This window comes from Rosa chinensis, chromosome 6 (genome assembly GCF_002994745.2).
Source record: "Rosa chinensis cultivar Old Blush chromosome 6, RchiOBHm-V2, whole genome shotgun sequence".
Lineage (NCBI taxonomy): Eukaryota > Viridiplantae > Streptophyta > Magnoliopsida > Rosales > Rosaceae > Rosa > Rosa chinensis.
Genome location: NC_037093.1, coordinates 16400263 through 16544441, shown reverse-complemented (window position 1 = coordinate 16544441; position 144179 = coordinate 16400263). Strand labels below are relative to the sequence as shown.

Sequence of the window (144179 nt, the reverse complement as noted above, 5' to 3'; positions counted from 1 at the left end):
ACTAGAGGCATGGTGGGGCGTGAGGACAGGGAATTAAGAGAAGAAGTTTGATTTCTGAGAATTTGGAAAGCACCGAAGGTGCAGGCATTAGATCCTAGAGACCCAATGTCACTTAGAAAGGATGCAACACCCAAAAAGAATCCAAACGAGAAGTCTCACATGAAGAAATTTGAGCAACTCCTTATAATATCATTGTGCAAGGGTTTCTTCACCTTTGATTGATCTATGGAGTACTCCGTCTGGCTGAAAGACGTTAAACTTAAGCGCTTCTTGGGAGGCAACCCAAATGATGCTTTCTTTATTTCTTTGTTTTATCTTTAGTTCCTTTTAATGTGTTTTGAGTTTGTGCAGGCCTAAAAGTGCCGAAAGGTATGAAAAAGTGTCACTTTTTGCAAAACAGAGTTCAGCTGTGCAGCTCAGTCCACTTTGACTGGCTGCCGTTTTTAGCTCCCCTGAAGTTAGGAGGTGTGTCATATATGGATCAAAAGCCCTATGAGTCTAGTTTTAACAGATCAAGATTTGAAGCTGTTATGCGCCTGCAGTTCCAGTTTGAATGCAGCAAGGTTAGCCCAGGAAAACAGAAAACTATGCAATTGTGTCATATAAAAGGCAAAACAGGGAATACTTCCCGTGGTCCAAATGAGTAGTTTTTTATATGGCCTTAAAGCTCTATTTGTTTACTACATTCAGGCCAAAAATCTCGTCCATTGGACCAGTGATGCTCCCGGAATAAAGGTTTGAGTGGGTAAAGGTCACTTTGCCAGGTTCTCTGTTCAATTTCCTGTTTTTTCTCTAACTTTGCAGGGCTATGACTTTCAAAGCACTTGGAGTTAGGAGGTGTTCCACATATTCACAGAAATCTGGCAACGTCAACTTTCACCTCCAAGTGGTATCATAGTCATCTGACTCTGCATCAAAAAGTTATGGGGGCTGAAACATGGCCTGACGACACAAATTTGTGGTTTCAAAAGATGCAAAAAGCTGATTTCTTCCCTTTTTGCCCTTACTTACTTCTTCCTTGGAGTCAATTTAGCATAGAGCTTACATTAGGAAGTCAAGGCCTTATGGTCTTGAAGTTGGGGTTTTTGTTGTCATCTCCAAAGGTCGCGAGCATTGGGAGATCTACAAGGGGGAGATTTTCTATCAACCTTCTCACCTTTCTTCTTTTTGATTTCCCTTCTTTACGCTTATATTATGCATTGTTTGATTTAATTTGCCATACATTAAGGGCAATATATGATTCAAGTGTGGGGGAAGGGAACTCGTCAAATTTGAGTCTTATTAAAAATCAAAAATTTCAAAAATTAAAAAAAAAAATTCGTTAGTTAATTATTTTCTATCTTTAAGCGTCTTTAGTTCTTGTTTTCAGTTTTTGCTTTGTTTTTAAAGTCTTAGGTTGCTTTCAACTGTCTAGGATGAACTTAATCTCTGAAATTATAGATAAGAGAGGATCACAATATTGAGATGACGTTAAAATAATTCTTTGGTTAATTACGATATATATAAAGCATATGATTGTGTAGTAGATGTGGCTTTGTGTTGACTTTGGTACAGAATATTGAGCATGTTGATGACGAGTTTTGATTCATAATAACCCTTGTGAGAATTTGAGCCTATTTGCCATTCTTTCTGAGTGTTTATTGAAAATTATACTCTTATTTTTCTTGGCGATGCTTAGTGATCTCATTATATCTTTCTCTTTGATTGTTCTACTTGTCACAGATTAAGTTTAACAGACTCTAGAGATTACTAGAACTTGCTCTTGTACTGGTCAAAACTTTTATCAATATATGTCCCTGATTTTGGAAAGGATAAAGACATCTAGGAACTTCCACCAAAGCCAAAAATAGCTTGTGTCCCCATTTATGTACACAAGATGTACACCCCTTAGTTTAACCCCTTTTGAGCCTCCATCCAAACCTTTTTCTTTCATTACCTTCAAAATCCTAACCTTTAAACCTTAGTATAGTTATATCCCTACCCTTTGTTCTAAGGATTTAGTGGAGCTAATTCACGAGACAGAAAAGATTTTGAAGGCACTACAAAAGAGATGAGGAGAAAGAATAAGTCTGGGGGAAAGATTTGTCCATGAAAAAAAAAATTATATGTATGCCGAAAAGAGAAAAAAAGAAGAAGAAAAACAAAAAAAGTATGTACGGCAATTGAAAAAAAAAATGTATGAAAGTATTTATGGATTTTAGTCCCCCCATTGTGGATAAGGAGTTTGTTTTGAAGTGAAGACCTAAATACGATAAATTTAGTCTTTGTCCTACTCCACAAGTGTTCAAAGGAATGTTAGAATGAACGAAGGGCCCAACATAATGACATCCGGCCCTCAATAAAGACACACAAGAAGTTCAACATTGCAAGATGCCTTGGTGACTAAAAGAAGACGTCCCAATGCTTCAATGAAAGCTCAGCTAGGTTTTTAGAATACTTTGTGATTTTTTCTTACCCTTTTGTTTCCTTAAACCCCTAATCCTTGGCCCCATTATAACCCTAATTAAGACCTTTTTGATCCGTAAGATGGGCAACCTTTGATCTGTGGAGATTGGTTACAAGAGTTAAGCATATGGTTCGGTCCGTTTGCCAAGTAGTTGGTATCTTTCATGAGATTGTAAAAGAAAAATTATTTCATATAGTTCGACATAGCCTTTCTGTCTTTATATGTGAGTTTTTTGTTTGTCGAAAATATTATCATCTCTCACATATATTTGAGTGAAAAAAGCTTTTAAGCATTAGCCTTGATCTGAGAGAAGAAAGAGTGGTGAATCCAGTGAGGTTTGAATCATACTTGTTGGATACATGCTGACCTCCACCCATCACCATTGTCACGTCCGTGTCTTACATGTTTATATGTGGAATATATGTTTTAATTAACTCTTGAATTACTCATGATAGATTATTGGTTGCGTGCTAATCCTGATGCTATGAAAGTAAGAGATTTCTGAGACAACAATATTAAAGGCATAGTTCGTTTGAGTCTTTTGAGTCCTTGTTTTATTTTCTTGGTGTTTGATTTTGCTAAGAGACTAGCAAAAGCTAAGTGTGGGGGAATTTGATAGGAGTATAAAATGTGACAAATATAATGTGCAATCCTTTACACTTTTCTTAGTTATTTCCTTTAAAAAGTCAGTTTTAACTTTGTTTTCTTTTTATGTAATTTGTGAAATCGTTCAAGAGAAATAAGAGCTTAAAGGGAGCAACGAAGCCATGGATCATGAAGTACTGATGCAAACGACCAAGATTCATAACCTTTTGGCCAGAAATTACAAGGGAAGTCCACGGAAAAAGTTGTGAAAAACAGTTGCTGCAAAGCAGAAAACTACAGTTTCAGAATCAGCTTTTTAGGAATGGTATTGAGGAGCAATTCTTGCATTCTTCCAGCTGCATCTTTCCAGAAAGGGCCAGTGATCCTTGAATATATGATATTATAATTCAACAATAGCCAAAGATATGGTCAGAATCATAGACGAGGCAGTATGTAATCAAGCTCAAATCAGGCTTCCCGATAAGGCAGAAACTGTCGGCTTTTCACGAAGCTTTTTGGGAGATCTTTTCCGGCGACTTACTTGAAGTTTTTCCAGAAGATTATTGATCATTCTAGAATATGTGATGTCATAGAACATGTAGGAATAAAGAACCATCCAGATGCTTGGCAAAACGAAGTCGTTCCTTGTCTAACTCAGAGACAGAAATTGAATCCTAGTCGAAACAGGGCAGTTTGGCAGAAATCTTCTATGGACGGATTTTGGGTGCATTTTTGGAAGGTTGTTGATGCTGCAAATTACAAGGAGAGTCCTAGAATGATTCCTCAAGATTTTGGGAAGATTACTAAGGGTTGAAAATCATTTAATTGTGCACCAATTAGAGGAATCCTCAAGCAACTAGGGGAGGCTTTCAAAGTAGAATTCGAAAAGGAAACCTAGGCTGTGTATTCCATACATATAGAGGCTCTGAACACATTGAAAACTACCACCCTACAGCGCCATCTTCTGCCCCCAAAACCTAGTACACAAAGTCTTGAAATTCCCAAGTCCTCCAAGAGCAAAAACCGTGCACATCATCATCCATCTTCCACCAAGCTTAGCCGTGACCCATCTTGAAGGAGTGCTTGCGTCCAAGGCTGCCTAAAAGTGAATTCGTGGCTCTCATATTCTCCCTTTTACGGCTTTTTATCCTCTTGTAATTTAATACTCATGTTTTTATTTGTTGAATTTAAGACGATGTGTGGTTAGTCACTTTTTGTTAGGGGCGAGGTTTGAAGCTCCAATTATTTAGAACATATGTTTGTTTAAATTTAGTTTCTTGATCTTTGGTGTGAATTGGTTATTTAATTCTGATTGATTGAAAACTTTTGCATGTGTTTGTTTTATGGTGGCCAACATAGGATTTATGCATGTAATTGGAGCTAGGTTTAGAAAATAATTAACCTAATCGTCTTGTTTTATAATCCACAAGTATGCAAGGCTTTGGACAAAAGTTAATGTTTTAAACAACTAGAAGAGCATGCTAGGTAGGCGTTCCACACTAGACTGCAACTCTATAATCAATCGTTTCCATGAGATCTTAATGCTTCAAATGTGTTGACACTATATGTGTTGTTGATAGGATAGCGTTCTATACCTTGATTACATGTTTGATAGGCTTAGCTATTGTGCGTTCACGTAGACTAAGTAATTAGGGAAACATTAATAAGGGACATGATCTGCTCCGACTTGTTTCTTGGTTGGTTTCTGTTCACACCTTAGTAATTGAAACTAGGTTAACTTAACATTGCTCGAAAGTGGTTGGTGGTGGATTTCCGAGTCTCTAACGTCTTGTCCATATTGTTTTTCAAACTCTAAAATCGTTTTTGCTTTCTTATTTTCCTTTTATTTCATAGAAACTTAAAAACCCCAAATCTGTTCAACTTAGCATTGCAACACACCCTTCTATCCCCATCTTGTCCTGCCATCTTTTCTTTCTCCTCTTTGACGTTTTTCATTCTCTTAGTTTTGTTATTTGTTTTGTGATTTAGTTAGTATAAATTAGCTTAGTTTTATTTTGTATGATTTATCTGTTACCCTCAATCTCTGGCATCGAACGATCCTTGCTTACTCTATATTGCTAACGACTACATCTTGCAAGGTTAAGTTGAGCATATGTTTTGGGCATATCAGTTATCAACCTCCCTGGAACAAAGGCACTTTGGAAAGGAGAGAGAATTGAAGGCAAAATTACCTTCAACCTATTTGCAATAACTTTGGAGCAGAATTTATAAATCACGTTGCAGAGAGCAATCGGCCTCAAGTCGGATATATTCTCAGGATTAGACACTTTAGGTATCAAATAGATGTGGGTAAAGTTGATCTGCTTAAGTAAATGGCCAGAATGATGGAAACACTTCACCGCCTCTGTAATATCTCCACCAATGGTTTCCCAATAATGTTGAAAAAACAAAGGAGGCATTCCATCAGGTCCTAGTGACTTTGTTAGGTACATCTGGAACAAAGCACATCTGAAATCCTCAGATGAATACTGTGCACAAAACTGATCATTCATCTCCCTCGTAACACATGGCTTGATGGCTTGTAAAGTTGTCTCCAATTCTTCCATATCAAGTTCAAAAGCAGTGATTATTGTTTGGAAATAAGACGCAATAATGTTTTCCATACCTATATCATCATCATGCCAATTCCCGTCAACATCATACAAACCCTGAATAGAATTCTTCCTCTTTCGATTGGACGCTTTACGGTGAAAGAAACCCGTGTTTCTATCCCCCTCCTTCAACCATGTTATTTTCGATCTTTGTTTCCAAAAATTTTCCTCCTGAGATAGAAGAGAATGCAATATGTCCATTAGACTTTTCTTCTCTTCTTGAACTAGTTCCACGTTAGCCATCTCCATTAATTCTTCCAATCTTGCACGTATACCTAACATTTGCTGCTGACGAACCCTAAAAGTTTGCTTCTGCCATTTATCTAAAGCAACCCTATTAAGAGAGATTTTCTCAACAACCTTAAACATCGGGATACCCACCACATTAGTCTGCCACACAGCCTGAACAACAGGATCACATTCACTATGTTGCAACCAAAAGGCTTCAAATTTGAATCTGTGATGCTTGGGGCGCTTTGCAATAGGAATGGTACTAGCTTGTAGCAATATAGGTATATGATCAGAGTCACTCGGTGGAAGATGAGTGACCTTTGCATAACCATATATATCACACCACGTCGGCGTGCAAACTGCTCGGTCTAGACAGAGCTGTGTGTTGGAGTTCCACCAAGTAGATTTCGTACCACGAAACCCAAGGTCCAGAAGATCACCGTACCCTAAAGCTTCACGAAAACCCCTCATTTGACTCTTTGATCGAACTAGTCCACTGATCTTCTCCTCACTGTTGAGAATCTCATTAAAATCACCTATAATAACCCAAGGTAGCGAGTCAAGATCACTCAGGTCCCTCAGAAGTTGGCATGAACGATCCCATTCATTGGTTCTTGCATAACCATAAAATCCTGTGAGCTGCCAACGCGACTCTCTCGAGTTGCCTCTAATCTCAGCGTCGATGTGATGGCTCGACGACGTACGAACATGAAGATCAACTTCATCTGTCCAGAATAAACTGAGGCCCCCTGCCTGTCCCTCACTCAAAACTTCCTTCTAATAGGGAAACCCTAGGGCATGATGCAGATCTTGAAAGTCTTGGATATTACTTATCTTTGTCTCGCAAAGAAAGATGATTTGTGGACGATTCTAAGCGATAAGGTCCTTCAACGCTCTTGTCATCGTATTATTGCAGATTCCTCTACAGTTCCAGCTAAGGATATCCATATCCATGGCAGAAAAGATATTTCTCTCAAGAAAACCTATAGAGTAAACCCTAGCGCGGCTAGGTCAGTTTTTGCACGTTAGGTTTTATATTGCAGATGTAAGTTTGTAGTTCTCTTCAATAGAGATACATTAATCCTCTTTTTTACAGTAGTCCATTTCCCAAACAATCACATAGAGCGTCCTTGAAGAATGCGTGAGAAAAATTTGTGTTCTTTCTACTGAATCTTCAAAATATGAGTAGAAATTTGAGCATACTTCATTTTCTTTGATGTGTAGAAATAGTGGTCAGAAATTATATTTCTTGCTATCTAAATCATCAAAATATTAGTAGAAACTTGAACAGACCATCTTCTTTCATGTGTAGAAAGAACTATAACTTCTGAAGATTCAGATGGTAAGAAATATAGTTTCTGACCATTTTTGAAAATTTTGAGAACATTTTAAAGAATGCATGGCATAATTAAATCTGAGAAAAATCTAGCATAGAATTCAAAACCCCTAAAGACTAGTGTCATCTCTTGATTCTCTCCATTAGCCTGTCATATTATCCATTGAAAATTATCTCCACCGGCATAACTTCATAAGTTGTAAGATACATTATCTATTCTCACTAATAACTCTACTTGCATAACCCCAACTTTTGCTCCTTTCAAATAATACATGTTACAATTTTGCCATGATAAATGCTCTGGAGTAGGAAGGCTTGCTGAACTAACCCAAAAGGAACAAAACAATTGATCTAGAAATACGAACAATGTCAAAATAAAATGTGCCCCCAATACAGGGAAAATGGAAAGACAAGAGTGAGCTCCAGCACACAGAGCTAAAGTGCTCATCTTCCAAGTCACAAATCAGCAGAGTACTCCACCTCCGCACCTAGCTTCCTTCGAAACAGAATCGAATGTGCACTGCTGCTTTCTGCACTGATGTGAATTTCAGCTGTGAAAGGGCACTAACCAAAATTGCCTGTAGCAGTAGCTGAAGCACAAATAACCAAACATTTCAGAGGAAGTTCAAAACAAAATTCACGTTATCACCAAGCTCCATCATCCATGCCTGAACAAATTTGAAACTTTAACTTCCTGGAATACAATGGGGAATTCAGTCTTCAAAGCTTAGGGCAACTCCAACCATAGGGTTCAAAACCAGATTTTGTTGAATTATAGGACTTTTCATCTCCAACAAGGCTTTTTAGGGGGTGTTGATCCTAAAATTATAGGACTTGGGCTCATCCCAAGTCTCATATTTGTGACTTTTCTAAGACCAAGACTCAAGTACTATAGATGGGGGCCAGCAAATGGGCTGTGCCAGCCCAACTCACTAAGAAACGCACTGAGGAAGCTGAAGTGACAAAGACGCGCGCTGAGGCTGAAGAGGAGGAAGCGCGCGCGGGGAAATGCGCTGGAAAGAGAAAAGGAGGTTCAATCGTCTACTGTAATAGGGCCCGTGCGCATTTTGTCCCCTACTGACCATTGGAACCCCCAACGGCCATGAATGAATGGTGGAGATCAGTATTTTCAATATGGACAGTCCGATGTGAGGCCTTTTTTTTTTTTTTACTCAAAAGTATCTATTTTTAATCTGAGGGCTCAGATTTGATGGAAAAAAAGAGATCAATGGCTCTTATTAAATCAAGGGTTATTAATTCCATTTTGTTCCAAAAAAATTTTAAAAATTACCAAAATTTTGAGGGAAAAATATATACCAGTTGGAATAGTAAATTGTAGGAAATTCTATAAATACCAACCCATTCTTTTCTATTTCCTCACACCAAATATCCTCCATCTCCTCCACAATTTTTCATTCATTCACCCATTTTCTTGTTCTTAATTTATTTTTTGTCTTGGAAAAATGGCTCCAAGAAGGGATTCTTGGAGGCACAATGAAGAAGTTATTCTTTGCCGAGCTTGGATCACCGTTGAGGGTGATGGTTCCGTCGGAAAAGATCAAATGTCAGATTTATTATGGAATCCAAGTGGTCCCCATAACTTGTACATTGTTTTGAAGTCTAGCTAGTATGTTCCAAACAAACAAGACAGGTAAAAGGAGGCCGATGACCCAACTTAACGAATGGAATATACCACATCCACACATGACCAGAGCGCCCCATCTCTTTTGCTTCAAAACAGAACGAGATTGTAGGCATTATATGCTCATTGATATAAATATTGGCTGCAATTTCCTTTGTTCCCCAATCTGATATCTAGAGGAACATTAAAAGAAAACTCAGATTTATCAACAAGCTCCGTTAAATTGTTGCGACATTTAAACTACCTTGGAACTTCTCTGCTTGGAAATTCCAAATGGAATTCAGGCTACTTAGAAGAGTGAATCAGAGAGCAGAGAGTAGTACTTGACATTTATACAACGAAATAGATGCCATGATTTGTGATGACTCTCTACGTTTCAAGATGTTTGACAGTATTGCAAATCGTCCAACGACTCGCAACCATCGGCATTTACCCATTCAACTTTCGGAGGAAGATCATAAATTTCCCGAAGCTTCTTGCAACCACGAAGGTTAAGATGCCACAAGTTAGTTTGATGTGATTTTGCATTCCACCTTGGAAATGTAACAAGTTCTGAGCAGTTATGCAGATCAAGTTTCTCTAAATGATGCAACTCATACATGCTAGGTGGCAGATACACAAGTTTCTCACAATCTCTCAACTTCAAATCTTTAAGTCCAATGAGATATCGAATTGATGTAGGCAAATCTGTGATTGCAGTTCTGGATAAATCCAAGCACGTTAGAGATTCCATCTCTTCCAAAATATCCTGGAAAGTTTTGAGCTTACTACAGCCACAAAGATTTATCTCTCTCGCATTTTTCCAGGCAATTGTTCTTGGAAGCACAGTAAGGTTATGGCATCCTGCAAGAGTCAAGACAACTAGATTTATATGATGCCCAGCAGAATCATCTGTTGTGCGGAAGCGTAACAAACACAATATTGATATGGAACTAGATGAGTGGCCAAACAACGAAAAGAAAACAAACACAAGAATTTATAGTGGTTCACTCAATCAATGTGATTGAGCTACGTTGACAGGACCCGCCTCGGATTTCACCCTGAAATCCGAAGTGACCCTGCGGGGCCCACCTTAGAAGAAATTCTACCAAAAATTTGGCGGAATTTCCCCTAAAATGGGCTACCCAAACTTGTACAAAACATTTACACTTCTCAATCAATTCATCCTTATGCTCCTGGAGCCACCCTGCTCCCCAAATCAACATCAATCTCCAGTTCCCAAAACACACATCTCAACTCGAATAGCATAAATCTCATAGGTAATCAGAGCAATTCTAACAGAAAGGTATAACAGGAAAACCTAATTCAAAGGCAGATGCGGAAGCCATGCTGTTGACTATGCCTCAACCCGTGTACGCCCGACCTCAACCAATTCGCCTGCAAACTGGGCATTTGAAACCGAAGGGCCCAGAGGAAAGTACATAAAATACGTTAGCGTGAGTGGACAAAAATAAACAATTTTTAAACTAAATGGATTTTATATTTTCCCACATTTATTTCCTTAAAAAAACTCTCGATGCATGCAACGATTTAGAAAACAAATCACGAGTAGCTCCGCTCAAGAAAAACCGACTAGCCCCGCTAGTCACAAACAACTGAGAGGAAAGATCGAAACTCCGATACTCAACAGGATAAGACCAGCCCCGCTGGTTACACGGAAATCAGACTAGGCCCCGCTAGTCGAGAAATGATAGGATATGGGGAAGAGATATCACCATACGGGAAATGGAGCCTCCCAGGCTCTACCTACCCTCAACTGCCACTCACACATAGATTGTGCGAGGAGGAGAACTAATAACCTCAACTTCCACTCACACATAGATTGTGCGAGGAGGAGACCAAATAACCTCGACTGCCACCCACGTGAGGAGGAGAATAAATCACCTCTACTGCCACTCACCAACACAAAGTAGGTGAGGAGGAGAACAAGCTACCTCAACTGCCACTCACCAACACAAAGTCAGTGAGGAGGAGACCTAATCACACACTAAGCCAAAAAATCGAATAAACAACGGACCAAATTCGTTGTGTGATTTGGATGATCTCCGTTGTGTATCGGAGCGTTGTGTGATGAAAAATGGCACAACGGTGGAAACCCGTTGTGTGAATCACAAACAGTCAACACTTATTTGGTTAAAACTGTTGTGCCTTCTCTCGGCAGATGGCAACCGCAGTTGCCGCACAGTCATGCTGAACATGTCATTGGCATCATTCACACAACGAAAGTTGTTTCCGAGCCGTTGTATGAAAGGTGAATCAGACAACAGCATTTTATTTTCTGTGTTGTATGAGTTATCCTCACACTTCACTTTTGGAAATTTTATTGTTGTGTGTTAGTTTTAGATAACGTATTCTAGTTATTACAGTTGTGTGATTGTAAATCAGACAACGTATGTTTGTTAGAACCGTTGCATGTTATATAAGGATTCATTGTGTGAACATCCAAATTGTTACTTCAGACAACATTATTAACATAAGAAATTATGTTGTGTGATAATCATCTTTTCTGGATTTTGTGCATTGTTAATAATGCTCCATTTTACCTAATGAACAGTGACTAATTGTGTGAAGTTTACTATATTAGTGCTTGAAATCATTATCCAATGAACAATGATTAATATTTACACCAAAAGCAATGTGATACATCAATAAAATTCCAATATATCCACCAAATATTGAATCCAAGTATTATGTCATTGCTATAAAGTTTCATAGCTAGTTGAATTTACATGATGAAAGAAAATATATTTTGCTTCATTGCTTGGTATTCCATGCTTGATCACTTAGTGACTCTTTAGGCAACATTTCACTAGATATTCCCAAAGCTGCAAACAAAATAAGCAAAATTCAAGGTTATGAAGGATTTAATCAGGTAAAATAAATGTCTGGTCATGGGAAGAGGATCTGATAACCTAGTTTTTCACTCATTTCTAAGTAATCAAAATTGCAAAAGCATTAAGATATGTCAACCAAAAAAATTGAAAACCCAGAAAACAAAAAGTTAGGGAAGTGTTCTAACTAACTGCTATCTTATCAAAGTTGGGTTCCTCCCTTGAGGGAATAATACCATATCTAGCTCGAGTAGGAAAATATCTGAAGTAAGGAAAATATATTACAACTAAGCATTAACTAAAAACAGCTACTGTACTTCACCAAAAGAACATAATTCAACCCAGAAAAAGTTCACACTTGACAGCAGCAAAAATGGTATCAGAAGCTCCTAACAAGGCATTATTATAATGCTTCTGGGTGAAAAGACCTCCTAGCAAAATTTACAAGTCTACAACTCATTTATTAATACTCAGAACCTAGGACCTAAACCTTTACCTGCCCTCCCCACCAACTACCCACAACTCACCATCAGACCCATTAAACTATCTACCAAAGCCTTGATCAACCAAAAGTACCTAAGCAACCAAAATTAATAGAATCTAGTTCGATGTTATCAAATTCAATTTCCTCTATTGAATTATAATAAGCTGTTTGAAATTGCTCATCTAGAAATGTAATTATCAGGTGCAAAGTTAAAAGACTCCAACCACAGACAAAATCACAACCAAAGAATGTCAAATATGAGTACACTGCAAACTCACCCTGCAACAGCCTGAAAGTAAAAGAGTTTATCTTTGATACTGTTGGGTCCATGGATTGCATGTCAACTATGTATCTTATATGCAGATGACTCACTGCTGCTCTTGATTTCTCCAATGCTTCTGAGTTAGTACTACATTTCTTTAGCTTGCTCAGCGAGGCGACCTTCTTTTGGTACTCAAATTTCATAAGCTCACCTGCCTACCCAATAATAGTCAATCCCAAATAAGATCGAGTACACAGCTAGCTGATATATAGTAAAATAAATAACACACTAATCTGAAGTGTCAAACTGGTATATCTAGTTCTGCAATCTGAGGTTGCTGTGTATGACATTGATACTAGTATGACAAGAGACCGCAATCAACAAGAGCAAAGAATTATGGAGACAATTTGACAAGTTAGAGTCATTTAATTATATGAAAGTGCAAATGAATTCCTCTAAACATGATCAGTATAGTTCTGTAAGAAGCCGAAACGTACATTTCTTGCCCACATGATCAGTATAGTTCTGTAATAGAACAAAAAAGGTCAGAAGACTTCTTTTTAAGTCATAAACATTACTATTTTAACTCTTAATAAGCAGTCAGCTTGACCTGAATTGGTGCAGACAAACTAGATATATCCATCAGCTATATATTCAAAAAGAAAAGAAAAGTTACTTTAAGTAGATACAAGTTAATTGCAGTAGAAACTTGTAGATATATCCATCAGTTATATATTCAACAAAAACAGAGGTTACTTTAAGTAGATACAAGTTAATTGCAGTAGAAACTAGAAGCAAAATACAATACAATTGGCATAAATATGTGGTGTTTGTTTTCCAAATTAAGACAAAACACAATAAAACAATGACAATAGAAGCTAAATGAATAGAAACCGGTTTACTTGATTAATGCAAGTTAATGTTTACCAACCAATGTTACTTATAAACATCGAATTGATATAGTATAAGAATCGCAGGTATCACAACTACCACAAATAGCCTAATAACAAAGACTAAGGAAAAAGTACCAAAGCATGCTTTTAACAATCATATTCTTAAAACCAAATCCAGAACAGTGTATTAAAATATCAAGCAACTGTGGCAACTCTTGTGTTCTCGCTATTGAAAATCCCTCTCTCTTTGATCAAAAGAGGATCTATCAACGCAATCGCTGCTCAAATTCAAAATAAAACCCTTAAATGAAACTCAAATTCCATTCACAACAAAAACCCAGATCCAATTCCACCGAAAGCTTTCACCTTTATCAAAATCTCAATGTTACAGCAAAAACCCAACAAAACCCAAATGCAATTCCACCTAAAGCTTCCACCTTTATCAAAATCTCACACTTACAGCAAAAACCCAGATCAAAATAGACTCTAAAAGTTTAAATCAACTTACAAGACCAGTCAACGGCGAGTTTCTGACTCTGAAACAGGAAGGTGTTCCAGCCTCTCTCCATGGCGGCTGTCATGACCTGCTTGCTCTCCGTCCAAACCCACACCATCTTCTTCGAGCTCCCAAACGACGTCGTAGAAGAAGCAACTGATGAACTCTGGGTGGCCTTGGTTTCCATTGGGTGTTTATTATGTGAAGAAATCAATCTGCAAATAAAAGGCAACCACATAACCATAACAATAAAATAGAACAATTAACTAATAGACAATTAAATATACATTTATTGGGGTTGCTCGATGAGGAGCGCATGAACGGCTTGTTAGCCTTGTTGGGGTCGCCATTGGCTTCTCGAATCATCTTCTGCTCCCCAATGCTTTGTACTTTTCAGAATCTCAGACAAACTCAGCATGCTTTGTACTTGATATATGCCCACAGTTTACTTTACCTAAATAACTTAAGAAACTGGGTTTAGGGTTTAGACACTAAAAACATATCCTTAAAAGCATATTGAGGTTTACATCAGCAGCAATATCCAACAAACATAGTATATAGGAAATGAGGAAGTATAATTGCAAGTTTCTCCACATATATGTACGAAAAAGCTGTTATCTGTAGCAAATAATGGTACTCGATCCATAAACATATAGTTTCAAAATTTCATAATAAAATTCTCAACCGCACCAACTTACGCTGGTATCATCCTAACTATTAACCCTTCTTAATTCTTACAATTTTACTGCATCATCATGCTACAAGTGAAATCCATATGAATTGAATCAAACAATGCTCTGAGTGTTTTGGCCTGTACTTAAAAACCAAGCCCAAGCATGAATCCACACACACTACCTTAGTGCCCGAAATGACGTCGTCCGAGAACGAAGGGATATGCGAGTACTCTATAGCTGGAACCTCACCATGTCCATCACTTTGACCAAGTTTCAAAAGCCGCCGACTAGAATTTCTTGCAAAATCGTCAACATTAATTGCTACTCATAATGTCTGTAACCCAAGTTATCTTATCAAAACTAACAAAAAATCATAAATTTCTAAGCAAAACATTTATGCTAAAAGGCATAAGTAAAAAAATTCAGATGAAGGTGTATTTGCCTGAAGGGCTTTGGGACCGAGAAGATGAGATGACTTGCGAAGAGTGGCCGGGTTGGGTAACGACTTGGCTCCGACGGATTTGAGATCCATGTTGAGGAGCTCCGATTTCATTGACTTCACCACCGTGCGGGTTTCATCGGCGAATGCCCAGTGGATCAGGATCATCGCTTAGAGTTTCTCGAAGTCGCCTCCGAAGCACCATCCTCGGCTTCTTAGGGTTTCGATTGTGGCGTCGGAGAGAGCCCAGAGCTTTCCTTCCTTCAATAGCTTGTTTGGATTATAAATCTCAAGTCGAGACAACTCTCAACCCCCAATCTAAGCATATGCAGAGAGGATGAGACAACCCCCAACCCCTAATTTCTGAGAAACCCAATGACAAACCTAATAACAAACCCAGAACCCTTTGTACCAGAACACAGAATCTTTCAATTTCCGTAAACAAACCTTTGTCGGCCACTTTAGGGTTTGAGAGAGAGGATGGGGATGGTGAGAAGAGATTTGGGGATTTGAGAGGAAAGAGGAGAAGATATGGGGATTTGGGTCGGTATATCGAGGAAGAAATGCGGAGGAGGAGTGAGAGGGGTCCAGAGGTTTTGGGTCGGTATATCGGGGAAGAAAGGCGGAGAAGGAGTGAGAAAAGGTCGAGAGGTTCGAGAGGTTTTGTTTTCTATTTTTCCCTTTCGCACAAGATATGGCTAGGTCTAGGGTACGCATTAAACTTTATTGAATTCTCAAGTTGATCCCACAACAGAATCATAGAACACTGTCGTAGGAGTGCACGACATAAAATCAAAATGTGGAAACATGGAGGGAAACAAGGCTCCTACAGCATTTTGGCTCAAAATGTTGCCGCCTAGTTCTAAGTTCACATAACAGAAAAGCTTAAATCTGTTGTACAATTTCTACAGCTTGCACTAGGTGTATCTAGTAGAAGACATTCAAGCAAGCTTCCTCAAAATTTGGTGCTCAGTTTTTCAATCATACAACGGAAATAGTGAAACCGTTGTACCTAGTAGCCCAAATATATCTTCCTTGATCAAACAACACAAAAACAGAAACTGTTGTATGACATTTTGCAAGCTACACGCATACAACATATATAACTATTCTGTTGTCCTTTGGAACACCAATTTAGAGCCAAATTTGAGTTAGGCTAAGAGGGAAATATGCCGCTATTTTTTTTTTTCATTCACACAACGAACTATTCTTATAACTGTTGTGCAATGATCTACTAGCTAAAAAGTTCAGAATTTTAACCACCTTATACAACGCAAGTTTTGTAAATGTGTTGTGTGATTCACTTTTCTTCATCACACAACACATTTTTTTTTTCGTTGTGCAAAAAGTGTTGTATGTTGAGGTTATTGGCCTAGTGACATAACCCGCGTATGGTGAGGAAAAATCATCGAAAACCAGTAAATCCATGTAGCTTCCCCACATTTCTCACGAGATAGAAACCATGTGTTCAACGACGTGACCCCGCACGCCAAGATTACTCTCAATCTCAATATGGATAAGTGAGAAATAGGAATAAATCGACGGCGTGTCCCACACGCCCAAATATTCTCAAATCCGTAACCAAAACTGGAAATTAGTATAGGTAAATCTCATTTCCAAAAATCTCCAAGAAGCCAACCAAATCCAAAATCCTTAATTAGGCATTCCCGATGCCAAAATCGAAAGTCAATAAACAATTGAGAATATCCAACTCCATTGAAACTCATCTTAAAAATCTTCCAGGAGCTTAACTCGGTGATTAGGGATATGCTTAATTCCAGAAATTTACCTCGGAAATAAGGAATTCATCAAATAATATTATAAATCAAAACCAACCTTTGAAACTCATTATTGAAAGCAAATCCATGATATAATTCGAAATCAATTTCCAAAAATTAATTCATTTCCTCAAAAAGTAATATGAATAATCACTAGAGCATTATTTAAGAAAATAAATGCATGCATCGCTATTTAAAACAAAAGTCCACTCACAGTACTATTCTGACGATCACGCATTCGTGTTCCGTCATCGAGCAATAGCTCGGTACGTCGTCCTGTACACAATTATATTCCGTGAATAATTCTTCAATAATTTAATACAATTCCTAAAATCAATTCCTCATAATTTCACCTTCCAATTCTCCTCAGATTTAGCCCAAATTATACCACTAATACCAATTCGTTAATTTAAAGGTTCCAAGGCAGAACCGTGAGATATCCGACGGTCGGATTCTCGTAATTCGATAATCGAAACCCTAAACTTCATAAATTCATAATTAATTCCAAGTTTCTCCAAAAATCACCAAACTTCACAAACAAGCTCTACAATATTTATGTGATTTAACTAACTAAATAAAAACAGAATTTTAATCACTGTTCATACACCGCACTATTCACCCGTCGCACTATTCATGCGGCAACACTGTTCATGCGGCGGCCAACTCCTCCTCCGGCCACCAAATTTCATCCACAGCATCATCTTAACATTTCCAATAACTTTCTCAACTGTGACAAAGTCAGAAAATACCTTGAAGTGGCCGAACAATTAAGCACACCGAAGTACAGTGAAATTTTCCAATTATGCTTTCTTCCTCCATGCTTCGATCTGGGTTATGAAACTTGGCAAGCATGAAGAGTGGCTCAAGGCGCTTCTAATGGACCTGGGTTTATGTCCAGAGGTGGCCGGAAATCGGCATTGACCGATTTGCTACAGTAAAAATATTGGCTTCGATCTCCATATTTCCGGCCAAACCGCCGTAAACAACTCCTACATGCGTGTTAAGGAGGAGGAGACGAGTCTATTGACGCTCACAGCTCGCCATTTGGTGGCCTAGAGGTAGAGGAAGAGAGAGTTGCAGGAGAGAGAGAGAGTTGCAGAAGAGAGAGAGAGAGAGAGAGTTGCAGAAGAGAGACAGAGAGAGCACGGGGGAAGGAGAGAGAAAAGAAAGAAAAGTTACCCGGCCACAGTAACTTTTTAAATTTATACCAATCCACCATAAACAGTAACTGTCATATTTCACTTATAACTTTTGCATACGAACTGCGATTTTTACGTACCACATATCCACGCGCTCGGTTTAACGTCCTCTACAACCTGAAGAATATTTTCTCAAATTTTGACTCAAACAAAAAGTCAACTTTTAGGGCCACTAAAAGTACGGAAACGAAAGTAAAAGTTAAAATAGTTGTCGTTTACCATCCAAATGACTAGTAAACTGATAAATTGAGGTACGGGACGTTACATACGTCCACTTTCGGAGCCGGCGAGAAATTCCACTATAATCAATTTGAGAGAATACAATTAGAGTTTGAGAATAAACTCTACCCAAAAACCCAATACACCAATAACTAGGTTAACTCTCTCTCTCTTTTATAATACTGGCGGCAGCAGCATATATATATATCCTAATTAATATAGGTTTCTTGCCAACGTCACCTTCACAATGGGCTTATCAACTTTTTATCCACCTATTCAATTAAAGCCAAATTCAATAATCTCCACCTTGGCTTTACTTGATGTAAATTCTCCAAAATAGAACTTCAAAACCAATCGCCGCTCCAACATCCCCGTAGGGAATTTCAAATTCTTCAAATACCAATCAAGTTCAAGCAATGCTTGAGCTTGCTCAATGGAACTGACTTTGTCAACATATCAGCAGGATTATCTGCAGTTCCAATTTTGAGGAGTTGAACATCACCATCCTCCACCATCTGATGAATCTTGTGAAATTTGACATTGATATGTTTAGTACGAGCATGAGTAACTTGATTCTCTGCTAAATGAATAGCACTTTGACTGTCACAAAAAATATCCACATATTCTTGAATAATTCCCAAGTCCTCAAGCAAACCACAAAGCCAAACTGCTTCTTTTGCACCCTCTGTTACCACCATGTATTCAGCTTCTGTAGTCGACAAAGCAATTGTAGATTCCAAATTCGACTTCCAACTCACCGGTCCACTAGCAAGAGTAAACACATAAGCTGTAGTAGATCGGCACTTATCCAAATCACCTGCAAAATCAGAGTCCACATATCCAACAATACATTGACTCGTCTTATCTTGCTGAAAAACTAATCCAACATCCACAGTACCAAGAATATACCGTAGAATCCACTTCACTGCTTGCCAATGACCTTTACTTGGGTTATGCATATATCTGCTCACCATACTTAAGGCCTGTGAAATATCTGGTCTAGTACACACCATACAATACATCAAGCTACCAACAGCACTAGCATAAGGAACTTTAGCCATATATTTCATATCATCATTTGTGCTAGGAGACATAGTAGATTTAAGCTTAAAGTGAGAGGCAAGAGGTGTACTTACAGGTTTAGATTTATCATTCATGCCAAACCGATGCAGTACCTTCTTCAAATATTGCTTCTATGACAAACAAACTTTGCCTCTTGATTTATCTCTTTCAATTTCCATGCCCAAAATCTTTTTAGCTTCTCCCAAGTCCTTCATCTCAAATTCACCACTCAATTGTGATTTTAATTTATTTATCTCCACCTTGCTCTTAGATGCAATTAACATATCATCAACATATAAGAGCAAATAAATGAAGGTCTCATCCTGTAGCTTGCAAAAATAAACACATGGATCATAAAGACTCCGAGTGTACTTCTGACCGAACATAAATTTATAAAACCGCTTGTACCACTGCCTTGGAGATTGTTTCAAACCATATAATGATTTATGCAGTTTGCAGACCCAATTTTCTTTACCAGCAATTTTAAACCCTTCTGGCTGAGTCATATATATCTCTTCTTTTAATTCACCATGTAAGAAAGCAGTTTTTACATCAAGCTGTGCTGACTCAAGATCAAACTGTGCAACCAAGGCCAATAAAATACGAATAGAAGAATGCTTAACAACTAGAGAAAATACCTCATTGTAGTCAATTCCTTCTTTTTGTGCGTAGCCTTTCGCTACCAATCTAGCCTTATACCGTGATCCTTCCTTTTTAGCAAACACCCACTTGCAACCAATTGCTCTCTTCCCATGCGGTAACTGAACCAACTCCCATGTTTTATTCTTGTGAAGAGACTTCATCTCCTCACCCATAGCTTTTTCCCATTCTACACAATCTGCATGTATGACAGCTTCTTCATAAGTAGTAGGAATTTCTTCTTCAGTAACTGGAAGTGCATAAGTCACCATATCATTAAGCCAAGCTGTCTTTTGAGCATTCCTTTTTCCCTTTGTAGTTGCAATTGGTCCATCTTGCTGTGTAGGCTCTTGGGTTGGAGCCTCTACTTCAATACTCATGTCCTCAATATTTAAATCATCTGAATCAACATTAGGACTCACTGGATCAATTGGAGTTTCAACAATTTTTTTCTTTAACTCCACCTGCTACAAACTCTCTACGGTCATTCTCTGCTCTTCAGAATTTTTCTGCTTGTTCTGATCAACCATAAAGCCTCATCAAAAGTCACATCTCTGCTTACAACAACTTTCTTCACATCTGAACACCAAAGCTTAAATCCCTTAACACCCTCATTAAATCCCAAGAATATAGCTTTCTTGGCCCTTGGATCTAGCTTGCTTTCCCTGACATGAAAATAAGCAGGACAAACAAAAATATGTAAATAATGATCATCAGTAGCAAGTTTACCATACCATACCTCCATGGGAGTTTTTCCCTCAAGTGCAGCAGTAGGTAACCTATTAATGAGATGGCTTGCATACACAACTGCCTCAGCCCAAAATTCTTTGCCTAATCCAGAATTAGACAACATACACCGAATTTCCTCCAATAAAGTCTGATTCATGCGCTCTGCCACCCCATTCTGTTGTAGTGTCTCTCTAACTGTGAAGTGTCTCACAATGCCCTCATCTTGACATAGTTTCAAGAATGGATCAGATTTGTATTCACCACCATTATCTGACCTGAGCCTCTTAATTTTTCCACCGGTCTGAGTCTCAATCATCTTCTTCCACTTCACAAATATATCTAAGACTTCATCTTTATGCTTCATGGTGTACACCCATACTCTTCTAGAGAAGTCATCAACAAAAGAGACATAATAATGCTTACCTCCCAAAGATGCAGTTTTGGTAGGTCCCCATACATCAGTGTGAACATAATCTAGAGTACCTTTAGTCTGATGAACTGCAGTGCCAAATTTAACTCTAGTCTGTTTTCCCAAGACACAATGTTCACAAAATTCTAATTTTCCTGTCTTTGCACCTTTCAATAGACCTTGCTTCACTAATCCCTGCATTGCTTTCTCACTAGCATGTCCAAGACGCATATGCCATAATTTTGTATTGTCTGCATCATCATCATCTATAGTCTCAGATATTGCTGTTTCACCTGTCACTGTGCTCCCTTGTAGAAAATACAAATTTCTAAACCTTTCACCTCTCATCATCACAAGTGAACCAGAGACAACTTTAGCAACTCTACTTTTCAATGTAATTGTGTGCCGTTTTGATTCTAAAGTTCCTAAAGAGATAAGATTTTTCTTCAAATTTGGAACATACCGAACATTTGTTAATTCTCTGACTACTCCATCATGCATCTTGAGGCGAATTGTACCAATTCCTCTTGTTCTACAAGGACTGTTGTCTCCCATCAAAACTATTCCACCATTCAACTCCTTGAAAGTAGAGAACCACTCCCTATTTGGGCACATATGATGTGAACAACCTGAATCCATAATCCACTTGTCAGAATAACCAACTGCAGATGAACTAGCCAAAGCAAACTCAATCTCTTCTTCTTCAAAATCTTCAAAAACTGATGAACAACTCAAAGCAAAATCAAAGTCATCATCTTCATCATCTCTTACAACATTCACTTCAGAATCCTTCTTGTCTCTATTCTTCAACTTAGGACAATCTTTCTTCCAATGACCTTTGTTGCGACAAAAAGCACACTCATCTTTTGCAGGAAATTTACTTCTTGACTTGGAACGAGATTTACCTCGTTTTCCAGTAGGTTTTCTCTCATCAGATCTGCCCCTTACTACAAGTGCTTCACCTGAAACATTCTGAAGTTGCTTCTCTTTCTTTCTGCACTCATTATTTATCAATGAATTACACACATCATCAAATTTCACATCATTCTTTCCATGCAACAAAGTTGTAATCAAATGCTCATACTCGTCAGGAAGAGAATTTAGCAAACACAACGCTTTATCCTTATCACTAATTTTCACATCCAAATTAGCCAAATCTGCAAGTATCTTATTGAAATCACTGATGTGTTCAGACACAGAAACACCCTGTCAATAATTAAATCGAAAAAGCCGCCTCTTCAGGTGAAACCGATTTTCAGCACTCTTGATCATATATTGGTCTTCTAATTTTTTCCACAACACTTTTGCAGAAGTTTCTTTCATGACAAAGAATTTCTGATCTTTAGCAAGGCACATTCTGATAGAACCACAAGCCCACTTGTTAATTCTCACCCACTCTACATCATATATGTCTGCAGGTTTATCTTCCAGAGCTATATCCAATTCTTGTTGACACAAGACATCCATCATCTCACACTGCCACATGCCAAAATTGTTGGTGCCATTAAACTTTTCAACTTCAAATTTGGCATTACCAATTGATGGCCTGGAAGTTGACCAACGCGAAGAACCTGAAGACTCAGTCCCTTTCTTTTTCTCGTCAACCATGATTTCCAATCAATGAATCAACTCCCAATTCAGAACCTGAGCTCTGATGCCAGTTTGTTGTGCGAAAGCCTAACAAACACAATATTGATATGGAACTAGATGAGTGGCCAAACAACAAAAAGAAAACAAACACAAGAATTTATAGTGGTTTACTCAATCAATGTGATTGAGCTACGTCCACTTTCGGAGCCGGCGAGAAATTCCACTATAATCAATTTGAGAGAATACAATTAGAGTTTGAGAATAAACTCTACCCAAAAACCCAATACACCAATAACTAGGTTAACTCTCTCTCTCTTTTATAATAATGGCGGCAGCAGCATATATATATATCCTAATTAATATAGGTTTCTTGCCAACGTCACCTTCACAATGGGCTTATCAACTTTTTATCCACCTATTCAATTAAAGCCAAATTCAATATCATCAACATCCAGTTAAACTTGTACAGTCGTTAAGATTCAACTCCTGTAACTGGGGGAATTCAGACAAGCTAGGAATCACTTATAGGCATAAGCAGCTTTCTAAGTTCATATATCTCAGATATCTGTAACTCTGGCTCTATCAGGTAAAAATAAAAAAATAAACGACTGGACTTATTAGAATTATATAATCTCATTCCGAAAGTTTAACTTCAAGAAATAATCTAGAATGCCTTGAATGTGCCCCCCAGTTGTAACATGTAGCTGCTGCCAGGCATATTGAGTTTAACAACCTTCTTTGGATCAAAATCCAATGGTAAAGCTTTAAACGGAAAGTGAGTCCAATCAATAAGCCTTAAATTATTGGGGAGCGATTCCATCTCTCCAGAACAGGGTGCATCTCTGTTTTTAAAAAATTTAAGATTTTTCATCCCTGAGAAGCTTCTAGCATTCAATTCTATCTCTGGTAAATCTTGTTCAAGAACAGTAGGAGATTTATCATATATCTGTCCGGGAGACATTACCATGACGATGCCTTCGATTTCATTTGTTCCCTGAAATGAAAAAGGGTCCAGTGTTAACAAAGAAAACTCCTTATCAAAATAAAATTGCAAGTAGTTAATTTTTCTTTATTCCAGATTTCTTCCTTGTTGAAAGTAAAATTTAAAGAGTAAATGTTACTAACAGTCTTCAAAGTTTAGGTCATTCGACATTTTGATTCCCGACATTCTAACACTATTACTTTGGTACCTTAAAATTAATCTCTAACATACTTTTAATACCCTCATTTAGTAACATCATCAGCTCCTTTTTGCCAAGAACATTTTCATCTTACCCTCTCTCTCCCCATCACAGATCTATCGCTGTCTTGATCGAGATAATGGAAAATTAGGGGGGGGGGGGGAGGGCAAGATAAATAGTACGGGGGCGGATCCATGGCCATCTAAATTATAGGTAAAATTATACTCTGATTCTAGACCATTAGATCATATAACAACTAATGGTTCAGATTAAATAATTTTTTTTATCGGTGTTTTTTTTAATAAATGCATATTCTAAAATACAAAAGTAGATGATTATACTTTTTCCTTTTTTCTCACTCCTTCATTTACCGCAGGAAAACCCCAATTTGGAATACCAAATCAAATGAGATTATCTATTTAGTCACTTTCTTCTCTCATTAATTTTAAAGTATAAATTGGAAAACTATTTAGAATTTTTCATCTAACATAGAGTAAATTTTTTTTAGAGGTTGAGAAAAAAAAATTCTTCATTTGTTGATTCTACTCCTTAGGTGAGTTGCATATATATCAATCAAAATGCAGAAAAAAAAATCAATTTTATTTTCTCAATTAATTATTTTTCCTGCAACAGATGAATTTAGAGAAACAAGAAAATAATTTGAGGAAATGGATCCTGTAATTATTGAGCATTTTTTAAGTTGTCTGTAATAATGAATTTGAAGGAGAATAGGAAAGAAATTAATGGCTGGTTATTTGATTAGATATATAATAGAATATATTATTTAAAAAATAAATAACACATTTTGTTTAATCTGAACCATTAGTTGTTATATGATCTAATGATCTAGAATCAGAGTATAATCTTAACTATAATTTAGGTGGCTACGGATCCGCCCCCAAATAGTACTAGTATATACGAAAAGTAATTAGGATAACAACTAATCAGAGGGAAAGTTGAAAAAGCTCTTGGCAAAAAGAGGAGTTAGTAGTGCTATTAATGGAGGGCCCGGTTAATAAATTTACGTGGAAGATTAATTTGAGATACCAATGTGATAGTTTTAGGATGTTAAAAACCAAAGTGTCAATGACTCGAACTTCAATGACTATTTGTGATAAAAACTCAAAATTATGTGTAAATACATGGTATTGTGTATTTTACTCACTCTGCCTTATGTTAAAACATCGAAAACATCATCATACAAGCACAATCTCTTGTGGTTTCCGGGCTTAATTTGTGCCTCAAGAGTTATTGCTTTACCGATTACTTCCCAGTTGATGACACTCTTGGTGTTGAGCAAAAGTTGAAAATAAATATACCCAACACTATTTCGTTCTATTTTATTGACGAAAATAGAGTTTATTTATGTTAGGCTCGACTCATTCAAGATAGGAAAATCTCTTAATTACAATCCCTTGCTTCACGAGAAACCCTTCGATTCCAAAATACTGTGAGGATCCTTTTTGAATTAAACATTGACTAGGCCAAAATCAACCCAATAATCCAATTATTGGGAGGACTTTGTGCATGATTCAGATAATGAATAGGGCTTGACAGTATGAAGCATAGTGCGGGAGCTAGAAACACATTGCGGTGAGAGAATTTGGGAGTTTTTGAATTTGGGGTTTCTGGGAAAGTTTGAAGGACGGTTTAGAAGGGTAGCTAGGACTAGGTTTATGCTTGAAGGCTTGAAGGCATGACTGCTATAGGTGTTCTAAGCTTTCTGGTTTCTGCTCAATGCCTGTTCTAGCTTTAAGTCTCTCATTTTATAGGCTCAATTGGGGTGTTATGGTGGCCCAAAGCACTTGGGTAAAAAATGCTTTTCCTTCCACTCATACAGTATTCTTGCCTTAAAATCTTGGGAAAAGAAGCTCACTTGAGGGATGAAACTTTGGGAGAGTGAGGAGGTTATTGTAGTCGTCAACAAAAGTTGCAGCAGAAATAGCTGCGGTGGCACAAAACCTGGAAGTGGACAAGGAATCTTGAAGATGTAAGCTCATTGTTTAAGGAAGAGGAGGATATGTCTTAACTAGTCATATTGCTTATTCCTCACCAACTAATAGAAGGAATCATTGTTTCCCAAAGATTTTGGTTTAACTCTATGTGTACTAGTTGCTGCGGGGAAAAAGGTGAGATATGGATTGCTGCAGGGAAGGGAGGTAAGACGGAATGATGAAGAAGAAAAGGGAAGTCGGGCTTTTCTGGCATGGGCTTTGGGTTTTAAAGGAGAGGCTGGCCCAATTCTCTTATTTCACCATTTCGTTTTTTATTTAAGTCTTTGGGCTTGGATTTCAGGCCCAAGACCGAAATTACCATCGACACTAAATCAATAGATGAGCATTATGTGTTTCCGTAACCTTCCACACAATACCCACTTCTGCAAGCCCCAAATGCGTAGTTTTGGCTTGGGTCCACATGCGTGGCGTGACAGTTTGAGAAGATATGTAACTTTTTGTATTTTCAAATGCAGTTTGCACATGTATTTTCTTATTAGGCTTAAATGAGTGTAGGGAGTGTCACGTGCTTTTTTGGGTATCAACAAATATGTATCTAACAAATAGAGATTTGTGTGTTTGTCAAAATTTGCGGTTGCATCGGGGTTGTTTTACAGGTTACCTAGGCCTCATCAAAAAGCCCGTGGATCAAGTGGGCCGATGAAGACCCGCCTGCCCACAGGGCCAAAAGCCATTCCCGGCCCTTTAAAAAGCCCGCCTTGGTGGGTAGAGGGCCGACCCGTCAAAAAGCCCACAAAAACCCGGCCCGGCCCTCCAAAAACCTGCTAGGCTCGGCCCGCAATATAAGTATATATATTTATAAACACACACACACACATATATATAAACACATATTCTGTATAAAAGTATGAGAACTTCCACACATATATAAACACAAACGCACACACATATTCTTTTATATATATATATATATATATATATATAAAAGAATATGTGTGTGTGTGTTTATATATATATATATATATATATATATATGTATATATGTGTGTGTGTGTTTATATATGTTTGTGGAAGTTCTCATACTTCTATATAGAATATGACAATATGTGCATATATATTCTACATATCATGACGACGGTTGACCAATTCGATTGGATTTGAAAATATGGTGAAATTGGCTAAATTTTTTACCACACGCATAATTTATTGTAATAATCTCATCCAACGGTCGGTTTTTCCATTTTTATTGAATTGATAGGGGTTGATCTTTGGAGTGTATGATATATAAATATAGGTTTATAAGAGTAACTAAGTTTGACCTCGTTGATTGAATTCGAAACGAGAACCAAATTAGCTTAATTTTTTACAATCACCATAAAACATTACATTCTCTCAATCGAGTGGTTGGTTTCTCTAAATTCATTTTCTACTTCATGGTTGCTTTACAATGAACCTCAACAATTTAAATGCAATGTACAAGTCATACAACTTTAGGAGGCAAATTGATATAGGCCAACGTCTTTGTAATTAAAATTGAATTTTTTATCTTATGTACTCACACATTCATCGATAGGATATTTACAGACGTGATGTGAAAAAATAAACACGTTTCGCGGTCGTCAAGCCATCGGTCAACCAAGAAAACATAGAAGTGACGACGGTTGACCAATTCAATCGGATTCAAAAATATAGTGAAATTGGCTAAATTTTTTACCACACTCATAATTTATTGTAATAATCCCATCTAACGATCGGTTTTTCCATTTTGTTTGAATTGATAGGGGTTGCTCTTTGGAGTGCATGATATATAAATATAGCCATATAGGTTTATAAGAGTAACTAAGTTTGACCTAGTTGATTGAATTCGAAACGAGAACCAAATAGGCTGGATTTTTTACAACCACCATAAAACATTACAATCTCTCCATCGAGCGGTTGGTTTCTCTAAATTCATTTTCCACTTAATGGTTGCTTTAGAGTGAACCTCAACAATTTAAATGCAACATATAAGTCATACAACCTTAGGAGGCAAATTGGTATACGTCAACGTCTTTATAATTAAAATTGAAATTTTATCTTATGTCCACACACATCCATCGATAGGATATTTACAGACGTGATGTGAAAAAATAAACACGTTTCGCGGTCGTCAAGCCATCGGTCAACCAAGAAAACATACAAGTGATGACGGTTGACCAATTCTATCGGATTCAAAAATATGGTGAAATTGGCTAAATTTTTAACCACACTCATAATTTATTGTAATAATCCCATCCAACGGTCGGTTTTTCCATTTTCTTTGAATTGATATGGGTTGCTCTTTGAAGTGCATGATATATAAATACAGGTTTATAAGAGTAACTAAGTTTGACCTAGTTGATTGAATTCGAAACGAGAACCAAATAGGCTGGATTTTTTACAACCACCATAAAGCATTACAATCTCTCTATCAAGCGGTTGGTTTCTCAAAATTCATTTTCCACTTCATGGTTGCTTTAGAGTGAACCACAACAATTTAAATGCAACTTATAAGTCGTACAACTTTAGGAGGCAAATTGGTATACTTCAACGTCTTTATAATTAAAATTGAAATTTTTATCTTATGTCAACGCATATCCATCGATGAAATATTTATAGACTGATGTAGAAAAATAAGCATGTTTCGCGGTTGTTATGCCATCGATCAACCAAGAAGACATAGAAGTGACGAAGGTTGACCAATTCGATCGGATTCTAAAATATGGTGAAATTGGTTAAATTTTTTACCACACTCATAATTTATTGTAATGATCATATCCAACATTTAGTTTTTTTATTTTCTTTGAATTGATAGATGTTGCTATTTGGAGTGTATGATATATAACAATGTTCTAAAAATCGGCCCCGTGAAGGTGCCGTTCGGATTTTTCCCTGATTGTTTGCCTTAGGCGTCGGGCTGCTAGGCGTCCGCCTAGGCTGGCTGGGTGGAGCCTAGGTGGGTTAGGCGGATCCAGATTGGGGCTGGGCGCTAAGATCTGAACTATATTCAACCTCGCATCTTTCTTCCACCTCCGCTTTTCCTCTCTACGAAGGCTATATGGCCGCACATAAGTCCATCCCTCACCTCAATTTCTCTGGGATTTGAGACCGGATTGGGTTGAGAGGTGGCAATCGTGGTGATGGATGGCTGGTGGTCACGGGGAGTGAGGAGTCTTCGACGATAACATCTGGGTCTTTGAGATCAGAGTGAGCGAGAATGAGAGAGAAGAAAAGAAAGAGAGTAAGGTAATGCGGGATATGAGTGCCATGATTGTGATGATGATGATGATACGACGCTGCTGTTGCAACAAATGACTTCGAATTTGAAAGTGTCTCTTCTTCTCTCCTGTACAACTAACAGATGAGATAAGATAGAGCATTTTTTATTATTTTTTTGGTCAAAGAGATAAGATAGAGCTTAATCTTTGGGCTTTATCAATATTGGGTCCTGGAATTAATATTGGGTCTGGGAGGTGGTTGACTAACAGATTGTTAGATTCATACCTACCCGATTTATTTTTAATTAATAAGTATGATTGTTTCTTTTGGCTAATGAGTATGATTGCTAAATTTTAAAACATTTTTTCTCTATTTATTCTCAATTAATTGTGAGCTTTAAATATTTTTATTTATATAATTATGTCATAAAAATAATATTAAAATTAAAAATTAAAAACCACCTGGTCCCCACCTAGGCCCCTAGGCGCTAGTCCTTGGATCACCGCCCGACTAGCGCTTATGTTTTTTAGAACCTTGATATATAAATATAAATTTATAAAAAAATTAGTATATTTAAAGATTTATTTGTAAATAAAGCCTACAAGGCCGGCAAGGCTCGGCCCACAAAAGCCCGAAAAAGGCCGCAAGGTCCGCTTTATATGGACGGGCTTGGATAATTCGATTCACAATAAAGCCTGGCCTTGCCCGACCCGCTACTATTTAAAAATATAGTAAGGCCCGGCCCAAGCCTGCTATAAATGCCTGGCCCGACCCGTTGATGAGGCCTAAGGTTACCTACGTACCCTGGGAGAGATCAAGCCACTCATAGTTCCAGAGTTTGTTGCTTTGGGGTTTTGATAGATAGATGACCTGTCGAAATATTTTGGTTTGGTATTTGGCTGAATTTGATTTTGAAAGAACTAGTGATTCGGTTTAAGTTGTGGATGCATCTATATATAAACTCAGATTGCCTACATACCCTGTGAATGGATCAAACCTTTGTAGTTCAAAGTTATTTTTAGGTATTTGGAATTTCTTGGTTTTGCACCAAAAGGATTTTCAATTTAAGTTTCGAATTTTTTTGTTTTTTTGTTTTTAGGAAACCAAAGCTCTGGTATTTTGATTTGGACAGCCATTTCGCTGAACTCTTCAAATAGGCCCAAATTTTGAAGTGGGCTTCTTTTCTGTTTCCTTGCGAGTCATGTTCCTCAATCCATAGAGTTTTCTCAGCCTCAAATTTGATATGGAAACCCTCAATGTACCTAGTGAAACTCCAAGTCTCAATTTTCTTATCTAAAACCCGGAGACATGCACCACACTTTTTTTGTTCTCGGGCACCAGATTTTAAAATGGACAGCCGCAGCAAAAGCCCAAATTTGGCAAGGACACCCGAGAAAAGTTTGTCGGAGGCCCAAAACTGAAAAGATCCCCCGTGGCTTAGTTGCGTCCTTCTTCACTCTGGGTGTCCGAATTTGCTGCCGGATTTCATCGAACAAGTGGTGCGCGTTACTGTTCTTCAATAGTAAAAAAAGGCGATCACACTCAAAGCTTGGTTCTTGGTTTTTCTTTGCAGGTGCCATTGAAGGGAAAGCACTTCGCATTTCATCAAAGCCTCTGGACTCCAATATTGCTTTTGTTTTGGTGCTTTTGGTCTGAATGTAAAAGCTTCCCTCTTTTATTTGCAAAGAAACAAAACTAGCTTTTATTAATTTTGCTTCCTTTTGTCTTCTCTTCTTTGTGGTATCATCACACTCCAGCACACTTCGCACAAAGGGAAGGCATGATTAATTAAGCATTCATCGTTGGAAGACCACAAATCAACATCCTTCTTCTTTTGCTTTCCTACGTCGGCACCTCCTCAAAATTTCTTGCTGCAACCTCTTGGAATAAATTTAATTTGGCTTCAATATATGCCTTGGATGATGCTGCACTTGAACACATCTTTGACAAATAGTGTGTTGATTTATCTTATGCTTGGTAGTTGTCAATCGAACTCAGTGGCTGGCTACTCAATGCTTGGTAGTTGCCTATCGAATTCTCGGCTACAACTTTAAGTTTGAAAGCTAGCCACAAAGAAAGTTCAGTCGCGACCAAACTTGCCAAACAGTGTTTCAATTCTATAGGAGTTAACTTGTGGTGGGTTCAGGGAGAATATTGGACTGTGCATTTTCAGTTTATCTTGAAATTTATTTGACCGATTTTTCTTGCTTATGTTGCAGGTGCTAATGCAGTTGAGTTCATCATCAACCACGCTGAAGTTTCAATAGCTTTTGTTCAAGATAACAAAATCCCTGCTGTGAGTTATTTTCCAAACTATTATGTCATTATCATAACTAGATATATTTTTGAAGCCAGTGATGTATTATATCCGAGAACCTTCACAATCCAATTTTGTTGTAGTAAACATGATATAATTAAATACAAAGACCAACTTGCCTTGTATATTTTGACCCTTTGATTGTTATATTGGTTTCTTCCTATTGTGGTACTCCATTTATATAAAATTTATTCCCCTCTCCTTTCATGTTTTCTAAGATCCTTGGGTAGTAATTCTTTCTGCAGATTTGATCATGCTTTCCAAACTGTTCTGCGCATATAAAAGGTAGGTCATATACTATTTCCTTAGATACTTGAAATTCGAGGTCCAAGTTGTTAGGATTGTATCTAAGGTATACATCTGTGTTGTTCAGCAATTGTCAGCTTCACAAATGTTTCTAGCACCCAAAGACAGAAGATCTAGGGGTATCTTGCTTTTCGTGGGAGGAATTCTTTCAGTTGGTAATTTCTTAACACTGTTTATCTCATATAAGATCTTGTTTTACCAAAGTAATTTGAGCAATATAAAAATTAAATCATGAGTAAAGAAAAGCAATATAAAAATTATATCATCTTTCATCTTCAGAGAATATGTCAGAGGCAATCTTCCATTACAATCTTCCTGTTATGCTATCTCAGCAGAAAAACCCATCTAGGGATTTGCAACCTCCGCCTCCACAGCCACAACTAGCTTCAAATTTATCAAGCTGATAAGCATCCATTCTCTACAAGGTGATTATTTGATTTCCAATTTGTGTTTTCCAATTCTATTTCATAATTTTTTCTACGTTGAGTTGGATGTTGTCATGTGTAATTGGATAATTGTAGAGTTAATGATCACAGCCCCATTTCATTCTGGAATGGAGGTACTTCTAATTACAATATTAAGCACATCCATATGATTTTGATTGATTTACATGGAGATTATCTGAAATTTACAGTTGGCCTTGAAATGTTATGGTAGCTAGGCATAATTTCTTTTCTGTTGAGATGTTATATCAGAGGGTCTCATAAAATCAAAGTATGGCAGAAATTGCTCGTACAGTAACTGCCTATATTATGAGGACTTGAATTACAAGCCTTCTTCTGTAAAGTTTGCACCAAGCAATAAGCAATACACTTTAATCATAACCATCATTCTCCCACTCATACCCCACTGACTTCATTTCCATATCCTTCTATTTTCCTTCCCTGCCAAGCAGAACTCCCTACCTCTCTATTCCTCTTACTTGCCAAGAAAGAGTTATACTATTGTGTTCTCAATGACATGGTCTTTCCACCTTAAAATGACTCCCTTTCACCCAACTATGCACTAATATATACCCTCCCCCCTTCTTCACCTTATGTTCAACTTCTCCACCTTAGTACCGTACTCTCTCTCACTAAACCAATCCACAAACACATCAACAGTAAAACAATGACACCCCAATACCTCCTCATTATTCTTTTTCGTGATCTTCTTCTTCCATTTGCACATAATTTCTGCTCAATCTCCAGCAGTCGCATATTTGCTTCAGATTGCTTATAGCTGCATATTTGCTATTCCTTTTGGACCATTTTTCTTTTAAGTTCACAATTAAGGTGTAGAAATAAGACAAATTGGCGTCATCACTGAACATATATAGAACATTTGAAAATATATTGAGAACTTGCAATGCATGTAAGAGGCAATATTTAGTCCCAAAGAGTTTATCACTTCCAACAACGACACATCAAAAATGAAATTGTATAGAAATAGAGTTGTGCATCTTTTGTTAATCGATCAGCATATTTCACTGTATCATTTGAGCAGAAGAATGATTAATCTGCAAGAGCTTTATGTGTTCTGCAGCTTTGCATTAGAATTATGCATGCAATGGATAAAGTAAACCAATTCTTTTCTCTAATTTAAGCTCTGATGTGCCCTTTGACCTCGTAGTATCTCCACTCTTCTAACCATATTGAGTCCAACGATGTGTCTTCTAGCTCATGGCTCTCATCTTTTTCCCACCAAATCCCAGGCCTGTAATCATTTAAAGTTTTGATGCAAAGCTGTGGGTCTCTCTGTTCTAATTGAAATTGAATCCTGATCTGATATACCTTTCATAACTTACGTGCTAAATAAGGCTGAGATATGTAGATGAAGCAAAGACACTGTTCTTTTTGCTACTCACAATGTCCGGCAGTAAAACTCCGATGCTGTAAACATGTGGTTCCTATGCTTAATCATTATGTATTTTCATGTTCGAGGGCAATTTATTGCTTTTGGTTTACAAATAATTATGAATCAATATGTTTTTGACTCTACATGACATCATGATATTATCATCTATGGAAAGAATATTTAATTACTTGCTAAATTATCAAGAGGGAAAGAAACAGAATGATAATGTACCAATGTGACAATGTTCTATATGGGTTATTTGATGAAGTAGGGAGATAGTTTCTGGCTTTTTACACCTGTTTATTTGTGTTTGCAGTTGTATTAGACATTTACAAGATTAGATGTATCACCTAGAAGTTTCTCTTCTTAGAAAAATGTAGAACAAGAAAAAGGCTGGGAAAGTGTTCTTTTACTGGATCAGGTTTGTGACAGCTACCTTGGCGTAAGGGCGGTTGAATCCTCTTTCTGCCACAACAGCTCTCTTATCTCCTGTCTGTGTAATTGGCTAAGACCTTCAGAAGCTATGTTCTTTCAGATTTGGGAGCTTGTCATGTTTCGAAAGAAGATGGAGAGAGAGAGAGAGAGACATCATAGTTAGAAGAAGAGGAAGAGGAAGAGGAAGAAGTTTTTCCATCATCCGTCATAGCTTCAATTTGGTTGAATAAATTATAAAATGCAACAAAATGCATGAGTTCCTCTGATTTTCCTGAGTCCGTGATGCTTTATTTTTTGTTGAAACTTGGAAATTGAGTACCTTTTTTTTTTTTTTTGAGGGAAATGAAATAGATTTCATTGACTTACAAGTCATTACAATCAATGGATATAAACTCCACCACATTTGGAGGAGGTACAGTAAAGAGCTGCATAAAAAACTGAGCATTTTTAGCATCTTGTGCTAAAGTATGAGCCACTATGTTTGCTGCACGGCGCACATGGTGAACCTGCGCAAAGGATGCTAGCTGCAGGGCCTTGCGAAGGTCACTTAAGAGGTAGCCCAGCTCCGAATGATCAAGGGAATCATGCGCCACAGCTTGTACCAAGTCTAGACAATCAGTTTCCACTATCAGAGGGACAAATTGATGAGAGATAGCTAGCTGGACGCCCACCAGCAGCGCTACCAGTTCCGCATGCCGAGCGGAAGAAGCTGCAGGAAGTGTGTGGCGAAAACCTCCCAAACAAGAGCCTTCAAAGTCTCGAAACACACCCCCAACACCAACACTCCCACCCACATTGCTAAAAGCCGAATCCACATTTAGTTTGATCATACCTATAGGGGGCTTCTTCCATCTAACATTTTGTATTGGAGATGCAAGGCGAGAAGAAGAATGAGCAACCTTAAATTCCTCCCACCATCCTAAAGTAAGTGGCACAACTTCCGAAGCTAACTTAGCTTCATCTCCCCATACATTCGCATTTCGATTACGCCAAGTTGCCCAAATCACCATCAACAAAGTAGCAAAGGTAGTAGGGGACTGAGAATAAGAAGCTACTAACCAATCAATCACACTTGCAGAAGAGGGGACATTGGGAATATTTCCCAATTGAAGAAATGAGCTTGCATGGGAGCAATCTCTTAATGCATGCAGAGGGGACTCAATTTCTTCGTCGCAGAATGGGCAGTGGGTATCAATGTCTATACCCCTTTCACTTAGCCGACTCCGAGATGGAAGAATATTGGACGCTGCCTTCCACACACAGATTTTAACCTTCCCTGGGACCGAGGCTTGCCAAATCCGGTTCCAAAACTCGGCACTAGGGTTAGGCGTGCCAGAATTCTCACCCAAGACTCTATCCCATGCTATATGGTAGGCGGATTTGACGGTGAAGCCTCCCTTCTTATCACCAGACCAAATCCACCGATCATCATGAATACGGTTACTAAGCGGAAGAGCCAAGATCTTGTGTGTAATATGTAATGGGAATAGCTCCTGTAGTAAAGCCTGGTTCCAAACACCTGGAGATAAAATAAAGTCTAAAACCATATTAATTCTAGGAGTATAGAAAGAAGTCAAATCCTCACCTATCAACCAAGGATCAGTCCACACATTGGTGGACTTACCATCCCCAATATGACGCCGAATACCGGCCTGCAGAACATGTCTACCATTCAGAATGCTCCGCCAAGCATAGGATGGAGCTGAACCAACCTCTGCGTCCCAAAAATTACAATGGGGAAAATAGATTGCCTTCAACAGCCTACCAACCAAAGACTCAAGATTTTGAATTAGACGCCATCCTTGTTTAGCTAACATAGCCAGGTTAAAAGCAAACAGATGACGAAATCCCATTCCACCCATCACTTTAGGTTTACATAACTCATCCCAAGCTCTCCAATGCATAGCTTTTTTATCTTCTGTACTCCCCCACCAAAATTGGGCACAAAGTTGGTGGAGTTCATGAATCAAATTCTGCGGTAGAAGGTAGCAATTCATAGTGTATAAGGGCATAGCCTGTGCCATGACTTTTATCAGAATCTCCTTACCATATGCACTTAATAATTTGGTACGCCAACCGGTAAGCTTCTTTGACAAATTATCTTTGATATAAGCAAAAGTATCAGCTTTCGATCTACCTACCAGAGTAGGAATGCCAAGATACTTCTCATGCTGGTCCACTACCTGAACGTCTAGAATGTCAGCCAATGATTGCCGCATATGGGATGGTACACTCCCACTAAATACCACACTACTCTTTTGTAGGTTAATCTTTTGCCCCGAAGCTTTCTCATAGACATTTAATATATTCCGAATCAAAATGCAATCCTGAGAAGAGGCGTTAGAGTACAACATACTATCATCTGCAAAAAGCAAATGACTAATAACAGGGGCCCCATCACAAATGCGCAGCCCTTGCCACTGACCAGTAGCCACAGAGTGAGAAATAAGAGCTGACAATCCTTCAGCACATAATAGAAATAAATAAGGAGAGATGGGATCACCTTGCCTCAATCCTCGATGAGGAGTAACAAACCCTCTTGAAATCCCATTAATGAGGAAAGAATACCGGACAGTGGAAAGACAGAACATGATCAAATCCACCCATTGAACCGCAAATCCCATTTTGAGCATTATTTTCCTGAGGAAATCCCACTCCAACCGGTCGTAGGCTTTAGTGATATCCAATTTGAGAGCCAAAAATCCTTCCTGGCCTCTTCGCAACTTATTCATGTAATGAGCAAGTTCAGATGCCACCAAAGTGTTGTTAGAGATTAACCGGTCTGGGACAAACGCACTCTGCTGTGGGGAGATAATGGCTGGTAATAGCACTTTTAATCTATTAGCCAACACCTTCGAAGCTATTTTGTAGAGGACATTGCATAAAGAAATAGGTCGTAATTGTGACATATTCTGTACTTCTTTCACCTTCGGAATCAAAACCACATGAGTAAAGTTCAAATCCGAAGGCATATCCTTAGTTGTCAACAAAGAAATCACTGCTCTACTAACCTCTGACCCCACAAGATCCTAGTACTTCTGGAAAAAGAAAGGAGACAAGCCATCCGGTCCAGGTGCTTTGGAGGGATGCATTTGGAAGAGAGCAATTCGAACTTCCTCCATACTATAAGGAGCCAATAATGACTCGTTCATTTCGGTAGTAACTCTTGAATCAATTGTCTGCAACACCACTTCTTGAGCTCTAACATCTGGTACTTAACTAGCATAAACCTGCTGGAAGTATTGCATAACCACGTCCTCAATGCCATTAGAGGAAGTCTGCCATACCCCATTATCATCAAACAAACCTTTAATCTTATTCTTCTGCTTACGATTCGAGGCTTTTCGATGAAAGAATTTGGAATTCCTATCTCCATTTTTAAGCCAAATTGCACGTGAACGTTGACGCCAATAAGTTTCATCAATGGACATCAACTCACTCAATCGCCGAGATAACTGGAGCTTTTCAGCTTGGTCACCCAAGTCAAAAGGCTTCTGCAGTAGCAAATCCAATCGGCATCAGACCAAATCCAACTCTTCCCTCCTTTTGAAAATAGTTCTATCCCAATCCAACAACGTCTTTCCCGTATCCTTTATCTTTCGACACACTTGCACTATCGGGCTCCCATTCTAGGGTACTATCCAGGCCTCCTCCATAACCTAGGTAAAAGATTCATGGGAACACCACATTTCTTCTAATCTAAACCGCCTCCTGCCTTTATGATGCACAATCTATTCCGTACGGACCTCCAGAAGCATATATAGGAACGTGGTCAGATCTGCTAGGGGGCAGGTTAACTACCCTTGAAAAGCCAAAAGCCCCTTGCCACTCCGGGGAACCAACAACCTGATCCAACCTGTCCTTTGTATGGGCATCACTCCCTGTGAAGGGTCCTCCAGCCGCCCCCAGGTCTGCAAGATTGCAGTCCAGCAAAGCTTGGCGAAATGCATTCATCTGTTGCTGATTTCGGAGCCTTCCGCTAGATTTCTCATTCAACTCCAATATCTCATTAAAATCCCCGGCTACGATCCATTTTTCTGTCGAACTACGCACGAGGGAACGGAGCAGATCCCATGAGAGATGCCGCTGCCCTATCTCCGGGTGCCCATAAAAGACAGTAAACCGCCATTGGATATCATCAGGCCCTTTCACATCCACATCAATGAAGAAATATTCAACGTCTCGTACAGACACCGTACTCGAATCATCATAAAGGAGGGCAAGCCCTCCAGCACGATCAACTCTATCGAAATGGATTATGTTTGGCGGCCCCACCACCTGGGGAAGAGAGTGATGCTGCTACTTGGTGCAATGGGTTTCACTAAGGAAGACAAGACGAGGCTGGTGCTTCTGGGTGAGAAGCTTGAGCGCACGCCGGGTCTTCCGATTCACGATTCCTTGGCAATTCCAGACCAAGATATTCATCTTCAACCAAAGAAGACGAGTTGTCTTCTTCCTCCTGGCCGTAAACGGCTATGCAGAAACCCTAGAACCCGGGCGGCGAAACCCTAGGTTTCAAGAAGTTTCACTTTTTTTCGAATTAGTGCCTAATTCCTGGTTGAACTTTTTGTCTTTGTCAAGCAAAAAAAAAAAAAAAAATTGTCGAAATTGAGTACCTTATTATGAGAGTTGCTAGGTCTGAAGACAACTAAATGCTGAAGAATGGAGTGGATTTATGTTATTTTGCATATGTATGGTCAAATAATGTTCAAATGTAGTGTTATGAACCTTGATTCCAGGTTGTCAAATAGCACTGGTAGTAGTATATATATCAAGCTCACTGATTTAGTTTAATTTTGAGACATTGAACTGTAAGAGTCGGTATGACATACTAGAATATGCTTCTTCTTGGCCCCGTGGCTGGTATGCTTAAATAGATTCAGCTGTGTATGCTTGAGCTGTTGGTTAATTTTATGCATCTGATGATGTTTTTCTGTTTAAAAAGGCATATGTCAGATTTTGGTAAATTCAGAAGTGATAGGTGTATTGTTTTGTTGTGTTACTAAATTGTCCTTGCAATTCGATAGAAGTGGTCATTATATGTGTACATTAAAGTTTTGTTATGCCTGCAGATTTAAGTTTGTCTTTTTGGAATAAACAATACTGTTGAATGCAGAAGAACATGTATAGCGTTTATGTAGAGCTGGATGAAATTAAAGCATTTAAGCTCAGGACTGAATACAATAGCAAAGAAGAACTATCTGATAAACTTGATGAAAGCAAACCGAGCAGCTCGGCAAGTTCCAGGAGGCAAGTTTGAACAACCTTGTAACGGCTACTTATTTATGTATAAACAACCTCCTATTTGTTTATCTATTATTCTTTTTTTACAAGATAAGGTTAATATCTTTCTCTACAAGATAAGGTTAATATTCCTAAAATCTAAACAACCTTCTTTCTTTATTCTTTACCACTAAAGCAAGAGTTGGTTGGTCAGTCACTTCCACTCATTCGTTGGTCAATGTGAAATGCTCTTTTCGGTGGTCACGTGACTCATCAGTCCTCTTTACTAGAGGCAAAAATTAAAAAATCAAAAAGAAGTTGAAAACTGTGATCAGTGCGTGCCTATTGAGGGCCCCTTCTTCATTTCACCAGCAATTAAACAACTCCTCAGATCTAATGGCCAACCAATTGAGAGCTTCTTCCTCATTCTCTTCTGTCCCTTTTTCCACCCGTTCATAGTTCATACACACACGATGTGTTTCTGAGTTTCAGGGGCGAGGATACTCGCTACGCTTTCACAGGTCATTTGCACAGGTATTTGGTTCTCAACAGGATCAACACCTTCATAGACGATGAGCTTACAAGAGGAGAGGAAATATCAGAAGCACTTCTCCCAGCCATTGAAGGATCAAAGCTCTCCCTCATCGTCTTCTCCGAAAACTATGCATCCTCAAAGTGGTGTTTGGATGAACTAGTTCATATCCTTGGATGTAGAAGATCAAATAACCAAATGGTTCGGCCAATCTTTTACAAAGTGGATCCATCGGACGTAAGACACCAAGGAGGCAAATTTGGTGAGGCAGTTTGAAAATACCAAATGGAACGATATTGCGTTACAACTCAAGGAACAATTTAACTGCAAAAGTATTTTAACAATAGGGACACAGAATTTGCTAACGCAGTGTAAACCTCTCCACTGAGAAAACTTCACTGCGTGGCTTTTAACGTAGCCAACACGAAAGATCAATCCAATATGAATCAAAAGAGTTTACAGTACACAAGTTGTGTTGTTCATAACATACACAATCACTTAGCAACAAATGCTAACTTGATTTACAACTGATCTAACATTTACTTGATTTTCAATCTATCAACTCTAATCAAATCACTTATCTTTCTTGTTTTCAATGACTCACTGATCTTTGAGAATGATTTATGAAAGTGCTAGACAACACAAGATAAAGCATGAAACAATTAAAGAGAGTTCTCAGAAAAATGGTTTTTACGAAAAAACATAGTTCAAGAATGAACAAAAGTTTTTATACTGCAGATGAAAAACCTCTCCAAATGTATTAGTTTCGAAGCCTTTTATACAAGAGGCAAAACTCCCCCTCAAACAAATCTTTTCTTTAAACACCAAATAAGATAGATATAGAAGGATATCAAAACTTATTTGTTTTGCATGCAAGAAGTCTTTAATGCAAAAATACACCAAATCAATTTAATAGACATGTAAATCAATTAAAATTGTGCAGCATGATTTGGAGAATTAAACTCAAGATCAGTGAGTCAATTCTGCTTGAACACATCTTCCTCTTTGTTTCCTTGAAGCTCCGGTTTCCTTGTGACAATGGGAAATCATGTATTGAATGGTAATTGCCCAAAATACTTACAATCTCCCCCTTTGGGCATTCCCATTCAACACATGATTTTTCATCTTTTTGTCCTGCATGTTAGTTTTTCACAGAGAAACATTAATCACTAACAAGGATGGCTACTTGGATTAAGGAATCAGTTTCCATCCTTTTCCAAATCCAAGTAACTAAAACAATTATCACATAATAATAATATTCATCCAAAAATAAGCATCTCAAGTAGTTTGTGCTTATGCACTTACAAATTCAAACCAAAAAATAAATATTGTTCATGAAAAATTTAAAACCAGAAACATAAAAGAAGAAGATGAAAAGATGGAAATTAATTCTCCCCCTTTGAATGGGAAGGCACGTCAAACTCCTCAAGCATTTTGGTCATGGTGTCCTGAAAGTCCTCGGTGTCCATGGAACCTTTGCTGTCTGCTTGATCATCGTCCTCTGGCACAGGCATGGACAGACCAGGAGCGTCAAACCCGGGAGGGTGGCTCTGCATGTTTCGGATTTCCTGAAGAACTTCCCTGAGAGTATGGTTGGTGCGAACGAGGAGAGAGTGCATGTCATCCATGTCGGTGGTGAGATTTGCAACCCGCCAGTCAGTGACCAGAATGAGGTCGCGAAGACTCTCAAGAGAAACAACAGAAGGTGCACTAGAAGGAGATGGACGAAGAGGAGGACTTCTGCTTTGTTCACGGGGCATGCCTGGATGAAGAATACCGGCTCTGGCTGCGGCTTGGCGCCCCTCCTCTGGAGGAGGAAGGCGCCGATGGCCTCCGCGGTGAGGAGTGATCTTAGTGCGAACCATGGGGAGCGAAAAAAAGTGAGAGAATCTGCACACTAAGGCAAGGCAGAGTGAAATCCGAAAGAGATATAGATATATAGCGAACCAGTAGGTTTAGGAAAATCAAGAGACGCATCGGTCAGTGATAGCGTCCAAGGGAAGGAAAATTTATTGCAAGGTATAATTCCGAGAAACACGCATGCAAGTAAAAACTCCCCCTCACGTTATGCTGAACCAGTAAGGAAAGGGAATACAAACAGATGGCAATCCAGAATAGATATCGAGAGAACCATGGATTCCCATAATCTTCAATTATAGCACACAATGTATCCGTCGGTATAGTATCCAAGCAATTAATTTGTCATAATGAGAAGAGAAAATATCGCATAGTTGAAGCACAGAGAGCACAAATCATGTAGTGAAGAGAACATAGGTCAGAACAGCAGGCATGATGTATTCTATCAACAAAATGAATGGGTACTCATAGTCAGACCTTAGGAAAAAAACTTGTGATTAAAGTGAGTGTAACCAGTATATGGGGCTTCGAAACAAGTTTAGTGAAGAAGAGAAGTAGTGAAGTAAGAGAACTAAACATATGAACTACGCTAAAAAAAAATTCCTTAAAAGGAGTGGAAAACATTGTTCCCAAGCACGTATCGGATTGGAGTCATAGACCCTTTTTATTTTGTGACACTTAGAACTCATGTAACATGACTTTTCTCAGCAACTCCCAGAACAGATGTTCTTAGGGTACTAAACATAACAAGGATGCTCCATGGAGAAAGTCTCGAGTAGTCGTCTGCTTTATTGATTTTTCGTGCACAGATCACTCACCAACTCGTTTCTTGCAAACCTTAGAAAGTTCACCACAACTAAGGCCTGATTACTAGGAGAGATGGGATAGAATCATCCATTCTCGTTTCTTACAAATCCTAGAAAGTTCACCACAACTAGGACCTGATTACTTTGAGAAGATGAAATGAGTTATTTGAGCAGTTTTAATTAGTTCGCCTAGTTCACTGAAACTCTTAGACAATAAACAAGGAGCATGCCACCACATAGGCTATAAGTGAAAGTGCATAACTGACTAAGATACGAACCATGAGTACACCATATTTGTCCAGAATAAGGCATGACAATAGTGTCCAGAGAAAATGTACAAGTCACTAACAACAGTGGTCAAAGCACACTAAGATCATAAAGTTCTCTCTCAACAGTGGACACACATTAGATTGTCTTAATACTTGGAACATATTCCTAAAGCATTTCTTAACATTTCAAACCTAGCAGTGTCAAGAGGCTTAGTGAACAAATCAGCAAGTTGACTCTCAGTGGACACAAAGCTTAACTCAAGTATATTTTGCTCAACCAAATCTCGAATAAAATGATAGCGCAGATCAATGTGTTTTGTTCGAGAGTGTTGAACAGGATTTTTGGTAATATTGATAGCACTGGTATTATCACAAAAAATAGACAACTTACCTTGAGTGATGCCGTAATCATGAAGCATTTGTTTCATCCAAAGCATTTGTGTGCAGCAACTTCCAGCTGCGACATATTCAGCTTCAGCAGTAGACAGAGAAATGCAGTTTTGTTTCTTGCTGTGCCAAGCAACAAGATTATTCCCAATGAAGAAACAACCTCCAGAAGTGCTTTTTCTATCTTTTAGGTTTCCACCCCAATCAGCATCAGAATAGCCTGCAATTTCTACGTTAGTGTCAAAAGTATAGAAAATGCCGCAGTTAATTGTACCTAAGATATATCGGATGATCCTCTTGACAGCTTCCAAATGTGATTCTTTGGGATTTGCTTGAAATCGAGCACACACTCCCACACTGAATGAAATATCAGGTCGACTAGCAGTTAGATATAGTAAGCTGCCAATCATGCTTCTATAGAGAGTGGAGTCGATTGATTTTCCATTCAGATCCTCGCTCAGTTTTGTAGTGGTGCTCATGGGATTTGTAACCACTTTCTTGGATTCAAGTCCAAATTTCTTGACTAGATTCTCAGCATATTTGGTTTGAGTGAGAAAGATACCTGCATCAAGTTGCTTCACTTGCAGTCCAAGGAAAAAGGTTAGCTCACCACACATGCTCATTTCAAATTCACTTTCCATGACCGATTGAAATTCACTGACAAGGTATTTAGATGTAGAACCAAAGATAATGTCATCAACATACACCTGAGCTATGGTAAGATCATTTTTCACATGTTTTATAAAGAATGTTTTATCAATTGATCCTCTCGTGTACCCTTTTTCCACCAGATGGGTGGAGAGTCTTTCATACCAAGCTCGTGGAGCCTGCTTTAAACCATAAAGAGCTTTCTTGAGTCTATAAACATGATTTAGATTATGTGGATCTTTGAAACCTTGAGGTTGTTCCACATAGACTTCTTCCTGCAACACACCATTCAGAAAGGCAGTTTTGACATCCATTTGGAACAGTTTGATTCTTAGGTGACACGCAACAGACAAAAGCAATCTCACTGATTCTAATCTTGCAACAGGGGCAACAGTTTCATCAAAGTCGAGACCTTCAATCTGTGAATAACCTTGTGCTACTAGTCTAGCTTTGTTTCTGATTACATTGCCTTTCTCATCACTTTTATTTTTGAAAATCCACTTAGTGCCTATTACATTACAGTCTCTAGGTCTTGGTACCAAGTACCACACATCATTCCTAGTGAATTGATTTAATTCTTCCTGCATGGCACTAATCCAATCATCATCTAGTAGGGCTTCCTTGATATTCTTTGGTTCAATTAGGGAAACAAAACCACACAGAGATATGACATTCATAGCTATTTGATTTTCTATAATGAAACAAAGTAAAGCATTACCTTGACTTACCTCATCTACACTTACCTGTGGGGCAGTTTGGCTTCTGGTTTTGAGACCATCTGAGATTTGTCCAAGAATGTCTTGACGTGAATGATCCTTTTGGACTTGCTTGAACCCTCTTTTTGCTTGAGGACTGGCTTGAATATGTTGTCAGCATTCTCTCTCTGTTCATTAGTAGTTGATGTGTCTTCTGGTTCTGGTTTGCATGTGGGTGATGTTTCTGCAAAGGTTTCCTCCTGTCTAATGTAGGAATCATCAATAGACACATCGATAGATTCCATGACAATCCTGGTTCTTTTGTTATAGACTCTATAAGCCCGACTATTAGTAGAATATCCGAGGAATATACCATCATTGCTTCGAGCATCAAATTTTCCGAGTTGTTCTCGATCTCTTAATATGTAGCAGGGGCTTCCAAACACACGAAGGTGGTGTATGTTTGGTTTCTTACCTTTCCACAACTCATAAGCTGTTTGGTCAGTTCCAGGTCTGAAGAAGATTCTATTGATGGTGTAGCATGCAGTACTAATAGCCTCAGCCCAAAAGTTCGAGCTTAGATCAGCAGAATGCAGCATTACCCTTGCCATGTCTAACAGCACTCTATTTTTTCGCTCGACTATTCCATTTTGTTGTGGAGTGATCGGGGCTGAAAACTCATGGGAAACACCTAACTCATGAAAGTAGTTAGCAAAAGCAGTATTTTTAAACTCAGTTCCATTATCTGACCTTACTCCTACTAAGCACATGTTCGTGGATTGTTTTTCAATTTTTATTCTTTGGTTTAATCCCTTGAATGATTCAAAGGTTTCAGCCTTGTCTCTTAGGAAATTAACCCAAGTGTACCTGGAGAAGTCATCAACGATCACAAGTATGTACTTCTTACCTCCAATGCTTTCTGTTTGAGCTGGTCCCATGAGATCCATATGCAACAGTTCCAAAACTTTTGTGGTAGTGGCAGCGTTTATTGTTTTATGAGAGGACCTGGTTTGCTTACCGATTTTGCATTCTCCACATATTTTGTCGGTCCTACCACTTAGTGCTGGTAGACCTCTGACACACTGCTTAGTGGATAATTTGAGTAGATCCTGATAGTTTACATGCCCCAGTCTTCTGTGCCATATTTCAAATGTTTCTTCGGTAGATCTCACAGTCAAGCAATCCTGTAAATTTAGAGATTCATTAGATTGAATGTGATAACAGTTATCTGAAGATCTCTTACCTCTCATAATATTTTCTCCCTTGTTATCAAGAATTACACATCTTTGCTTATTGAACCACACATCCTCATAATCATCAGCCAAGTGACTGACACTTATTAGATTGGCAGTTAAACCCTCTACATACAAGACATTTTTTAGATTAGGAATTCCAGGAGTATTGACTGTTCCTCGAGCAAGTATTTTTGCTTTTCTCCCATCACCAAAAGTAACTGAACCCATAGTGCTTTCATCTTCGAATGAGATAAACCAAGCTTTATCTCCAGTCATGTGTCTGGAGCAACCACTGTCCACATACCAAAAATCTTTTCGCTTGTCTTCCAAGGCCGTGAGTGCTACCAGGCAAGTTGCTTCAATGTATGCTGAAGAATTATCTGTACTTACACTTGTCATGAGGCAGACATCATTAATAGAGTCAGTAGAATCAAAGTGATTAGAATGATGTTTATTTAAGTTCTTTCTAATCCAGACAGGTTTACTTCTATTTTGCATGTTTGCTTTAGTAATCAGACTAGCCAATTTGTTGATAAGCTCTTTCTGCTCTTTAAGCTCACAATGTAAAGATTTTACAGATAGCTTTTCCTCACCAGATGGAATTGACTTAAGTCTCTCATTGCATCTTGGTCTAATGTGTCCTAACTTGCCACAGTAATGACATGTAGGAATAAAAGACTTAAAAGTCGCATACCTGTTATGACTAGTAGAAGGCATCTGATTCAACCTTACCTGAGTGACATTCTGAGAAGATTTTGGTTCTTTGTCAGCCCTTGTAACAGAGTCTTTGATGACCTGAGTGATGGGATCATCTTTCTCCAATTTCGAATTTGACTCTCTCACAAAGTGTGTGCCTTTGGAGCTTTCTCCAGAATATCCAAGTCCGAATGTATCATGGTGAGTTTTTCCGGAGTTGAACAACTTAGATGCTGTTGCAGAGCTTATCTCAAACTTTGTGAACTTCTCTTGAGTGGACTTCAACTCTTTCTGCAATGATTCATTTTCAGTTAGTAAGTTTGAGTTTAGAGCATGTTGTCCTTTTACCTCAATTTCAAGCATCTTGATTGTGTTTTTCAATTCAGTGCATTGTATCTTCCAGGTCTGAGAACTCTCGTCGCTTTGTGAGTTCTGTAGCTCTTCTATGAGTTTGTTTCTTTCTTGTTCCCACGTGTTCTGAGAGGTCCTCCATGCAAGTTCCAACTTCTCATATTTAGCTTTTAGCCGCACAATTTCATCCTCCAAACCTGCATTTTTGATTAATGTGGCTTTTGACGCTTTATAGAGTTGTTTGCAGCGGACATTAGTCTCATCATCTGAGAATTCTTCATCACTTTCAGATTCAAGTGAAAGAGATGACACGAAAGCAACATTTTCGATCTCCTGAGGTTCATCATCACTCCATGTCGAGAGGAGGGATTTATTGTTGCTATTTCCATGCTTCCTGTTACCACAATCAGTAGAAATATGGCCATAGCCACCACATTCATAGCATTTTACTTTTCCAGATTTGTTTGCTCTAAAATTCCCTCTAACGTTGTTATCATTGTTAACAAAATTTTTCTTGGGAACATTTAAGCTTTGAGAGGAGGATTTATTTCTAAGAAACTTTTTGAACTCTTTGGTCAGAAGAGCAAGATCAAGTGATTCATCTTCCTCTTCTTTCCCTTTCACAGCCTTGAAAGCTACACCTTTGGATTTCTTTTCAGGTTTTAGTCTTAGTTCATAAGTCTTTAGATTTCCAATGAGTTCATCCAAAGGGTATTCATCAATGTCAAATGAGTCCTCAATACTAGTGACTTTAGAGTGAAACTTTTCTGGAAAGGCTCTAAGTATTTTCTTGACTACCTTGTCTTCATCAAAAGGGGCACCTAGACTACGACATTGACCAGTAATCTTTAGAATTCTACCATGAAAGTCATCCACGGTTTCCTCCTCTCCCATGGTCATAGTTTCAAATTCATATATCAGACCTTGCAGTTTTTGAGCACGTACCTTTTTGTTTCCTTCATATGTAGTCTGCAGCAGATCCCAAGCTTGTTTTGCAGTGTCGCAGTGACTAATTCTCAGTTTTTCACGTTCAGAGAGAGCGGTGAAAATGCTATTTTTTGCTTTGAAATCGGCTTGAAGATCACGTACTTCTACGTCAGTCCAGTCCTTCCATGGCTTGGGAATAGAGATTGATGAGCCCTCGCCTTTAGCTGGAATTATTGGTGTCTTCCAACCATTTTCCACAATGTTCCATACATGTTCATCTTGCGCATACAAGTATGACTTCATGTATATCTTCCATTGAGTGTACTTTTCACATCCTCCATCAAACCATGGAGGACTATTAACAGATCCACCAGCAGCCCTATCTCGATGTTGTTCCATCGTCCCTGCAATCTACTAGAATAATCTAGAACCTGCTCTGATGCCAAATGAAAATACGAAATGGAACGATATTGCGTTACAACTCAAGGAACAATTTAACTGCAAAAGTATTTTAACAATAGGGACACAGAATTTGCTAACGCAGTGTAAACCTCTCCACTGAGGAAACTTCACTGCGTGGCTTTTAACGTAGCCAACACGAAAGATCAATCCAATATGAATCAAAAGAGTTTACAGTACACAAGTTGTGTTGTTCATAACATACACAATCACTTAGCAACAAATGCTAACTTGATTTACAACTGATCTAACATTTACTTGATTTTCAATCTATCAACTCTAATCAAATCACTTATCTTTCTTGTTTTCAATGACTCACTGATCTTTGAGCATGATTTATGAAAGTGCTAGACAACACAAGATAAAGCATGAAACAATTAAAGAGAGTTCTCAGAAAAATGGTTTTTACGAAAAAACATAGTTCAAGAATGAACAAAAGTTTTTATACTGCAGATGAAAAACCTCTCCAAATGTATTAGTTTCGAAGCCTTTTATACAAGAGGCAAAACTCCCCCTCAAACAAATCTTTTCTTTAAACACCAAATAAGATAGATATAGAAGGATATCAAAACTTATTTGTTTTGCATGCAAGAAGTCTTTAATGCAAAAATACACCAAATCAATTTAATAGACATGTAAATCAATTAAAATTGTGCAGCATGATTTGGAGAATTAAACTCAAGATCAGTGAGTCAATTCTGCTTGAACACATCTTCCTCTTTGTTTCCTTGAAGCTCCGGTTTCCTTGTGACAATGGGAAATCATGTATTGAATGGTAATTGCCCAAAATACTTACATAGTTGCAGAGCATGAGCGCAGATTCAAGGATGACATGGACAAGGTGTTAAGATGGAGAGCAGCTCTTTCAGAAGCAGCAAATTTATCTGGGTGGCATTTCTCGGGCGGGTATATCATGCATGCTCTTAATCTAGTAAAAGTTTTATGTTGTTTTATTGGTGTGTGATTATTATACAATACTGTTCTTTTCCGAAGTAGCAAGGTTTATTTTATCAAATGTTTCATTTGATTTTAACACGGCAGGTATGAATATGAATTTATTGATAAAATTGTTGAAGAGATTACCGCACAAGTAAAAGAACCTATCTATTTGGATATGCCAAAGTGCCAAGTTGGGCTAGACTCTCGGGTAGAACATATACTTGAAATGTTAGATGTTGGCGGAAGTGATGTACGCATGGTAGGAATATGGGGAATTGGCGGAATAGGGAAAACAACAATTGCTAAAGCTGTTCACAATACAATTGCCCATAAGTTTGATGGTAGCTGCTTTTTGGCAAATGTTAGACAAGGTTCAGAGCAACAGGGAGGTTTAGTTAACCTACAAAATATTCTTTTGTCAAAGATTGTGGGGCAGAAAGAATTGAAAATATACAACATTCATGAAGGAATCACTTTGTTGCGTGAAAGGTTGAGAAATAAAAGGATTCTCTTAATTGTTCACGATGTGGATAATTTGGACCATTTAGAGAAATTAGCTGGGAGAACTGATTGGTTTGGTCACGGCAGTAGAGTTATCATAACAACAAGAGATAAGCATTTGTTGATTGCTCATCAAGTGAAACCAATATACGAGGTTCATGAACTAGGTCATTATGAAGCTCTTGAGCTTTTCAGTTCAAATGCCTTCAAGGATAATAAGAATTTGGTTGATAATGAGAAACTGTCAGTTACTACTGTTGTTAAATATGCTCAAGGGATTCCACTTGCACTGGAAGTTTTAGGTTCATATCTATGTGATACCTCTATACATAAATGGCAAGCTATGTTAGGTGGTTTTAAAAAAAGTCCTCCTAGGCGCATTCAAGATATTCTCATGATCAGTTATGATGGACTGCAAGATACAGTGCAAAACGTTTTCCTTGACATTGCATGTTTCTTCAAAAGTCAAAAGATAAATGACGTGATACAAATACTTGAAGGTTGTGACCGCATCAACCCCGAGCATAGTATTAAAGTTCTCGAAGAAAAGGCTCTCATATATATTATATTGGTGGATATGGTCAGATTTGCATGCATGATTTGCTAGAAGAGATGGGAAAAGATAAAGTTTTGAAAGAGTCTATAGAGCCTGGTGAGCGAAGCAGATTGTGGCATCACAAGGATGTGCAGGACGTTCTAATAGAAAACACTGTAAGTAGTTCCTACATACTCAGATTTATATATATACATGGGAGTCAGGTCAGGGTGATTCTCTATGTCTGTTGTTAAAGAAGGAATAAAAATCAAAACAGTTGTTATTTATGATTAAAGTACTTGTTTCGCTAATACAATTGCCCTTTTCATACTAGGGAACAAGTAAAATTGAGGGCATAATGGTAAAGATGCCCATAGAAGATGTGATACACTTGAGTCCTAAATGCTTCAAAAAGATGAAAAATCTTACAATCTTTATAAATGTCAATGGACGGTTTTGTGGAGAGGTTGTTGATCTCCCGTGTCAATTGCGGTTATTTGATTGGCCTAAATATCCACTAGAATATTTGCCCTCCAATTTTAATACAAAGAAAATGGTTCATTTTGGCATGCCTTGCAGCCGCATCTCACGCCTTGGAGAAAGATTCAAGGTATTTATAAATTTTCAATTATTAAATTCTTCAGACCTTACCAATATCCATTTGATTCTTTTTCTGATTTGTTATGACAGAGTATGCAAAATTTGAAATCCTTAAATATGAAGGGATGTGAATTCTTAGCACAAAGCCCAGACCTGTCTGGAAGCCCAAACTTACAGTTCCTGGATCTAAGTTGGTGCCCAAGATTAGTGGAGATTCACCCTTCAGTTGGATACCTGGAAAAACTTGTTAACCTGAATCTTGAAGGATGCTCTAAACTAGTGATGCTTCCTGGAAAAGTCAACTGGAGATCCCTAGAAGCCAATGATCTCGACCTCTGCACAAGGCTGGAGAATTTCCCTGAAATTGTGGGAGAGATGAAATACATGACATCCTTGATTCTATTCGGCACTGGCATCAAAGAATTGCCTTCATCCATTGGATATCTAATTAACCTTGAAGAGTTGCTGTTGCGTGATTGTCGAAACCTCACATATCTACCTTGCAGCACTTATGAATTGCAAAATCTGAAGAGCGTTTGTTTGTACGAGTGCCCAAAACTCGTAGGATTCCCAAATAAGGTGGACTTTGAAGTGCTTCCAACTTACTCAAAGGTTTCACATCAATACCGTAACTCTTTATCAAAAAGAAAGAGACGAAATGCAGGCAGTTCATTGGAGCCAGAGCCAGACACTAAATACAATTTGGCGCTTCCTTGGCTAAATCAATTCCATGTGACTCAATGCAATTTGTCTAATATTGATTTCCTCGCGTCCCTTGATTGTGCATCCACTTTAAATGAACTTGATTTATCAAGAAGCCCTATTGTTATTCTTCCTGAATGCATGATCAACAAATTTGTCAACTTGTGGGAACTCAATTTGAGAGGCTGCACGAGGCTCGAAGAAATTCCAGAGCTCCCACCAAGGATTGGCCGGTTGTATGTGAGGGATTGTGTATCATTGGAAAGAATTTCAAAGTTGTCAAACATTTTGGAGCGTAGAGAATCACAAATGATTGAGGAGATGGACTTGACTAATTGCTGGAGACTCTGTCAAAATTTGGTTCAGATGGCAAACAAGGAAGATGATGAGGTGCACGCTGATCTCTTCTCTCGACTCCTATCTTCTCAGCAATTCAAATTCACAATTACATTTCCAGTTCCAAGAAGCGGGGTTCCAATGTGGTTCAGCTGTCAAATGGATTTCAAGGGGCATCGACGGTTTGAATTTTGTATTGAAACACTTGCACATTTCAAATGGGACAACACAGGATTGGCTCTCTGTGTTGCTATTGATCAAAAGCTGCAAGATACTTCTGCTGTTTTCTCTTTTGAGGTTTGTATTCACATCAATGAAGTACTTGTTTCAAATCTCTTCCCACAACATGTTGATCATGTGTGGCTGCACTATGTTCCATTCCTTGAAATGTGGCGATTTGGTTATATGCGTCCATTGCCACCTTTTATGTGTCGAGTCATTATTTATCAACATAGTCACTCTGAGGCGTCCTTAAATAGCGTTGGGGTCCACCTTGTAATGCCACCCAATGAAGACGTTTGTATGAAGCTAATCTGTTCAGAGAACCTTACCAGCAAATTTCTTGGTGGTGAAGTTTATAAGGTATCGTTTCCTTCCGTGAAAATTTCCTGATTTCAGAGATAATAACTGACATTTGTAGCAAAATGGAGGACTAACGTCTGAACAATAATGCTATTGCAAAACTTCTGGGAGAATTATCATCCCAAACAAAGGACTGACTGCAAAGAATTATATACTGATGCACAACTGGAGTACAAAAAGCTGTAATTATTACTAATATGCAGAATAGCAAATGTCTATGGGCCAATGTGACGAATACAGGTTTACATTTCAAATTCTCCCTTTCTTTGATATCTTGGGAATTTCAAATTGGTTTTAATATAACCTCTTTGTTGGCATTCTCCAGTAGTGTGGATAGAGTTTAACTAATTTACCAAGCTAGCCCGGTTCCATGTAACTAATAAATGCAAAATTGCATCAGTGAAATGTTAAATTTTTAATGTAGAAGCTTGATCTAGTGCACTAAATCTACTTCACTAAACTCATCGATGAACTTGTAGATGTTTTCTCTTCCGATAGCCACTGTCAAGGTCTTCTATTTTCTGAGTTTGTAGCATTGTTTTCTGAATTTATTTCCTCATTCAAGAAGTAAAGAGTCTAGATCATGATTGTTTCAATCGATCACAATGCCAAACATATATTTACGGTGTCTGGTTAGAATGATATTTAGTTGAAGTCATGTTTCAAGATATGGAAATCAAGTTTATTCACATGCAGTGTTCAATATATACGATTTAAATAGAGTTTCCTCTGGTGGAACCATACACAGTTCCAATATGCATACAACTTATCCAGCTCATCAGTTGAAATTTTGCATTTGCATGTGCATTGGCAGTCTTGTTTTAAGCTACTGAAAGGTTTAAATAACAAGAAGTTGGGATATCAGAAGAAAGGTCTTCCAGAAGACGAAGCACCAGCTTGCCTGCACAAGCTTGACTTTAAAAAGGTCAATAATTCTATCCTTCATCATTCCATTATTTGAAATAGCTGGTTTTAAATTCACACAATGTGCTGCTTTCTTCTTTTAAGAACACACACTACAAGAAATATAGAAAACTGAGAATGTGGTGTCCCAATTGTTGTTTTTGTTTACTAATTTGCTTGCCTGCATCTCAAAATATCAATCACAATCTACACAAAATGGATTTGTTGCTTTGCATATTATGTGTCCTTCTGGTCAAGTGTATTTTCAAAGCAACCAGCCTCTTCCGACTTTAGCTCAGAAACCAAAAATTTTCCCTTGAGAAAAGCAGGTATTGGAAACAATGAGTAGAGGGAATTGCTTTTATGCTTGTGGTGTTTGGGGCATGCAACTTGCCTGTACAAATCATGTTCGTCAGTAAGCTTGAGAACTGAAAGAAGAACAGAAGCACTTGTGCTGGAGAAGTCATCAATTTCATCTCGATTACCCATAATTAATGTCTGCACGGTAGAGAGAAAAAGGAAAAGGTCAAGTAATGGAATCAACAACAAGCCAATTAAACTAGTCAGATAAATCACAGATATATTATACATGAAGAAGTTACCACAAGAATTGTAACATACAAGATTACCTGCATTGGGCAAGAATCATAGGCTTTCGGGGATTGGTAAAGAAGTGCAGAGAGGACTATTTCTGCAATTGAATTGAAATCTGAGGCAAGAGTGGATTATTTCCCCAAAACAATCAAAACTCACTGCAAAGAGAAAACCCACCTAATTTCTAGAGAATTTGAAGAAATAGACGTGTGTTAGATGCGAATTGAGTGAATTCTCTGAGCGTTCCATACTCGCCAGAGAGGTAGAAAGAATTGGGGAGCTCGCGAATTGGGGTTAGAAAGGGTTTGAGAATTGAGATCGCGAATTGGGGTCAGAACGGGATCAGAATCTTGATTTAATCTTAGCCGTCGAACCTCATTAGAACAGATCCAAGGGCTGCGAGCCTATCCCTCAAGTTGGCAAAAAATAGGGATCGCTCATTGGAAGGGGACTGCATATATATATATATATATATATATAGAGAGAGAAAGAGAGAGAGAGAGAGAGAGAGAGAGAGAGAAGGCTTCCACTAAGGGATCCCTTTTTTTGGTCTTTTATAGGGATAGGCATTAGACCAACTTTTCGATCATATTTTCACATCTTAACCGTTCAGTTTTTAGGTCTTAATGTAGAGATCACTTATGCAAATTTTCAGCCAAATTGGTGATCGTTAAGGCATCCAAAACTGTAATTTACATGAACGGACCGAATCTGTCTAACCGGAACCGTTTGTGTTTATAATGGTAAATTGCAGTTTGGATGCCTTAACGATCATCAAATTGGCTGAAAAATTTGCAGAAATGATCTATACATTAGGACCTAAAAACTAAACGGTTAAGATGTGAAAATATGATCAAAAAGTTGGTCTAATGCCCTATCCCTATAAAAGACCAAAAAAAAGGATCTCTCACTAGAAGGGCCCTATATATATATATATATATATATATATATATATATATATATATATATATATATATATAGCAAGGTTCCAAAGAGGACGTCCTTGCTATAGTTAATTTGCGGATGGGTCAAGCACAGTCGTCCATTTCTTTAAATGAAATGCAACGGCTCAGATCAATCTCCTTGAAAACCAAAACGTGGGTCGAACTAATATGTTCCACAACGATCAACTGTAGACTCTCCACTTTGGTTGCATCGAAGTCTCTGGTTCTGGTTCAATCAATTCTCCACAATCACTTCTCATCTCGTCTCCAAATACTAGAAAGAGAACTCAGGTTGCACGATTGTTGCAACCGAAGCTTTATTTTTTCCTTTCTTTCATGAAAATTGCATCTCTCTTATGGTCCCGACATCCCTTGGAGTTTTCGCGCCAAAAGTTGCAGACTTGGAAGCAGAGAAACACATCTACAGTATGGATTCTCTCTCTTTTCTGATTTGTTTGATTTCCCATTACAAAATCTAGGGTTTTTTTTTCCCATATTTTGGGACTTTTCTTCTTTCTGTTTCTGGGTTTGGTTTTTGTTTCGATTGTTGATCTTATGTGTGCTTTTTAGTTTCAAATAAATGGAGTCAGAGGATGATCAAGTTTATATTCCTCAAGTAAAGGCAGAGTTGATGCCTAAATTATACCAAGAGTTTGAAACAATAGATGATATATGTTGCTGCTTTCTACAATAGATATGCAAAAGAAGCAGGGTTTAGTATTAGAAGTCATTCTACTGCGACCAGCAAAGATAAGAAACAACTTATGAGGAAGGAGTATGTCTGTTATAAGCAAGGAGATTCCAAAGTTGAAGGACAAAAAGCGTAAGAGAGGATTACCAAAAGTGGGTTGTAAAGCAAGAATTGCAGTTGTGAGAAAGAAGGAGTCTGGAAGATATGCAATCTCTGTATTTGTTGAGGCTCACAACCATCCATTAACAAGCCCACCTAGAGTACATTTGTTGAGATCTCACTGTCGTGTTTCAAAAGTTAACACAGTTCTATCACAGCAACTAAGCTTGGTGAATGTGGAGAAACATAAACAGTTTGAATTCTTTGGTGTTCAGGCAGGTGGCATTCAAAATATTGGTTTTATACAGCGTGATCTATATAATTATGGAAGAATTTGTCGTGAAGAGAAGAAGAGGCGTGATGGAGATCTACTGTACATGCATTTTGAGAATGAGAAAGAAAAAGATTCTTCTTTTGTCTATACAATGGATGGAGACGAGGAAAACAGAGTAACACAGTGCTTTTGAGCTGACTCAATTTCAAGACGAGCTTATAGATTTTATGGAGGTGTAGTTATCTTTGATACTACATACAACACAAATCGGTATGGAATGATTTTTGCACCATTCACTGGTGTTAACAATCATGGGCAGGCAATCATCTTTGCTTGTGCATTCTTGAATGATGAGACAGCCGATACTTTTGTTTAGTTATTCAAGGAATTTCTAAATGCTATGCCAGGAGATGCACCAGAAGATGCCCCCAAGATGATCATTACCGACCAAGATCCTACTATGACTAAAGCCATTTCAGAAGCACTCCCATAAACATTTCATAGATATTGCAGTTGGCACATTCTTAATAAATTTTCTGAGAAGCTAGATGCGATTAAATATCGAGATTCCTACCAAGACTTTCATAGTTGCATATGGAATTCAAGTAGTAGAGAGGAGTTTGACTCAAGATGGATTGAAATTATTGAGAAGAGTGGGTTGAGTGATAACAAGTGGCTGGAGTCGATATACAAAATTCGTTCATCATGGATACTAGCATATGTCAATCATGTTTTCTCAGCTGGAATGTCAAGTAGTCAAAGAGCAGAGAGTCAACATTCTTTCTTCAAGAATTATGTTTCTAAGTGGAATTCATTGGTGGAATTTATGGTTCAGTTTAAGAGGGGACTTCTTCACCAACGACATTATGAGTTAGAGGAGGATCATATTAATATTGATAAGAAGGCAAAAACTATCATGTCCCTTGACATAGAAGATCATATGGCCAAGGTTTATACACATAAACTATTGGATTAAATACTGCTTACTCCCTATACTTATAGGGTTTCATCGTTTCAGTAGTCCCTGACCTTCGAATTTCACCTAAAAAGTCCCTGAACTCCCAATTTCCTCCCAATTGGTCCCTACCGTCAAAGACTCTGTTATCTTGCTGACGTGGCGGTGGTTCCCCCCCCCCCCCCCCAAAAAAGTCTATTATACCCTCACTTACTATTTTTTTTTTAAATTAATTTTTTCTTCTGTTTTTTCCTTTTACCTCTTCTTCTTCCAAGTTTTCTCTCCTCTGTTCATCTCCATCATCTTCTTGAAAAACAAACCTAGCTCTCTCTCTATCTTCTTCTCCCAGCGGTCTTGGATGGCGAGACGAGGGGGAATTGGCATGGGCGGTGAGAGTGGTGGCGACATCATCCCAGTCGTTTCAATCCAGATACATAATCTGCTTCAGCATTAAATTGAGGAAGAATTAAGAATCTCTAGCCATGAATAACAAGATTATCACATCAAAACAGTATCAGCAAAAAAAAAAAGATGTTCAAACTCATGTTCCTATAATATTCATCAACACGTAGCCCATGAAATTTGACGCACAATATACAGTGCAACATTCACATAACTAACCATCAATTCAAACTCCACACTAGTACTGCCCCAAACCGAAAATTCATCATGTAAAGGCCGGAATCCAATTCATGCAACAAATATAGCAATGAGAGAAAGCAACAATACCTTTCATATTGAAAGCTGCTACTAGCTCCAAACCCAGTTAACAAATCATCGAAAGCTGCCGGCACACCCTTGCTAGAGCTTTTCGACGATGCCGGCTCAGCCTTGCCAAACCCACTGAGAAGGTCATCAAACCCACTACTATCACTTGCTTGAGACGGCGGCGACGTCACTGTCGAGGAGAAAATATCGTTTCCAGCGGAGCTCTTCAGCCCCGCAACGCCGAGTCAAAATCAGGGACCTTGGAGGAGGAATTAGTGGGCCCACCACCACCGTACATGGAATCCAAGTTCAAAGCCTCAAAATTGATGGAGAACCTAGCCGAGTTGCCGAAGATCTTCTCAAAGTTTGGGCTTTTAGGGCTTCGAAGATCGGGTCGCGATCGTCGGAGAAGGACCCGTCAAAGGAATTGGAGGTGCGAGTTGATCTGGAGAAGGGTCCAGTCGAGCAGGAAGAAGACGACTGAGTCGCCGGCGAGTTCGCGGCCGAGTTGGCAGGCAAGTTGGAGGAGAGGGACGGTTGGGTAAGTGGGGTGGTGGGAGCGGAGGGGATTCCACTCGGCGTCGAGGGCTATGATGGCGGAGCAAGTCAAGGAGGTGGTTAGGTGAGTGAACTCTGAAGAATTGGTGGAGGAGATGAAGTGGGTTTTCAGGGGGATTGGATCTTGCAGATCCACGGAAGAAGAGGAGGTCAAAAGGAAAACGAAAAAAAAGAAAAAGAGAGAAAGATAAAAAAAAAAATTAAAAGAAAAAAAGTAATTGAGGGTAAAATGGATATTTCAGCTTAAAATGGATGCCACGTTAGCAATTTAACAGTCAATTTGGACGGAGCTTGACAGCAGGGACCAATTGGGAGGAAATTGGGAGTTCATGGACTTTTTAGGTGAAATTCGAAGGTCAGGGACTGAAACGATTAAACCCTATAAGTATAGGGAGTAAACAGTAATTAACTCTAAACTATTTTATGAAGTTCAAGAACAGTTGAGAGAGGGCTTCAAATATAAACTTGAACTTGTGTTTGAAAATGTCACTCAAGAACAGTTTAAGGTTATACGAACATTGATACTTGTAAGTCTCGTGAACTTACTTATGAAAAGAAATCTGATTTTGCATCATGCATCTGTAGAATGTTTGACAGTCAAGGTTTCCCATGTCGGCATGTTTTGGCATATTTGATTAAGATCCAAGATGTTGATAAATTGCCTATTCAGTACATCTTGAAGAGATGGACTAAAGCTGCAAGACATAGAGTTGTGTTAGATTGTAATGGAATGGAGAGAAAAGATAACAAAGCTTTACTTGCAAGGAGGACTAAACTATTCCAGCATGCTACATATGCAATTAATTGATAAGGTTATGGTGAGTGATGAGGCTACCAAACTGTTTATGGAAGCATTGGATGCTTTTTTGGAGAATATTAAACCATTAATTAGTAATGAAGGTGGACAAACTGCAGTAGATTTGGAGACCGAGACCAACAATGCTACTATTTGGCATGGTTTTAATGAACCACATCAAGTGAGAGCAAAAGGGTGTGGAAGAAGGTTGAAGAAAGGAAAAGAGAAGAGGAAAGTTAAGGTAAATGTCAGTCAAGGTAGGCAATGCCATGGATGTGGAGTATTTGGTCAGTCACATGACAAAAGAAATTGTCCAACACCTCATGGAAGGTAAGATACCTATGTTTGATATTATTGTTCATGGCAACATTTTTATCGATTGATATTGATGACTTTATTTTTGTTTATTTATGTAGACCTGCTATTGATGAAAATGGAGATTCAAGTTCCACTAGTATGGATGAGGATAGTTGTTCATCATCTCATTTGGTAGAATAATGTCTCAAACAGATCAGTTCACTAACAGAAAACATGCTCTTTAAGGTAAGTTTTGAGTTTTCTATATTTGGTATTTTTTTGGATTTTGCATCTGATTTGGTCAGTTTGAGGGATATTGCTACTGTGCTTGTGTTTGATTTGTTCAGAAATAGCATTTGTTGATTGGTTTTGAATTTGTTGAGAAATAGCTACTATGCTTGTGTTTGATTTGTTCAGAAATAGCTATTGGTTTTGGTTTTGAGTTTCTTGAGAAATAGCTACAGTGCTTGTGTTTGATTTGTTCAGAAATAGCTGCAGTAGATTGGTTTTGAATTTGTTAAGAAATAGCTACTGTGCTTGTGTTTGATTTGTTTAGAAATAGCCTTTGTTGATTGGTTTTGAATTTGTTGAGAAATAGCTACTATGCTTGTGTTTGATTTGTTCAAAAATAGCTATTGGTTTTGGTTTTGAGTTTCTTGGGAAATAGCTACAATGCCTGTGTTTGATTTGTTCAGAAATAGCATTTGTTGATTGGTTTTGAGTTTGTTGAGAAATAGCTACTGTGCTTGTGTTTGATTTGTTGAGAAATACCTATTGTGATTGGTTTTCAGTTTGTTGAGAAACAGCTATTGTGATCTTCATTTACAAGTTTGGTTTTGAGTTTATTGAGTCTGCTTGATTCTGCAGGTTTTGGATGCATTTATAAGCTATTGTGCGGGTTTGATTCTGCAAATTTTGGATGCACTGATCAGTTTATGGGAAGACGAATTTGTGGTCTCTTTGATTCTGCAGGTTTTGGAAGACATTTTGGATCATTTCAAGATTATATGGTAGAGTGAGGATCATAGTGAATTCATTATGTAATGGTTTCAATTGTGGATACTCAATTGTTGCTGATTTGTAATGATTCCAGAAAATGAGGTGTGGAATGACTTAATATGCAATGTTAGACTCAAAATGTTCCAATCTGGAGCAAAACTTTAACATTGCATATTGACTCAAAATGTGGAGCAAAATGACTTAATATACAATGTTAGACTCAAAACCATGGCATCAGAAGTTCAAATTTGGAGCAAAATGACTTAGTATGCAACATTTGTCAATCAGATACAATATTCAAAGACTAAAGCCATTTCATTCCTTCTATAATTCTGTAGAGTACAACAAATGAGAAATAGCTTAGCAAGAGCAAAGCTCTGTGATTCCAGAAAATGCACATTACATTCACATGTTCTATACACTGTGATTCCAGAAAATGCACATTACATTCACATTACATTTAGTGTTTACTACTACAAACATTCCACCAATGACCACAGTTTTCCTATCCCACAGCCAATACATTATGCAGCAACCAACCAATCCACCTCCCTCAAATACAATCGTCATTCACTGCCGGTGCATCCCAAGCTTGAAGAATCAAACACATCACAAAATTCATAACAATATTCACCAATAACAGCAACAAGCCAATAGCCAAATTGAAATCACCTTGCAAATACAAAACCTGAAAAATCACACACACTAGATTAGTATCCTAAAAGCTCTATTGAAATTTCATGTGCTTCTAACAAATAAATGACTTTTACATAACTATAAGCTCTCTCAAAACTGAACATGTCACTGTTTACAATCAAAACATTACAAACATGTTTAAACAAGCTTGAACTCTTCTTCTAGACTACTGAAAGTGAGGTTGAGGATTGGAAGCAAAAGTTCAAATAAATTTGCACATGTAAATTCCATGTCGAAGTTCATTTGAACTTTTGCTCCAAGCCTCAACCTCAAATTACATTATAAGCATTTTACTTTTCTAAGATATGCATTTTACCTTAATTTCTCCTCTGCCAAACACTTCAATCAAATCTATATACAAAATCAGTAATCCAAAATCAGTAATTCCAAAATCAGTAATCCCAAATTAAATTTCCCAAAATCAGTAATCCCAAATCAGTTCTACCCAATCTTCAGTAATCCCAAATCTTCAAACTCATAAAACTCAAACCTTTACCTTATATGGCGACTTGAGGACCTTCATCGGGGTCTTCATCGGTGATGAGCTCCGTTGACCGCGTCATCGTCAAACCCAAATGGCAGCAGTGAGGATGATTAAGGAGATGATGAGGTTTGGCAGGGTCAGGATTCACTAAATCCCAAACTGCATTTTGGTTCATGGAATCAATTTCAGCTTCCATAGCTTGTTTCCACTCACTAGGTTGATTGCTTTCAATAGCTTGATTGAAAGTAATTGGATCATTGTCATCTGCAAGATCAATTATCAATTTAACTTCATGTTCTTGCAAATAAACAATGTAGTAAGAATCTCCCCCCCCCAAGTTGGTTTCCTTACTCCATGAGACCTTCTTACTTGAGGATTTTGATTTTGTTGTGGTTCTGCAAGCTAAACTTGAGGTTCCACAAGCTGTGGTGGATCAGGTAAGGGTTCAGGGATAGTTTGATCATCTGCAAAATGTATTTCCTGATCAACAAGTTGATCTTGTGCACACTACTACAAAAAGGTCATCAGACGACGGTGAATTTGTGTTGTGTGATGACCAAGCTCACCGTGGTCTAAGTGAGTGTTGTGTGATTGAAAAATCAGACAACGGTGATTTCACCGTTGTGTGATAATAGTTTGCTCAACAGAAATACCTATTTCCGTTGTGTGAGTTCTGCGCAGCATGTGCCTGGCATGGCATGCGCGGCGATGCCTCGGCACATTCAGACCACAGAAGATGAAATTTTGCCGTTGTCTGAGATTCATAACACACAACAGGTATGACTTATTCTTTGTTGTCTGAGATTCATAACACACAACGGATATAACTCATTATTTGTTGTCTGAGACTACTAACAGACAACAGATATAACTTAATATTTGTTGTCTGAGGTAAGTAACACACAACTGAAGTAAAATTATCTCCCTTGTCTGTTGATTACTTAGACAACAGTGATCATTTTATTTCTGTTGTGTGTTATGAATCTCACACAACAGAATTTTGTTTTCTTTTGTTGTTGGTTGTTAGTTCACACAACAACTATATTTGGTTATCCGTTGTGTGAATACTGTAATCAATTGGGTACCAACTAGTGACTGTTGTAGGAGAAGCCTTAATTTTGAACTCTTTTACATTCATACAACACATTGTTTTGTATTGTGTTGTATGACTAAACCTTGAACAACAACAAGAATATCAATATAAATGTTTGTCCAGAATAATGCTCAATATATTACCATATAAACAATACTCTAATCCATATATATCATTCAAGTACCATTATTCAAGCATCAATACATTCAAGTAACAAGATAATGCACCAAACAAGAGCATTCTTAGCTAGCTACACATGAATAAAAAAACATTCCTATTCTCGATGGCTCTTAACCTTCAGCTGCCATTCGCTTCTACAAAACCTCGAATGTCTCACTCACAATTGGCCTGCAAGATGCAAACTTGTTTAGTGATTTGAAAAAATTTGACAATGTCTGCATTAGGCACAGCCAGCTCATCTTTAAACCCTGTAGCAGAATTACATATGTAATGGTTGCGTTTCACATCAACTAACTGAATCTTTCACAAAGAGAAAAAAAAACAATTACATCAAGTGGTTCAAGACTACACAATTGTGTCAAGTACTTTTGAAATGATAAAAAAGTTACATGGTGCATCAGAAGGTGCTTGAGACTACTACATATGCTAAAATGGCACAACACCTTGAGATAACAGCAACCAACTCACCCATTCCATTGATGATCTTTATAATCTTTGTTTTCTTGCTCTCCTCTATGCCCGAGTCAATAAGAAAGTGCTCAACAAGTTTGTCCTCTGAAGGATCTCTACATGCCAAAGTAGTTGGTCCAAATCAGCACAAGGGAAGGAAAGGAAGAATAAATGGAAGAAGCAGATAAGTTTAAATGCCACGGAAGAAAAGATTCAATCAAGGTAGAACATGCAAGGTAAGATCAATGCAAAAACTCACTCAGGTAAAAAATTGAAAATCAATGCCTGTGGCCAAGAGATACTAAAGCAAAATACAAGTATTTAAGCAAAGAAGAGGAGAATGCAAACCTCAAGTACTTATAATCACCTGCAATCAAAAACCAATGACTAAAATGTTCAGTACGTAATATAGGATGAGATTATGAGATAAAAACAATGCTGAAAAGATAGAGGAAGAAGCATAAAAGAAAACCATCTTGGACAGAAGTTTGCATAAATGATTTGTATATACATCAGTTGTGCCCTGAGAATTTATAAGAAAAGTGCTACAAATAACTCACGAGCACATATGTTTGCTGAATGTAGCGAAAAGTTTACATTTGGGTTAATGTTTTAAGTGCAGTAGTTTCTGACAAGGTTATGAAGAGAGGCGGCAATATTTATGATTTATGAACAGGTGCGGAGTTGAAGGTTTTGCTGTTAACACTGACCTATATCATGGAGGAGTGCAGCAAGTTCTACCTGGCGAGATGAAGGGAAATAAATCAGAAAGACAAATAACTTTCGTGTCTAATCGAAATAACAAAACATTATTATAGTCCACCCGATGGAGTTCCAAAACTCAAGTATTTCAATCTGGATAAGAACAAGTCATGTGGAGCAAGTCGAACTTCTGTCCTTGAAATCAAATAGGAACACAAAATGCCTATATACCACCTCACAAGATGCCACAATCCATTACCTAAAGAAATTTCTCTGAGTTGAAAAGATTTACTTATTATTAAGGCCAGACAATGGGATTGAAAAAGGCAACCCAAGAACACAAAAAAGTAAAAATCAGGATTGAAAAAATGCAGGAATGTAATCAGATTGAAACTATAAGGCTCCAACTGCAGTTTAGTTTTCTGCTCTAAATAGAATTATACTCCTGTTAGATAGCCAATGGCAAAAAATGCAGCTACATAACCAAAGCATTCCCATTTATATCACCACAGCTATGTCTACAAATATTATGAAGTGTCTATCAGCATGACAATGTGTTGAGCCAAGGGCATTACAGAAAACCAGACTTCATTTTCAACATTAGGAATTCAAGAAAGCAATGAATTTGGCTTTGTCTAACATAAATAGGCTTTCAATTAAAAAACGAAGAGGGAATAGTTTGTTCACCTGTGTAATGCCCAATTTGTGATGCCTTCTTGAATAAGATTGATTGAGGAGATTTGTGCTCGAAAGTGTAAACAGTTATCTTATTGTTGAACAGATATAAATTTATCAACTCTTTTAAGCATTACCCCTTCATATTCTAAATTAAAGTTCTCATCAAACCATCACCAAAAAATTACTTTAGCTGTTATGTCTGTTTGATATTAATAGGATTGAAAGAAAACTGCTTCTAGAACGGTAACAACCTGGCGGCCTAAACCTCTTCCACTTTGCCTAGTAAACATCAATCTCAAAAGGAGTACACACCACACAAAGACATAGTTGATATTTCAAAATAGAAACAATCACAACTCCGACAGGCAAGATTTTTATAATTCTATTCCATGTTCCTATTCTCAAACAGAAGTTATAGTCCTATATCTCCGAAAAAGCCAGATGAAGTTTATATATTGCGATTCAGTTACCAATATCTGAATTTTGAACTTTGATCATTCTCTGTACACTATGCTAAGGAAGAGCTAAGAACTCACCTCAACTCAGCCATATCGGACAAATCAAATTTATCCCAATAAACCGACCCATATCAGAAAGTACATAATCTCAGTCAAGTTCTAAGCATGACATGTTCTCAATATTGATATCTGCTCCACAGACACCAGTTATTAAATGGATATATTGCAGATCCAAAAATTCCATTACTTTGACATACAATTTTGCATAAAAATAGCCAAGGAGAACAAAAGTCTTACCATTTCTCATCAAACATAGACGATATTTCCTTCCACACCCCATTATCCAAGAACAGATAATTTCCTTCTACTATGACCACTTTATTCCTGCAAAGAAGAAATTAGAGAGTTACCTCCACCTGTGAAAGATGCCAGAATCAAAATGACACAATTTTTGGCCTACCATTACTGCTTAATGTTCTTGGCATCCTAAACTGTTTATATCAGCTCATTTGTTACTGATAGATACTCCTGAAATAGCTAGTTGCATTTACTAATTTCAATCCACTAATGGCAAACAAATCCACCATCAAACTAAAATATTAGCAGATGACAAATGATATTATCTTTCTGACCTACTGAGAGGCCCGTTAACTTTCATTGTTAATACTGTTCTTAGACATTGTTTGAGTTCCCTGCTTTCTTTTGCTTTCCAATCAGTCATGTTTCTCTAGAACATGCCCCATATTTCTAAATGTTTAGCTAGTGTAAAGAAGAATATTCATGTGAAAGGGACAGATTACTCACTGAATGCTCACAAAGATATCATCCTCTACTGGATCTCCAACACCAAAGATATTCATCAACATAAATGTTTGGTGAACAATCTTCCACTTATGTCAGACCATTGAGGCCAGGTGGAGCAGTAGAATCTGGAAAGTGGAGTAAGGAATTTGTCAGAACAAGTAATAACAAATTTGAAGGTAGAAGCAAGCAGGAAATTGTAATGAGTAACAAAGAAAGAAGGTTTACTTACGATGGAATCTGGTTAAGATATCAATCAGTACTTGCCAAATTCCGTTTATCATCAGCAGTCAGCCACTTCTCTGGAGATATTACACAGATTGTCGCAAATCAGCATTTCATATACAAAATTTCCAATATGAGGGAGGACTCTCATTGTATACATAGATAGACATACACATAGCTTGGAAATTACATGATTTTGGGCACCGGAGAGTACATATTGGGAAAAATCTTTAAACATAAATGGTGAATTAAGACTTACCCTAAGCATCGACATCTGTGTCTTCCTCTTCGTTTGTTAGCTGTAGTGTTTGGTCAGGAGCTGGGAAAATCTTCAATTTGAGGCGGTTGCTCATGCTTGAAGTCTCCAAGGACGGGAATTTAGCGATGCAATTTCCGGAGCAAAAGCGTTGTAGTCTTGGAGAAGCCCCAGGCGGCCTGCTGGAGGACGATGGCGACGATGGAGATCTCGTTGACGTGGTCGGCGACGATGGAGATCTCGTTGACGTGGTCGGCGTTGATGAGGTCCTTGATGAGGGTGCGGAAGTGATCGGGCTGGGAGAGGTACTTGAGCTGCCAGCGGTGCTGGGCCTGGAGGACGGAGTCGGGGCAGGACCCGAAGCTGCCGTTGTTGATTCGGGCAACGGTGGGGTCATGGTGGGAGAATTCGGTGGCGATTTCGGAGGGGTGATGAAGGAGAGTTTGGGCTTTTTGGAGGCGTGGGTGTTGGAATCGCCGTTCAGGGTGTGGTTGTGGTCTGGGGAGGAGGCCATTGCTGGGGGAGGAAGATTTTAGGGTTGGGGTTTGAAAGGGGGTGATGAGATTGAAGAAGAAGAGAGCATGAAATTGAGACAAGAGAGATCGAGAGACTGAGAGAGAGGGGTTTGGTGGGGGGGGGGGTTGGGCGATTGGGAGAGTCATGGGGAGGGGTGGTGGAGAGACGGGGGTTTCACAACTAAGAGAGCTCGAGAGAATTTGTTTCATTTTTCTTTCGACACGATGTGGCTTGGGCTGGGTGGGAGGCACAATTAAACTTCCAACAAATTCTAAAGTTGCTCACACAACAGAAACGTAACAAACTGTTGTAAGAGTATCAAAATATCAAAACATGGAGGGAAATCTGCCGCATACAGCAATTTGGCTCAAAATGTTGCCGCCTATATGTTCCCACTTTCACACAACAGAAAAGTATAACTTCTGTTGTCTAATTTCTACAGCTTGCACTAGGTTTACCTTGTGGAAGACATTCAATCAAGCTTCCTCAAAATTTGGCATCCAGTTTTCAATCACACAACGGAAATATAAAGCACCGTTGTATCAAGTAGCACAAATTTCAGATTTCAAGAGGCAACCAAGGCTCCAAAGTGGAGGGAAATCTGCCGCTAATTTTTTTAAGACTCAGACGACAGACATTACTTAAGTCCGTTGTGCAATGTAGTTCTGATAAAAAAGTTATCACTTTGTTGGCATTCACACAACAGAATATAACAAGTACCGTTGTGCAATAAAGCTTACTTAAACACACAACGGATGATTTCTGTTCCGTTGTGTGATTAACTTTTTGTAGTAGTGGCATTTTGAGTTTCTGGAACACTAGTAGCTGTTGATGTATCCTGAACTATAGGCAATATATTTTCAGTATGCTCATTATCCACAATTTCTTCAAATTTTGAAGATAAATATTCAAAACCTGTATTATGAATTTTCTCATCCAAAAATTTTACTTGATGTGTTTCAAAAATTCTTGGTGAGTGTTGAGTTGCATAAAGCCTATAGCCTTTAGATTTTTCAGGATAACCTATAAAATGGCAACTTACAGTTTTAGGATCAAGCTTGTTAATGTTTGGATTGTAAACTCTAGCTTCTGCAGGGCATCCCCACACATGACAATGATGGAGGCTAGGCTTTCTGCCACACCACAGCTCAAAAGCAATCCTTTCTATAGTTTTGCTAGAGTTCTGTTGCAAACATTGTTTGCAATTCTTAATTCCTCACCCCACAAAAATCTAGGTAAACCTATTGTACACATCATACTTTTGACCATATTCAAAAGAGTCCTATTCTTTCTCTCAACCACAACATTCTGCTGAGGATTGAATGGTGTGGTATATTGTGTCTTAATGCCTTATTCCTGTAGGAACAAAGCAAAAGGACTTTTATGTTGTCCACTTTCTGTGTATTTTTCATAAAATTTACCACCTTTATCTAATCTGATAGTTTTGATTTTCTTTTCTAACTGCTTTTCTACCTCATCCTTAAAGATTTGAAAGGCTTTAAGTACTTGAGACTTTTCTGAAAGTAGGTAAACATAACAATATCTAGAAAAGTCATCAATAAAAGTGATGAAATATACATTGCCACAGATAGTTTGAGTTCTAAATGGACCACAAATGTCAGTATGTATGAGTTCTAAAAGTGCTTGGCTTCTATGTGCAGTCTTTTTTTCCTTCCCTTAAAGCATTCAACATAATCTTGCAAATCAGAAAAGTCAAGTTCATTCAAGTTATTGCTTTTAACTAAAACTTACAATCTCTCTTTTGATATGTGGCCGAGTCTTCTATGTCATAAATATGCAGACTTGTCATTACATTTAGTTCTTTTAACACCAGTTAAGGTATTACTCAATGTGTTATTATTTTCAACAAGTAAAATTTCTTGTTGACTTTGTGAACAATTTAATTGTAGGTAATCATTAAAAATAACACCAGAACAAATTTGCATTGAATCTTCAGAAATAATAATTCCATTATTGTCAATAAGAAGTCTACAACTAGATTTAACTAAAAGAGAAACATAAACTAAATTCCTTCTCATGGAAGGTACATAAAAAACATTATCCAAAGGTAACAACTTTCCTAAACCAAGATCTAATTTTAAGGTTCCAATAGCTTTGACTGCCACTCTCATGCCATTGCCTACACATAGGTTCACTTCATCACTTTTTGGGACTCTCTTCTTTATGAATCCCTGCAAGGAAATGGTAATGTGCAAGGCAGTAAGGGACTTCCTGAATCAATCCACCAAGTTTTTGCTTCAACATTAACTAAATTAATTTCTAAGGAAAACACTGAGTTAGAAATATTACCCTTTTTGATCAACCAGTTTTTAAAACCAGCGCAGTCTTTCTTCATATGTCCCACTTTCTTACAGAATTACCACTTAAACCTGAATGGCTTATTAGCTAGCCTTAGCTTCTGCAGAGGTAGATCATTTGGTGATAGTTTTGGTAGGCTTGAGCTTAGACTGGTTCTGGTTCTTCTTCTTAGGTTTCTCAATGAGGTTCACTAAGCTGCTTGGCTTTCTCTCTTTTCTAATCTTGTCTTCCTCATCCACACAGATTGCAAGCAGCTCCTTAAGGCTCCATTTTTCTTTCTAGCATTGTAGCTAGTCCTGAGTTGGCTAAAGCTTTTAGGCAAAGAATGCACTGCGGCATCCACTACAAGATCATCATTGACCCCTATCTGGAGGTCCCTTAGCTGAGCATTAATCTCAATGGTCTTCATGATATGCTCTCTCACTTTCCCTGTGCCAATATACTTGAGTTCATTAAATTCTTTTGATAGTCTAGCTGCCTCAACCTTATCAATCTCTCTGTACATATAATGAATGACATACAAGAAATCCATGGCTACCTCAGGTTCTTCAGTACTACCTCTATCTGTATCTGACATGGTAGTTCTAATCACATTCTTTGCCATTTTATTAGCCGTATGCCACTCCTTATAGTATTTCTTATCTTCATTTGTGCTCTCACTATGAAGCATTTCAGATTCTTCCTTATTCAAGCAAAGGTCCATGTTCTGGTTCATGGCTAGGTAAAAATCTACTTGGTTTCTCCACTTCTTATAATTATATCCAGTTAGGAGCTGAATGGTGTTCAAGGTCACAATAGGGATTCCTAAAGAGCAAAAATAAAAGAAAGTTTTGTAAGTTTTTCAAACTGTAAAGTTCTTAAAATTTTTTAGTTTTATGCTTGCTGTAACTTAAGCAATAACAAAACTCAAATGAAGCAAACTAAAAACAAAAAACAAAAACCAAATCGCATGCAATGTCATATATCATTTAACAACCCTTTAACCAAAAATAATATCATGCAACACTTTTGAGCAGAAAACATAATATTCTGAAGGTTCCAAATCAATAAGCCATGTCTGTTCAATCCAAGTTATCCAAAGAACACAAATTACATCTTTAGACAGAAATTTGAGTTCTAAGTATCCAGATTTGAAATCAACAGATATGTTTACTGCTATTTGCATTCTAAAATTACATAGTACTACTTCTTTGGAAGCAAAATTATAGGTATAATTTTAAAATGCAAGATACAATTTTTCACCAACAGCTTTCTACAAGAGTCAATGAAAAGTGCTTTGTGCAATATATTCACTTAAATTACAGAAAACATAAACCAAGTTGAGCTTGCAAGCTTGATTTTCTATCCAGATCAATAATCCTTATAAGAAACTAAGCTCTTTTTGTACCTGTAAATTTTAACAATGCCTAAAATTTTGGGAGATTTCTGCATGCATTGTCATACCACAAAACATAGATACAATTTTCAAACAATTCATCTCATAATAATAAGCATATCAAATCACAAGCAAAAGCAATACAGATATGCATATACTCAATTTTAATTCCACAAAAACATTCAAAGAAATTAAATTTCATCCGGTCACCATCTACGCTAGCCTATGCGCACACCGGGAATGCTACTAGAGTTCTTGTGCTCAACATTTATCAAAAACAATTTGAATCAAAAAAAGATTTTCTTAAGTCTTAACCTTTGCAATTTTCCCAATTTTGCTGCAAAAACTCTTTTGCGGAAGCATGAATTCAAAAACAGAAGGAAGCAAAACATCATTCTTGGCATCTTAATTCGACAGCATCGGGGTTTTGAATTTCCAAAAAGATGAATCATCTTGTGTGCTTCTAATTCCAAAACCCTGAAGATAGCCCTAAATCCTTGTTGCAACGGTCACTTTTTCTTTAGTTTATGAAGGGATACGTTTGGGCAGGGTTTGATTTTGGATCAGCACATGCTGCAAATTAGAGGGCAAAAGGTTTTTCTAAAGAGGCAAAACGTGGCTTGTTTCTTCACAAAGCAAATTTTTTTTCTTTTTGTTTGAAAACCTAAAACGATTTTTACATCAAATTAAACTAAAGAACAATTTTGTGAGCCTATGCTCTGATACCAATTGTAAAACAACATATACAAATCAAGGTCACATTAATTACATGTTAAACACAATAGCCTTAGAAGATCAAACATACCATTAAAGTCCATGGTGGAAGCCATTGATGTAGTTGCAAGAACAAGGATGGAGATGAGGCTGAAATCTTATGCCAGTCACCAACTGAAGTTTCTGAATGGGCAGAACACAGTGCTTGTAAAACGGTGGTGATAACAGGGACCCTAGCCTTTTATTTATACAAGCACAAGTCCTAAGAATCCTCCCATAAAGATTGTCCTTAAGAATCAAGTCTCTTTTTTAGAATCCTAATGCATCACAGTTTTAGGACTTTCTTGTAGTCCAAATAATGGATTCCTAATCCAATGCTAAATACACTATCACATCAGATATCTAGATAGATTCTTTTCTAAGTCCATGTTGTACTCGATTTTACGTCTAGATGATTTCCTAGTTACTCTAGGATAACCTGTGATGAGTCCATCTTTAGCCTAACAACTCGCATGGCATTCCTAACTGTCTTGATGAATGCTTGTTTTGGCGGATGAATTGTTACTCGTTTTGCTAATTCGGGATGCTTGTTGCTCAATCTTTTTGCTATGTCCTACGACTTACTCGTTGTAGATTGTCTTTCTAATTTGATGAGCTGCATTTGACTTTGCTTTTATTTTTTGTTTTAAACCCTTAGCCCACCCCATCCTTATATATATCAGTAAGAATCAAACCATATATGACCTTTACAATATTGACATTATAACTTACTCAGCTCACCGACACTCGTAAACTTTGAGAGAAGTTGATAACGGGAACTGTCTATATATCTTTATTTTTGTTTTTGTTTGAAACTTGAAAGTGCAGTTCACTTTCAATACACTCTTTGCAATACAGCTGGGCTAATGTTGCTTTCTATGAAGTTTTGAGATTAGAGGCCGAATCTTTCCATTTCTAATCGATTAGTGAATTGTTTTAGATTGCTTAATCAAAACAGTTTCTGGGTTATACTTCCTCGGTTTCTAGGAAAAGCTGTTTTAGAAGCGAGGAGGAAGAAGATGGTTGGTTTTGAAAAAAAATTATGCATCTGTTTCTTCTTCTGAAATTAAGCTTGGGATTCTGAGCTTTGTTGTTTTGATAGCAGAAACCATTTGGAATCTAGAATCGGCCTCCAAAGTCGTCGGAATGGTCTTCTAGGCCTGTAGAGGATCGAGGACAAGAATCACTCATCAATGCAAACATTAGATTTAATCCAACATTTCTGGTTTATTGGAATATCCCCACAATCCAACTCTCTTCCGACTCTTCGTGTCACTATTTCGTTGAGCCATGCTTTGATTTGGTGTAAAAGAAAGCATCTTTCAGTCATGCAGAGACAAAGGTACGCTGCTACTCTATTAATACGCAACTGCTATTTTGATTTCGGATTCAGCTGCTAACATTCGCCTGTGGCCCTTGGAAATGTTGGCGAGAAAGAATAAAGGCCCTTACTTTGGCTTAATTAGTTTGGTTTCATGGATTGCTAATCTTAGTGTCAGCTTTCACATGGTTGATTAATTTTATTATATGCGATGTAAATTTGTATTAGATGCAAAGACTCATTGGAGGAAGTTTGATTAGGTCCTGGTGTACAGATATTCATGCCATGAAATATTTGAAACTTTAGATGATTCTGTCATTACTTCAGTTTTTCTGTTGACCCGACGTAATCATGTAATAATGTACGTCAGGTAGATGGTTTGAGTTCCTGCTAAACGAAATGAATTTTTTTTTTGTTTGAAACCTTTCTTTCATTAATGAGTTAAAAGAAGGACAGGTTAACTCATTATAATGTTTACTTTGCTCCCTTATTGTCATTGCAAGGAATGCCCTGAGAAATCTAAGGAAGCTGTTGCATCACTAATGATTACTGCAGCTAGATTTTCTGATTTATCAGAGTTTTGTGACATTACGCCACTATTTCAAGAGAGGTAAGTGAACTCTGGATTATTATGTGGATCAAAAGGTAATTATTTATTGACCTGCACTTGATGGAATTTTATGAATCCCTAACTGCTTTGAAACTGACTAACTGAATTCCTAAATGATAGTTTGCTGAGAACATAGCTTCAAAGCCTCCCACAGTGGAGAATAAGGTTCGGTTGACATAGCATTGGAGTTTTCAATAAAGTGGGACTCCAAGGCCTTTGGAAAAAAAAATGTCTAAACCTCCTGCATTTATACAGGTCTTGGCCTACTGTGTTGCTGCAATAGCAGCTGTATCAGATATTCACATACAATACAAAGTCCTGGGATGTCAAAGTTTGGTGAATTTCTTATTTGGGAAAAAAGTATTGCTCTTTCAAATTCGAAGGCAGTTGCAATTTCGCAGGGCAAGCCATCAAATTTTGTAGACCTCTCCATCCCAAGGTATTTTTCATATATTTCATTTTTGGGTATCGAGTCATTTGCCATACGATATTAACTGCTTTTAGTAGTTCAGGAATTTTTTAAGACCTGTTCGTATTGGCTTTTCAAGTTTTCAGAATATCAGCTACCTACTTTAAACTTTTATGTGGCCTAATGGAAATTGTAATAATAGGGACTTTCCAAATGATTGGGATCCGATCCAACACATGATAGCTGAAGGCCTGGCAAGGTCTGGATCAAAAGAAGCAAAGTTAGTGGGAGAAGACATTGCTGTAAGGTGGATCAGAACCAATTATAAAGCCTACAAGAAAACAGGTGTCATGCATGAAAAATATGACGTGGAAGAGTATGGAGAATTTTAGAGGTTGTGGTGAATAATATGTACCCAAGGTATATCACTTTATCACTTTAATTATTATGATCCTTGGTTATTATGACACTATTTTTTATACAACTGCTATTAAATGGTCCAGTTTTGCTTCTACTGAATCCCCTTTTGAAATTATAGCACATCTAATTTTAGCTTGGAGCATTTTGGAATATCTGTTTACCAATAGTTTTATGAATTTGTTCAGATTTGTCAGCTGGCTGAACAGATTCCAGATGCAATTTTTCTAAGGTTAACTATGAAGAGCCCAACACTGTGTGCCATGGTCTCCACATTCATGTGATACCATTCTTTAGGTTTTATAGAGGCAGAAGGGCGAGTATGTAGCTTCAGCTGCACCATTGCCACTGTAAGCTTTGCAATTCCTGTTGATGTTGGTTTGTAATATTCAATAAAAGGATCAGTGGGTATTTATGATTCGAATTATGCTAATTGGGTTGTTTTACAGGTCAAGAAATTCAAAGATGCATTAGCTTAATTTGGGACTGAGGATTGAAGTCTTGGCTGAGATAGGTGAAATATCAGCAAGATCTTCTTCACCATCAACCAAAGAAGAGAGGGTGGGGGAGGATTTGGTCCTGTAAAACATAGATTTATCTGGTGTTTGGAGCAATGTGATCCATAACCATGTAGGCTTGCTCTCTATGGGCGTGTCCATCCTTCTCTGATTGCAATTTGCTTCTTCCATCTTTGGTGGTTCTGCTTCCCTTTTCATGGGCTACATGGTAGTCAACACCCAGGAGATGATTGAGAAGGGCACACCTTGGTGATCTGGACTACGTGAAGCATGCCATAACCCTTTTCACTGATTTCATTGCTGTTTTGTTCACACACTCATAGTCAGAGTAATTTTGTCTCTAACCAGCTTAGAATACCAGCTTTCCTTTTAATGAGTTTGTACCCCGTTTTCGTTTTACAATCTTCCTACTATGCTATCTCAGTAGAAAAACCCACCTAGGGATTTGCAACCTCTGACACGACGGCCACAACTAGCTTCAAATCATAGTCATGCTCAACCTGATAATCATCCATTCTCTATAAGGTGATTATTTGATTTCCAATTTTTGTTTTCTGATTCTATTTCATATATAATTTTTGTTTAGTTGTATGTTGTCATGTGTAATTGGATAATTGTAGAGTTAATGATCACAACCCCATTTCATTCTAATATGGAGGTACTTCTAAATACGATATTAAGCACATGCATATGATTTTGATTGATTTACATGGAGATTATCTGAAATTTACAGTTAACTTTGAAATCTTATGGTAGTGGCATAATTTCTTTTCTGTTGAGATGTTGTATCAGAGGATCTCATAAAAGAATAATGTATGGCAGAAATTGGTCATACTGTAACTGCCTATATTATGAGGACTTGAATTACAAGCCTTGTTCTGTAAAGTTTGCACCAAATAATAAGCAATACACTTGAATCATAATCATTATTCTCCCACTCATACCCCACTAACTTCATTCACATATCCTTCTATTTTTCCTGCCCTGCCAAGCAGAACTCCCTACCTCTCTATTCCTCTTAGTTGCCAAGAAAGAGTTACACTATGGTGTTCTCGATGACATGGTCTTTCCACCTTAAAATGACCCCCTTTCACCTAACTGTGCACTAACATATACCCTCCCTCTTCTTCACCTTATGCTCAACTTCTCCACCTTAGTACCTTACTCTCTCTTACTAAACCAATCCACAAATACATCAACAGTAAAACAATGACTCCACAATACCTCTACTCAATATTCTTTTTCATGATCTTCTTCTTCCATTTGCACATAATTTCTGCTCAATCTCCAGCAGTTGCATATTTGATTCAGAATGCTTATAGCTGCATATCTGCTATTCCTTTTGGACCATTTTTCTTTTTAAGTTCTCAATAATGGTGCAGAAATAAAACAAATTGGCGTCATCACTGAACATAGAACATTTGAAAAATATATTGAGAACTTACAATGCATGTAAGAGGCAATATTTAGTCCCAAAAAGTTTTACTTTCCACAACGACACATCAAAAATGAAATTGCATAGAAATAGAGTTGTGTCTTTTGTTAATAAGCATATTTCACTGTATCATTTGAGCAGAAGAATGATTAATCTGCAAGAGTTTTATGTTCTGCAGCTTTGCATTAGAATTATGCATGCAATGGAAAAAGTAACCCAACTCTTTTCTCTAATTTAAGCTCTGATGTGCCCTTTGACTTTGTAATATCTCCTCTCTTCTAACCATATTGAGTCCAACGATGTATCTTTTAGCTCATGGCTAGCTCTCATCTTTTTCCCACCAAATCCCAGGCCTGTAATCATTTAAAGTTTTGATGCAAAGCTTTGAGTCTCTATGTTCTTTGTAGTTAATATTTGGCTTAAATATTGTTTCCAAAGGTATTGATAGTAGAGTTTCATCTGGTGGTGTGCTGAGGAAGACCCTTTTCCAGTATGCATATAACTAGTACGTCTCACTGAAACCTCCTTTTTTGTTTGCATTTGTATTCCTGCCATAAACTAATTATTACTAGCAACAGTTGCCCGCGCGTTGCTGCGGGAGTATGACTTGATTCTCTGTTCCTAATTTCATCAATTCCTCCCTTCAATGCCCTAATCTGTTTTTCCATTGCAAGCTTTTCGCCTTCCAAAGCCTGAAACTTCCTCAAGAGCTTCATACTCACTTACCTGTGAGGGTGAAGATAAACTGAACTGACAAATTGCCATATAGATTAACTTGGAGTCTAGGTAGACATCCCGTGTGATGCTGAAGGTATATGTGTACATTTTTTATTGAACAATATATGTTTACGTATCTCAAAATCTGGTGTTCTAACCAGATTCATATATTTACATGTTTCAAAAATCAAAGTTCCAAACAGACTAAGCTTGGCTATTGACGATTTTCCAAAATCAACATTCTAACCAAAGTTGCTTTTGATATTGGTTACAAAAATGGTTGGACATGAGAAAAAACATTAAATTCCCTCAGTTGGTTCATCTGGTGTTGAGACGTGCCTCATCTGGTGTTGAGATGTGCCACATCTAGCGTTCACTGCATATCGTAACAGCTTAGGATTAATAGTGAAAAACCACAGAAGATCAACTGATACAGACAAAAAACATAACGATACGTACAATTGGGATAAAGGAAAAGCAGAGAGAAATCATGACAGCTAATTGTTCCGATCCAATGAATAGTCAGGGCTTAAATATCTATATGAAAATCAATATCTAGTAGAAGAATTTACCTTCAAAACAGTGAGTTTGGAGGTTTTTCTTTTGTCCTTCAACTGAGATTGCCTGCCAGCATTGTATATGTTAATCTCTATTTCTAACAGCATTATAAATTTATCAAAGGCAATACCGTTCAATTTTATGGTTACCTTCATGTAGGTGTCAATATCTGGATCAGGAACAGTTCCTGCTTCCTTTTCTCTCCTGCTAACCTCTAGTATTATATTTGCATGAGCAAATCTGACTTCACATGTCAATGATGGAAATGAAGAACTAACCTGAAAAAAAAAAATTCAAAGGAGATGAGGAATGTACCAGCTCTGCTTCCAATACGTTGACAGCGGGCTGAAAACTCGATTGTTTCTCTTACAATCATCTCAGGTACGTGAAGGTTGTGTTGGCTTCTGTACGCTGGAGTTTTTTGAGGAACAAACTGATCTAGCTTGTAATCATTGTATGGAATCTCCCCTGTAACCTGAGGTAAACAAAAGTCTTCATATTTTATGACATTTGTCAACCTTCATTTTGTTGCTGTTGAGCTTTTGTACATGTATGTTTTCAAATATTCACCTTAGGGATTTGTCCAGTTTTCCGGCAAGTGCCAATAAGAAGGTGGTTTTACCTCCTCAACTATTTTTGCATTTCAGCAATCTTTATAGAACTCTCGATCCCCAAAACACAGCAGCTCAGCAAGAATATTTAACCTATATTAGCAATACTGTATGTAAGCAGAAGATTTTTCGAAATATGAACCAATAAGATAATAAGATAGTTTGCATCTTTCCCAGTACTACATCCTGTTCAAGCACGAAAACAATGACGTAGTAACATTCTTCTAGTAGTAAGGTACACCACGATATGGAGCAATGATGCTAGGCATGTTTGCATATTTCTAATCCAAAAGATTGAAGAAGCAATTCAACTTTTTGTGTTAGCCCTAAATCTTAAATCAGATATGAGGGTATTGAAATTTTTTTTGCATTCTTAATACACGACTATTACGAAAGTCAAGCTGAAGTGGACAACAATCCAGTGATCAATGCAAGTAAAGTTCAAAAGTGTCTGGAAGAATAGAGAATTAAGAGCAATGAGTAGAACCTCTTATGCAGAGAGTAACTAATAGATCACATGTAAAAGGTAAACAATACCTTGTTGTTAAAGTTCGACGTTCGCATAATAGTGGTGCAATTATCACTATTCCTACATGTTGATTATAAATTCTCTCTACAAACACCCAAACTAAGATTATTTCTTTAAACACGTCCTTCAAACTAAGTCAATTGCTTCTCTAGAGAAATACTGCATGTATTAAGCACAGCATCACTATGATATTGGTATTTGATAACGCCTGGAATATCAAATGAGAAATAAGATTGCATGTAACTGAAATAAAAAAGAATACATGAAATGAAAAACAATCCTAGCAAAATCAACAACAAAATCAATTGAGTAGCAAACTGTATTAAGTCAGTCTTGTCTCTAATTGAGTAATTGAGGGTACAAAATTCTGAAGTAAAATGAGTATACCTTTCATCATCCAAAGAGATTGCAAGACTGTTATGAAGTAAGGCCACAGAATATGCTGAAGAGAAGCAACACTGCAGCAAATCTTCTTAACAGAATAGCAATCAGTAAAAAAGGAGGGTGTAAGAAACACAATATTAAATGCATCTGTTGAGTTGGTGTATACATTCTTAACAAGAAAAAAGGAGGGTGTAAGAAACACAATATTAAATGCATCGGTTGAGCTACTGTATACATTCTTAACAGGAAAAAAAAAAAGGTATCATTGTTACCTCTCCCAAATGAACATTAGATCAAAATTGCTTAACAAATTAATACTTAATAAACTGATGATGCTGAAGCATGGAGAGGACAAAACCTTGGATGTGTGAAAGAAATTTTCTGTAGCCAGAAACTTCCCCTGAAGTTTTGGTTTGAAAATTGATCCTATATTGCAGGGTTGATAGAAACATTTTTCTGATACCAGGCAAAGATATAATCACTGTCAAAACAAAGTGAAAAGGAAATCTGTGGCACACAAATATGGCAGTACAGTGCAGGAGAGTATAACCTTTTTGCAACATCATTTTTGCAACATTAACAACAAAAAATCGCGCGGCAAAGCAAGCCTCCATTGCCTTGTAACTCGAGCTCTCATTCTGAAGTTCAGCTGAAAGCTGTTATCTCTCGAACTAACGTAGGCCTTGTTGTTTCCTGATGTTTACATTACAAAGCAAACATATGTTTGTAATCTGATGTATGGAAGTAAATTTAGAGTAATAAGTGAAAATATCAAAGAAATTAAGACAACTAAAAAACTAAATGGCTTTGCAACAGTAGGTACAGATTACAATATCACGCTCAAAGGAAAATTACGATGTAAGAATATAAAAGGTAGAGTGATTTAAAGTTGGTGAATTGGGATCCATGTATAATGTATAGAGCATGCTTTACGCGATAATATAGGAGGACAAAATTAAGTCAGTAAGTTCCAGATATTGCATACATTTGGGCATATTACTGTGGAAACTCCTGTCAGAGCTCTCCTTAGAAATGGCTTGTCCCTTGAATCTCCAGTCAATGACTTTGTAAACAAAAACCAAAACCATGTATTGAGTGTTTGAAGTACAATGACAAAGAACTATGAACAAAGCAACCAAAATGAGTAATAGAATATTGTTTCCTACCTACCTCAACATAAGTTCCAAATGTTTCAAGTGCAGCTTGTTTATCCTTTAGCAATGCTTTTACTCTAGCTTTTTTGACAATCAACTTGTAACTAATTCAATCAGTTTATTGAATTATTAGTCGGCTGCAAACAAATCCTTGAGCATAATATATTGTGTTTATAATAATAATCATATGAAATGCAAAGAAGATAGCTGTTGGAATGGTGGAAAAAAAAAAAACTAAAGATAAACATACCGAGTAAAACAAAAAGAAAATCCATTTAAACAGAGAAGCAAGAATACTAATTCAACAAAAACATAAGTTTAATTTAGGTGATATCCAAAGTTAATTCATCCTCTTCTGGTTCGCCCAATCACCAGTGTCATGTAAAATATGAATATTTGTTTGTTGGTACCGTTTCCTTTTTAGAAAACTCCTCATTTTTGCTTCAGTAGTTTCAGAGATAATAACAGACATTTGTAGCAAAACAGAGGACTGACATATGAACAATTATTCTGTTGCAGGACTAATGGAAAGTTATCGTCCCAAACAGTGACCAACTGCAAAGTAAAATATACTGATGCACATCTGGAGAATGAAAAGCTGTAATAGTACTAATGCAGCAATGTTGGTAAAGCATTGTCTATGGACCAATGTGACGAATACTTACAGGTTACATTTTAGATTCTCCCTTTTTTTGATATCTTTACTTGTAGTGTAATAATGTATTACTAGTCCTGAACTATCATAAAATCTCGGACTCTATCCATTATGTACAACTTGCTATTCCCTCATTCAAATGCAGTTGAGTTCATCCTCAACCGTGCTGAAATTTCATTAGCTTTTTTACGAGAACAAAATCCTTGGCGTTAGTTATCTTATAAGCTTTTTGACATTATCTTAATTAGTTAGATGCTTAAAGACACTGTTGTCTTATATTGTGGTACTAGGATCTTCATAATTAATTTAATTTCACTGTACTAAACACGATATACGTGCAAAGACTGACTTGCCTTGTATATTTTTAGTGTTCTTACTGTTGTCACTTCCGTTTTTATAAAAGTTATTTCCTTCTCGTTTTCTTGTTTTCTATTATCACGTGGTATTCTTTCTGGAGATTTTATCTTGCCTACCAAACTGTTCTACACATTTCAAAAGTAGGTAATAAGCTATTTGTTTGAATACTTGATGTTTGAGGTGCAAGTTGTTAGGATTCTGCTTAAGTTGACTGCATATCATAATTACATAATTAATATATACTTGAATCAGTTAAATCATGGTGAAAGTTCAGGAAATTAAACAAGGTTAAGTATTTAACTCAACGTGCTTTCTCACCTTAATTCATGATAGATGTGTTTGGCCTATGAGATGTCGAGTATGAGATGCTTTTGTGGTCATTCAGATGACCTTAACTTTCTAAATCAGCTACCACAACACATCAGAAGCAGATATATATGAAAAAAAGAGATCTACATTTCATCATTTTATTAAATCGTGCAGGCCTTACTGAAAGCTGCGGTTGGTTTCCCCTTGATAACTATTGAAGCATGGCTTGAGTTGGTCCCAGAACTAGGATATGATTCAATTTCTAGTGTGCCACGTGGAGAGATTTGCCTAAGAGGAAAAACCTTGTTTTCTGGTTACCACAAGCTACAAGATCTAACTAAAGATGGGCTGTTGGAATTACCGGAGGGGTTGGAGTCATCGTGGCAGTTTCTCAGGTATCAGACATTTGTTCTGTGTGTTATGGGATTGATCATGTACGTTAAATCGAGTGTCACATGCATGTATTGTGAATGCTACTGAGTTTATTTCCCAGGGAATTATGCATGCAAAGTAGAATCATAGGAAAAAAAAAAAAAAAGCAGAATCATAGCTATCATATTTTTATTAATTTTTCAGTCTGTTAATTGGAACTTGGAAGAAATTAGAATCAGAAAACAGGTCAAATGGCCCGAAAAGAAAAATGGGTAAAAATTGAAAAAAGTGTAAATGAAAAATGGCCCCTTCAGGTCTCGAACCTGTGAGCTTCACGTTATCAGCACGACACTCTAACCAGCTGAGCCAATAGGCTAGGTGATAAGTTGGACAAGAATTAGCTACAAGGGCAAAGAACAAATAGGTATGAACAGACTTAAAAAGGCTCACTGGTGTGAATGGATTCAAATTGTTAGTATGAGATGATGGCTGAAACTCTGTTTTCACTGGCAGTGACTCTGCTTAGAGGAACCCAAGCGGTCGAATGCTTGGTCAACGCCAAGTCAACGATAAGAAGGTACCTTCCATTTCCATCTGAGCAATTGCAGCAACCCACTGAAACCCAGGAGCTCAATTTTGTTAATAGGAAATGCTAATGCCAATTTTGTTTACTGCAAAATGACGGGCGGGTCCATTTGTGTGGACTACATATCAAGCGGTCTATGATGCAGCCATTCGTATGGGTTCGGCCATCAGAAGCCGTGGTGTCAATCCTGTATTTATGTATGTATATATTTGTTTGTGTGTGTATAACATTTTTATGGATGAAAATGTGTCCTTAGTAATATAGGTGTCTGCGTTATAGAGTTGATGTATAGTGGTAGTGAGAATAGAAACTGTGCAATGGAAAAAGATTGTTTTTTTTTTTAAATAAAAAAATAAAAAATTGTTTCAATGTTTGCAGGGAGATCGTTGTGGTATATATGGATCAAATTGCCCCCAATGGATTCTTGCAATGGAGGTAATAGGAATACTTTATTTCTTTGTTTCATATACGTGCATATTATGCAAGACACTAGAATGAAGAAATGCTATGTTGACTGTTGAGAGCACATTTTTGTGACTGGTGGAAGTATTGAACTATTGGGGACTGAATCTTAGTAGAAAGAGTGCGACTTTTTAGCCTTATGCTTTTGTTTTGTTTTTTAACAGGCCTGTAACAGCCATGCGGTTACATATGTTCCACTTTACGACACCCTTGATATGCTTGTTTTTTTTTTTCAAGAATTGTTGGTGCATGTATCATTTTCCAATGGCAGATAGTGAACTTCAATTTAGTTGAAGGGAAATTCTAAATTGTCTTAACTTTTTCCTTTTCAAAATCTACCAATTCACCATCGTTTATAAATATGAATTGAGCTGTGTCCAGTGGCTGGCTACTGAATACTTGGTACGTAGTTGTCTATGGGACTCTTCACAACAACTAACAGTTCTGTTGGAAACTACTGAACAGTACCAAGTGTTTGCTAGCTAGCCACAACAAAAGCTTAGTAGCCAACCACCAAACATGCCAAACAGTTTTTGAATTCTACAGGGTATAAGGGGACGTTTTGGGAATTAAGTTGTGGGGGGTGTAGGGAGAAAATTGGAAGGTGAATTTTCACTTTCCCTTGAAATTTATTTGATTGACATTTCATGGTTTATGTTGCAGGTGCTAATGCAGTTGAGTTCATCATCAACCATGCTGAAGTTTCAATAGCTTTTGTTCAAGAGAACAAGATCCCTGCTGTGAGTTATTTTCCAAACTATTACCAATAACTCTGTTGCATAAACTCGGTTACTTCAATTCCGACAATTGAAGTAACTCTGTTGAAGTATTACCAATAGATGGTTAAGGATTATATTTTTTTATGAAGTTTAGTTACTGAACTCAATTAACAATTTGACATTTCCCTGATGGCAATAATATTGACTACTGACATAAAATAAATTGTATTACAGTGTACAGAAGAAGATTCATATTTTTCGTTTCTCCCGTTGGCACATATATATGACCAAATAATCGAGAGCTATTGCATCTACAAGGGATCTTCAATAGGCTTCTGGCGAGGCGTAAGTATATGTGTCATTCTTGCTATATTCTTTTTCTTTAGTTTCCTTATTAAACTTGATTGGTATTCTCTTACTTACATACCAACTTCAACATCTGTCCAATGTGAATGCCGTTGGACTTGCAGGATGTCAGGTTTTTACTGGACGGCCTTCAGGAACTAAAGCCTACTACGTTTTGTGAGGTTCCTCGAGTTTATGACCGTATATACACTGGTAAAACAGATTCATCAATTTGAACTGTATAGACGTATGTCCTTGAATTTCTTTGTTGTTAATATTTGGCTTAAATACTGTTTCCGAAGGTATTGCTAGTAAAGTTTCATCTGGTGGTGTGCTGTGGAAGACCCTTTTCCAGTATGCATAGAACTAGTACGTCTTACTAAGACCTCCTTTTTTAGTTTGCATTTGTATTCCTACCATAAACTAACTAATACATGTATGGCAGCAAGTTGGCAAATCTGGAGAATGGTTTACCACAAGAAAAATCGGCACCTCTCTTGGACAAGCTTGTATTTAACAAGGTCAGTCATTCTATCCTTCACATTTTCATTCTTGAAATATCTGGTTTTACATTCGAACAACGCATTACTTCTATTTTATGCGTTACATTCTAACAAACTATGTTACTTGCGGTAGATAAAACAAGGATTAGGAGGACGAGTTCGTATAATGTTGTCTGGTGCTGCACCTTTGCCCAGGCATGTGGAGGAATTTTTGAGGGTCACCAGCTGCAGCACTTTATCACAAGGATATGGTATGGCTGACCGCATATCATAATGAATATAACATATAATCAGTTAAATCATAGTGAAGATTTAGGAATTTATATGAGCATAAGTATTCAACTCGCTGTGCTCCCTTACCTTAATTCGCGATATATGTGTTTGACCTTTGAGATGTAGAGTATGGATGCTATTTTACTCATTCAAATAACCTTAATTTTCTAAATCAGCTACCACGACACGTCAGAAGCAGATATATATGAAACGAAGAGAACTAGAGTTCATCAGTTTGTTAAATATTGTAGGCCTTACTGAAAGCTGTGGTGGCTGTTTTACGTCCATTGGCAATGTTTATCCTATGATTGGGACTGTGGGTGTCCCCTTGACAACTATTGAAGCACGGCTTGAGTCGGTCCCAGAACTGGGATATGATGCACTTTCTAGTGTGCCACGTGGAGAGATCTGCCTAAGAGGAAAATCCTTGTTTTCTGGTTACCACAAGCGAGCAGATCTCACTGAAGAAGTCCTTATTGATGGGTGGTTCCATACAGGTAAATGTCTACAAAACTAGAAATGGAGTACGTTTTGGTTGATGCTCAATCTTTTGGTTTCTTTTCAAGATGGAGCCTTCAAAATTTTTGTTGATGATTAATTTTGAGTGGATGGATCACAGGTGATATTGGAGAATGGCAGCCTAATGGAGCAATGAAAGTTATAGACAGGAAAAAGAACATATTTAAACTGTCTCAAGGTGAATATGTTGCTGTGGAAAGCATTGAAAGCAAATACTTGCAATGCCCCCTTGTCACATCGGTATGTCGTTAACTTCTGTATTCTACTTGTATGATGAATGACAGGACTAACCTTTATTTCATCAATAAATGAGATTGTGTTCGTCTTTGTGCTACATTTGAATTTTGTGCTAGTGTCCTCCACCCTTCTTTCATGTTTTCTGAAGTTACAGACGGATTTCTTAACATCTTAACTTTCATCTGGTCGGCAGATTTGGGTTTATGGGAACAGCTTCGAGTCATTTCTTGTTGCTGTGGTTGTTCCTGACAGAAAGGCCTTGGAGGACTGGGCAGCTGAGCATCATTTGACTGATGACTACAAATCATTGTGTCAAAACATGAGGGCAAGAAAATACATTTTGGATGAGCTCCATCCCTGTTTCATGGTATGTTGCTTAAGTTTATTTATCTGACTTACAAGACATTTTTATTGCAGCTTCGAGGGTTTGAGTTGTTAAAAGCAGTTCATGTGGAACCAAACCCCTTTGACATAGAGAGGGATCTCATGACCCCAACTTTCAAACTGAAAAGACCGCAATTACTCAAATATTACAAGGTATGATTTTCTACTTAGTTAAGAAATGGTTGGAACGTTGATAAGTTAATCCTAAATATGTATGTTGAATTATGTCATCTGCAGGATCAAGTTGAAAAACTTTATAGTGAAGCAAACGGTGGAAAAGTATAAGAACAGAGCTGCAAGCAACTATTGGATAAATCTATAGCTACATCACTTTCCCAAAATTTCGATTGCCTGATCTTTTGTTGATGAAAAACTACATATGACTGTAAAAGAATAACATATCTAGCCAGGATTTACCCATATTGACATTGTTCCAAGTTTGTGTATGAATAAGTAAAGATCATATGAAATTTTCATATTTATTCTTTCATCCAAGATAAAATATTTCATGTATATTCTAGAATTTGTGTCGGCCCCAAATGTCGTGCTTGCATTTAACGAGGAGGTGCAACATTCAGTTGATCGGTTGTCATAAATAAAAAATAAAAAAAATTCAGTTGAAAGGCCAACTGGCTCTCTCTCTCTCTCTCTCTTTTTTATTTTTTTTTTAGGGCAGCGGAAGACTAATCCATTGGTGATAAATCATACGACCTCACTCGGTCAAGCATGAAGGGTACAGAACACCTCTCATATTACAACGCATGCTCATGAAGAGAACTAAATCTAAAAGAAACCCAGAAAACTAAAGTCCAAAAGACTAAAAACCTAAAGGAATTGCTGAAAAAAACAATGCAGAATTTAAAAACCCCATAATCCTACACTGCCCTAAAATGGAACCAATGTCCTGAACATCTTGACGCCTAAGACCCTTCTCGTGTACGTCGTAACATTCAACACAGCCACGGCAGCATGCTAGGAACAGGTGCAGGATAAAGAGCAGGACAGACCACCCCCAAGAAGCCCAAACCCGACCGAGAGTGAGAAAATAGGGGAATTGGACTAATTAGGCCCAAATGGGCTAATCAGACCCAATTCACTGGACTGCAACTCGGCAGCCCATGAAGGCAAAGGGCCAAGACCCGCTGCCCAAACCCTACGTTCCCAAACCCTTGCCGATCGGATCTGGAACCTCCAAGAAGCCGTCCACCACCCCCTCGTCAGTCCGGTGGCCTCCCCAGGCAGGGAGCAATAGCAACCATCGCACCGCCTACCAAAACTGCTCGCTGCAACAACCAAAGCCTTAGTGGACGTCTCCTCCTCGCCGAGCCGCCCGAAGAAGGTCCGCAAGGATCCGAGCCGCCTTCAACTGAACGTCGCCGGTCGTTACTCGCCCTGACAAAACAATCCGAACCGACGCCGTCGTCTTCAACCCAACAGCACCGCCTCAGAGGTGACTGCTGTGCCACAGTACGACGATGGAACCAGATCTGCAAACTCCAACCCCAGCACCAAATAGCCCAATCCTATCACGGGTCCGACGCCTCCACCAACAAGCCTGCTACGTTCACCGAAAGAGAACGACGCCGGAAGCGCCCTATAGCGTGCAGAAAACCCTTTGATCGCCGCCGCCCTGCTACACGAAACCCTAGGTTTCGGTGTACTAAGCTCCGAATTTTCGGGAGCAAGAAAAATGCACATTTTCTCTCTCCTTTTGTTTGAGGAACAACTTCCAAAACTCCAGTCAAAATTAATAAAAGACTCGACAATCAAGGAGTTAGAGTTGCATAAATATGTCGCTTTAACCAATATGCAGGAGTGAACTCAATTTTCTAAAACTGTGGCATAAGTAATCAACAATATTAAAAAACTAATAAGTTTAAAATAACTGAGCAAAGTAATTTTTAGGTTTAACAATAATAAAAAATAAAAGTACTTGTGTTATGTTTTTAGAGACATTATTAACTAGTTTTTTGAGAAAGAAGAAAGAAATGAGTCCTACTTCTGCACCCCATAATCCCTTGTCGAGGAAAAAAAAACTTCTTTGAACTAAAATTATGTTCTGATGATGAAATTAGTGTGGGTTTCCTATTCAATCCAAAAAACAATGCATGAAGTCAATTGCGGTTGCTTCCAACAGTCGATATACAAATGTGTCGTCTCTCACTCTCAATACTTGGTTGTCATGTTCATTAGGACTGTGCTTCTAATTAAACAACCTTCTAAGTTCTAACCTCCTTTCTTCATTCTTGTACAACGTACAGTTCTACCACTAAATCAGGAGCTAGTCGTGACAAACAGGCAATTGCATTGGCAAAATATCTCCCACAGTCCCACTCAGTATAAGATGCTGTTTCGGTGGTGACTTGACTGATCCACTCAGTATAAGATGCTAGTTTCGCTTCATCTTACACGAAATACTCAGTGCGCCTACTGAGACCCTAGTGGTCTTCTGCCCCTTCTTCATTTCACCAGCCTTTTCCACACGTTCATACACATACACATAATGTGTTCCTGCTTTTTCCGCTTACCTTTTCTTCTTCTCCTTTTCTTGGTCGTTTCGTTTCATCTTACACGCCCTTGACTTCAAATTGACGTTGATCCAAGTTAGCAGGAAACTGTGATCATGCAGTGTACCTATTTTTGAGAGCTTCTTCCTCTTCCTCTTCTGCTCCTTCTTCATTCCATCACCGAGCTGTGCCTGAAATCAATCAAAAAGCCAGATTCGATGGCCATCCAATTGGGAGCTTCTTCTTCTTTCTTCTCTGCTTTTTCAACCCGTTCACACACACACGATGTGTTTCTGAGTTTCAGAGGCGAGGATACTCGCTCTGCTTTCACAGGCCATTTGTACTGGAATTTGCTTCAGAAGGGAATCAACACCTTCATAGATGATGAGCTTACAAGAGGAGAGGAAATATCACAAGCACTTCTCCGAGCCATTGAAGGATCAAAGCTCTCTCTCATTGTGTTCTCTGAAAACTATGCATCCTCCAAGTGGTGTTTGGATGAACTAGTTCATATCCTTGAATGTAGAAGATCAAAGAACCAAATGGTTCGGCCAATCTTTTACAACGTGGAACCCTCGGACGTAAGAAACCAACGAGGTACATTTGGTGAGGCACTTGCACAGTATGAACGCAGATTCAAAGGTGACATGGACATGGTGTTAAGGTGGAGAGCAGCTCTTTCAGAAGCAGCAAATTTATCTGGGTGGCATTTCTCGGGCGGGTATATCATGCACTTGATTTTACTCATTTTAATCTAGCATAAGTTTTATGTTCTTCTATTGGTGTGTGATTATTATACAATGCTGTTCTTTTTCTAAGTAACAAGGTTTGTTTTGTTAAATGTTTCATTTGATTTTAACACGGCAGATATGAATATGAATTTATTGGTAAAATTGTTGAAGAGATTTCTGCACAAGTAAAAGAACCTATTTATTTGGATATGCCAAAGTGCCAAGTTGGGCTAGACTCTCGGGTAAAACATATACTTAAAATGTTAGATGTTGAAGGAAGTGATGTACGCATGGTAGGAATATGGGGAATTGGCGGAATAGGCAAAACAACAATTGCCAAAGCTGTTTACAATACAATTGCCCATAAGTTTGAGGGTAGCTGCTTTTTGGCAAATGTTAGAGAATATTCAGACCAACATGGAGGTTTAGTCAACCTACAAAATACTCTCTTCTCTCTACCATTGTGGGGCAGAAAGAATTGAAAATAAACAATATTCATGAAGGAAACACTTTGTTGCATAGAACGTTGAGATATAAAAGGGTTCTCTTAGTTCTTGATGATGTGAATAAATTAGACCAGCTACGTGCATTAGCCGGAGCATCAGATTGGTTTGGTTGTGGCAGCATCATTATCATAACAACAAGAGATAAGCGTTTGTTGACTGCTCACGAAGTCAATCCTATATACAAGGCCAGGGAACTGGATGATCACGAAGGTTGTGAGCTCTTCAGGTTATATGCCTTCAAGAAAAAGAAAAATCATGATGATGATGAGAAACTCTGGATTAGCACTATTGTTAGATATGCTCATGGCCTTCCGTTAGCCCTGGTAGTTTTGGGTTCACATCTATGTGGTAGACCTATACATGAATGGCAAGCTCTGTTAGATGGTTATAAAAGAAATCATCCCAAAGACATTCGAGATACTCTCAAAGTCAGTTATGATGGACTGGAAGAAACAGTGAAAGAAGTTTTCCTCGACATTGCTTGTTTCTTCAAAGGTAGGAATACAAGGGTTGTGATACATATACTAGAAGATTGTGACCGCAACAACCCCAAGCATAGTATTGAAGTTCTTGAAGAAAAGGCACTCATAAATGTTGATGTATATGGTTGGGTTTCCATGCATGATTTGCTAGAAGAGATGGGAAAAGCTATAGCTCGGCAAGAGTCTACAAAGCTTGGTGAGCGAAGCAGATTGTGGCATCATAAGGATGTGCATGATGTTCTAACAAAAAACATGGTAAGTAGTTTCCATATGCTCAGATTTATATATATACATGAGTCAAGTCAGCTGATTCTCTATGTGTGTAGTTTATTCTAATTCGACAATCAATATCCGGGTAATATGTACTATATGATTTTTTGTTGAATTCTTAAAGAAAGAATAACACTGCATGTTTTTTATTATATAAGTACTCATTTTGCTAATACGATTGCCTTTTTCATACTAGGGAACAAGTAAAACTGAAGGTATAGTGATAAAAATGCCTACAGCAGATGAGATATGCTTGAATCCTAAATGCTTCAAAAAGATGAGAAATCTTAAAATTTTCATAAACATCAATGGACGGTTTTGTGGAAAGGTTGATTATTATCCGAATCAGTTGCGGTTACTTGAATGGCGTGACTGTCCGCTAAAATTTTTTCCTCGCAATTTTAATATGAAGAATATAATTCAACTTAATATGCCTCGTAGCTGCATCTCACGTTTCGAGGTATTTATATATTTTCAAGACTTTATTTTATTGAAATCTTTATACCTTACCAATTTTCCATTTGATTTTTTCTTCTTCTTTGGTATGACAGAGTATGGAAAATCTGAAATCCTTAAATTTGAGTGGATGTAAATTCCTAACACAAAGCCCAGACCTGTCTGGAAGCCCAAACTTAGAGTTCCTGGATCTAAACAATTGTAAAAGTTTAAAGAAGGTTCACCCTTCGGTTGGATCCCTCAAAAAGCTTGTTCGCCTGAATCTTGAAAGCTGCTCTAACCTTGTGAGGCTACCAGGAGAAGTCAACTGGAGATCCCTCCGATCCATTAATCTCGACTACTGCACAAGGCTGGAGAGTTTCCCTGAAATTGAGGGAGAGATGAAATACATGGCATCCTTGAGTCTATACAAAACTGGCATCAAGGCATTGCCTTCATCCATTGGATATCTAATTAACCTTGAAGACTTGACGTTACAAGATTGTGGAAACCTCACAGATCTACCTTGCAGCATCTATGAATTGCAGAAGTTAAGTTGGGTTTATTTGCTGAAGTGCCCAAAACTCGTAAGATTCCCAAATAAGGTGGAGTCTGAAGTGCTTCCAACTTACTCAAAGGTTTCACATGACAACCATGACTCTTTATCGAAAAGAAATAGATGGCGTGATGAAGGCAGTTCATTGGAGCCGGAGCCAGAGCCAGACACTGAATTCAATTCGGCGCTTCCTTGGCTATCTTACTTCTTCGCGAATGGATGCAATTTGTCTAATATTGATTTCCTCGCGTCCCTTGATTGTGCATCCACTTTATTTGCACTTGATTTATCAGTAAGCACCATTGTTATCCTTCCCGAATGCATCATCAACAAATTTGTCAACTTGAGGTCACTCTATTTGATCGGCTGCAGGAGGCTCGTAGAAATTCCAGAGCTTCCACCAAGTATTAAACGGTTGTATGTGGGGGATTGCGTATCATTGGAAAGAATTTCAAAGTTGTCGAATATTTTGGTGCGTAAAGAATCACAAATAATGATTGAGGAGATGGACTTGACTAATTGCTGGAGACTCTGTCAAAATTTGGTTGAGATGGCAAACAAGGATGATGATGATGAAGTGCACGCTGATCTCTTCTCTCGACTCCTATCTTCTCAGCAATTCAAATTCACAATTACATTTCCAGTTCCAAGAAGTGAGGTTCCAAAGTGGTTCAGCTGTCAAATGGATTTCATGGGGCATCGACGGTTTGAATTTTATATCGAAACACTTGCAAATTTCAAATGGGACAACGCAGGATTGGCTCTCTGTGTTGCTGTTGATCAAAAGCTGCAAGATCCTTGGACTGGTTTTACAGTCTATATTCACATCAATGAAGTACGTGTTTCAGTTCCCTACTATGAACGTGTTCATTCAGGAGAGTGGGATCATGTGTGGCTGCACTATGTTCCCTTCCTTGAAATGTGGCGATTTGGTTATATGCGTCCATTGCCACCTTTTACGTGTCGAGTCATTATTTATCAATTTGAGTCCTCCATAAAAAGCTGTGGTGTCCACCTTGTAATGCCACCCAATGAAGTCGTTTCTATGAAGCTAATCCGTGCAGAGAACCTCACCAGTGAACTTTCTCGTGGTGAACTTGATAAGGTATCGTTTTCTTTTGTGAAAATTCCCTCATTTCAGAGACAATATGTGATATTTGCAGCAAAACGGAGGACTGACATCTAAACAACAATGCTATTGCAGGACTTCTGGGACAATTATCGTCCCAAGTAGAGGACTGGAGAATGAAAAGCTGTAATTTTTACTGATGCAGCATAGCATTGTCTGGACTAGTGTTACGAATACAGGTTTACATTTTCAAATTCTCCCTTTCTTTGATATCTTTGGAGTTTCAAAAGTGGTTTGTAATATCAACTCTTTGTTGGCATTATCCATATGTGTGGATAGAGTTGAACAAGTTTCCCTAGCCCGGTTCCATGTAACTAAAAAAATGCAAAATTGCATCAGTGAAAGGAATATTAAATTTGTAATTTAGAAGCTTGATCTAGTGCACTAAATCTACTTCACTAAACTCATCGATGAACTTGTAGACGTTTTCTCTTCCAATAGCCAATCTCAAGGTCTTTCTATTTTCTGAGTTTATAGCATCATTTTCTGAATTTATTTCCTCATTCATCAAGTAAAGAGTTTAGATCATGATTGTTTCAATCAACCACCATGCCAAACATATATTCACAATTTTTGATTAGAATGATATTACTTGAAGGCATGATTTAAGATATGGAAATCACGTTTATTCACATGCACTGTCCAATTAATGCAATGTAATTCCAATGATTTTTTTCTTTCATTTTATCAGTTTCTTGTTGCGTTACCACTTACCACTACATTATATTGAACTTGAGAAATATCTGTGTAAAATATGTGCATGCCTTAATTTGTTCCTGCAGGTAAATATAGTTTCCTCTAGTGGAACCATACACTGTTCCAATATGCATACAACTTTGCCAGCTCATCAGTTGAAATTTTGCATTTGCATGTTCATTGGCAGTCCTATTCTAAGCTACTGAAAGGTTTAAATAACAAGAGGCTGGGATATGAGAAGAAAGGTCTTCCAAAAGACGAAGCACCACCTTGCCTGCACAAGCTTGACTTTACAAAGGTAGTAATTCTATCCTTCATCATTCCATTATTTGAAGTAGCTAGCCTTTACATTCAAACAATGTGCTGCTTTCTTTTTTGAAGAACACATACTACAAGAAATATAGAAAACTGATAATGTGGTGTCCTAATTGTCGTATTTGTTTACTAATTTGCTTGCCTGCATCTCAAAATATCAATCACAATCTACACAAAATGGATCTGTTGCTTTGCATATTATTTGTCCTTGTGGTCAAGTGTATTTTCAAAGCAACCAGCCTCTTCCAACTTTACCTTAGAAACCAAAAATTTTCCCTTCAGAAAAGCAGGTATTGGAAACTATGAGTAGAGGGAATTGCTTTAATGCTTTGTATGGATTACGATAGAACAAATGCATCTAATATTCACTTATACTCTGCATATGGCCATATCAAAGATGTAGATGCTGTTGGTCATAATATGTCCTTATTGGACCTTTGTACTTGTATTTTAATAATATGTTACTAGTCCTGAACTATGATCAAATCTAAGACTACTTAATTTCAATCAAAATTTTCAAATAGAGGAAACTGAGTGATGATGGTGATTAGAGAGTTCTTGAAGTATATTGAAACTCAGATCTCTAGCTACTTAATGAGTTAATGAAATAATGATCTACATTTGTCGAGAATTGAAGGACAATATATTTGTGTTATTGATCTCTAGCTGTTTATATCTTAATTTCTCTGGTTGGCAGATTTGGGTTGATGGGAACAATTTTGAGTCGTTTCTTGTTGCTGTGGTGGTTTTGGAGGACAGGACAGCCAGCTGAACATCATTTCATCGATGACTGTGGATCATTGTGTCAAAATCTGAGGGCAAAATATGAACTTTGGATGAGGTATTTAGTAGGAAACAGCTAGTATGTTCATAATTGTCTAAATTCCCTGTTGCCAATTTCATGCATGCACTACCGTAATGTTTTCTCATCTAGTCATCTGACATGGAATACATTCCTACAGTTTCGAGAGGATACATGCAAGATTGGCTGTCCCACTGTCCGTGCGGCTACGGAAATTACAGAGTAAATCTCAGCCCTCATCAGCAGTGTAGGGTGCATTCATCCACTCTTTGCAATACTTAGTTGATCTGGAAATTACGCTTCTACCCTCTCTCTTTTCTTAAACTACAGTCTTGCCGTTCGCAGCAATCTGGGTTTAAGCTAATGTTGCTTTGTCTGAAGTTTGAACCCAGATTAGAAGCAATCGATTAGAGCCGCTTATGAACAGTGAATTGTTTAGATTGCTTAATCAAAACAGTTTGTGGGTTGCTATTTTGATTTCGGATTCAACTGCTAATATATGCAACATTCGCTTATGGGGCCTTAGACATGTTGGCGAGAAAGAATAAAAGCCCTTACTATGGCTTAATTAGTTTGGTTTCCTGGATTGCTAATCTTACTTTGTTTAGGTTCTGGTGTAGAGATATTCACGTCATGCTCAACCCGATAAGCATCCATTCTCTATAAGGTGATTATTTGATTTCCAATTTTTGTTTTCCGATTCTATTTCATAATTTTTTTTTTTTTTTTATGTTTAAGCACAGCCCCATTTCATTCTAATATATATGGAGGTACTTCTAAATACGATATTAAGCACATGCTATGATTTTGATTGATTTACATAGAGATTATCTGAAACTTACAGTTAGCTTTGAAATCTTATGGTAGTTGCATAATTCCTTTTCTGTTGAGGTGTTATATCAGAGGGTCCCATAAAAGAGTAATGTGTGGCAGAAATTGGTCGTACCGTAACTGCCTATACTATGAGGACATGAAATACAAGCCTTGTTCTGTAAAGTTTGCACCAAACAATAAGCAACACACTTAGAATCATAACCATCATTCTCCCACTCATACCCACTGACTTCATTCACATATCCTTCTATTTTTCCTGCCCTGCCAAGCAAAACTCCCTACCATTCTATTCCTCTTACTTGCCAAGAAAGAGTTACACTATTCTGTTCTGGATGACATGGTCTTTCCACCTTAAAATGACTCCCTTTCACCTAACTATGCACTAGTATATATAGTTATATACCCTCCCCCTTCTTCACCTCATGCTCAACTTCTCCACCTTAGTACCTTACTCTCTCTTCCTAAATCAATCCACAAACACATCAACAGTAAAACAATGACACCCCAATACCTCCTCACTATTCTTTTTCATGATCTTCTTCTTCCATTTGCACATAACTTCTGCTGGAGACAATGATACCCCAATACCTCTTCTCACTATTCTTTTTCGCGATCTTCTTCTTCCATTTGCACATAATTTCTGCTCAATCTCCAGCAGTTGCATATGTGCTTCAGAATGCCTCTAGCTGCATATTTGCTATTCCTTTTGGATTACTATTAATTTGAAATAGCAAGCAGCTGCAGTATAAGCCCCTAAGCTTTCATTTAGTATTAATAGACGAGATGCTTAGCCTATAGCCCTAGCTGCCCTCTTTAGATCTTTAAAGCGGACTCCTTGTAATTCGCTTTTTGTTTATTCAATAAAAAGCTGTTTCTTTTCCAAAAAAAAAAAAAAAACAAGAGGCAGAATAGTTCCTGTAACTTGGCACGAGTTGTTTGGGGTGCAATCTGGTGATGGATTTTCACCCGGTCTGTACCTGTGTTTGGTCTATTGAACACTTTTAAAGCATAAATGTACCTCATTTTTGTGTAAGAGGCAAAATAAACTTGCAAGGAACATTTTTGGTCATGGAGACTTGGTAGTTTTGTTACTGAAAAGGCCAATAAAAGACTATTTTTGTTTTGATTTTTGTAGCATTATCAATATGAAATTATTTTTTCATTCTCAAATGAAATTTGCCATCCTTAATCTATTTCCATACATATATGCTCTGCCTGTTTAAAATGCTAGGTTTTCCAAGAAAAAAAAATTTAAACCATGTGGATACAATCCAATTTAGCAAGCACTTATAGTTTATTCTTCAGGATTTGTTGCTTTTGCCAAGAAAACATGTTAGGACGTCATTCTGCAAGAAGCTTGTTAGAACAATTGGTTGCTTTCTATTTGGTGATGTTAGTGGTAACTGATAAGGGGTTCAAACTGCATCTTCCACGTATCTTAATTTTATCAGATTGATTAAAGTTGGGGGTTGTACTGTAACCCTCCACTAGGGGAAATTTATATTTTCATATTGGCAGAAGTTGGATCCCATAGTACGTAGATCAAATTATGCTGAAATCTTTGTGGTTGGCCATCAAATTACAGATTTTCTACCAACTAATTAAACTAAGGGTACTAATACAATTTTGAGTAAATTCATCCTGTGAAAGGTGCTTATTTGCAGATTTATTTTATAGTTTATATTTTTATCAAAGTAACTTTGTTGATGTATTACCAATACATGGCTAACGTTTATATGGCAGCAAGTTGGCAAATCTGCAGAAGGGCCTAATAAAAGCAAAACCGGCACCTCTCTTGGACAAGCTTGTTTTTGACAAGGTCAGTTATTATTCCTTCACCTTTCTATTCTTGAAATATCTGGTTTTACATTCGAACAATGCATTACTTCTATCTTATGTGTTACATTCTAACAAACTGTGTTATTTGCGGTAGATAAAACAAGAGCTAGGAGGACAAGTTCGTATAATGTTGTCTGGTGCTGCACCTTTGCCCAGGCATGCGGAGGAATTTATCAGAAGGATATGATATGGTTGACTGCATAACATAATGAATAGGTACATATTATACTTGAATCAGTTAAATCATAGTGAAGATCAAGAAAATTGTACAAGGTTAAGTATTCATGGTATATGTGTTTGACCTATGAGATGTCAGTATGAATGCTTTTTTTGTGCTCATTCAAATGACCTCAAGTTTCTAAATCAGCTACCACAAGACATTAGAAGCAGATATATATGAAACGGAGAGAACTACATTTCCTCAGTTTGTTAAATTGTGTAGGCCTTACTGAAAGCTGTGGTGGTTGTTTTACGTCCCTTAGCAATGTTTATCCTATGATTGGAACTGTTGGTGCCCCCTGACAACTATTGAAGTGCGGCTTGAGTCGGTCCCAGAACTAGGATATGATGCACTTTCTAGTGTGCCATGTGGAGAGATTTTCCTAAGAGGAAAAACCTTGTTTTCTGGTTACCACAAGTGACAAGATCTAACTGAAGAGGTCCTTATTGATGGGTGGTACCGTACAGGTAAATGTGTACAATACTAGAAATGAGGTACTTTCTTGGTTGATGCTCAATCTTTTGGTTTCTTTTCAAGAGGGTGCCTTCAAAATTTTTGTTGATGATTCATTTTGAGTGGATGGATCACAGGTGATATAGGAGAATGGCAGCCTAATCGAGCAATGAAAGTTATAGACAGGAAAAAGGAAGTATTTAAACTGTCTCAAGGTGAATATGTTGCTGTGGAAAGCGTTGAAAGCAAATACTTGCAATGCCCCCTTGTCACATCGGTATGTCACTAACTTCTGTATTCTACAATAAATTAGTTTGTGTTCGTCTTTGTGCTACATTTGAATTTTGTGGTTGTGTCCTCTACCCTTCTTTCATGTTATCTGAAGTTACGGATGGATATCTTTACATCTTAACTTTCATCTGGTCAGCAGATATGGGTTTATGGGAACCGCTTTGAGTCATTTCTTGTTGCTGTGGTTGTTCCTGGCAGAAAGGCCTTGGAGGACTGGGCAGCTGAGCATCATTTGACTGATGATTACAAATCATTGTGTCAAAACCTGAGAGCAAGAAATTACATTTTGGATGAGCTTAATATTACGGGTCAGAAACAGCCAGTATCCATTGCTGTTCCTAAATTCATGCTATGTTGATTAATTAGTCATCTGACTAAAAAGACATTTAAATTGCAGCTTCGAGGGTTTGAGTTGTTAGAAGCAGCTTCAAAATTGTGTGCAGATGGCAAAGAAGGAACATGATGAGGTGGACTCTAATCTCTTCTCTCGACTCCAATCTTGCTTGTATTGGGAGGAATTTTCTTAGTTGATAATTTCTTTATACTTTTCTCTCCAAGTACTTGTTGGCAAAGGACTGGTCATTAATTTGCAATGACATAATACCTATGTATTACAATTAGGTGTTTTATTAAAGATTAAAAATCAATCAAATTTCCCTTTTTGTATTGGGGATGTCTCTATCTGTTCTTCACAACCTGTTATTCCCTCATTAAATAGTCAAAAGCTAGGGCTTAAAAAAAAGTATACACGAATATACACATCTAGAATAATTATTGTACAAACCTCAGTCAAGTGGCAACATCACTGATCTATAGCATTAACAAGAGGATATAAAGGTAAGCTTTCACCACCACTGCATGTACTCATATTAATCACTGAGCAAGTGAAACGAAAAAAGCATAAAATGAAATCCAATACAGTATCTGGTTTGAAAAGGATATGCGGTAATGTTGGTAAGTTTCTATAGAAGCAGGATAACCCCACATTTGGTCTACATTCCTCAGTGGATGAGTTTGTATAGTTGATCTTTGCACAAACATTTGATTTGTACAAATTAGTTCCTGTTTTGTGTTTTGAAGCCTGTTGATATCTTAACTTTCTCTGGTTGGCAGAATTAGGTTTCCGGGAACAACTTTGAGTCGTTTCTTGCTGCTGTGGTGACTTTGGTGGACAGGACAGATAGCTGAACATCATTTGACCGATGACTTTAGATCATTGTGTCAAAACCAGAGGGCAAGATATGAATTTTGGATGAGGTAAATAGTAAGAAACAGCTAGTATGTCGACAATTGTCTGAAGGATGAATTCCCTGTTGCTAATTTCATGCATGCACGTACTATCATACTCATCTAGTCATCTGACATGGAATGCATTTACAGTTTCCAGATTCTGGGGAAAATCACGTTGACATGGAGAGTGATCTCTCAGAACTTTCAAATGAGAGAGTACATGCAAGATTGGCTGTGCACCTGTCCGACTGTCTGTGCGGCTGCTGAAATTACTGAGTCATCAGCTACTACCAAATGTCGTGTGTGGCTGCAGTAACTCCATTTGTTAAAATCTCGTTTATGCATCCCGTCTACTGCTGCCTTCTTAGTAGATGAGTTATTTTTGAGTCTTTATACCAGTGTAGTGGTGTTCCTCAGATGCTGCATGGTGCTTCTAGTAATGCCACGACGATAGGATGTAAACCCTCTGTATATGGAGGTCACGGTCCATGAAGATAGGGACTTCTCATAAAGGTTTGGTGAATATATTGGTCAATAGGCAGTCATGATTATGAAAGATGATGATGATGACCTTGAAAGTGGAAAACCAATTGCATTTACTTCAGAGAATAATCTCCCAAGTCATTTCCTAGTTCCAGCATTTGTGATCATTAATGTTTTTTGGTGCCTGCTATTTTTGGTGACTCGCATGGCATTCCTGACTAAGGCTTCTTGGGGCTTGTTTTGATGCATGAATCGCTACTTGCTTTACTGATTCGTGCTGCCTTGCTGCTTTGTTTGTTTCTTGCTATGCTTGCTGGTTGAAGATTTTCTCTCTAATTCAGCTGCATTTTTGTTTCTTTTCTGTTTTCGAGGTCGGGAAATTTCCTCTGCCAACTGATTTAGTTTGCGGCGTGGCTCTGTAATTTTATTTAATTTTAATGTTGGGGGGAATGGGGGTCAAGAAAAGAACAAACTATCTGATTTAGTTTGCTGTGTGCCTCTGTAATTTTATTTACTTTTAATGTTGAGGGTGAAGAAAAGAACAAACTATCGACTTATCACTCAAGTCAGAGCGCATTCTGCACTTATTTGCAATAAGGTGTGGATATTCTTTCAAATGTGTTTATATCTTTGTTTTTGTTTTTGCTTTGCAAATGTAAGTTTGTAGTTCTCTTCAACAGAGATACATTGATCCACTTTTTCACAATACTCCATTTCCCAAACAATCACGTAGAGGGTCCTTTTGAAGAATGCGTGAGAAAATTTTGTGTTCTTTCTACTGAATCTTCAAAATATGAGTAGAAACTTGAGCATACTTCATTTTCTTTGATGTGTAGAAAGAATGGTCAGAAGCTATATTTCTTACTATCTGAATCATCAAAATACGAGTAGAAACTTAACAGACTTCATTTTCTTTGATGTGTAGAAAGAACTATTACTTCTGAAGATTCAGATAGTAAGAAATATAACTTCTGAAGATTCAGAACTATAACTTCATTTTCATATTTTTAAGATTCAGATAGTAAGAAATATAAATTCTGACCATTTTTTGAAAATTTTGAAGAATGCGTGACATAATAAAATCTGAGAAAAATCTAGTATAGAATTCAAAACCCCTAAAGATTAATCTCCACCAGCATAACTTCGTAAGATGTAAGATACATCATGTATTGTCGCCAATTAACTCTACTTGCACAACCCCAACTTTTGCTCCTTTCAAATAATACATGTTACAATTTCGCCATGATAAATGCCCTTGAGTAGGAGGCTTGCTGAATTAACCCAAAAAGAACAAAACTATTGATCTAGAAATGCGCACAATGTCAAAATACAATCCGACCCTCAAAATTAATAAAATCTCTTAATTACAATCCCTTGCTTCAAGGCAAAACCCTTTGATTCCGAAATACAAAGCTAATTAACAGATAGAGATGTGTGTGTTTGTTAAAAATTGCGGTTGCATTTGAATTATTTTACAGGTTGCCTACGTACTTTGGGAGGGATCAAGCCACTCGTAGTTCTAGAGTTTGTTGCTTTGGGGTTTCGACAGATAGATGACATGTCGAAATATTTTGGTTAGGTATTTGGGTGAATTTGGTTTTGAAAGAACTAGTGATTCGGTTTAAGTTGTGCATGGATGCATCTAGATGTAAATCCAGATTGCCTACATACCTTGTGAAGGGATCAAACCATTGTAGTTCAAAGTTATTTTTAGGTATTTGGGATTTCTTGGTTTTGCATTAAAAGAGTTTTCATTTTAAGTTTCGAAGTATTTTTTTATTTTTTTTATTTCGAAGTAACTTATGAAGAACATTGACGTGCTTGTTGATTTAAATAAGGCAATAATTTTTAGTCCATCACCGAACCTAGACATGAACTAATTAACTTTTCTGTCAAAATACAGCACATCGTATGGGCTATCTATCCATCATTTAGAACTTGCTATTCCCTCATTCAAATGCAGTTGAGTTCATCCTCAACCGTGCTGAGATTTCATTAGCTTTTGTCACGAGAACAAAATCCTTGGTGTGAGTTATCTTATAAACTTTTTGACATTATCTTAGATAGTTAGATGCGTAAATACAATGTTGTCTTATATTGTGGTACTAGGATCTTCATAATTTAATTTCATTGTACTAAACATGATATATGTGCAAAAGTGACTTGCCTTGTGTATTTTTACTGTTCTTACTGTTGTCACTTCCGTTTTTATATAAGCTATTTCCTTCTCCTTTTCTTGTTTTCCATTTTCACATGGTATTCTTTGTGCAGATTTTATCTTGCCTACCAAACTGTTCTGTACATTTAAAAAGTAGGTGATAAGCTATTTCTTTGGATATTGATGTTTGAGGTGCAAGCTGTTAGGATTGTGCATAAGTTGACTGCATATCATAATTAATATATACTTGAATCAGTTCAAATCATAGCGAGGATTCAGGAAATTAAACAAGGTTAAGTATTTAACTCAACGTGCTTTCTCATCTTAATTCATTATATATGTGTTTGGCCTATGAATGCTTTTGTGGTCATTGAAATGACCTTAATTTTCTAAATTAGCTACCACAACACACCAGAAGCAGATATATCTGAAAAGAAGAGATCTACATTTCATTAGTTTGTTAAATCGTGCAGGCCTTACTGAAAGCTGTGGTTGGTTTCCCCCTGACAACTATTGAAGCATGGCTTGAGTTGGTCCCAGAACTGGGATATGATGCAATTTCTAGTGTGCCACGTGGATGTTGGAGAGGAAAGATCCCACATTGGAAAAGTGACAAATAAAATATAACTTATAAGTGGGTGACTCTTACCCAATTTTACCGAGGCCTTTTGTGATTAAAACCTAACACCTATCGAGTGGTTAAGTTGGGACAGTATCGGTACAATGGTGGGCCACGGGCCACGCTTGTCGCTGTTTAACAGTGGAGAGATTTCCCTGTGAGGATTTCTCAGGGAATTATGCATGCAAAGTAGAATCATAGCCCAAAAAAAAAAAAAGAGCAGAAATCATATCATATCATATTTTTATTCTTTTTTCAGTCTGTTAATTGGAACTTGGAAGAAGTTAAAATCAGAAAACAGGTCAAATGGCCCAAAAAGAAAAATGGGTAAGAATTGAAAACTGTGTAAATGAAAAATGGCCCATACAGGTCTCGAAACCATGAGCTTCGCGTTATTAGCATAACGCTCTAACCAGTTGAGCTGATATGCCAGTTGATAAGTTGGATAAGAATTAGATACAAGCTGCGAATGTGGTAGTGGGATATGAGCACTTAGAAAGGCTCACTTGTGTGATTTGATTCAAATTGTTAGTATGAGATGACGGCTGAAACTCTGTTTTCACTGGCAGTGACTCTGTTAAGAGGAACCCAAGCGGTCAAATGCTTGGTCAACGCCAAGTCGACGAGAAGAAGGTACCTTCCATTTCCATTTGAGCAATGGCAGCAACCCATTGAAACCCAGGAGCTGAATTTTGTTAATAGGAGATACTAAGGCCAATTTTGATTAATGCAAAATGACAGGCAGGTCCATATGTGTGGACTACATATCAAGAGGTGTATTATGCAGCCATTCGTATGGGTTCAGCCATCAGAAGCCGTGGTGTCAATCCTGTAAGTCACACCTCTCCACTTATGTATTTATGTATGTATATATTTGTGTGCATGTATAACATTTTTATGGAAGAAAATGTGTTCTTAGTAATATAGGTCATGTGTTATAGAGTTGATGTATAATAATGGTAGTGAGAGTGGTAACTGTGAAATGGAAAAAAGATTGCTTTTTTATTTGTTTCAATGTTTGCAGGGAGATCGTTGTGGTATATATGGAACAAATTGCCCCCAATGGATTATTGCAATGGAGGTAATAATACTGTAATGTTTTCCTTTTCATATTTGTGGATATTATGCAAGAGAATTCATTGAAGAAATGCTATGTTGACTATTGGGAGCACATTTTTGTGACTGGTGGAAGTATTGAACAACTGAATCTGATAATGGGGACTGAATCTTACTAGCAAGATTGTGACTTTTTAGCCTTATGCTTGTGTCAGGCCTGTAACAGCCATGCCATTACATATGTTCCACTCTACGACACCCTTGGTATGCTTGTTTTTTTTTTTTTTTTTCAAGAATTTTTAGTGCATGTATCATTTATTCATTTTCCAGTGGCAGATAGTGAACTTCAATGATGGTAGTCGAGTTTGACTAATTGAACGGAAATTCTAAATTGTCTGCACTTTTTCCTTTCCAAAATTGATCTACCACTTCACCATCATTTGTAAATCTGGATTGATCTGTGTTCAGTGGCTGGCTGCTGAATGCTTGGTAGTTGCCTATCAGACTCTCTGCAACAACTTGAGGGTCCTCTTTGAAACTACTGAACAGTACTAAGTGTTTGCCAGCTTGCGATCGACAACAAAGTTTCAGTAGCCAACCACCAAACATGCCAAACAGTTTTTGAATTCTAAAGGTACAAGGGGAGGTTTTGGGAAATCAGTTTGTGGGGGTCTAGGGAGAAAATTGGAAGGTGCATTTTCAGTTTCCCTTGAAATGTATTTGATTGGACATTTCATGGTTTATGTTGCAGGTGCTAGTTCATCATCAACCATGCTGAAGTTTCAATATCTTTTGAGAGAACAAAATCCCTGCTGTGAGTTATTTTCGAAACCATTAAGTCATTATCATAACTAGATATTTGTTTGAACTTTGAAGCCAATGATGTCTAATATTTTGGTACTAGAACATTCATAATCCAATTTTGTTGCAGTAAGCATGATATGAATACAAAGACCAACTTGCGTTGTATACTTCTTGGTTCCTTTCCTTATATGCACTCCGTTTTGTATAAATTTATTTTCCTCTCCTGTTCTTGTTTTGTAAGATCCTTACTCGGTAGTTCTTTCTGCAGATTATATCATGCCTTCCAAACTGTTCGACGCATTTAAAAAGTAGGTCATATACTATTTCCTTAATACTTCAAATTTGAGGCTCAAGTTGTTAGGATTGTATCTAAGGTATACATCTGCGTTGTTCAGCAATTGTCAGCTTCACAGATGTTTCTAGCACTCAAAACAAGGAAGCAGAAGAACTGGGGTATCTTGCTTTTCGTGGGAGGAATTCTTTCAGTTGGTAACTTCTCAACACTGTTTTCTCATATAAGTTCTTGTTTTCAGTAAAGGATTGGCCGTTAACATGCAACGATATGATATCATATATTATCTTTCATTTTCTCATGGAGATTCAGATTGTGAACTACCTCCAAAACAGAGGACTGCTGTTTGCACAATAATGTATACAAGTGGAACGACTGGAGAACCAAAAAGCGTAATCGTTAGTAATGCAGCATTAATGTCAGAAGTATTGTCAAAGACAATATACTTTTCCTAACAGATAGGGTGGTAAATACCTTAACACAGTTAACATCTTCAATTTTATATATTTTTAACACATTGATGTTTCTGAATTAATGCTTATTCTGCCTCTCTAAAAAAAAAAAAAAACAACAACAACAACAAGAGGCAAAATAGCTCCTGTAACTTGGCACGAGTTGTTTGGGGTGCAATCTGGTGATTAATTTTCACCAGGTCCTGTACCTATGTTTGGTCTATTGCACAGTTTTGAAGCATAATTCTACCTCATTTACATGTCAGAGGCAAATAAACTTGCAGAGAACATGTTTTGATCATGGAGATTTAGTAGTTATGTCGCAAAAACGGCCATTACAAGGCCATTGTTGTTTTGGATTTTGGAGCATTATCAAAATGAAATTATTTCCTGATTCTTAAATGAAAATTGCGATCCTTATTCTGTTTCCGTACATATATGCGGTGCCTGTCTAAAATGCTATTTATACAGACAAAAATTTAAATCCTGTAGATGCAATCCAATTTAGGGAGCAGTTATAGTTTATTGTGACATCTTCAAGATGTGTTGCCATTGCCAAGACATGATTGATAAAAGTTGGGGGTTGTACTGTAACCCTCAACTAGGGGAAATTTCATTTTGACAGAAGTTGGATCCATATTAGATCAAATTATGCTTAAAGCTTTGTGGTTGGCCATCAAATTACAGATTTTCTACCAACGTACTAGTACAATTTTGGGTAAAGTCATCCTCTGAAAGGTGCATATTTGCAGATCTATTTTATAGTTCATATTTTTTCCAAAGTAACTCTATTGAAGTTTACCAATAGATGGTTAAGGATTATATTTTTTATGAAGTTTAGTTACTGAACTCAATTAACAATTTGGCATTTCCCTGATGGCAATAATATTGACTACTGACAAAAAATTAATTGTATTACGGTGTACAGAAGAAGATTCATATTTTTCGTTTCTCCCGTCGGCCCATATATATGACCAAATAATCGAGAGCTATTGCATCTACAAGGGATCTTCAATAGGCTTCTGGCGAGACATAAGTATATGTGTCATTCTTGCTATGTTTTTTTTTTCTTGTTTCCTTACCGAAACTTGATTGGTATTCTCTTCTTTACTTACCAATTTCAACATCTGTTCAATGTGATTGCCGTTGGACTTACAGGATGTCAGGTTTTTACCGGATGACCTTCAGGAGCTAAAGCCTACTATGTTTTGTGGGGTTACTCGAGTGTATGATCGTATATACACTGGTAAAACAGATTCATCAATATGAACTGTATACATTTTTGTCCTGGAATTTCTTTGTTGTTAATATTTGGCTGGAATATTGTTTCCGAAGGTATTGCTAGTAAAGTTTCATCTGGTGGTACGGTGTGCTGAGGAAGACCCTTTTCCAGTATGCATATAACTAGTACGTCTCAATAAGACCTCCTTTTTTGTTTGCATTTGGATTCCTACTATAAACTAATTGATATTTGTATGGCCGCAGGTTGGCAAATCTGGATAAGGGTTAACCACAAAAAAAATGCGGCACCTCTCTTGGACAAGCTTTTGTTTCACAAGGTCAGTCATTCTATCCTTCACCCTTCTATTATTGAAATATCTGGTTTTACATTCAAACAATGCATTACTTCTATTTTATGCATTACATTCTAACAAACCGTTTTACTTACAGTAGATAAAACAAGCATTAGGAGGACGAGTTCGTATAATGTTGTCTGGTGCTGCGCCTTTGCCCAGGCATGTGGAGGAATTTTTTAGGGTCACCAGCTGCAGCACTTTATCACAAGGATATGGTACGGTTGACTGCATATCATAATGAATATAACATATAATCAGTTAGATCATAGTGAAGATTCAGGAAATTATACGAGCATAAGTATTCAACTCACTGTGCTTTCTCACCTTAATTTGTGGTATATGTGTTTGACTTTTGAGACGTCGAGTATGGATGCTTTTGTACTCATTCAAATAACTTTAATTTTCTAAATCCGCTACCACAGCACATCCGAAGCAGATATATACGAACAAAGAGAACTAGAGTTCATCAGTTTGTTAAATCTTGTAGGCCGTACTGAAAGCTGTGGTGGCTGTTTTACGTCCATTGGCAATGTTTATCCTATGATTGGAACTGTTGGTGCCCCCCTGACAACTATTGAAGCACGGCTTGAGTCAGTCCCAGAACTGGGATATGATGCACTTTCTAGTGTGCCACGTGGAGAGATTTGCCTCAGAGGGAAAACCTTGTTTTCTGGTTACCACAAGCGACAAGTTCTCAGTCCTTATTGATGGGTGGTTCCATACAGGTAAATGTCTACAAAACTAGAAATGAAGTAAGTTCTTGGTTGATGCTCAATTTTTTGGTTTCTTTTCAAGATGGCGCCTTCAAAATTTTTGTTGATGATTAATTTTGAGTGGATAGATCACAGGTGATATTGGAGAATGGCAGCCTAATGGAGCAATGAAAGTTATAGACAGGAAAAAGAACATATTTAAACTGTCTCAAGGTGAATATGTTGCTGTGGAAAGCATTGAAAGCAAATACTTGCAATGCCCCCTTGTCACGTCGGTATGTCGCTAACTTCTGTATTCTACTTGTATGATGAATGACAGGACTAACCTTTATTTCATCAATAAATGAGATTGTGTTCGTCTTTGTGTTACATTTGAATTTTGTGCTAGTGTCCTCCACTCTTCTTTCATGTTTTCTGAAGTTACAGACGGATATCTTAACATCTTAACTTTCATCTGGTCGGCAGATTTGGGTTTATGGGAACAGCTTCGAGTCATTTCTTGTTGCTGTGGTTGTTCCTGGCAGAAAGGCCTTGGAGGAGTGGGCAGCTGAGCATCATTTGACTGATGACTACAAATCATTTTGTCAACCTGAAGGCCAGAAAATACATTTTGGATGAGCTCAATAGTACGGGTCAGAAACAGCAAGTATGTGCTCCATCCCTGTTTCATGCTATGTTGCTTAAGTTTATTCATCTGACTTGCAAGACATTTTTATTGCAGCTTCGAGGGTTTGAGTTGTTAAAAGCAGTTCATTTGGAACCAAACCCCTTTGACATAGAGAGGGATCTCATGACTCCAACTTTCAAACTGAAAAGACCCCAATTACTCAAATATTACAAGGTATGATTTTCTACTTGGATAAGAAAAGGTTGGAACTTTAATAAGTTAATCCTAAAAATGTATGTTGAATTACATCATCTGCAGGACCGAGTTGAAAAACTTTATAGTGAAGCAAAGGGTGGAAAGGTATAAGAACAGAGCTGGAAGCAACTATTGGATAAATCTAGCTACATCACTTTCCCAAAATTTCAATTGCCTGCTCTTTTGTTGATGAAAAACTACTTATGACTTTAAAGAATATCTCGCAGGGATTTACCCATATTGACCTTTGTTCTAAGTTTGTGTATAAATAAGTAAAGATCTTAATTAAGATCTTTACTGAAGTATGTTGTAAAATGAAAGTGAAAGTGTTTCAGAAAATGGAGAGAGCTTTGCTTCAAAGAACTTGAGAGAGAGAGAGAGAGAGAGTTTTGATGCAGAGAGGGAGAGTGGTATTTTCTGTTTTCTTCATCTTCCATGTATGAGAAATGGACTACATATATAGTGGAAGACAAGGAACATATATCCTAAAGTCCTCCATAAAACAAGGACCCTTAAAGTCCTCCCTAAAACATGAATCCCCTAAAACTAGGAAAACATCTTCTAATATACAACAATTTACATGATATAGCCATAATAGTTTACAACACTCCCCCTTGGATATTTCATGTCAATAGTGTTGCCTAGGCTGTGCGCTTTTAAGTTGCCTCGTCAAAAACCTTGCCAAGTAATAAAAACTCTGTGGGAAAAAACAACCTTGGTCGAAGGAGAAAAAGAGCACAACGCGCATGAGTGTGGAGTAGTAATATCACAGCTTCGGAGATAAGTGGAGTCTTCTTATTAGCATCATAAGTAGGTAGTATGTCTACGAGAGGGATGCATTTAGATTTGCTACACCAAAACCTTGCCCGGTAAACCCAGTGGGAAAAACCCGTGGTCGAAGGGAAAAGATGAGCAAATGCATATATATTGAATCAAAACATCTTCAGGATGTAGTATAAGTGGGGCGACCATGCTAAAGATGTGCCTCGTTAAAACCTTGCCAGGTAATAAAACCCAGTGGGACAAAATAACCCTGGACGAAGGACAAAAGAGTACACGATGGTCAAGTGGGTATGCTTCTGGATACTCCCCCTGATTCAACTCCCCCTGAAAATTACATGTTAGGTAATTCAGATAATTTACGTAGACCAATACCTTGTACATGCTTCTGGAATGTAGACTTTGGTAGTGACTTAGTGAAGAGGTCTGCACGATTGTCTTCAGATTGAATCTGCTTGACCTCAATCTTCTGATGCTCCTGTTGTTGCTTATTGAAGAAAAACTTTGGTGCAATATGTTTGGTGTTGTCTCCTTTGATGTAACCTGTCTTCATTTACTCGATGCAAGCAGCATTATCCTCGTGGATAGTGGTTGGTTCATCAGTGGTGGAATGCAGTCCACATGTGCTTTGAACATGCTTTGTGATGGCTATCAACCATATACATTCACGTATTGCGTCGTGAAGGGCTAGAATCTCAGCATGATTCGAAGAGTTAGCAACAAGGGTCTGTTTCATAGACCTCCAAGAAATTGCAGTATTCCCAATGGCAAAGACATAACCAGTTTGGGAACGCGCCTTGTGCGGGTCTAATAGATAGTCTGTATCAGCATATCCAACAAGGCTCATTCTAAGGATCAAATGGGTTTGATCGATTCCTTGATGCATAGGGATACTATAACCCCATGTCCGCCGTACCTCTACGGTAGCGAAAAATGTCTTTTATGCCATTCCAGTGGCGGCGTGTTGGCGCAGAGTTATATCTAGCTAACAAGTTCACATCGAATGAGATGTCCTGTCTAGAGCATTAAGCCAAGTACAATAATGCGCCTATTGCACATAGATATGGGACTTCTGGCACCAATATCTCTTCATTATCATATGCAGGACGATACGGTTCTCTCTAGACTTCAGACGACCATGGGTGTGCTTGCTTTTATCCTCATTAAAGCATCTTAACATCTTCTGGATGTAATTTGGATGATGGACCAAAATTTCATCTGCACTGTGCTCGGGCTCCAAGTCGAGACAATAATTTGTTCTCCCAAGGCCTTTCACCTCAAATTCCAACTTCAGGTGCTTTGCGGTTTCCTTGATCTCTTCAGGAGTATCAATCAAATTCATGTCATTGACATAGACTGCTATAATTGCAAACCCGGAACTTGTTTCCTTAATAAACACGCATGGATATAGTTTATTATTCACATATCCCATCCCGATCAAATATTCACTTAGACGGTTATACCACCTCCGTCTAGATTGTTTCAATCCATAAAGTGAAGCCTCAAAACTAGTGAAGAGCGTGTTCCGTGGTCTAGAACTATTTGGATCGGGTATATTAAGTCCTTCAAGAACTTTTATGTATCTCTGTATCATGATCCCCATAGAGATAAGTTACGACCATATTCATAAGCTGCATATTCAGTTTTTCGGAAACTACCAAACTGATAAGGTAGCGGAACGTTATGACGTCCATTACGGGAGAATACGCCTCCTTGTAATCAATCACAGGGCGTTGAGAAAATTCTTGCGCCACTAGACGAGCCTTGTGTATCACAATCTCATTTTTCTCATTACGCTTCCTTACAAATACCCATTTAAATTCTACGGGTTTAACATGGGGAGGTGTAGGAACAATAGGTCCAAACATCTTTCTCTTTGTCAAGGAATCCATTTTGACCTGGATTGCTTATTTCCTTGTTAGCCAGTCATCTTTTCATTGATATTGATCAACAAAGTAAGGTTCGAGGTCATCGCATATTATAGTTTCGGTGGCCACCGCAAATACTAATATATCATCAATGATAATCTCATTCCGATTCCAAATCTCACTAAATTTACCGAGATATCTCTATTCTTGGGAGTGGGTTCAAATGTTGGAGCGTCCCCCAACATCGTCTCTTCTAGGACAGGCCCATAATCCGGGTTCACCTCATGAGATGAATAGGTTTGAGATTGCGATGTCAAGATGATTCGTTTGTGCCAAGTTTACCCTCTTCTGGGGATAAGAATCCTTCGAACCTAATGGTCTACCTCACTTCTGGGCAGGGACATATGACTGGTTAGCCGCCATGGTCGTACCTCGTCCATCTGGGACGACACATCCTACAGGGACGTCTATCCTTGCAGGCACATTTGCAGCAGGTATATATGATCTCGTCACTTTAGCTAGATCAGAGAAAGCGTCTGGCATATTTTGGGCTACACTCTGTAGATCTAGAATTCTCCGCACTTCATTATCATATTGTGCGGTTCGGGGATCAAGATGAGACATAGTGGGGACATTCCACGTCAATTCACGTCGTTCATCAGGAACGGTAACGTTCTTATCTCCCCTAACGGCGGGAAGACTGTCTCATCAAAGTGACAATCCGCAAATCTAGCGGTAAAGAGATTGCCTGTCAAGGGCTCTAAAGAGCATATAATGGATGGGATTCATAATCAACATACACGCCCATCCTTTGTTGAGGACCCAATTTTGTACGTTGTGACGGCACAATTGGCACGCGGACTGCATACCCAAATGCGCGTAAGTGCGAAACATCAGGTTCGTACCTAGTCACCAACTGTAATGCGGAGTAAGGTTGGTAGTAGTGGGCCTCAACGGGACCAACGTAGCTGCATGCAAGATTGCATAGCTCCATGCAGAATTTAGAAGCTTGGTGCGCATTACCAAGATTCTATCTGCGAGACCATCTTGGGTGTGAACATAGGGAACTAAATGTTCAGCATCAATCCCAAAGGATATACAATAATCATCGAAAGACTTCAATGTAAACTCTCCGGTATTATCAAGTCTTATAGACTTTATGGGATAATCTGAGTGGTAAACCCTCAATTTCATGATCTGGGTGAGAGTTTAGCAAAAGCAGCGTTTTCTTGTGGACAATAGTGTAACATGTGATCACTTTGTCGATACATCAACCAAAACCATGAAATATTTAAATGGTATGCATGGTCGTTGGATAGGTCCACAAATTTTCCTTGCATTCTGTGCAGAAAAATGGTGTGTCTATAAACTAGTCTTTGCACACGATGATCTAGAGTTTAACATTCCTAACGAGCAAGTTTGGCGTAATGTGTTACTAAACACAAGACCCTTATTCAGAAGGGGATGCCCATGTGATAAGTTGAGGATGTGATGCATCATACTTTGACCTGGGTGTTCCAAATGGTCATGCCATAGCAAGTAGTTCTCGAATTAGTTAGCTTCTAGCTAACAAATTTCAATTTCTCCAATGTACGCTTCTGGCCGCACACTCAGAGGTTATGCAAAGCCACTCATTTTTCTCAGGGGTTTCAATGTGATAACCGTTGGTTCGAATATCCTTAATACTCAATAACGTTCTTCTGGAACATGGAGAATATAAGGTCTCATTAATGGTAAATTCAGTACCATTGGACAACATAAAGTGGGCTTTGCCATAGCCCTCTATCAGGTTGGATCGGCCTGATACGGTTGTCACAGAGGTATGCATAGGCAATAAGTTTGAAACATATCCGATCTCGGAGTATGGTGTGCGTAATAGCACTGTTAGCCAGACAACAAACTTCCCCACTGAATATGCCTATTCATTTATTTAATTCAATGGATCACATGTATAAATAAATTTATTGAATTAAATATATTCGAACAAAACCACATTTAATCCAAAGTATCGAAAAACATAAATCACCAAAATCCGAAGATTGAAACACTATTCATTAGATATGGCACATGGGGCCAATCATACCCATGTCTTCGAGTTTCTAATCCTCGGTATGTATAGTACTTGCCTGAAAATCCATGATCTCTAGTGTGGTTTATATAGAAAATGACCCTTAAACAAAGTTGGTATTTCGAGTTCCGCGACTGGCGTAATACTCATCTACTGCTTCGGCTATCGCACAACAGGTGCGGGACCAGTAGTCAATTCCTCCACATCGATGACAAAGATCATGCTAATTTTGGTGGCGACGAGCCAGACTAGTGTTCCTTTCAACTTGGGCTTGCTGAGTTAGGGCATCACAATTCTCACTACATGGGCCTTGGCCATGTGGAGCTGGATTACGTGCTCCTTGGCCTCTTGGGCCTTGGCCACCTGACTGACGGTCATGTGGGTTATTTTCCCTTCTGCTAATCATATCTTGCTTCAGGCAAGAAAGTGGTCATTTGATGGTTAAAGCTCTCTTCCAGAGCGACCCAAAGAGTTTGTGCATCCTCTTGATCGGATACTCAGTTTGGAGTGCTTTCTCTATATGTTTCTTTATGAAAATTATGGCACTCGCCTTAAAAGCCTCTCTGGCGACATTGTCAACATTGATTATTGATCTCATCTTCTTTGCAGTTAGATGAATTATCACATCTTGAGTCCACTTTAGATAGTTTCTTCCAGAAACCTCCAAAGCAACAAAGTCAAGTTTGTTGAGATTTGGCATTTCTTACAGGAAATGAACAAATAATCTTAATGCTTTGGGTAATATCGTCCATAAGCAACTAATAGGAATTTTAGGTTCTATAACATGGTATGGAAAGTCGGATTAAACATGTAAAATCTACTGATTTTATCATGTGTGGTGAATTTATGAAGGAAACTTCAAGTTTCTTAAATGGCATTATCGAAACTACAGGTTAGATATGTGTATGAACTACTGGTTCATTTAGAACTACTGGTTCGTTAGGTACCTGCATTTTCTACACATATATTCTAATGTGAAAATTTAGACAAGTAACACAATAATATTAAATAGAGCAAATTGAAATAATATCTCACAAATTTGAATAAATGGAAATCACAAATCAATTGAGATATTAATTGCATGCTAGTAAAATAACATATTAATTATCACACAATTATGTGAATAAATGCTTCTGGCAATTAATTACACATATAAAATATGGTGAATTTATTTACAATAGCCATAATGACATGGACGTTGTCTGGGTTCAAATCTCAATAGAATCAAATCATTTTTCCTTTTATTTGGTTCTACTGGACCAAAGAAAGAGTGGGCTTGATAATAAAGCATACGTACGGGGCTTAGCTGCGAGCTCATGACCCAGGCTTTCATGCACTAGTCAAATAGTGTGTGAGGCCTGTTGGGCTGCTCGGTCTTGCGGAAGGAAAATGGGCCTGCTGGGCTCAAGCTGGTCTGCCAAGGAATGAAAAGTTATTACTTAGTCCTTTCGGTAATTCCAATTGAATACCACCAGGTAAGAAGATGAGGTTTAGGTGGAGCGAGACTCGCTTAAGTACACAGCCTCATTGAATCTTACCTAGACATCGCATCTAATTGGATGAGCCTACTTGGAAAGGTTCATAATCTTTCAGTGTTGTCGAAACTACAGGTTCGATACATGTGAACTTCTGGTTCAATATTTATGTATGAACTTTTGGTTCAATGTTTATGTGTGAACTTCCGGTTCAATGTTTATGTGTGAACTTCCGGTTCGTTAAGTACTTGCATTCCGCACATATATATTCTAATGCAAAGAATTTAAGTGGGTAAAATATTTAAATTTAATATGAGCAGGTAACACCACAAAACATTATTATAATAAATAATGAAGGGAAGATGTATCATTATCACAAAGTCCAAACAAGTATATATAGATATTTGTCACAATATAAAAGAATTGATAGCTAAAATAAAAGCTATTGATTTTCCCTTTTACTCATTCAATTATGCCAATTATAGTGCAAGAGAAATAAGTGTCTCTCATAGAGGATTAAGTTAAACTAGATGCTTCAACAAAAGTCATAAATCGTGACTGCAGTTCATACTGAACAACAGTCGAAAGACGAACTGAAACACTAAGCAAAACTACCCAGAAAAATACGAAAATTTACAGAGATGCACTAAACATATAAGGGCTCCAGCATACAAAATTTGGTGAATTTTGGAGTTGAATTACTATTTTAAATAAATACTGGAACACAGAGATCAGAAGGTAAAATGAAACAGCAAAATAGGTTTTTTGTTTGGAAAAACCTACTTGATTGTAGAGCTGGTAGAGTGAAGTTGATTGAATGATGAACTGCCTTTTCTCTGCAACCTAAGAATTATTCACCTCTTCCCTTGTCAATCTGCAATCCAAATCCTAGAGCTATTCGTGCTGATAACGTGTTGTAAAATGAAAGTGAAAGTGTTTCAGAAAATGGAGAGAGCTTTGCTTCAAAGAACTTGAGAGAGAGAGAGAGAGAGAGAGAGAGAGAGTTTTGATGCAGAGAGGGAGAGTGGTATTTTCTGTTTTCTTCATCTTCCATGTATGAGAAATGGACTACATATATAGTGGAAGACAAGGAACATATAGCCTAAAGTCCTCCATAAAACAAGGACCCTTAAAGTCCTCCCTAAAACATGGATCCCCTAAAACTAGGAAAGCATCTTCTAATATACAACAATTTACATGATATAGCCATAATAGTTTACAACAAAGTAAAGATTATCTAGCTGGGATTTACCCAACAGGCAGTGAACTAAACTGTCTGAAAGTATGGCATAAGTAATTAACAATAAAGTTAATTTTTTAATTTAAGAATCGATAACTGAGTAAGTATTTTTAAATACTCACTGAACTAAAATTAGATTTAGAAATAATAATAATAAAAAAAGTACTTGTGTCATGTCTCCAAATTAAAATGATGGTCTGATGATGAAATTAGTGTGGTTTTCTCATTCAGTCCAAGAAACAATGCTTGAAGTCAATGGCAGTTGCTTTCACCGGTTGATATACAAAAGTTTCGGCTCTCATTTTACCAAACTCTCAATAAACCTATCTCACTTGTGGTTGTCATGCACTCTAGAGTCTAGACAACCTTACAGGGTGTGCTTTTCTTTCTTCATTCTTTTACAGTTTTACCACTAAATCAAGAGCCAGTGGCGGTGACAAACTGGCAATTGCATCTACATATCAACCAAACTCATTATAAGATGCTCTTTCGGTGGTGACTGGACTGATCGGTCCTCTACCTTTACCTTTTCTTCTTTTCTTGGGCACGTAGTTTCGCTTCATCTTACACGAAAAACTCTGTGCACCGAGAGACTTGTCCTCTTCTGCCCCTTCTTCATTTCACCAGCAATCAAACAACAATTGTTCCTGCTTTTTCCACCCGTTCATACACATGCAATGTGTTCCTGCTTTGGCCACTTTACCTTTACTTCTTCTCCATACCATCTTACACGCCCTTGACTTCACATTGACGTTGATCGAAGCTACCAGGAAACTATGATCAAGCAGTGTACCTATTTTTGAGCTGTGCTCCTTTTCTTTTCCTCTTCTTCTTCTGCTCCTTAATTCCATCAGCGAGCTTAGCGTGAAATCAAACTAAAAGCTAGATTCGATGGCCACCCAATTGGGAGCTTCTTCCTCATTATCTTCTGTTCCTTTTTCCACCCGTTCATACACACACGATGTGTTTCTGAGTTTCAGAGGCGAGGATACACGCTACAATTTTACAGGTCATTTGCACAGAAATTTGGTTCAAAGGGGGATCAACACTTTCATAGATGATGATGATCTTCCAAGAGGAGAGGAAATATCAGAAGCACTTCTCCGAGCCATTGAAGGATCAAAGCACTCTCTCATTGTGTTCTCTGAAAACTATGCATCCTCAAAGTGGTGTTTGGATGAACTGGTTCATATCCTTGGATGTAGAAGATCAAAGAAACAAATGGTTTGGCCAATCTTTTACAAAGTGGATCCCTCGGACGTAAGACACCAAAAAGGCACATTTAGTAAGGCACTTGCAGAGCATGAGCACCGATTCGAAGATGACAAGAACAAGGTGTTAAGATGGAGAGAAGCTCTTTCAGAAGCAGCAAATTTATCTGGGTGGCATTTCCCGGGCGGGTACATTATGCACTTAATCTTACTTATAGCAAATTTGTCTGTTTTTTTAGTGGTGTGTGATTATTATACAATACTATGCTCTTTTTCGAAGTAGCTAGCAAGGTTTTATTTTTATTAAATGTTTCATTTGATTTTAACATGACAGGCATGAATATGAATCTAAATTTATTGATAGAATCATTAAAGAGATTTCTGCACAAGTAATAAAACATACCCCTTTGAATGTGGCAAAGTTTCCAGTCGGGATAGAATCTCGTGTACAAGGCATGCTTGAACTCTTAGATGTTGGGAGAAGTGATATACGCATGGTATGGATATGGGGAAGTGGTGGAATAGGGAAGACAACAATTGCTAAAGCTGTTTACAATACAATTGTCCATGAGTTTGAAGATAGTTGCTTTTTGGCAAATGTTAGAGAACGTTCCGTGCCACATGAAGGTCTAGTCAACCTACAAAACATTATTCTTTCAAAGATTCTAGGGGGCAAAGAACTGAAAGTAATCAATGTTGATGAAGGAATCAATTTGTTGCGTGAAAGGTTGAGAAATAGAAGGATGCTGTTAATTCTTGATGATGTGAATAAATCGGACCAGTTAGACGCATTAGCCGGAGCACCTGATTGGTTTGGTTGTGGCAGTAGAGTTATAATAACAACAAGAGATAAGCGTTTGTTTGTTCACGATGTCAATCCTATATACAAAGCCAGGGAACTAGATCATCACGAGGGTTGTAAGCTCTTTAGTTCAATTGCCTTCAAGAATAAGAGAATTTTAGATGACAATGAGCAGCACTTAGTTAGCACTATTGTTAGATATGCTCAAGGCCTTCCATTGGCCTTGGTAGTTTTGGGTTCACATCTATGTGGTAGACCGGTACATAAATGGCAAGCTATGCTAGATGGTTTTAGAAGAAATCTTCCTGAAGGCATTCAAGATATTCTCAAAGTCAGTTTTGATGGACTAGAAAAAGTAGTGAAAGAAGTTTTCCTCGACATTGCTTGTTTCTTCAAAGGTTGGAAGACAAATGATGTGATACAGATACTAGATGGTTGTGACCGCAACAACCCCACGCATATTATTGAAGTTCTTGAAGAAAAGGCTCTCATATATGTTGATTGTTATGGTAAGATTTCCATGCATGATTTGCTAGAAGAGATGGGAAAAGATATAGTTCAGCAAGAGTCTACAGAGGTCGGTGAGCGAAGCAGATTGTGGCATCACAAGGATGTGCAGGAGGTTCTAACAGAAAACACGGTATGTAGTTCCTATATGCTCAGATTTACATATATACATGGAGTCAAGTTAGTGTGATTCTCTATGTGTGTAGTTTATTCCAATTCGTCAACTAATATCCGGGTAATATGTATTATATGTTTTTTTGTCGAATTCTTAAAGAAAGAATAAAACTCAAAAAACTTGCATTTTATTATATAAGTACTCATTTTGCTAATACGATTGCCTTTTTCATACTAGGGAACAAGTAAAATTGAAGGTATAATGATAAAGATGCCTATAGCATATGTGATATGCTTGAGTCCTGAATGCTTCAAAGAGATGAGAAATCTTAAAAATTTTATAAACGTCAATGGAAGGTTTTGTGGAAATGTTGATTATTATCCGAAAAACTTGCGGTTACTTGATTGGCGTAACTATCTGGTACAATCTTTGCCCTCCGATTTTAATATGAAGAATTTGGTTCAACTTAATATGTCTTGCAGCCGCATCTCACGTTTCGGAGAAGAATTCAAGGTAATTATAAATTTTCAGGAGTTTACGTTATTAAAATCTTTACACCTTACTAATTTTCCATTTGATTTCTTCTTCTTCTTTGGTATGACAGAGTATGGAAAATCTGAAATTCTTAAATCTGAGTGGATGTAAATTCCTAGCACAAAGCCCAAACCTGTCTGGAAGCCCAAACTTAGAGTTCCTGAATCTAAGCTATTGTAAAAGTTTAAAGAAGGTTCACCGTTCGGTTGGATCCCTCAAAAAGCTTGTTGACCTGAATCTTGAAAGATGCTCTAACCTTGTGAGGCTACCAGGAGAAGTCAACTGGAGATCCCTCCGATCCATTAATCTCGACTACTGCACAAGGCTGGAGAGTTTCCCTGAAATTGAGGGAGAGATGAAATACATGACATCCATGAGTCTATCCAACACTGCCATCAAAGCATTGCCTTCATCCATTGGATATCTAATTAACCTTGAACTGTTGGTGTTATCTGGTTGTCGAAACCTCAGAGAGTTTATTTTGCGGCATTTATGAATTGCAGAAGTTGGAGGGAGTTTATTTGCTGAAGTGCCCAAAACTCGTAAGATTCCCAAATAAGGTGGAGTATGAAGTGCTTCCCAAATACCGTGACTCTTTATCGAAAAGAAAAATACAATTCGGCGCCAGAGCCAGAGCCAGAATTGTGACTCGTAAGTTATGAAGGCAGTTCATTGGAGCCAGAGCTAGACACTGAATTCAATTCGGCGCTTCCTTGGCTAAATCAATTCCATGTGACTCAATGAAATTTGTCTAATATTGATTTCCTCGCATCCCTTGATTGTGCATCCACTTTAGATTACCTTGATTTATCAGGAAGCCCCATTGTTATTCTTCCCGAATGCATCATCAACAAATTTGTCAACTTGGGGAAACTCAATTTGAGAGGCTGCACGAGGCTCGTAGAAATTCCAGAGCTTCCACCAAGGATTCGCGAGTTGAATGTGAGCGATTGCGTATCATTGGAAAGAATTTCAAAGTTGTCAAACATTTTGGAGCGTAAAGAATCACAAATGATTGAGAAGATGGACTTGACTAATTGCTGGAGACTCTGTCAAAATTTGGTTGAGATGGCAAACAAGGATGATGATGATGAAGTGCACGCCGATCTCTTCTCTCGACTCCTATCTTCTCAGCAATCCAAATTCACAATTACATTTCCAGTTCCAAGAAGCGAGGTTCCAAAGTGGTTCAGCTGTCAAATGGATTTCATGGGGCATCGACGGTTTGAATTTTATATCGAAACACTTGCAAATTTCAAATGGGACAACGCAGGATTGGCTCTCTATGTTGCTTTTGATCAAAACCTGCAAGATCCTTGGACTGGTTTTACGGTCTATATTCACATCAATGAAGTACGTGTTTCAGTTCCCTACTATGAACGTGTTCATTCAGGAGAGTGGGATCATGTGTGGCTGCACTATGTTCCCTTCCTTGAAATGTGGCGATTTGGTTATATGCGTCCATTGCCACCTTTTACGTGTCAAGTCATTATTTATCAATTTGAGTCCTCCATAAAAAGCTGTGGTGTCCACCTTGTAATGCCACCCAATGAAGTAGTTTCTATGAAGCTAATCCGTGCAGAGAACCTCACCAGTGAACTTTCTCATGATGAACTTAAAAATGCGTGAAAATTTCTAAGCTAATGACGTTTCTATAAGCTAATCGGTGCTGTGGTATCGTTTCCTTTTGTGAAAATTTCCTCATTTCAGAGATAATATGTGACAATTATCGTCTGAACAACAATGCTATTCCAGGACTTCTGGGACAATTATCGTCCCAAACAGAGGACTGACTGCAAAGAATTATCTACTGATGCACAACTGGAGAACGAAAAGCTGTAATTACTGATGCAGCATGGCATTGTCTATGGACCAGTGTGATGGATACAGGTTTTTCAAATTCTCCCTTTCTTTGATATCTTTGGAGTTTCAAGATTGGTTTGTAATATCAACTCTTAGTTGGCATTCTCCATATGTGTGGATAGAGTTGAACAAGTTTACCATGCCCAATTCCATGTAACTAATAAGTGCAAAATTGCATCAGTGAAAGGAATATTAAATTTGTAATTTAGAAGCTTGATCTAGTGCACTTATCTACTTCACTAAACTCATTGATGAACTTGTAGACGTTTTCTCGTCCGATAGCCACTTTCAAGGTCTTTCTATTTTCTGATTATATAGCATCGTTTTCTGAATTTATTTCCTCATCCAAAGGTATGCTACTACTCTATTAATATGCAGCTGCGCTTTTGATTTCGGATTGAACTGCTAATATATACATTCGCTTAATTATGGGCCTTAGAAATGTTGGCGAGAAAGAATAAAAGCCCTTACTTTCGCTTAATTAGTTTGGTTTCCTGGATTGCTAATCTTAGTGTCAGATTATGCTGCTGATGCAATATAGCATTACTTCAGTTTACTAGCTAGATTATCTAAATGTCAGGTTTCACATGGTTGATTGATTTTAGTATATGACATGTAAATTTGTACTAGATGCAAAGACTCATTGGAGGAAGTTTGATTAGGTTCTGGTGTAGAGATATTCACGCCATGAGTATTTGAAACTTTAGATGATTCTGTCATTACTACAGTTTTTCTGTTGACCAGACGGAATCATGTAATAATGTACATCAGATAGGTGGTTTGAGTTTCTGCTAAAGGAAATGAATTTTTTTTGTTTGAAACCTTTCTTTCATTAATGAGTTAAAAGAAGGACAGGTTAACTCATCATAATGTTTACTTAATTTGCTCCCTTATTGTCATTGCAGGGAATGCCCTGAGGAATCTAAGGAAGCTGTTGCATCACTAATGGTTACTGCATCTAGGTTTTCTGATTTACCAGAGTTTTGTGACATTAGGCCACTATTTCAAGTGAGATAAGTGAATTCTGGATTATTATGTGGATCAAAAGGTAATTATTTATTGAACTGCACTTGATGGAATTTTATGAATCCCTAACTGCTTTGAAACTGACTAACTGAATTCCTGAATGATTGTTTGTTGAGAACATAGCTTCAAAGCCTCCCACATTGGAGAAGAAGGTTCAGTTGACATAGCATTGGAGTTTTCAATAAAGTGGGACTCCAAGGCCTTTGAACAAAGGATGTGTCACGCCCCGAATTTTGAATAATAAATTCAAATCCGAAACATGAAATAAACAACTTAATCAAATAAACGTTCTGAATTTTTTTCTCAGAGATAAACACACCTCGCCTCACTCACTAATACAAAAACCAAATCCTCAAGAGTTTAATATTACAACACACTCTCTCCAAATTTAAATGTAAGCTCAATGAGCATAACAACCTCACAATAAAGCTGTAACTCCAATCCCACTACTCAAAGCAGCCTGATCACCTTCTCGATTCACCTGACCTGTAGGATTACCCGCTACACAATTTGAATAGTGTACCGGGATTGCAACAACACCAAACCCGGTAAGCTTTACAGCTCGTATGAGTAAACAAGAAAGAACTGTTGATTTTAATCATATTTCTTTTTAACTGAAGTAAACAACCAACAATCTCAACATCTGCAAGGAAACATAAAAACAAAACACGGAAAATCCCCAACGAATACATTTCCACAATTCTCTAACCACAATACCACCACTTTGGTCCATCCCAACTGTTTGGACCCAACACCAACAACACGTTAGAGTTCTAACCACATCGTTTCCTGTCACCTCGGTTATTATTTAACCGGCGATCTTCGGACTTTCCCCTGTCCTCAGAGCACTACATCTCGGTTATTATTTAACCAGCGTTCTTCGGACTTTCCCCTGTCCTCAGAGCACTACATCTCGGTTATTATTTAACCGGCGGTCTTCGGACTCTCCCTGTCCTCAGAGCACTACATCTCGGTTATTATTTAACCGGCGGTCTTCGGACTCTCCCTGTCCTCAGAGCACTACATCTCGGTTATTATTTAACCGGCAGTCTTCGGACTCTCCCTGTCCTCAGAGCACTACAATTCTACCCTCTAATCAACTCAGAAGGTCAACATGATTATCACACACATTTAGCGGTTAGCATTATCATAAATAATCATGGCAATTTCAAAGACAATATCATATCATAACCAAGTTATCGCAATTCCACACACACCTCAATGTCATACCATTCCATATATAATCACGTAATTATATATATACGTAATCATTCGCTCAGGGATAATCACTAATACCAACTATAATTCAAGCATAAAAATCGTGAAATTCATTTTGTATAATTAAAATCATTTTACTTACCTATGGACCGTAGCTGATCAAGTCCATGTGATTAAAAACAAATATTTATTCCATAAATATTTTCACACAATTACGACAAAATAAAGTAATTAAATGTACTCGGTTCGTAATATGAACCACGTGAGGTTTACTCACCTCTAATCCCGCTGCGTCTTCAATTTCACAATACACACCAAAACCGCTCACCAAGGAAGACCGTCAATCACCTAATCAAACATGATCATAACTTAGCCCACAACTCATAAACAAAATTAAACGACGATCCAACGGTCAGATCGAAATTATATGATGATCCAACGGTCGGATCCTCACGGATCGCCCTTAGGATCATCCTCCAAAATTATCACAAAGATCCAACGGTCGGATCTTCCTGAATCTTCCTTACAAACATCTCCACAAAGTTTCATGAAAATCCGACGGTCGGATTCTCACGAATCGCACTTTGAATCACTATTTAGCAATTATACGAAGATCCAATGGTCGGATCTTCGCCCGTGACCACACAAAGTCATCAGGACAGTCATACGATCAACATATCAAAAATACAAGTCCATCGGACGGTCCGATCTTCACAGATCATTAATCGAACAATCGAAATTGATCAAAACCGTAAAAATTCATAACTAAATCATACGATATCCAAAAATTATGAATTATATATGCAAACGATCGTATTGAAACATAGAATCTAAAAATGTAAAGAAAACACATTTTTGACCCCCGGAGGTGGCCGGAAAAGGGCCGCCGGAGTTTGGACAGAGCCGCCGCCGACCACCGCCAATGGTGTCGGAGACATGCTGTTCCGCTTCGTCTCATCAAGCCCAACCACTTTCCTAACTAGCATGAAGTCTGAAAATGACCGGAAGGGGTCGAAATTACCTAAAACAGTCGAGGTGGCCGGAATTTTTTCAGAATCAGGCGAAGAACGCAGAAACCGGCGAGCTTATTTTCGACGTAAAAACTTCAATTTCAGACCTCGATTCCTTCTGGAGAGTTGTTAATAACATCAAGGTAAACTAAATGTTTCAAGAATCAATCAAAAAGATGCACTACAGCTCGAGATATCACGATCGAAAGGTTTTGGTTTCCGATCGAAAACCGGTCGAGCTCCGACGAACGTGAAACCGATCACTCCAGGTGTGATCCTTCTGGGATGATGATAAGCAGGTTTAGGGGAGTTCATAGAGCTAAGGATCGGAAGTTTTGGCGGCCGGAGCTAGGAGAAAACCGGCGTTGACTCAAATCGAACTCAAATCGGTTTAAGCTCCCCGCCGCCGCTGCAGGCCTTTCCGCCGTGCAAGGCTGCCAGAGAAGGGTGGGCAAGGACCAGGCGAAGCCAATGGAAGAAGTCTGGTGAGGATTGGTGGCCGGAGGAGGAAGATATGGCCGGTGGAAAAATTGCAGCGATTTCCGGTCGGGGGGAAAAGGGAGGAACGAAGGTTTCCAAAACCGGAAACTGAAAAATATTTTTGGAAAATTTCCAAAAAAGGAAGCTTTATACCAAACTGGAAACTTTTTCAAAAAATCATAATTAATTCATATGAACTCCGATTTTTGCGTTCCGCATATGCACGAGATCGTATCGACTAGCTCTACAACTTTCATGAAGGAAGTTTTCTCAAATTCCGTACGTATAAAAAGTCGATTTTCGCGTGCTCTAAATAACGCACGTTTTCGAAATAAAATCGTTCGAACTAATTTCACAACCCCTCAAAGCTTCGTACTTTCTCCCATGACCACGAAATCATTACTAAAAATCCCCGGAATTTAATTTGGATTTTTCGGGGTATTACAGGATGTCTAAACCTCCTGCATTTATACAGGTCTGGCCTACTGTGTTGCTGTAATAACACCTGTATCAGATATTCACATAAAATACAAAATCCTGGGATGTCAAAGTCTGGTGGATTTCTTATTTGGGAAAAAAAGTATTGCTCTTTTGAATTCTAAGGCAGTTGCAATTTCGCTGTGCAAACCATGAAATTTTGGATATGTATAGGGTTTCAGGCACAAGCATCGATCTGTGTAAGCAAATTAAGTTATGAAATGGTGGGAGAAAGCCCTAAAACTGAACATGGTGCAGATCCATTCTGCTAAGAACTCATTGATTCTTTGCATAATGCTGGTGATAGATTGGTTGTAGTGGATTTTTACTCACCTGGTTATGGAGATTGTAGAGCTCTCCATCCCAAGGTATATTTCATATTTCATTTTTATCCCAAGGTATATTTCATATTTCATTTTTACGTATCGAGTCATATTTCATTGCTGTTTTGTTCGCATACTCATAATCAGAGTAATTTTGTATCTAACCAGCTTAGAATACGAGCTTTCCTTCTACTGGGTTTTCCCCCCATTTTCGTTTTACAATCTTCCATTACAATCTTCCTACCATGCTATCTCAGCAGAAAAATCCACCTCGGGATTTTCAACCTCTGCCGCCGCAGCCACAATTAGCTTCAAATCATAGTCATGCTCAACCCGATAAGCATACATTCTATATAAGGTGATTATTTGATTACCAATTTTTGTTTTCCAAATAATTTTGCTATGTTTTGTTGTATGTTGTCATGTGTAATTGGATAATTGTAGAGTTAATGGTCACAGCCCCATTTCATTCTGATATGGACGAATTTCTAAATACGATATTAAGCACATCCATATGATTTTGATTGATTTACATGGGGATTATCTGAAATTTACAGTTAACTTTGAAATCTTATGGTAGTTAGGCATAATTTCTTTTCTGTTGAGATGTTATATCAGAGGGTCTCATAAAATCAAAGTATGGCAGAAATTGGTCGTACTGTAACTGCCTATATTATGAGGACAGGAAATACAAGCCTTGTTCTGTAAAGTTTGCACCAAACAATAAGCAATGCACTTAGAATCATAACCATCATTCTCCCACTCATACCCCACTGACTTCATTCACATACCCTTCTATTTTTCCTGCCCTGCCAAGCAAAACTCCCTACCTCTCTATTCCTCTTACTTGCCAAGAAAGAGTCACGCTACTCTGTTCTGGATAACATGGTCTTTCCATCTTAAAATGACTCCCTTTCACCTAACTATGCACTAATATATAGTTATATACCCTCCCCCTTCTTCACCTTATGCTCAACTTCTCCACCTTAGTTCCTTACTCTCTCTTACTAAATCAATCCACAAACACATCAACAGTAAAACAATGACACCCCAATACCTCTTCTCACTATTCTTTTTCGTGATCTTCTTCTTCCATTTGCACATAATTAATTCTGCTCAATCTCCAGCAGTTGCAGATTTGCTTCAGAATGCCTATAGCTGCATATTTACTATTCCTTTTGCATTACTATTAATTTGAAATAGCAAGCAGCTACGTATAAGCCCTTAAGCTTTCATTTAGTATTAATAGGCGAGATGCTAAGCCTATAGCCCTAGCTGCCCTCTTTAGATCTTTAAAGCAGACTCCTTGTAATTCGCTTTTTGTTTATTCAAAAAAAGCTGTTTCGTTTCAAAAAAAAAAAAAAAAAAACAAGAGGCAGAATAGCTCCTGTAACTTGGCATGAGTTGTTTGGGGTGCAATTTGGTGATGGATTTTCAACAGGTCTGTACCTATGTTTGGTCTATTGCACAGTTTTAAAGCATAAATGTACCTCATTTTTGTGTAAGAGGCAAATAAGCAAGGAACATTTTTGGTCATGGAGACTTAGTAGTTTTGTTACTGAAAAGGCCAATAAAAGACTATTTTCGTTTTGAATTTTGTAACATTATCAATATGAAATTATTTTTTCATTCTCAAATGAAATTTGCCATCCTTAATCTGTTTCCATACATATATGCTCTGCCTGTTTAAAATGCTAGGTTTTCTAAGAAAAAAATTTAAATCATGTGGATACAATCCAATTTAGCAAGCACTTATAGTTTATTCTTCAGGATTTGTTGCTTTTGCCAAGAAAACATGTGAGGACGGCATTCTGCTTGAAGCTTGTTAGACCAATTGGTTGCTTTCTATTTGGTGATGTTAGTGGTAACTGATAATGGGTTCAAACTGCATCTTCCACATATCTTAATTTTATCAGATTGATTAAAGTTGGGGGTTGTACTGTAACCCTCCACTCGGGGAAATTTATATTTTCATATTGGCAGAAGTTGGATCCCATATTAGATCAAATTATGCTGAAATCTTTGTGGTTGGCCATCAAATTACAGATTTTCTACCAACTAATTAAACTAAGGGTACTAATACAATTTTGAGTAAAATCATCATGTGAAAGGTGCTTATTTGCAGATTTATTTTATAGTTTATATTTTTATCAAAGCAACTTTGTTGAAGTATTACCAATACATGGCTAACGTTTATATGGCAGCAAGTTGGCAAATCTGCAGAAGGGCCTAACAAAAGCAAAAGCGGCACCTCTCTTGGACAAGCTTGTTTTTGACAAGGTCAGTTATTATTCCTTCACCTTTCTATTCTTGAAATATCTGGTTTTACATTCGAACAATGCATTACTTCTATCTTATGCATTACATTTTAACAAACTGTGTTATTAATTTGCGGTAGATAAAACAAGAGCTAGGAGGACAAGTTCGTATAATGTTGTCTGGTGCTGCACCTTTGCCCAGGCATGTGGAGGAATTTATCAGAAGGATATGGTATGGTTGACTGCATAACATAATGAATAGATACATATTATACTTGAATCAGTTAAATCATAGTGAAGATCAAGAAAATTGTACAAGGTTAAGTATTCATGGTATATGTGTTTGACCTATGAGATGTCAGTATGAATGCTTTTTTTGTACTCATTCAAATGACCTCAAGTTTCTAAATCAGCTACCACAAGACATCAGAAACAGATATATATGAAACGGAGAGAACTACATTTCATCAGTTTGTTAAATCGTGTAGGCTTACTGAAAGCTGTGTTGGGTGTTTTACGTCCCTTGGCAATGTTTATCCTATGATTGGAACTGTTGGTGCCCCCCTGACAACTATTGAAGCGCGGCTTGAGTCAGTCCCAGAACTGGGATGTGTGCCATGTGGAGAGATTTTCCTAGGAGGAAAAACCATGTCTTCTGGTTACCACAAGCGCAAGATCTAACTGAAGAAGTCCTCATTGATGGGTGGTTCCGTACAGGTAAATGTCTACAATACTAGAAATGAAGTACTTTTTTGGTTGATGCTCAATCGTTTGGTTTCTTTTCAAGTGGGCGCCTTCAAAATTTTTGTTGATGATTCATTTGGAGTGGATGGATCACAGGTGATATAGGAGGATGGCAGCCTAATGGAGCAATGAAAGTTACAGACAGCAAAATGGAAGTATTTAAACTGTCTCAAGGTGAATATGTTGCTATGGAAAGCATTGAAAGCAAATACTTGCAATGGCCCCTTATCACATCGGTATGTCACTAACTTCTGTATTCTAGAATAAATTAGTTTGTGTTCGTCTTTGTGCTACAACATTTGAATTTTGTGGTAGTGTCCTCTACCCTTCTTTCATGTTATCAGAAGTTACAGCTGGATATCTTTACATCTTACCTTTCATCTGGTCGGCAGATATGGGTTTATGGGAACGGCTTTGAGTCATTTCTTGTTGCTGTGGTTGTTCCTGGCAGAAAGGCCTTGGAGGACTGGGCAGCTGAGCATCATTTGACTGATGATTACAAATCATTGTGTCAAAACCTGAAAGCAAGAAATTACATTTTGGATGAGCTCAATATTACGGGTCAGAAACAGCAAGTATGTGCTCCATCGCTGTTCCTAAATTCATCCTATGTTGATTAACTAGTCATCTGACTAAAAAGACATTTAAATTGCAGCTTCGAGGGTTTGAGTTGTTAGAAGCAGCTTCAAAATTTGGTTCAGATGGCAAAGAAGGAAGATGATGAGGTGGGCTCTAATTTCTTCTCTTGACTCCTATCTTGCTTTTCTTGGGAGGAATTTTCTTAGTAGGTAATTTCTTTATACTTTTCTATCCAAGAACTCATTTTTGTTGGCAAAGGACTGGTCATTAATTTGCAATGACATAATACCTAAGTATTAAAATTAGTTGTTTTATTATAGATTAAAAATCAATCGAACTTTCCTTTTTGTATTGGGGATGTCTCTGTCTGTTCTTCACAACCTGTTATTCCCTCATTAAATAGTCAAAAGCCGAGTTAAAAAAAAGTTTACACGAATATACACATCTAGAATAATTATTGTACAAACCTCAGTCAAGTGGCAACATCACTGATCTATAGCATTAACAGAGGATATAAAGGTAAGCTGTCACGCCCCGAATTTTGAATAACTAATTCAAAATCCGAAACATGAATAACAACTACAATACACGCCACTCAAATTTCAAATCTCAAATTAATTAATACAACTCACTTATACAAAGTAAATTTGTAAAGCTCCACTTGAGCATCACTCACCTCACAATTTACAAGGCTGTAAAACTAAAAACAATTACTCTAATCTGCACGATCTCCGCCATGATCCTCCTGACCTGCAGGACTACCCGCTACACAATTTGAATAGTGTACCGAGATTGCAACAACACCAAACCCGGTAAGCCATGACAGCCCGTATGAGTAAATAAGAAGGAACTGTTGATTTTAAATTATATTTCTTTTAAACTCAAGTAAAAATTCAACAGTATTATGTCTGCAAGAGACGTTAAACCACTCATAGAAAACCACAAGAAATACATTTCCACAATCCTCATATCACAATACACCACACTGGTCCTACAGACACCCAACCCACATAGCACCACTTTGGTCCAACTTGACCCTACGTTAGAGTTCTAACTACATCGTTACCTGTCACCTCAGCCAAGGTTTAAATAAACGATATACATCTCGGTTAATATTTAACCGGCGGTCTTCGGACTTTTCCCCTGTCCTCAGAGCACTACATCTCGGTTATTATTTAACCGGCGTTCTTCGGACTCTCCCTGTCCTCAGAGCACTACATTTCTTGTCATGCCCCGAATTTTGAATAACTAATTCAAAATCCGAAACATGAATAACAACTACAATACACGCCACTCAAATTTCAAATCTCAAATTAATTAATACAACTCACTTATACAAAGTAAATTTGTAAAGCTCCACTTGAGCATCACTCACCTCACAATTTACAAGGCTGTAAAACTAAAAACAATTACTCTAATCCGCATGATCTCCGCCATGATCCTCCTGACCTGCAGGACTACCCGCTACACAATTTGAATAGTGTACCGGGATTGCAACAACACCAAACCCGGTAAGCCATGACAGCCCGTATGAGTAAACAAGAAGGGAATGTTGATTTTATAACATATTTATTTTAACTCAAGTAACAATCAACAATCAAAACATTTGTGATGAAACATCAAACAAAACACAGAAAATCCACAACGAATACTTTTCCACACTCTTCTAACCACAATATCACCACTTTGGTCCATCCCAACTGTTTGGACCCAACACTAATAACACGTTAGATTTCTAACAACATCGTTATCTGTCACCTCGGTTATTATTTAACCGGCGTTCTTCGGACTCTCCCGTCCTCAGAGCACTACATCTCGGTTATTATTTAACCGGCGTTCTTCGGACTCTCCCTGTCCTCAGAGCACTACAATTCTACCCTCTAATCAACTCAGAAGATCAACATGATTAGCACACACATTTATCGGTTAACATTATCATAACCAAGTTATTGTAATTCCACACACACCTCAATGTCACACCATTCCATATATATATCCACGTAAATATATATATACGTAATCATCCACTCAGGGATAATCACTAATATCAACTATAATTCATACAAGAAAAACAGGAAATTCATTTTGTATAATTAAAATCATTTTACTTACCTATGGACCGTAATTGATCAAGTCCATATGATTTAAAACAAATATTTATTTCATAAATAATTTTTCACACAATTACGACAAAATAAATTAATTAAAGGTACTCGGTTCGTAATATGAACCACGTGAGGTTTACTCACCTCTAATCCCGCTGCGTCTTCAATTTCACAATACACGCCAAACCGCTCACCAAGGAAGACTGTCAATCACCTAATCAAACGTGATCATAACTTAGCCCACAACTCATAAACAAAATTAAACGACGATCCAACGGTCAGATTCAAAAATAAAGACGATCCAACGGTCGGATTCGAAAATAAAGACGATCCAACGGTCGGATTTGAAAATAAAGGTGATCCAACTGTCGGATTCAAAAATAACGGCGATCCAACGGTCGGATTCGAAAATAAAGACCATCCAACGGTCGGCTTCGAAAATAAAGGTGATCCAACGGTCGGATCGAAATTATATGATGATCCAACGGTAGGATCCTCGCGGATCGCCCTTAGGATCATCCTCCAAAATTATCACAAAGATCCAACGGTCGGATCTTCCTGAATTGTCCTTATAAACATCTCCACAAAATTTCATGAAAATCCGACGGTCGGATTCTCATGAATCGCCTTCCGAATCACTATTTCACAATTATACGAAGATCCAACGGTCGGATATTCGCCCGTGAGCTCACAAAGTCACCGGGACAGTCATACGATCAACATATTAAAATTTGAAGTAAAACCGATGGTCTGATCTTCACAGATCGTAAACCGAAGATAAACGTAAAAACGTAAATCCACTATTTATCAACTTTTTCTAAAATAACCTTATAATAGAGTTTTTCCTCTCAGACAGGTCAAAACTTTCATGAACCGGACAGAATGATACCCAATCTTTCAAAGTGACCAAAATGGTACCTGAACTTTCAAAATGTGGCCAAATGGATACCTCCGTTAAATTTTCGTCACTTTACCGTTAGTATAGCCCATGTGCCGCGCATGTGACTGAAAATTAAGGTAAAAAGACCATAATACCCCTAAATTTATGATCTGATATATTTCCACCCTCTCTCATAGTCTACCTCTAATTTTCCCTCCAAATATTCTCGCCAAACATATATCTTTTTTTTTTTTCTCTTCTTCTTCCCTTTTTCCTGAGAATAATCATGTACCTATTTTCTATACAATAAGCTTGCATCGTACAGGAAAGAATTGCTAAGGAGCAATCCAGGTATGGCATCATTACTGAAATTATATTTCCTTTTTCTGTACATAATTTGAAGTTGTTTTCTTCTAAGAAATTGCAGAGGTCATCTCAAATGATATGTTCAGTTGTATAGAAAATAGGCACATGATTATTTTCAAGAAAAAGGGAAGAAGAAGAGAAAAAAAAAAAAAAAAGATATATGTTTGGCGGGAATATTTGGAGGGAAAATTAGAGGTAGACTATGAGAGAGGGTGGAAATATATCAGATCATAAATTTAGGGGTATTATGGTCTTTTTACCTTAATTTTCAGTCACATGCGCGGCACATGGGCTATACTAACGGTAAAGTGACGAAAATTTAACGGAGGTATCCATTTGGCCACATTTTGAAAGTTCAGGTACCATTTTGGTCACTTTGAAAGATTGGGTATCATTCTGTCCGGTTCATGAAAGTTTTGACCTGTCTGAGGGGAAAAACTCCTTATAATATATCAAAACGCTCGTATTGATGCATAGATGAATAAACTGAAAACAGAACACTAAAATAAGGCTGGACGCGCCGCCACAAGCGGCGGGTCAACGGCGGCGGTCAACGGCGGGTCAACCACCTCCGATGCAAAAGTCGTCAACTACAAACTTCTTCAAAATGAAAGGGTGATCAACTTTCATACCTGGAGCTAAGTCTGGTTCGACCTAGATCGTCCTAGATCAAGCTTTGAAGTTTGGATTAATCTCAGCCACACGATCAGATTCCAGATTCAATCACAGCCCTTCAATCTTCAACGCTTGATCTAGAGCTATTCACTCCAAATCGTCATGAAAGGGGAGTATAGGAATGATCAGCAGGAAGAGGAGATCACGAAAGTGGGGAGGATCGGCCCATGAATCGCCGGAAAAGTGGTTTTCCGGCCGGGTCGGGTTTCGCACGGCTGAGGCTCCTCCGATCCAGCTCTGGGGGCGACGGCGGGGCGAGGAGACTTCACCAGGCAACCGGGCGGCTTGGTCTGAGTGCGGAGAGGGCCGGGTCGTGGCCGGAGGACGCCGGAGGAGGGAGATGGATCCGGGTCGGGTTGGTCGGAACCCGAGGGTTCTGAAGAGAAACCGAAGAGAGAGAACGGAGAGTTTTGGGGGACTGTTTAGCAATTTCGAAACTTTTCCGTCCTTAATGAAATAATCAGAATTTTTCCCTATTTATAGAAAATTCCCAAATTTCAAATATTCATAACTTATTCATATGAACTCCGAATATTGCGTTCCACATATACACGCGATCGTATCGACGAGCTCTACAACTTTCATGAAGAAAATTTTCCCAAATTCGGTACGTATAAAAAGTCACTTTTTGAGACCCCCTAAATCACATACGTTTTCGAAATAAAATCGATCGAACTAATTTCACAACTCTTCTAAGCTTCGTACTTTCGCCCATGGCCACGAAATCATTTCCAAAATGTCATCGGAAAATAATATGAATTTTCGGGGTATTACATTTCTACCCTCAAATCAACTCAGAAGGTCAACATAATTATCACACACATTTATCGGTTAACATTATCATAAATAATCATGGCAAATTTCTAAGACAATATCATATCATAACCAAGTTATCGTAATTCCACACACACCTCAATGTCACACCATTCCATATATATATATACACGTAAATATATATATACGTAATCATCCGCTCAGGGATAATCACTAATACCAACTATAAATCAAGCACAAAAATCGTGAAATTCATTTTGAATAATTAAAATCATTTTACTTACCTATGGACCGTAGTTGATCAAGTCCATATGATTTAAAACAAATATTTATTCCATAAATATTTTCACACAATTTCGACAAAATAAAATTATTAAAAGTACTCGATTCGTAAAATGAAACACGTGAGGTTTACTCACCTCTAATCCCGCTGCGTCTTCAATTTCACAATACACACCAAAACCACTCACCAAGGAAGACCGTCAATCACCTAATCAAACATGATCATAACTTAGCCCACAACTCATAAACAAAATTAAACGACGATCCAACGGTCAGATCGAAATTATATGACGAAGATCCTGAGGGAGAGTCTTCGCATGACGAAGATCCTGCTGAGGTAATTTGGTTAAGAACGATCCCAAACTTGTATATTTGGTGCTTCTCCCCTTTTGAGTTATGACCCTTTTCTCGTACAGGCCACTGCTGTCTTTGCTTGCAAACGCGATAGGTCTCAATCCGTCGAAGAGAGTTTTGAAGATGACGAACCTCTGGGAATGCGATTGGTAAACTCCGGCCCCGTCTTATCCTATTTAAATTTTAAAATCTGGGCAGGATTTTTACTATGTATCTTTTGACAGGTCCGTCAAAGGACCACTGATCCCTCTCGCCTGAGCGAAGCTGGACCCTCAGCCACTGCAGAAGAGCCATTTATCTCGCTAGTTCAAGCATCAACTAACCCTGTGGCACCTCTCCCATCTCCCACTACAGAGCATCTGCAAGGTCCTACCGTTCTAATAACGATCTCTGATGACGACTCCTCAGAGAATGAAAGCGTGGAAAGCCACTCTGAAACTTCTGCCGCTTATGAGGAACTGATGACGACAGAGATTCTCTCGGCACTAGAGGTTCAAGAGGTGAATGAGGCGGGGCCTCTTCCTCTTGGTGACCACGTACCAGATATCGACCCGACAGCTCGAGAGGTAAGCCACTGTTTGGCCATTACTTTCCATTTCCCTTTAGATCCAACCCTGCTCTCTGACATTTCTGAACCTAACTAGGATTCTGTTTGTACCGAGGAGGTGGCTGCAAATCCTGCTGGTCTTATCGACAGGACAGTCGCCCCAGAGATGGAAAATGATACTAACGGTGGTGGTGCCCCCCAAGTCTCGCAAACAAATGAGACAACCGTCGAAGCTGAGGGCTCTGTGCTTGAATCTGCTCCACTTGCCCATGGTGAGCCGCTAGTTGAGTTTCCAGATTCCCCTGAGGCTGAAGGGACAGACCAACTTGTTGAAGATGAAGAAACTGAGGAAGCTGTCCACCCTTTTGCATTGGTGGTTCGTGATCCTGTGGCTCCTCTACCGCCTCCTCCTCCTACCAGATTCAAGAGATTGATGAGGGTGTTAGAGGTAACTCCTCCTTCTGCTGTGGATGAGGCTAAGATGGTACTTCACGAACATCTGGGTCCTCAGGTATTGGAGACTGACATCCTCCCGCGAGTCTTGGAAGCTCTAAGGTATCTTCGCCAGGAGAAGGTTTTGACTCTGTGTCAATTTAGTGCTATCGACTCTCTGCTGAATGAACTTGATATGGCCCGCCGACGTCAATCAGCCGCGAACACTCAAGCTCACGACGCTCAAGAGGCTTTGAATAATGTCTCTCAAGAAATGGACATCTCCCGTGATATTTTAAATGAATGATCCATCCGCCTACGGGAACTACAAATCCAAAGGTCCAACTTCAAACTTCAGATCGAGGACCTCCAAGCCCATTTAGCCTTTGTTGAGAATGCGATTGTTGCAGAAGAAGCTCAACTCGATGAACCTTTGGCTGCTTCTGAAGAAATGGGCCGCAACCTGGCCCGTATCAGAGATCGGGCCACTCAGGCCAAAGCTGGTGCTATTGAGGCGAAACGCCACGTGGAGGAACTTTGTTTGAAATTGAGCTTTGCAGGCCAAACTTTGTAGGCCCCCTCATAAACCGGTCGGTCTTCTCACATGCTGCTAATCCCTTCTTTTCCGAGATTTAAGGCATTAATCACTCGTTGAAAAACAACGGTCGTGAAAAATAATCTTGTGAAAAGAACAGTTACCTCCTCGAAAACAGTTCGGTTTCCTTACATGCTATTAATCCTCTAATAATAGCTAACTCCTCAAAAACCGCTCCTCACATGCTACTAGTCCCTTTATTTCCCGAGATTTGGAATCACTAATCTCGATTTACTGACATCGGTTTGACTCTTTAACCATCCATCCAAGGGTGGGGCTTTTCCTGAAGTCCCTTTAAATAGGTGTATTTTGGGCAAGGAATACTCACAACAAATTTTCTGAAACATTCAAGAAATGGGCTTTCAGTCCTTGCTTCTCTTTCTCCTTCTTCACAAATCTTCCCCTCATGAAATGACCTTTAGCCTCTAAATTTTTAGGCTTTATGGTGTAATCTTAAGCCTGGATTAGGCCTTATGGCGTAATCTTAGGCAACCCCTTGTTTCGGCCTTCTGAAATTCTGCAACAACAATGCCAGGCTTCAGATTGGTTTAGAAACGCGAGGGGGCTCCGAGTGTGGGATCCACGATCATGCGAGTCATCTTCATCATAATCCTTACACGCGGAGCAAATCGGGGAAGGGAGGGAAGCCAAATTGAGGTTCGTCTTTCCTCCTCTGTTTCCTTCCTTCTGGACCCGGCCCGTGTTGTGCCCTCCAGATGGAAGAGGCTTTGGTTCTCACCTCCTTCACCCCCTTTCTCTTCTTGATAGAATCTTGGAGGGATGAGAAGGGATGGACTCTTTGAAGGAATGGGTTCAAGCTACAAAATGGCTGTTCATGTACTTCACATCCAGCTAATGGTGGTTACCAAGGCTAGAGGGGGTGCAGAGACTCAAGCTGATATTCGGTTCCTTCACTCTCTGCCCCTCCTTGAGATAATGGCGCGGCTCAACCCGACGTTGGATTCCATAGCTGCTTCCACTTGAGAAAGATTCAGAAGATATCTGAAGATTCCTGTTTTGTATTCTAGCCACTTTTGGCTTTGTAATGAATGTACTGCTTTTGGCCGCACAGCCACTTTATGAATACAATAATATTTTCTTATCCTGATATTCAAATATCCATGAGAAGCCAATAATTGTGTCTTGCAAGGCCCCAAATATAGGCCCCCTAGTTGCATATTAAAAATAATATGAACTTTTAAAATATGCTCCGCGTCAAAAAGAGCCTCGCGATGAGGGTTTCGAGAAAATATGTATCTTTTGGATCCACTTGCTGGCTCCAACTCAATTCGCATTAGCTGTTGAAAACTCCACCGTGAGAAGATAATATTGAAAATGGAATAGTTACATCCTCGAAAACCGTTCGGTTCCCTCACGCGCCAATAATTCCTTCTTTTCCGAAATTTAGGGCAACTTTAATCACGCTTTACTGACACTTGACTCTTCTCTTTAACCGTCCATCCAAGAGCGGACATTTGGATGCCTATATCTTCCTCCATATTATAAACCCAAATTTCCAATCCCAAAACCAATTCATCAACAACAATCTTTCTTAATTACTTGTCATCACCATTCTTCAATTCTCGCACTCTCTCAACCCTTCACCAATGGAACCACAAAACCGGCATCCAACCGAGGATGAAGGAAGCAACAAAGCCGCCAAGAGTAGTCCTAACATGCATTGCAAGCAATGTAATACCAGGTGGCTTCCTACTACAGATCAGATAAGAATCCTCAAGGAGCTTTACGATGACAAGGGAGTTAAGTCCCCCACTGTAGAGCAGGTTCAGAGGATCACTCTCCAGCTAAAATGGTACGGACAGATCGAGAACAAGAACGTCTTTTATTGGTTCCAGAATCAAAGGGCTCGGGAGAAGCTGAAAAAGAAGAATCTCACTTCGGATGTTCAAGTGCCCAAGCAAAGATCAGGGCTTGTTGGTGGATCCATTAATCTCAATTTTGGGTCAACTAGTTCTGCTGATGTTGGTGGATCCATCATGGAACAACGAGGAGAAGATCACTAGGAGGTTAAAACCCTTCCACTGTTTCCCATGCACAGTGAGGACATCTTTGGCAACATGAAGACTACTTCCGACGGAGGTGGTGGTCACGGTGGTGGCTCTTACATTTCCCTTGAGCTCAGCCTTTCCTGTGAGGGCAAAGCTGGAAAAAGTTTCCAGAGCCGCTGACTCGGCTTAGTAGCTTCGCGAGTGTAGGAACACTTAGAATTGCCCCTTAAGAGTTGTATTAATGAAATATATATATTTTTTTTTTAATTGTTAAGCTAAATGAGCTTAGTATTGTATAGTGTTGCCCCCCTAGTGTTGCTAGGCATAGCGAAGAAATGATTATGGGCCTCAAAAATAGGCCTTCATGAATGGGCTTTGCAAGAGTAGGAACACTAGAATTGTCCCCTAAGAGTTGTATTTATGACTTTTTTTTATTTTTTATAAGTAGCTAAATTCAATAAGACAATGTGAATCAAGGTTTAGACATGCGGCCCAAGTATAGTCGCCTAGACACAAATTTTCTTTTCAAATCCTTTGGGCAACCTTACTGAAATGGCCAGGTGGGGAAGGGCGAACAAGAGAGGCAGAATCCATTTTGGCATGAGCTACTCCCACATATACTGGTTTAGGCCCATTTTCACGCACTTCTGGATTCAAGAACCTGTCATGAACGTTGTCCCCTTTCTAGACACCATTTCACATAGGCTATACTTACTAAGATGAGAAAGGTCATAAGTGTGAAGACAGTTCAACAAGTGTTAATAAAAGCCGCCCTTGACCTTAAGGGACCTGATCGAACTAGGCACCAATAAGGAGTTTAGACCAATATTAACAAAAGAGACTTCACCTATTCCATTATGATTCACAACCCCTTACCAAATTCAACTCTTTTTTCATTTTTTTTTTATATGAAAAGAAAACTAGAAACGAAAAATTAACAGAAAATTAAAAGCAAAGAAAGAAAGAAGCTAGCAACACCATGTTTGGCTAACCTCTAGAAGACCACGGGGGAGGCCATCTATGCTTCACTCCAAGCTCCAATGCGTATAAATTTATAGCATGAAAACCCCCCTTGTGAGAGCTTGTAGGAAAGAAACAAAGATACTTCGTGTTGAAGAATTTGAAGGAATTTGGCTCGTGAGAGAGGTATTCTTGCCCCCCAAGTATCTTTGTTGGTTGACGAGGCATGATCTTCAATTGTAATTTGGGAGATGACGGTGTCCCAAGATAGGCTTTGTCGCCAACTGTCGCCAACTTCTCTTGATCAAAGGGATGATGATGGGTCATATCTTGCCCCCCATGCATCTGATCAGTAGCCACATATTTGGCTTGATCAGTGGAGAAATCAGATATTTGTTCAGAGACAATTGTATTGTCAGAAGAACAATCTTGTTGATGACCTTTTCCATGCACAGCCTCTGTGTAAGGCTGTGACTCACCAGTGAAACCCTTAGGTTGATTGCCACCTATAGGCAAGTTAGTCTCAGAAACGACCTCTTCGCGAGCAGGTTTTTGACGTTCCAATTCGCCTTGCTGCGAATTAGCCAAGCTGGAACCTTCCTCGCGTAAGGTTGTGAACTCAGATGTGATGTCCACGACATGTTGAGTGGTTTGTTTGTCGCTGCTCAAGAAGGGCTTATAGAATTGTTCTCTAGCTTTTAGAGCGTTCTGCTCAATTTGTTGGTCCCAATCTCGAAACCTCTGCTTTGTTTTTGCGATCAAACTGGCCATGTCCCTGGCTTGCTTTTCTTTATTCCTCTCGATGTTGGCCATGATGATCGCGAGCTGTTCCTCAATGCTTGCCCCCTCTGGGATGGGAATAGGCATAAACTCATCATTAATGGTGGTATCGCCAATGGTGGCAACATTGTCCATCAATTCACTTTAGGAATTTCTTTTGGTAAAGATTTTCCCCTGGCATCTCAATGATGGCGAACAAATGTAAAAAGACTCTAGTGTAGTCCCACTGGGCGTGCCAAAATGTTTGGCTCCAATTTTGTTGCAGCTGGTCAACAGTCTCTTTTCTGCGCGGGTGTGCCAGCACCGTTCGGGTGCGGTCGTCGGGGATGTCCCTTGACCTGACTTCTATCAAGCAATTGTGGACGAGGAGAGCACCAACCTCGTCGTGGGATTCTTTGTGCCTCGTGGTGAGGACTTTGCTGTAGTTTCTTCTTGTTCACACCATCGATACTCAATATTGCAGATTGAGCAGAGCGAAATCACCGGAAAGTATTGAGATCTTGCTAAAGCGTGACTTTAGCTTGGTTGGGTTGCTAGGGTGTTACCCTTGCTTGGCTGGTTTTGTAACCGTTGTGGTCGTGGCACTACCGTCGGCTCCCGAGGAGACTAGGACCGAAGTATGTTGACAGAGGGTTTGGTGGCACTGAAAGTCGGCTTCTGAGAAGACTAGGACTAGGAGTGTGATCACCGCTAAGAGAAAGAAAAGGAGAGGAGTTGCTCTTAGAGAGGTTTGCTCTAGAGAGAACTTACATCATCTTAGAGATGTTTTGATGTGTGAATGTGTGTCTTAGAATGAGAGGAGAAAGTGTTTATATAGGGAAGAAAAAGAAGAGTGAAATGATGAGTGGAAGAAAAATAATGAAAGTGGATCTAAGTTCACTTGTAAAATATGGAAAAGATAGAGAAATGATGAAATGAAAGCAAAGCATGAAAGTGCAGCAACATGGAAGTGATGATGATCTATTAAAGAGATTGTAGAAGAAAAATATATCCAAGGAAAAAGAGAAAAGCATCTAGCTTTCTTCATGTGGGTAGGAAACATGAACATGTGAATATTGAGCTGTTTTTAGGTCAGTTTCTGTCCCTTTATTCCTTCAATTATTTCTCCAACAAGACTTCATTATATGCCTTCGACTTCTTCATATGAAATGTTCCACTATGAGTGTAGATCATCCTGACAAATTTTCAGATTTTTATTCCATGTAGTTGGGCCGGAAATGCTGCTGGACCTCTTACAGGTCCAGTTTTCCAGTTTTGCTTCTGTAGAAAATTGGGCTGATTGTTTGAAGGCCTTCCACTCAAAAAAAGCTCTTGCACTCTTCATAAGAAATTATCCTTGGACTGTCTATAATGGATCTGGAAAGTTTCAGCTCATTTCGATTTCATTTGGTTAGTCTGCCACCCCTCCTTCCTTATCTAGCTCGGTTTCTCCTAGCCGAAGTAGGAAAATATGCTAAAGTTGACTTTTCATACTTCCATAGTAGGCTTTATTTAGCCTCTAAATATATATTTCGAACTTGTCGACAATATATAGCTTGAGCCACTGATATTGGCTCAATTTCTCCAAGACGTGCCTTGTCAGGCCAAAATATTTATTTTGGGTCCAAACAACCCCAAGTTTTGCTCCTTTCAAATAATACATGTTACAATTTCGCCATGATAAATGCTCTCGAGTAGGAGACTTGCTGAGCTAACCCAAAAAGAACAAAACTATTGATCTAGAAATGCGCACAATGTCAAAATACAATCTGACCCTCAAAATTAAGAAAATCTCTTAATTATAATCCCTTGCTTCAAGGGAAAACCCTTTGATTCTGAAATACAAAGCTAACAAATAGAGATGTGTGTGTTGTTAAAAATTACGGCTGCATTTGAGTTGTTTTGCAGGTTGCCTATGTACCCCGAGAGGGATCAAGCCACTCGTAGTTCCAAAGTTGTTGCTTTGGGTTTTGACAGATAGATGACATGTCGAAATATTTTGGTTAGGTATTTGGGTGATTTTGGTTTTGAAAGAACCAGTGATTGGGTTTAAGTTGTGGATGCATCCAGATATAAATCTAGATTGCCTACATACCCTGTGAAGGGATCAAACCATTGTAGTTCATAGTTATTTTTGTTGTAAATGATAATGGCTATTCATGCAATAGGTATTGCTTGATGTGTGCGATCACTATTGATTGGCGATTGATATACTTCTAATTGGCGATTGACAGACTCGTAATTGTATGAGTGATTGGTTTAACTATTAAGTTTTACCTTTTGTACACAAGATGTAGTCCTATAAACCTCATAGTGAGATGAATAGAAACACATCCCATTCTCTACGTCATTTCTCTCTTCTCTCAAACTCTCTCACATTATGTTTTACAACATGTTATCAGCACAAGAAGGTCTGAAATTGTTGATCAACCAAAGGAGGATCATCGTTCAATCTGGTTTAGGATCTGAATCACAAACAAGCTGTTGGATTGGCTGAGAAGACAACCTTCACAGTTATGCACAAATAAGATGAAGATTCATCAGTTCTACTTTGAGTAAAGTTCTCCAAATTCTAATTTTAATTCATGTTTTCAAACCTGCTTGATTATGTAAAAAATCCTCCATGATGCATGAACCCTAAGTCTTGGAATATTTTTATATATATTTGTTCATGTTTTGGATTGATTGATTGGAAAAAGAAAAAAAATTAGCGTCTTTAGGATTGCAGTTGTTTTTGGTTTCTGTAGCCCAAATGGCTAACCCGAAGGCCCAAAGCCGCAAGGCCTGCCTAACAGAGCAGATGAAGCCACTTCAGCGCCCCATTGAGGCCCTGTTTGGGATTGCTTCGCTTTTAAAAAAATCAACTTTTGTTCAAAATTTTAGATTTTATTGTGTTTGGTAAGTAAATAAAAAGCAGCTTCAAATGAAAGTTATAGGTCACTGGCAGCAGATTTTAGAAGCAGCTCAGAGGTTGCTTTTAGAAGCTGTTGTGGATCAAAACACGGTATGCAGTTGTTTTATGTACAAACAACACTTTTAAAAATATTATTTACAAAAGACAAAATTGTTTTAATTCACAGCTGATTATTCTCACAGTACAGCAGCAGCAGTTTTTTTTAAAAGTCACAGCAATCCCAAACTAGGCCTAAATTCAAGGCCCAGAAGCACCTTGCCTGTCCTAGAAGGCTGGTAATGGGCTGACTGCATCAAGCTACCCAAAAGATCCTTGGATTGAGCCCAGTTGAGCTCCACCAACTGCCAGGCCTAGAAGGTTGTCAAGCAGCCCAATGTAGAGCGTCATGTGTCGCTTTGTTAGGAGCACCTATAGCTTCAAGCTGCCCAAGTCAAGCCCAGTAAGCCTGCTTTCTCTTTGGTTCCACGAAGCCATAGCCTACCCTTCTTCAGCCTCAGGTAGAGCCCAACAGGCCCTACCATCGAGCGCAGTTCTTCTTTGATCCAGAAGAACTCAATAAAAGGAAAAAAAAAAATGAAATTCTCTTTTGGGAGATTTGAACCCAAGCATAACTATGTGCAACCAAATAACCTTCCTGCCGTGCTATTTTAGCACGTTGGTATATGCTAAACATATTTTATATATATTCCACGCTAGCAGCATTTATTCCAATTGTGACATTTAATTTATGATTCTTTTTATGCAATTATGAGATGTTATTCCAACTTGTGTTGTTCATAATTATTTTTGCTACTTGTTTAAATTTTCGTGCTAGAATATATGTGTAGAAAATGCAAGTACTTAATGAACCAGAAGTTTATACATAAATATTGAACCCGTAATTTCGATAAAGCCATAGAAGGAACTTGAAGTTTCCTACATAAATTCACCATACATGATAAAACCAAAAGATTTTAAATGTTTAATCCGATTTCTCAAGCCATGTTATAGAACCTAAAGTTCCCATTAGTTATACATATATTTTCACATTAAGTCACGAAATGTTATGAATCTTCTCCAACTAGGCTCATCTAGTTGGATGCGATGTCTAGGTAAGGTTTGGATGGGGCTGTGTACTTAAGTGAGCCTCGCTCCACCTAAACCTCATACTTCCTTACCTGGTCGTATTCAATTGGAGTTACCTATAGGGTTGAGTAATATCCACGATTTAATGTCAAATTTTAGCAATTGAAAGTTTCTGGAAGAAATTATTTAAAGTTGGCATGCTTTCTTGCCTGAAGCAAGACATGATTAGTAAGATATTGAACAAGCCCATCTGCCCAAAACAATACAAAGAGAGGCATTTTACTAATTCTCGGAATTGATCACTATCTTGTTGTTCACTGAAAAGAACAACAACCCTGTTGAGGAATGATCAAGCCAGTCCTATTGGTACCCAAGTAGATCTTTTGCTTGAAGCAAATGATGTTACTCATCGCGAACCTAATCGACCGAAAGAAGAAATTGCGGCCATGGAAGAGACAAAAAGTCTGATCTTTCGAGACAAGGAAAGAGAGGTAAACCCAAAATTGGCCTATATGACTGTGAGCCGTATAGCCAAGGCCCAAAGTTAAAGCCTATGGCCCCATGTTATAGTGCCCTTGTCCAACAAGCCCAAGTGGAAAGAAACATTAATGGCGGGTCTAGCCCATCGCCACCAAAATCAGCATGATCTTTCTTATGGATGTGGAGGAATTGACTACTAGTCCAGCACTTGCCGTGCAATAACCCAAGCTGTAGATGAGTATTACGTCGGTCGCGGAACTCGAAAGACCAATTTTGTTAAAAGGTCATTTTCTATCAAAACCACACCAGAGATCATGGATTTTCAAGCAATTACTGGACATACAGAGGATTAGAACTCAAAGACATGGATATAATTGGCTCCTTGTGCCATATCCATTTCATCTTAATAAATGAAACATCTTCGGATTTTGGTGATTTATGTTTTCAATTATTATTATTATTATTATTTTTTTTTTGGTTACAAGCGGGGTCAAAAAGACCCAAACAAAAGAAAAAGAACAACTAAGTGTGATAGCACATGCCAGATCTTCTGATAAGTGTGATGTTTTCAATTATTTTGAATTATGGAAATGTGGTTATGTTCGAATATATTTAATTCAATAAACTTATTTATACATGTGATCCGTTGAATTAAATAAATGATTAGGCATATTTTGTGGGGAAGTTTGTTGTCTGGCTAGTAGTACTATTACGCACATCATACTCTCAGATCGGATATATTTTTCAAACTTAGTGTCTATCCATACCTCTGTGACAACCGTATCAGGCCAATCCAACCTG

At 38.1% G+C, this 144179-nt stretch overlaps 6 protein-coding genes, 7 long non-coding RNA genes and 3 pseudogenes across 25 annotated transcripts; 9 read left to right on the top strand and 7 right to left on the bottom strand.

Annotated features, from left to right (window-relative positions):
• Positions 1–11454: 11454 nt before the first annotated feature.
• Positions 11455–16982, bottom strand: LOC121049863. Of its 5 annotated transcripts, XM_040508158.1 has the most exons (5): positions 16924–16956; positions 14674–14779; positions 13831–14272; positions 12446–12640; positions 11455–11677 (listed from the first exon to the last, which is right to left on the bottom strand). In XM_040508158.1, exons 3-5 carry the CDS (start codon positions 14060–14062, stop codon positions 11607–11609), a joined length of 498 nt encoding a protein of 165 aa, XP_040364092.1. In that variant the 5' UTR covers positions 14063–14272; positions 14674–14779; positions 16924–16956; the 3' UTR covers positions 11455–11606. The 5 variants fall into 5 exon arrangements, 4 of the variants coding, with proteins under 4 accessions (XP_040364092.1, XP_040364091.1, XP_040364093.1 ...); XR_005801479.1 differs by lacking the exon at positions 16924–16956 and having other exon boundaries at positions 12446–12644; positions 13831–14033; positions 14106–16062; XM_040508157.1 differs by lacking the exon at positions 14674–14779 and having other exon boundaries at positions 16924–16982.
• Positions 16983–30426: 13444 nt separating this feature from the next.
• LOC112174686 lies at positions 30427–31938 on the top strand. 2 transcript variants are annotated; one of them, XR_005801484.1, is made up of 6 exons: positions 30427–30579; positions 30687–31065; positions 31149–31225; positions 31477–31531; positions 31620–31707; positions 31885–31938. It is a non-coding gene; the product is annotated as an uncharacterized LOC112174686 (long non-coding RNA). The 2 variants fall into 2 exon arrangements; XR_005801483.1 differs by lacking the exons at positions 30427–30579; positions 30687–31065 and having other exon boundaries at positions 31075–31225; positions 31492–31531.
• A 6136-nt stretch (positions 31939–38074) lies between these two features.
• On the top strand, positions 38075–52133 carry LOC112170933 (annotated as a pseudogene).
• Positions 52134–62601: 10468 nt separating this feature from the next.
• Positions 62602–63585, bottom strand: LOC121049760. Its single transcript, XR_005801248.1, has 4 exons — positions 63535–63585; positions 63173–63191; positions 62843–62940; positions 62602–62622 (listed from the first exon to the last, which is right to left on the bottom strand). It is a non-coding gene; the product is annotated as an uncharacterized LOC121049760 (long non-coding RNA).
• Positions 63586–65500: 1915 nt separating this feature from the next.
• On the bottom strand, positions 65501–66104 carry LOC121049772. Its single transcript, XR_005801309.1, has 3 exons — positions 65948–66104; positions 65696–65765; positions 65501–65591 (listed from the first exon to the last, which is right to left on the bottom strand). It is a non-coding gene; the product is annotated as an uncharacterized LOC121049772 (long non-coding RNA).
• Positions 66105–68969: 2865 nt separating this feature from the next.
• Positions 68970–69494, bottom strand: LOC112170931. Its single transcript, XM_024308196.1, has one exon. The coding sequence runs from the start codon at positions 69492–69494 to the stop codon at positions 68970–68972; it is 525 nt and encodes a 174-aa protein (XP_024163964.1).
• Positions 69495–80086: 10592 nt separating this feature from the next.
• LOC112171894 (long chain acyl-CoA synthetase 2) lies at positions 80087–85658 on the top strand. Its single transcript, XM_040508235.1, is given in 17 exon segments — positions 80087–80237; positions 81066–81286; positions 81777–81840; positions 81949–82038; positions 82228–82284; positions 82476–82524; positions 82975–83051; positions 83265–83375; positions 83501–83588; positions 83678–83744; positions 83821–83896; positions 84012–84129; positions 84403–84648; positions 84771–84910; positions 85101–85232; positions 85325–85444; positions 85529–85658. Coding segments are annotated over 15 exon segments (1452 nt in total). The 5' UTR covers positions 80087–80237; positions 81066–81286; positions 81777–81807; the 3' UTR covers positions 85577–85658.
• A 2358-nt stretch (positions 85659–88016) lies between these two features.
• LOC121049962 lies at positions 88017–91964 on the top strand (annotated as a pseudogene).
• A 63-nt stretch (positions 91965–92027) lies between these two features.
• Positions 92028–99191, top strand: LOC112171927. Of its 6 annotated transcripts, none has more exons than XR_005801576.1 (13): positions 92028–92086; positions 93616–93759; positions 93881–93942; positions 94329–94387; positions 96140–96204; positions 96298–96373; positions 96488–96609; positions 96836–97107; positions 97204–97343; positions 97497–97665; positions 97755–97824; positions 98471–98614; positions 98738–99191. It is a non-coding gene; the product is annotated as an uncharacterized LOC112171927 (long non-coding RNA). The 6 variants fall into 6 exon arrangements; XR_005801573.1 differs by lacking the exon at positions 96140–96204 and adding an exon at positions 92791–92901 and having other exon boundaries at positions 92072–92086; XR_002925178.2 differs by lacking the exon at positions 96140–96204.
• A 3125-nt stretch (positions 99192–102316) lies between these two features.
• Positions 102317–107920, top strand: LOC112170930 (annotated as a pseudogene).
• A 5447-nt stretch (positions 107921–113367) lies between these two features.
• LOC112171926 lies at positions 113368–114836 on the bottom strand. Its single transcript, XR_002925177.2, has 2 exons — positions 113858–114836; positions 113368–113733 (listed from the first exon to the last, which is right to left on the bottom strand). It is a non-coding gene; the product is annotated as an uncharacterized LOC112171926 (long non-coding RNA).
• Positions 114837–115913: 1077 nt separating this feature from the next.
• Positions 115914–117548, top strand: LOC112170929 (disease resistance protein RPV1-like; the record flags this gene model as incomplete). The annotated part of the gene is made up of 3 exons (XM_040508460.1): positions 115914–116434; positions 116580–117445; positions 117532–117548. Coding segments are annotated over 3 exons (1404 nt in total), but the record flags the coding sequence as incomplete, so codon positions are not given.
• Positions 117549–118112: 564 nt separating this feature from the next.
• LOC121049961 (disease resistance protein RPV1-like) lies at positions 118113–118699 on the top strand. Its single transcript, XM_040508459.1, has 2 exons — positions 118113–118182; positions 118274–118699. The coding sequence occupies exons 1-2, from the start codon at positions 118117–118119 to the stop codon at positions 118697–118699; spliced, it is 492 nt and encodes a 163-aa protein (XP_040364393.1). The 5' UTR covers positions 118113–118116.
• Positions 118700–121314: 2615 nt separating this feature from the next.
• Positions 121315–123925, bottom strand: LOC112171936. The gene is made up of 3 exons (XR_002925186.2): positions 123332–123925; positions 122588–122658; positions 121315–121593 (listed from the first exon to the last, which is right to left on the bottom strand). It is a non-coding gene; the product is annotated as an uncharacterized LOC112171936 (long non-coding RNA).
• A 551-nt stretch (positions 123926–124476) lies between these two features.
• Positions 124477–128397, top strand: LOC112171901 (long chain acyl-CoA synthetase 2-like). 3 transcript variants are annotated; one of them, XM_040508244.1, is made up of 8 exons: positions 124477–124645; positions 124861–124958; positions 126805–126880; positions 126999–127090; positions 127347–127575; positions 127699–127838; positions 127995–128177; positions 128258–128397. In XM_040508244.1, the coding sequence occupies exons 5-8, from the start codon at positions 127467–127469 to the stop codon at positions 128321–128323; spliced, it is 498 nt and encodes a 165-aa protein (XP_040364178.1). In that variant the 5' UTR covers positions 124477–124645; positions 124861–124958; positions 126805–126880; positions 126999–127090; positions 127347–127466; the 3' UTR covers positions 128324–128397. The 3 variants fall into 3 exon arrangements, with proteins under 3 accessions (XP_040364178.1, XP_040364177.1, XP_024164801.1); XM_040508243.1 differs by having other exon boundaries at positions 124858–124958; XM_024309033.2 differs by lacking the exons at positions 124477–124645; positions 124861–124958 and having other exon boundaries at positions 126467–126880.
• Positions 128398–129553: 1156 nt separating this feature from the next.
• Positions 129554–132637, bottom strand: LOC121049897. Its single transcript, XR_005801587.1, has 3 exons — positions 132165–132637; positions 130431–130500; positions 129554–129645 (listed from the first exon to the last, which is right to left on the bottom strand). It is a non-coding gene; the product is annotated as an uncharacterized LOC121049897 (long non-coding RNA).
• Between the last annotated feature and the right edge of the window lie 11542 nt (positions 132638–144179).

Excerpts from the sequence above, each read along its gene's own strand:
- LOC121049863 (XM_040508157.1), bottom strand. The coding sequence starts at position 14,062 with ATGGTTATGTGGTTGCCTTTTATTTGCAGATTGATTTCTTCACATAAT. Across the intron at positions 12,641-13,830 it reads ACTCGCCGTTGACTGGTCTT|GTGAGCTTATGAAATTTGAG; the intron begins GTAAGTTGATTT and ends TTGGGTAGGCAG. Across the intron at positions 11,678-12,445 it reads TACTTTCAGGCTGTTGCAGG|CTTTGGGAATATCTAGTGAA; the intron begins GTGAGTTTGCAG and ends TTTTGTTTGCAG.
- LOC112170931 (XM_024308196.1), bottom strand. The coding sequence starts at position 69,494 with ATGAACCAGAACATGGACCTTTGCTTGAATAAGGAAGAATCTGAAATG.
- LOC121049961 (XM_040508459.1), top strand. The coding sequence starts at position 118,117 with ATGAAGAATTTGGTTCAACTTAATATGTCTTGCAGCCGCATCTCACGT. Across the intron at positions 118,183-118,273 it reads GTTTCGGAGAAGAATTCAAG|AGTATGGAAAATCTGAAATT; the intron begins GTAATTATAAAT and ends TTGGTATGACAG.
- LOC112171901 (XM_040508244.1), top strand. The coding sequence starts at position 127,467 with ATGTGTGCCATGTGGAGAGATTTTCCTAGGAGGAAAAACCATGTCTTC. Across the intron at positions 127,839-127,994 it reads AATGGCCCCTTATCACATCG|ATATGGGTTTATGGGAACGG; the intron begins GTATGTCACTAA and ends TCTGGTCGGCAG. Across the intron at positions 128,178-128,257 it reads TTACGGGTCAGAAACAGCAA|CTTCGAGGGTTTGAGTTGTT; the intron begins GTATGTGCTCCA and ends TTTAAATTGCAG.